Raw genomic sequence first — 141,229 nt, 5'->3', positions numbered from 1 at the left:
ATACCAATTTTCTTCTTTATTACTTTCTTTGTTGTAAACAATCAGTAAAGAATGTGATTATCAATTGAACAAATAATCAGAGAGTCTAGATTTGGGGTTATAAGACAGGCCAGGTAATAGTACCTATTTCGCGATAACCTCCTTGTGAGCTTTAAATGACAAAATCACATTCCATGCAAGGGATACAAAATTAGCAGCAAGGACCTGGAAAACAAATTGTAGTAAGTTGGCAAGGGAAACACACGCAGCATGCTAGTATAACAACTTTTGAAAATGAGCGTCTTCAAAGACCTGAAACTTCTGAGGGACGAAGTAAAAATTGAAAAACTGAAATGGTATCCATAATTGCCAATTTGCCAACACTGATGATAACCACTCCTGTAGATGTTAGAAACGAAAATTAAACGGCAAGAAAAGAGCAAATGCATGCCATAGCATGGAGCGAAAGAGTATAGAAGGGTTCATCTCACCTGCTTAAGCTTTGGCACTACAAGAGAGGGTTTTCCCTCCAAGGTGACCAGTAAGCTCATAAAAACACCGATGAAAATGGGAGCGAAAATAAACTGAGGAGAAGATAAAAAAAAATAGTCAAAAGAAAATATGACAATTGTAGACACAAAGAAATTGCAGGACATGGAAGCAAAATTCAAGACTATAAATCTGTCCTTGGGGTTGCAAGGGAGAGAAAGAAAATGCAAACCTGATCAAGTATAAGGCGAGCAATGGCACCTGATGCTCCACTGATTGTCACTAATTTACTCAAATACAAGTACCTGCACATGGACACTAATTATCAAACAAACAGCAGTGGCAGAAAAAGTTAGCTACACTACATGGTACTGATAATTACTCTTGAAGCTCAGAAGAGATTACCAGACATGTAAAGTTGGTGCCACAAGGGCAAGGCCCAAAAATGTGAATACAAATGTTCTCCTCAAATCAAGCTCTGGAACTCGATCAATAACAAGCTGGAACAGAAAGAAAATTAAAATTAGGACTACACATGCAGGTGTTTAAGTAGCAAGCAGCAGCAATAGCCATAAATATAGGACCAAAACACTTCAATGAGCCAGCAAGGCCAGTTATCAACATACGGAAAAAAATAATATTAAGCACGTTTTCAAATCACTATTGCAATCCCCTATGCAGTCAATGGATTGAACTTCTTAGGTTATTTTTCCTTTGCGTGCTTGTTTGTGTGTTTATCTTCCATTTTTGGCAGGGCAGCATACATAAAATTCACTAATTGGTAACAACATCATTGTTATTACATAGTAGATTAGAGTCTATAATACTTTGCTTGTCTGAGAATTCATCAAAGGCCAGCGACAGCGATGTAGTACTATTGTTACAGAAAATAACTTCACATACTTCAGGGCACGTCATGCTTGGGAACAAATCCAATTTCAGTGCAAACTCAGATTTATTGAGTGACACAACAGATTTGCGCTGGAAAATAAATCTAAGCTAATTAGGTTGAACAACGCGTTTGGATTCCTGTAGATATTCCAGTCCTTCAATCACTTGAACCATAAACTTTGACAATAGTTTCATGGTCTACAAAACAAACAGTAACATATAGTAGACTGCCTGAAAGTCATTACTGACTACGAAATCTTTGCTGCATTGCATAAAGACTGAAGCCAAATGCTGCAAGTATACCTGGCAGATGAGGTCCCCGGCCAGAGTTAGGACGGCAGACGTGACCGCCTTAGTGGCAATCGGGTTCTTATCCAGAGCCATCAGGTACCTGTCACAATGCATAAGCGCAATTGGAAATTTTGTACACTTGGATTCTGAATTGCGTGTGAGGGAGCAGGACCCACAGGCCACGGCAGAGCAGAAGCACCGAGCGCAGAATCGAATTACCATGCCAGGAAGACGCGCCAGTCCTTGGCGCCTCCTCCGGTGCCTCCTGCGGCCGGATCGGGACCGCTGCAGAAGGAGGCGGCGCGGAGCGGCTGGACGCGCCCAGTCTCGCGCGGCCGCACGGCGGCTGGGGCGGACAGGGCGGCGGGTCGCGGGGGAGGAGGGAGACGCAGCGCGGGGCGGCGGGAGAGGAGATGAGGCGCGGCCCGCCCAGCGGAGGCGGAGACGGCGACGGCGCGCGGCGCGAGGAGGGAGAGCCGGAGCGCGGACGCCATAGCCATGGCTGGCTGCTGCTGCTGCCTGCTGCAATGGAGGATGACGGTGGGGTTTTGCGGAGGCGTTTCCTCGCTAGGTTTAGAATACTGGTTTACGTTTCCCTTCCAGCGAAAGCGGAAATCAGGGAGACGTAATAGGAGTGATGGTAGTTCACTGGGCTCATTTGAGCACTTCTTCCTTTGCGGCCCATTTGTGTGCACTTGCGGCGGCGCGGCCTCTCCGGCGTGGAGATCCTCGGAGACTGGCTTATCAGGACTGGAAATCTTCGGGGTCCGAACCCGCCTGCCGAACGGCGCGGGAACGGAGGATCGGGCCGAAAAATGTGAAGCTTGTCTGGTTTCGCGGGCCTAAGGCTTTCTCGAGTGGGCTGAAACCTTACTAGACTGCTGAAGAGGTTAGCCCACCACAAATATAGGGTTTAAATCGCTTCGCAACTCTGATGCCTTCGCATAAATGATGGGATAGACCGGAGCACATTACGTTCGTTTCTTTTTTTTTTCTCTTTTAGTTATTCTTCTCTCATTCCTTTTCTTTTTCTTTTCATTTATTTTTTATTTCTATTTTCTTTTCGTGCTTCATTTTCTATTTTTATTTCTTATTTTTGTTTTATGTGATTTTTGTTATTCTTTTAACTTTTTTATATTTTATGTTTCTTTATTTTTTATTTTTTATTTCTTTTTTCCTTTTTTCTTTTTTATGTTCACGTGCATGTGATGTTCTATTTTTATCTTATCTTTTTTCTTTTGATTTCTTTTATTTGTTTTATTTGTTTCTTTTCTAATTATGTTTTTCTTTGATTCATATTTTTTATTTTTTAATCTTTCTTCATTTTTTTCTTTTTTCTTTCTTCTTTTCTTTTTTATTTATTATTTTTGTGCATCATTCATTTTTTTATTTTTATTTTATTTATTTATTTATTTATTTTATTTATTTATTTATTTATTATTATTATTATTATTACCTTTCTTTTATTTCTTTTTTATTTAGTTTATTTTATTTTATTTTCTTATTATTTTTTATGATGTTCTATGTTATTTTTTGTGAAGTTCATATGTATACATGTGATCTTCTATGTCTTTTTTTATGTTCAGATGTTATACATGTGATTTTCTGTGATGTTTTTTTTATGTTCACGTGGTATGCATGTAATGTTCTATGCTGTATTTTGCGATGTTCGCGTAATATACATTTGATGTTCTCCTAGTATACACGTGATGTTTTATTATGTTTTTTATGTTCACACAGTATACATGTGATGTTATATGATGTATTGAGTGATGTTCACGTAATATATGCGATGTTCTATAATGTATGTAGTGATGTTCTATAGTGTATTTAGTGATGTTCACTTGGTATACATGTGATATTCTGTAGTCTATGTTTAGGGTGTTTGAAAGTATCAATGTGATATTCGTTTTAATTTTTTCTCTATTATATTTTTTTCTTATGCTTTGCTCTAAATTTTATTATTTATTTAATTAATTTTATATCATATTATCATGAACCTAAAACTAGAATATTGTTCTTCTAAACTGAGAACATTTTTCTATTGAAAACGGAACATTGTTCTCTGAACCTAGGACATCGTCTCTGCTCAATAATGTTCTATCTTCATAAATAAATGTTCGTAAATAAAAGTGTATCTAAATATATCCATGTAGGATATTGTTTTGAAGGATTTATTGCAAGAAACGCGATGGTGCAATTGGAATTTTAATTTGAATGTTTGGTTTAACAGTTACGACTTCTTTAATTTGTGCATACGTGAAGTGGGAGGGACGCGGGTGAGGTGGACCCAGGCCCGCTGGTGGGAATCGGCGCGCTGGCGGGAACGCGGATGCTACCGGCCCGGGCGAGAAAATCCATCGGCGCTTTGTATCCGTCTGGCCGTCCGGTGCATAGCACACCCCGCCATAAAACAATGTTTTTCTCTCATAACAAATCAACTTTAGTCATCTTATCCGCCACAGGAACCATCGACCAAACACCTCGTGGGCAATCTCCAGTGCTGATTCCGATTTAGTGCGGTCCTTCCTTTTTTTTTTATCTTGTTCAGTGTCGCTACCACATGGCTCATGGACATCCTCTAGTCTGGTGAATCACTCTAGGAGCAAACCCAGCTCAAATATTGGCAAAAGAGAGTCGTCGTTGAGGTCACGTGCACAAGAATAAGCTTGTCGCAGAAGCTGGCCGTCAAGAATAGAGGCAAGATCAGTTGGAAATGCCTCATGAATCCACTGCCTAATATTAGGGAAAGATCTTTGACTCCTATGACTAGACAGATTGAGAGAAGACATTAAACTTTTCTTGCTACGCTGATTTTCAATGACAAATTCATCGTATATAGATTGAACTAAGGGATAGAATCATTCTTATTTTCTCAAACATTCGTGAAGGATGTACAAGTGGGAAAAAGTTCAAACGTCAGTTAGCTTTTTTTTAGAAAAAAGTTATTTTTTGTTTCTTTAATTATGCAGAAAACAGTATGTTAATTACTTTAATTTCACAAGGGATATTAACTGCGTTTTGCGATCGACAATGATTAACCACTTCGTAAACAATTGGAAATCAGCCTAAAAAGAAAAAAAATAAGTTTCACAAATAAGAAACAAGTCAAATACACGGTCCAACATTAAATTCTTTCGGCCCAGGATCCATAAAATGCGTTCGAATCGTCGGCAACTGTTTAGGCGCTCACTTTCCATTTTTTTTAGAAAAAAAAAAGTTATCTCATCTCGTTCTGTTTTCCTGAGCACATCTTAGGTTTTTGAGAAAAAATTAAAACCTCACAAATTCAATTTATTTATTTTTGCGATGGATGGAGTACGTCGCTACGGTCACACGTGTCAATTATTCAAATAATAATCCACGATCAGTAAAATCAATCCAATGTCAATTATTCAAATAGACATGTGCATCGGCCTTCTCTGAAATCACCACACCACACATGGCTTGTCAAATTCTATTGCATGTAGTATTTTTTATTATTATTTTTGGTATGTATTTCTTGTACTAGTTTTGTACAAAATGATCTAGGACCGTCTTTTGGCGAAAACTGAAATGGCATCAGTAACTATTACTCAATTCTTTGCTTCAGATCTTTCTTTCTTTTATTTTATCTTTTCCACTTTTTTCTTTTCCTTTTTTCTTTATATATATTGCTTTAATTGTCTGTTATTATAATAAAGCTGCTGAGCTTGCCAAGCCTCCTCTTGTGAGGCTGAGTAAACTAGCCCGTCGCAACCCATTGGCCCTTGCCTCTGCACCTGCTGTATTATTATATTGAGGAGGAAAAGAAAATTGAGTGCGTAAGGTTACTGGATCATCTCTTGCCGTTCATATACACGTACTATAGCCTATAGCGGGACATATTCTGCAGCCAGGTATCCTCTTTGATTTAGTTGTTTCTTATAAGCAATATTGATACTTCATTCATGGCTAATATAAGACTCCATCGATCATGATCGAGTATGTATATGCATCATTACGGGAATGAGGAAACATTATTCACAGTGGATATATGGAGCAACTTTTCTTTTGCCAAATTGAGTAATGGTTTTAAGCGTATTTACCGTACAAATATATATCATTAGTATATTTAATAGTGTATATGCGGCGCGCATTACTATTGTCTCGATCGTGCCAAAAATCATTGGAAGACACTGAAAAACTTGGCTTGATATTATAGTGTGCGTGCGTGGTTACATACACGGACAGTCCCAACCCTCTTGCTCCAAATAAAACCCGTTGCTTCTGCTCAGACCTGCGCCAGACGAGGCATGGCATGTGTCGCTGGGCCAACTCACATGCATGTTGCCGCCGTCGATCGCCGCATCCAACACAGCTGCTGCTGTTGTCGTCGCCCGAGTCGTGACCAGCTAGCGTCCACTGCTAGAGGCCACCGTTGCTGCTCCTGTTGGAGACGAGAACGTACGGGGGAGAGAAGATAGAGTTTGACGTTCTTGGTGGAGACGTTCTTGATATTCAACACGTTTAGAGGGGTTCAAATTTGTCCGTATCCGGGTTTGCATATTAACATAGCTGCATCTTACCACGCACGCTCTTTCAGTTACTCTTTCATTGGAGCATCAGAAGGCTGGGATGGATAGGCGGCTCCTCGAAGCGGCCGTATCTGGTGATGCCCAAGAAATCATCAAGCATCTCGCCATTGATGACCCGGGCGTCCTGCTTGGAACGACGCCACAGGGGAACACCTGCCTCCACATCGCCTCCATCCATGGCCACGAGGGATTCTGCAAGGACCTCCTAGGCCTAGCGTTGAACCAATCAGCTGTTTCTCTGCTCGCCGCCATCAACAAGGACGGGGAGACGCCGCTGCTCACCGCCGTGACGAGGGGCCGTGACACTTTAGCTTCAGTCCTCCTCAGGCACTGCCGTGATCGGCAGCTGAGCGGCGAGACGATCCTGAAGCAAGACAAGCGCGGGTGCAACGCGCTGCACCATGCCATCCGCAGAGGGTACAGGGCGCTGGCGCTCGAGCTGATTGAAGCAGAGCCTGCCCTGTCGAAAGCTGTGAACAAATGTTGTGAGTCACCCATGTACACCACGGTGATGAGAGGCTATGGTGATGTCTTGGAGAAGCTGTTGGAGATTCCTGATGCGGCTCATGGGGGAGCCCATGGGTGCAACGCTCTGCATGCTGCCGTGACAAGTGGTAATGCAGGTGAGACCCTATGCATCGCAGTCGCATACAATACAGGATGTGAAATTTATTACTTTCTTCACAGGAACTTGATATACATATATCTCTAATGCATGGACTTTGCTATGATACACACAAATAATTGTGGACCGTCTATCTGAATAGCAATTATCACATATTACCTCCTAGATAGAAGCTAATCGGATATATAAGGAAAGACAAATTTTGCCGTAGGACACTAAAGAAACATGGAATTGGCTGGTTCACACCGCAAACGGTTGAATTTGCAGGGTACCGTTACAAATTTGTGGTTCTTTATACTAAGACACGTTGCACCGATTATTTTATTCATTTCTTAAATTTTAGTTGTTTTATTTATTTTCAAAAATCAAGGGCTGTGATTTCTTTTAGGTCTTACCTCTTGCAAGGTAGCAGGGAGTACCGTAGCAAAGTCCATCTCCAACACTACCTCAGCTTGGTCACCTGTTTCTTGCCTTGATTTCTTTTTCAGCCATGGCCAAAAGGATTATGGTGGCACGTCCAGGGGTTAGTCAGACAAGAAAATGAAGATAAGCGTACACCAATGCACCTGGCCGCAATTGAGAACACGATTGACGTGCTTACAGTCCTGTTGGAACAGGATCAGTCTTTGGGTTATTTCATCTCCACAGCCACAGATGCTGCTCCTCTTCTTTGTATCGCAGCATCTCAGGGCAATGTTGGTGTTGCTCGAGAGCTTCTTAGACACTGTCCTGATCCTCCCTGCTGCGACGCAACGGGTTCGACATGTCTTCACGTAGCTGTATCATTTGGTCAGGCGGATTTTGTGAGGTTTGTAGTGAGGTCTCCCCAACTTGAACATCTTGTTAACTTGCCCGATAACAAAGGAGAAACTGCTCTGCAACTCGCAGCCAGAATCAATGACACTAACATGGTCGCTGTTTTACGGTTCCACCTTAATTCAAGTATCAACGCAGAGCCTTTCACATCGGTACGTATGGTTTATCCGTATATATCTGTCTCTGTTTGTATCATATCAGCTGATCGAGCTGTTCGTCCTCAGGTGATGCCGGACCGACTCCTGGCAGCAGCAGTATGTGGTCATGTCGCAGAAATGAGGCACCTGTATCTGAATGTTCCGGGCGTGCTCGTTGGAACCACTCCTCAGGGGAACACATGCCTCCACATCGCTGCCATCCATGGCCATGAGGTGTTCTGCAAGGAGGCCCAGGCTCTGAAGCCGTCACTCCTCGCCGCCGTCAACTCGGATGGCGAGACCCCTCTGCTCGCCGCCGTGGCCAGCGGCCGTGTCTCTGTAGCTTCTGCTTTGCTCAGGTGCTGCCGTGATCAGCAGCTGAGCGGGAGGATCCTGAAGCAAGACAAGAGTGGAAGCAACGTGCTGCACCACGCCATACGCAGCGGACACAGGGAGCTGGCGCTAGAGCTGATAGAAGCAGAGCCCGCCCTGTCGCATGCTGTGAACCAGTACGGCGAGTCACCCATGTTCATCGCAGTGATGCGAAACTGTGAGGACGTCGTCGACAAACTCTTGCAGATTCCAGATTCTGCTCATGGGGGAGCCTACGGGTGCAATGCTCTGCATGCTGCAGTGAAGAAACGGAAATTCAGGTGTGACCTGCCGATAGATCTAGTGTGTGTGTGTGTGTGTGTGTGTGTGTGTGTGTGTGTGTGTGTGTGTGTGTGTGTGTGTGTGTATATCGATCTGGCAAACTAAAAACTACACAAGAGAGCAACGTTTTCCTTTTTCCTTTTTTCTTTTTTTACCAATAAAACTCATGTTAACTAACCGTACGTCCTTACTGCCTTGATTTGCAGCCGTTGTTAAAAAGATTGTGGAGGCACGTCCTGGGTTGGCCAGAGAAGAAGACAAGAATGTTTGCACTCCAATGATGCTGGCTGTACTTTGGGGCAAGATTGACGTGGTAAGCGTATTGTTGGAACACGATCGGTCTTTAGGGTACCTCGTCTCTACAGGAGGTAACCCTCTTCTTGTTTGTGCTGCATTTCGTGGCCATGTTGGTGTTGCTCGGGAGCTTCTTAAACACTGTCCAGATGCTCCCTACTGCAAACCGAATGGCTGGACATGTCTGCACGAAGCTGTAGTTCAACAGCAGCAGGACTTCGTGAATTTTGTCCTGGACTCGCCGCAGCTTCACAAACTCATTAACATGCGCGCGCGAAATCTGGACGGGAGTACTGCTCTCCATCTCGCAGTCCAAAAGTGCAATCCCAGTATGGTCGCTGCTCTATTGCTTCATAAAGACATAGACGTCACAGTGCATAACAACAGTGCACTACTGGAAACAGCAACATTGCCGAGGGCAAAAGACTTTGCCGAGGGCCTGATTTCGGGCACTCGGCAAATCCTTTCTTTGCCGAGGGCCGCCCTCGGCGAAGCTTAGCCCTCGGCAACGGCTCGTTCGCCGAGGGCCGGACCCTCGGCAATCAACGACCCACGGCAAAGGCCCACCTTTGCCGAGGGTCGGGCCCTCGGCACAGTACCGCCTCTCGGCGACCTCGGCCGAGCGTGACGGCGGCACCGGCCGTCAGCCTTTGCCGAGGGCTCGGCGTTAGGCCCTCGGCAAAGAATTTGGAAATAAAAAAATAAAACTCTTTGCCGAGGGCCCATTGTACAGGCCCTCGGCAAATATTTTGAACGGGATGGCGCCGGCGGAAATAAAAAGAAAACATCTTTGCCGAGGGCCTTGGATGTTGGCCCTCGGCAAAGAAATTAAATAAAAAATAATAAAAAAATCTTTGCCGAGGGCTCTGGATCTAGGCCCTCGGCAAAGAGGGGACCCCATATAAAAAAGGGAACGGCCGGGCGGGCGGCCTTATCCCAAGCCGCGCCCGCCCGAGCCGCCACTCGCCTGCCGCCGCCGCCGCTGGTCAGCCGCCGCCGCCGCCGCGCACGCCACCGCGCGCTCGGCCGCCGCGAGGACGCCGCCGCCGCGCAGGCCGCCGCGCGCTCGCCCGCCGCCGCCGCGCAGGCCGCCGCCGCGCACGCCACGGCGCGCTCGGCCGCCGCGCGGACGCCGCCGCCGCGCAGGCCGCCGCCGCCGCTCCCCGTCGCCCCCCGTTTCCTCCTCTCCTGTCAGTCTTGACCTGAAGGTTCGGTGCCGTTATCATTTCATTCAGTGGTAGACCATGATGTTTACGGTTAATCCACCACAATGTCAGTCTTTCGGAAATACTTACAGGATTATAACGGTTATGCATCAGTATGTATATCTATACAAGTACGTGTCTATGTTTGTATCATGTTTTGAAATTATAAAAAAAACTGCACCTTAATTAGTTGTAACAGTACAACTCTATATATATGCATGATTAATCTAGCTAACCGTTACAAGTAGGTGTTTGATTATTGGCATGATAATTAACGAAATGAAAGTACGCTGATGAACACATTGCACATGTGGCCAGTCTTGCATGCCAGGCAGCCCCGGAACCGTGCATGTGATGTGAGCCCTCTGCTCCGAGCTAGCTAGCAGGTCGCCCCCTTGCAATGATTCCACCGTTAGGGCTACTGACAGTTAGTCGTCGTGGACCCACCACTGACTAATCAGCATACATGCACAAAGCTACCAGTTTTCCTGATCTATCTGAGCTGGTGGTTAACTAACCATAGAATCGATGCTATACGAGCGAGATCCATCCATCCCATCATCGTCAAATATATATAATGCATTTGCATGCATGCCCACGCACGCACGTACGTGGTGTATGCTTGCCTTTTAGTCGTTGCATCATCATCTCCACAGCATGGCTTTGTCGGGCACCATCATTAAGCTACTAAGTACATACTGATTATTAATCAGCATCGATCTAGTAGAGCGTGTAAATTTAGGATTTACTGGTTCAGTACTTTTCTGCAGTTGCACTTGTTTTATTCACTATCTAAGCGGGTCATGTTTTGAAGCAAATACTTGGGCATGCAATGCAGGTGGTTCTGGATAACGGCCTCGTCTGGACGACCTTGCCGTCACCTTCACTTCCTCGTCCCTCGGTCGAGTAGAAGGTAAAACCATGGGTTGTCGGCTATCGCGCCGTTTTTTGATGTGGATGGCCTTCGTGCCTCCCATTGTTGATGTGTCGGCCTTTGTGCCGTGAATGTGGGTGTTGGCCATCGAGCCGATTTTTTTTGCAGGTTTTGGAAACCTCCCCGTACAGGGGAGGTTCTGCCGAAATTTTTAACTTATACCCTTTTTTTTTTGCAGAGCAAAGGACGTCAAAGGAGCTTCAGAGTATTCGATCGTCCTCGTCGGCGCTGCGACTAAAACTGTAGTCCTAGAATAATTACTGCAATCTCACATAAGCATATAATTGTTTGTGCAGCCTCAGTCGGCGGGTTCCAATAACCCCCCTCGTGCGCCACCTGATTCTGGAGGCTTCGTTACACCACCCTCGACGCAGAGGACAGACGGTTGGGAAGGTTGGTGACGCAGAGGCCAGACGGTTGGAGAGGTTGGCCAGCCTCAGTCGGATTTGAACTTGTGGACTTGACACTTGAGTTAGATTGTGGACTTATGGAATTGTTGAATTTGGACTTGTGATGATACATGTGATGATCTATGTGATATCTGTGAGATATATGTGATATTTGTGAGATATATGTGATGATTGTGATATTTGTGGGATATTTCTGCTGTTGAATATATATATATATTTTTTGTCTGCATGGAAAGCAAGAAACAGGTGGAATGTTGAAAATTTTCACTGGTCTTTGCCGAGGGCCTTGACCATAGCCCTCGGCAAAGAAATTCCTAGGAAAAATTAAAAACAGGTCTTTGCCGAGGGCCTTAACCATAGCCCTCGGCAAAGAAATTCCCAGGAAAAATTAAAAAGTAGGTCTTTGCCGAGGGTTTTGAACACAGCCCTCGGTAAAGAAATTCCGAGACAAAAATAAAAACGTAGGTCTTTGCCGAGGGCCTTCGATATAGCTCTCGGCAAAGAAATTCCGAGAAAAAAAAAGAAAATAGGTCTTTGCCGAGGGCCCTGCGGTATAGCTCTCGACAAATAAATTCCAAAAAAAAAGCTCTTTGCCGAGGGCCTGTATGTCAGCCCTCGGCAAAGACGCCGTGGAAAATAACCGCGAACCTAACGACTACTTTACTTTGCAGAGGGCCGCCGTTAGCCCTCGGCAAATACTTTGTCGAGTGCCCGATAAAAGGCCCTCGGCAAAGACTCCTTCGCCGACGTTTTTTTTCCCGAGGGTTCTTCACCGAGGGCTGCCCTCGGCAAATCCTTCGCCGACGGCTGAAGAGCCCCTGCGTCCAGTAGTGGTGGTGACCCAGCAATATGGAAATTATCTCAAGCCACCGACCATGCCAAGACTTTAAACTGGGTGCGTATGTTTTCTCAGCAATCTGGAAATCAGTATGCATGCAATCTTCTGCGCTGCCATACTTTTCTCAGACTAGCTAGTCATTTGCATAAATTATTAGTACTCGCCAATGCGCAGTCGCATGCAGTTAACTACATCCCGCAGACAATAACTTAGATACTCCCTCCGTTCTATCTAGACGTTTTGGCATTTTTAGATACATTGCTACGTATGTAGAAATAGTGCATATATCTAAATGCATAGCAAATGTTATGTATATATATAGAAAAGCTAAAACATCCTAGGATTTTGGATGGAGGGAGTACATTCTGAATGAAGGGAAAGAGGGGTTTTAAGCTAAATGGCTATTTGGATTTCATCAACCTTGACAACAAACCGAGGAGTTGTAGGTTTTCAAATTCTTCCAATAGTTTTTATATTAGTTAATGCAAGTACCATTCCCATGTTTATTTAATCTAATGCAAAATGTTTCTTTAACCTTAAGCAGAATGAAGTGTTCATGCGTATGCTGAATGCTGATCCTCAAGATGCTCTTTCTAGTTTTAATCTCCAAAAGGAAGTCAAAGATAAAGTGACCGACTTATCAAGGAAGGATATCAAGTCACTGACTCAAACATACACAGGAAACACTTCCCTAGTGGCGATCCTCATCGCCACAATAACCTTTGCTGCTGCTTTCACATTGCCTGGAGGATATAGCACTGATTCCGGAAACGAGGGGCTTCCCATCATGTCAAGGAAGTTCGCATTTAAGGCATTCTTGATCTCAGACGCCTTGGCAATGTGCTCCTCACTTGCTGTTGCCTTCATATGTGTCATTGCAAAGTGGGAGGATCTTGAGTTCTTGCTTTACTACAGGTCTTTTACAAAGAAGCTAATGTGGTTTGCATACATTGCAACCACCACAGCCTTTGCAACCGGTTTATTCACTGTTGTAGCTCCTCGTCTCCTCTGGCTCGCTATTGTGGTCTGCGTTCTAACATCTTTATTGCCCATTCTTACTAAGCTTCTTGGTGAATGGCCCATCTTGAAATTGAGAATTCGACTGGGTCGTAGTTTCAAGTCTGAGCTACTTGATATGGTCTAGCTTCATCACCATCAATTATTGGTTTCATCTACTTTTCCTAATTTGAAAAGATGAAGAGATCACCGGGCCAAATCGATGCCCCCCTGCTTGATCATAATATGAGGGTGCCAAGACATGAACCCTCGCCGGCTCTGTAAGGATGCTCTCCACAAACTGTTAGCCCTCCGAGCAGCCTGGCGCTGCATACCTATTTTTATTTTTAGAAAATAAGGAAATTGTATATGTTCCATGATGCTAAGCTATATATAGTAGGCAATCATCAATCCTATGAAATCCTTAACTATATATACTTTGCTACTTTGAACCTGATTTTGTCAAGCTTGTAGATGTTGTTACTTGTCGTACATCTGCGCAAGTTTGCTTTGTGGATGAGGAATAATAATATAGTACGCTTGGACCTCACTATGGTTTATGAAAATTCAGGGAAAATATGATTGAGTAGTAATGGTGTCAGGACCGCCGCCCATCAATTACCTAACTAAATAGTCTTTCATTGACTACAATTAGTTAGATAATAACCAACTCAATTGGTCATCTCAGTACACTACCTATATAGTGTACTACATATCCGACCTTCACCAAGGATCATGGCACAAAGGAACATCACAACTTATGTCAAGTTCACATCATCAGTAACAGGGTAAATTAAGTTTACAATACGTTGTTCCAAACTTAGTCATTACACAACATTCAGAGTACAAGCATAAGTCTTTGAAACAAATTCAACATAAGTTTTTGGTACAAGCTCATGGTTGTGCCAATGCCATGAACTTTATTTACATCGCAAATGGATTATCTACCACTCTTGATCCTCAGATAACTCAGTGCATAGAAGAATACGCTAGGGCTGCGGTACATACCAAGCTTACACAACAATTGGGTGAGTACTCAATTGTACTCAAACAGGACATGCATATAGTAACAAGGATTATGCAATTGGCTTATAGCGAGGATTGAGGTTGGTTTTGCATAAAGGCATTTTATACGTAAGTAAAGTGATCTTATCAACTAAGGAAGCGTAGCATGGTTGATAATTGTGAAGCAATTAGAAAGGTGGAGCTCGATCTTCCACGAGTCATTTACTCATTACTAGTATGTATCTAGAAGCATAGAACTTTTAGCATAATTCAAACTCTGCATAAGGGTACACATTAACACCACCAAAGATAAGGGATACCACCCATACGACATGTCGGTTCATAAGGGGTATCTCGGTGCCTCAACCTTTCTAAAGTCCGACCAAGGAGATTCAATTTAAGCCTGACCCAACCATAATATTGACTCCTCTTAAATAGATGTCTATTGTATGTACTTGTTGTGAGTTTAAGAAGGGTAAAAGGTCACATGACTATACACGTGTCGCGACATGAACAGGCTCGGGCGGCCTAGCTATGACATGTGCAGTGTGGTGCCAATGAATTTTTTGCATCTCCAAACACAAAGTAAGAGAGATGAGAGTGAGCAATGTGCAAGGATCCCGGTCGATTAATCCACCGAACCCGAGTGTTGACCATTCAATTAACTTAGGTTAAGTTGATTAACCTCTTAAAGCCCTTGGAGACGCCCATTGCAAACTCCACCTAGCGCGAAACCATCAGGATCACTTGCCCAATATAACCCATGGTAAACACATATCGAAAGAACATCATTCCACAAGTAAACTCAAACCCACAACGGCAACTGTATATACATACTTATACATTAATATATATACTTTTGTTGAAAGAAATGTAGACTGAAAGGAGATCAAGCTAACTCAGCTCTAACTACAGTGGGATCCTGAGGTGAATATGCATTGTCGCTCTTCTATGCATATATGGAGTAAAACTTGGCGTCCGGCTCGCTCACCCTTATGCCTCCGGCCTAGTTTTAGATTGCTCAAGTGGCCACTTGACACTACAACAGAAATGATTTTTGTAGACAATAAAAAATGATCTTCAGGAGCGGTTCATAAAACCGACACTATGCCATCAATTATAAGGATATGGCCTTTGTAGTCTCAAGCATTTAATTGTTCCTAGAAAGGTATTTTTTTAGAGCGGTTTCGTTGAGAAATCCGCCGCTAAAAATACACTTTCAAGGACTGCCAGTTTAGGACAACCGTCCCTGAAAATAGATTTCAAGGGTGGTTGCTCTATGACAACCGTCCCTAAATTTGTTTCTAGATGTGGTTGCCTTAACACAACTGCCATTGGATTTTAAGCGGTGGTTGTGATAACACAATCGCATCGAAAACATAGATAGTTTTAGGGGCTGTTGACATAACGAACCACCCCTGAAAATCTATTCCCATGGATTGTTTCTTTTAAAGTAGACCGCCACTAAAAATGTGTTTAAAGTTTTTAAATTTCTGCCATATTTGAAATCTTGGTTTCCCATCAAATTTCAGACCATATTCCATTTCATTGAAAATAACTTCATATGTTGAGTACACAAATGTATGCATACATCAAAGTGCCAGTTAATACACATTTAATTTACGAGCTATTGACATTGTGCTTCATGTTAACAATGAAGAGAAAGGCCTATCGCTCAAAGCGTGAAGAGCCTCGAACTTATGTATTTTTGCATACTTTGAAGTGAAATCATAGAAATAGCCCTTCACGTAGACTACCTCACGCAATAGGAACTTGCAGAGATGATGCACGTTGAATTTCATTTCGGTCAACTAAAGCAGAGGGCACAAATATATATACGATGTTGTATGTAAAAACATGGAACAAAATAGATTAGCTCCAAATTAATGGTCATATATATGCTTGTGAAGGTGATCAATGCTTATGTTACGAATGACTTACATCTTCTGGGCTACTGTAGTAGCACCGATTGATTCTAAGCCATTGACATACATAGTGCCCACAAAGCATGCTTCCAGAAGGTTGCTTCACGCACTTCAAGTTGATGACCTACAAAAAATGATACAATCAAGTGCATTATTCTATCTAATTAGTATGCTTAAATTTGGGGTAGTAATGGTCATACTCATTGATGTAGGATGACATTCATCTTCTCTAGCCTCTCTATGTTTAATCGATGTCAGGAACGAAAGAGCCAGTCTTGCCAAAACAACAATTGGACGCAATAGCTAGTCTCACAAGTCACACACTATGATTACTTACATCTGTAAAATGGTGATGAATCCTTGGTACTCCTTTTGTGGGTTCCTTAGGGTAAAAAAACCACCATATTTCGCGTGGATGGTTATTAAGTTGAAGTGATTGATGCATTAGTATAAAAATTGATAATTGTGTCAATGGGCCAATGGAAACGAAATTGCATATAAGCAAAGAGGTAAAGCTAATGATTATACTTGAAATAGTACGGGGTGTATATATACTTGAAGTGTTGATAGGCTAGCATCACGTTACCGATGTATCATGCAACTTTTGACCTTGCTTTTTCATGCACCGCCCTCTCTCTCTCCCCCCTGCCTGAGGCACAATTGGATGCAGGATGATCATGCTTCAACAGTAGCAGGCCAGCATGTTGTGCATGGTTAATGATATATACATAGAGACACAAAAGGTATGCATTCTCCCATGCTAACTTGGTCAAATCCATCCACTCTTTCTTGCAAGAAAGTACGACACAGGTGTAGTTAAAGGTTTGCATGGGCTATGCTTTCAGTGGTAGGCGTCGACAGCGAGGCATCTATGGTGACTTCGTGAATTTCAAGATCCGCCGGTCCAGTCCTACAGGGGTGCTCATAAGGGTAGGGTTTGCGTACGGGCTGTAGTCCCGGTTCTCAACCCCCTTTAATCCCGGTTTTAGAACCGGGACTACGCAATCGGGACTAAAGGTCTTGATTTTTAGTCCCGGTTCCTCCAACCGGGAGTAGAGGTGTGGGTAAAAAAAAAGTTACAACTGTGGAGATTCGAACCTATGACCTCTCACTTCAGCTCTTGCGCGCGTTACCATCTCACCTACCACCACACATCTAGCTTAGATAAGATATACTTTCCTTTTAAATTCAGTTTGGAGACACCTTTAGTCCGGGTTTGAGACATAAACCGGGACTAAAGGTACCTTTAGTCCAGGTTCGTGTCTCAAACCGGGACTTTTAGTCCGGGTTCATGTATCAAACAGGGACTAAAGATTCTCGCACTGACGTGCCTCTGACACACCTCGGTAACCGTTGGGCAGGGACCTTTAGTCCCGGGTGGAGCTACCAACCGGGACTAAAGGTTTCTCTAGTCCCGGGCGCGAAAATATCGGGACTAAAGCCAATTTTTGAAGTGGATCAAATGTCATTTCTCTACTAGTGATAGGGGTGAGTATGCATGTCTGTTGTGGGCGTCTACGTTGTACTGTATAATTCTAAAGAAAAGGTTTGCATGGGCACATATGACCAAATGTGAGGATGACTTTAAGATGCGGCTTATTACATGCACCACAAGGAAATTTGACCCACGTTGAGTCTCTTTTGGCGAGTGAGAATTGCATGTCGTTGAAAGATACGGTGATGCTAAAAAATTCAACGCTGGTGTTATAAATGCCATTAGTTGGTTGCCACGTCGATAGTGAACCTATACCTAGTTTGGACACCAACAAGTACAACTTTTGAAAGAACCTCATGTGTGCCTATCTTTTGGATTATAGAGCAAACTCAAGTAGGAATTCCTTGCCATTTACAAATTCAATGGGGCAATCAGGCAAATCGACATTCATCAACTCTACAACGAAGGCAGTGCCCTCCATGCTTTTGCTTATACCAGAGTGGCCAAAGACAGATGTAGCGGTGGATGCTTCCTTGTTGGCCTTGGTTGCAGATGTGTATTTATTTTTTCCAAGCTCCCAAAACATGGTTAATACCTCAAGATATGGGATGGTATCCTTCACATGTCATATGTCAATAAATCTAATCCAAATCTAATACGACAACCTTGTTCATACGCCCATCGTGTCTTGTATGTGACCAAGACTCACGATCCATGTTTATAGCGGTTAGAATAACTCGCCTCCAGAAATAGTATGAAGATTTTAAGATATATTGGGTTCTGGTACAACGCATGGACATATTTACCAGTAGTAAGTCTATAAAAACCCATCCCTGGGTTTGGATAGTCACAAAACAATTCACGCCAAATACCACCGCTTAAGCACTCAAGCTTGTTGGAGTGAGAGAGGTCATGGCAGGCACCTCGGAGCCCATGACGAGCACTGTCGACGAGATCTTACAAGCCGAGGCAAAGCTTTGGTGCCAGGCCTTCAGCTACCTCAAACCCATGGCCCTACAGTCTGCTGTCAAGCTTGGGATCCCCAACGCCATTCATCGCCTCGGCGGCGTGGCCTCGCTGTCGGAGCTGCACGCCGCTGTTCCCGTTGCCACAAGCAAACAGCCATGCCTGTCTCGCCTCTTGAGGCTCTTGGCCACGTCGGGTATCCTCGTAGAGGAAACCCCCGTACTACCGCCAAACCACGGCGTCTCGCCTGCTCACTGACGACGACGATGCCGGCCGTGGCCACCGATGCCTGTCGCCCTGGTGGTCTTGGTGACCTCGCTTTTCTTTCTCACGGCGTCTCAGAGCCTGGCTGACACTAGTAGAGAACAGACCTTTGATCCTCGGTCAAAATAGGCTCTAATCCCGGCATTTTTTGTGGCCGGGACTAGAGATACCTTTAGTCCCGGTTGGTGGCTCCAACCGGGACTAAAGGTCCCTCCCAACGGCTACTGCGCCAGACAGAGGTGGTAGGGACCTTTAGTCCTGGTTGGATCCACCAACCGGGACTAAAGATAGACTTTTACTCCCGGTTGGTGGCTCCAACCGGGACTAAAGGTCTCTGCCACCACTGTCTGGCGCAGTAGCCGTTGGGAGGGAACTTTAGTCCCGGTTGGAGCCACCAACCGGGACTAAAGGTCCCCCTTTATATCTCGGCCGTCTCCTTCTTCCTCCCTGAGCCCGAGCTCAGCACATTTTGAAGCTCACTGCACTAGTGTTCTTGCTTCCTCCCTCCATTGTTCCTCCATCCATTCTTCGATTCCTCCGTCGATTTCTTCGATTCCTCCGTCGATTCTTCAGTTGTAAATGTTACCAATCTCATACTCTCATTTTTCACCATTGTCTTATCTCATTTTGTTCACTATATATATATGGTTCTTTATTGTGGTTTTTTTCATTTGTAAGCAATTTGAGCTCAAAATCACTTCAAGCTTACATATTTACATGAAGGAAGGTTAAAGTAGCTATTAAAAACTAGTATTCACCGTTCATTTGTAACATGCATAGCACACTTCATTGTTTAGAGATATAGAGAATTTTAGAGTTTTTTAATTTTATTTGTTTATAAAATGAGAAATTTATAGTGTATTAAAAAATGAGCATAGGGACTAGTGTCTCCGACTGGTATGACAGATGCAATGCAAGGCCGTGCAATAGGAAGCAAATCCGTTCTCTTTTGACGATATGCCCGAACAGCCGGGCCTGACAGATTTGGTGGTTGAACGGGTCCGTCGGTCGTCGCCGTGCGACTGTACGACAAAGAACGGCATCGATCGACCATAGTATTTTATTGTCCGGAGTCTGGTCCGGGGTGCAATGCAATGCAATGACAATTGACAATGCGTTGCTAGGTCAAAATATGGTCATTTCTATGGACTACGCCACTAAACATTTTATTTTAACTTTTTATGAAATGAAAAACTTAGAAAAATAGTTAGAAATTATAGAAAATCCGTACTAGTTGAACTTGCGGACCGTGTTCAGCTCGGCGAGCATGTTCTCTGCCGAGCGGTAACGGACATCAAGGAGGAGCTTTGATTCTACGAGGGAGAGCGACAACAGTCGTGGAAGACCGTGTTCCCTTCCTCGTAGAATTGGAGCTCTTCCTTGACCAAGTACGGCGTCGTCCGGTGGAGAAATGCTCGCCGAGATGATCACGTAAGTAAGGTCAACTAGTACGGATGGTTATTTATTAAAACATATTTTTGAGCTATAAATCCTGCTGGCCGTCTTCTTCCTCCCTCTAGCAACTATATATACACACAAACATGATGATTAACTATATCTGATGACGTGACAAATTTTTTATTGGGCAGTGTTTGGAAAACCTTTATTGAGAAGCAACACATGGGAAAATGCAAAGCGCCACTGAATGTAATCCCTTTAAAAGTAAGTCTCCTAAATCGTATCATCTTTATTAATTAAACATATAGCTTTCACCGGATCACCAGATTGGATGACAAATCTTTTTCTCGTAAAGTGGTGTCTGAGGCAGAAACAGGGGAACAACTGCTGTGATTACTATGTTTGCAAGTTTATCAAGGAGGTCTCCCAAAGAACTCCTACAGAGAGTCTCAAAGTACGTTAAAAATACACTATATATTCATTTAATTATTATTATTGATTGTGTTACTGTGTCTTTATATATATATGTATGTATGTACATATAATTTATTTTCCTTTAATTCAAACCTGTAGGCTCGATGGTTGGAGGAAAAGGTCATACGACAAGACCAGATCAAAGCAATTCAAGAGTCTATAGCCGGATTTTTTAATGACTAGGTCATTGATTCCAAGGGCGAGTTCTACTTCGACCCAACACTGCCATGGAAGCCAAGCTAGAGGATGAGAAGAAACTTGTTATATCACAACAACTGTAATGCAATCTTTTGTAATATATGCACATAAAATAATATAATGTAAAATACACATATGCATGCATGCATGTAAATATATATATGATACATGCATGCATATATATATATAGTTCTATGCTTGAATTGTGTCATTTAATACGTTCATTGTGCTTGAACCGAAACATACTATACGCGTGTATAAATGTATTATTAGCAGCGTACAATACGACTTCGAAAACCTATTTTGAAAAGAAAACAAAAAATGAAAAGAAAAGAAAAAAGAAAAAAAATAACCTTTAGTCCCGGTTGGTATTACCAACCGGGACTAAAGGGTGCCGGCCTCGTAGCATGTCAGGAGGCACCTTTAGTCCTGGTTGGTGTTACCCACCGGGACTAAAGGTCCCCCTTTAGTCCCGGTTCCTGACCCGAGACAAAAGGACCCCTTTAGTCCTGGAGCTTACTCTCGGATGGGAAACCGGGACTAGAGGGGGTTCTCCACTAAGAGTAAAACTCTGTTCTCTACCAGTGTGATTGGCTCCAGAAAGAGACGGCGCGGTGGCAGCGACCGGACACATAGAGACGCCATTCACGGTGGCGCACGGCGAGGGGCTCCATGGTTTCCTCGGCCGTGACGCGTCGTTCGGCGCGTGTTTTGAGAAGGCCATGGAGTCTGACAGCGGCTTCATGGCCGACATCATCGTCCGTGAGTGCACCAACACCCAGGTGTTGGCGTGGGTGACGTCCCTGGTGGACGTCGGAGGCGGCAACGGGACAACGGCAAAGGCCATTGCCAAGGCCTTTCCTCACGTGAGGTCAGTACCAGAAACAGTAACTTTGTCGTGTGCCACGGGCACTTGGTAAAGATCAAAAAACACTCGGTAAAGACTTTGCCGAGGATAACACTCGGCAAACAGCACACGGAATCTACAATGTCGGCAAACAGCTATTTGCTGAGTGTTTTTTATCGTGCACTCGACAAATGGTTTGCCGAGTGTCAAATTTGACACTCGGTAAAAAAAAAAGTGGTTTGCCGAGTGTTTTTCTAAAATACACTCGACAAAGGATTATTGTTTGCCGAGTGTTTTTAGAAATTACACTCGGCAAACCAATTTTCCAAACAAAAAAAATATTTTTTTTCTCAGCATACTGTTACTGTTTGTCGAGTGTTTTTAGAATTACACTCGACGAACCTATTTTCCAAAGAAAAAAATTCTCAGCATATCCAGCAGCTTTGCTTTTTCTTTGCACCATGAGAACGTGAACACTGGACAGGTTCCACGGAAGTTGCATTCTTTGTCTACCTAGCCCATTCAGGTCCACTGATCCGGACGTTGTGCTGCCTCGCTCTGGTCGACCTGCGCAGCAGTGGCCTGCACGGAAGTACGTAACGAAAGCTGTATTAGCATCGTAGTGTCGCAGGCCACCATTCCAGCAAGTTCAGTAGTCTGAAGATTGGTATGCAAATAAGCATATCGAAAAAGGGAAAGCAGAAAGGGAGAGGAGTAACTAGAAGCAGCATCAAGGTGCAGCAACATCAATACTGTACATCACTACTGGAATCTCGTATTTTTGTGTGTGCGAAAACACACAGAAATATACAAATACCGTCAGAAAAATATTTTTCTGACGGTGTACCCTCAGAAAAATACCCACAGAAATATAATGACAGAAAAATCAAATTTTTCTGTGGGTTCACCATCAGAAACAATTTTTCTGTGGGTGTTACACGCACAGAAAAATTACGTTCGTCCAGATTAAAACTAATTTTTCTGTATGTTAATCCACACAGAAAAAAGAAATAAACACACAGAAAAACACATGTTTTTTTCTGTCGGTCTAAGTGAACTCACAGAAAAATTGATTTCGCCCAGATTAAAAAATATATTTCTATATAGCCAGCCTCATAGGAAAAAGTAGTTAAACACACAAAAAAATTATTTTAAAACAGTAGCAACAGCATATTAAAATATATATTTTTCATACAGTAATTTCTGTGCATGACCAATAAGGTTTCATTTAAATAATACACAAATCAGTAGTCCTACAACAATACATGTAATGTTGTCGTTGCTCGCATGCCTGAAGGCGATCTCCGTAAGCTTCCGGGCTGCAGCCTCAGGGCTATCCTCGTCCTTCACAAATGCAACAGCATGCTGGAACAACCATATGCACCAATCAGCACAAACAAGGAAAGAAACAGTGAGTGAAGCTTCTGCTGACTCTTAGTTTTGTTATATGTGCACAAGAAAAAATTGTGTCAAGGAAAACATCAATGCATGTCTACACGACTAGAGAAAGTACTGTGATTCACACATCCATGATTTTTTCTTTTCTAAAATACAAACACATGCCAGGAGCTTATGCCAGGTATGCATGCATTTTCGTGAGCATTTAATGGTTGAATAAGCAATAACCAGTGGAGGCACTACTATCAATTTGTCCCTAGATCAGTAAATCTTTTCCACGTAAGCTTACTAATCAGTTTCAAGAAAATTTTCTAGCTAGCAAAATCCAATATGAATGTCATTGATCGCTGATAACTTCAGGCTTCATTTTTTTACAATAATTTTGCAAACGAACATACTCCCAATCCAAGCTAAAGATAAATTGGATGTGTTCAAACTAAAGCATTAATATTTATCAGCGAACATACTCCCAATGCGTACATTAGGGGAACTAAAACATGCAACCCTATCAAAGGTACCTTTATCAAATCTTCTGAAAATTTGTGGTTCTCATCAAGGCAGATGTTCAATCTATGATTAGCTTCTAGGTATTCTTTCTCCTTTGCTGTCCAAATTGATCTTTCAGATTCCATGTCCAAAAGGGCATCAGTAAGTTGCTGCATTCATTTTAGAAAATGAAATTATTTCACATAACATATAAATGGATAAAAGTATAGAGTTTTACCATTCCCAAATCGTCCTTTTTCAGCAATTGAAGTGACTAGGGCTTCTTGTAAAGAAGAAATTTCCGCATCCATATCAAAAGCATAACAGGGATATTACTCAAAAGAAATAACGCAGATACGTGTACAAAATTTGGTATATGGCATACTAACCTCATTTGGCACCACATCCCAGAGGCCATCACTAGCCAAAATAAGAAACTCCACATCACCATCTATTTCTAGATCCTGACAAGAAATTTCCAAGTAAGTACAGTGCCTTGTGATTAAGTGCATTAATGTCGTCAACCAAGTAAGATGTAATTGAATTTCAACCAAGTAGACATAAACTGTAATAACTTTGGCAGAAAGATACACCCGCATTAAACCAAGTACCCAACGAGCCCAGCAATTGTTATGATCAATTTGACTTACCAGACCATTAGAGAGCAGTATGTCAAAAGCACAAGAACTACATATATTTCACCTGGAGCAAAATAACAAGAGCAAAAGAACTCGAGAAATGGCTCAGATTTACCCATTAGAGAGCAGCATGTCAAAAGCACCTGGAACTTAATTTAATTCTCTCTCTCTAATGGGAATTGAATTGGCCACAGAACTGGTTGCTTGTACTAGTACAAGCCATCCTAGTTAAGCAGCAAACAGAACAAAATATCCCAAGTACCAGCTCATAAGGTGCTAAAGTGCAGAAGTTCTCTAATGGAAACTTGATTCATCACAGCCACTCAAGAGTAGTACAAAACAAAAAAGTCACAAGGCATAGTTAGGGAAGGGGAGAGCGGCGCGGCACGAGACTGGGGTTTCATATCATTTCAGCTCCGCAAATATCACATATCAAAATGATTGATCAGGTTGATATATACTAGTAACTTCCACGGGCGTCACCAATCTGACCATCCAAAGGTGCTAGATTTTTTATCATAAGAATAACAAGATCCTGCAGCTACATCTATAGGACAACTACTACTAACACAATGGAGCAAGGCAAGCATTACCATAGAGGCATATGCTGACATAATAGTTCTAATAGGCAAAGCAATAATTGGAAAAAGAAAGACATGCTACATATGCATCCACAAACTGTGAACCCCAACCACTACAGATGAAGTTTGATTTTGTCTATAAAAAGAGCAAAGCATATCAATCCACACAGATGATGACAGATTAACTTGTAGTGAGCAAACATTTGCAAATTTTGTTCAGTTAATTTACCATCAAGGATATGTTATACTGAAAGTCCAAGTACCGGATAACAATTTGAACATGTTTTTTTTCTCAACTTGATTGAACAAAAACAACCAGATATCATACTACTAAAACACTAGGAACAATTAGGAAATTCTCAAGTAGCACGGAAGCAAAGCAGCAAAGCACAAATTAAATTACTCGCTAATTATACAGCTAACAGAAGCTCTAATAAAAAAATAAAAAAAGGCACGCCGACACCACGACCGCACCACCAGCACCACCGCCGCTCTCGGCCAGGGGGCTACAGCTCGCCCCTAGCCCACGCAGCCGTCCCCACCGCCACCTGGGGTGCGTCGCCGCCGGGCCCCCTCCCTGGATCTCGCCGTTGGGGGAGGGAGGGAGGGAGGGGGCGGCACCGGCCGCCGGATCTGGCTGGTGGGGAGCGGGAGGGGAGGGGCCGCGCCGGGGAAGAAGGTAGGGAAGGGGGGAGAGGGAGGGGGCGGCACCGGCCACGCCGGATCTCGCCGGTGGGGAGTGGGAGGGGAGGGGCCGCGCCGGGGAAGAAGGTAGGGGAGGGGGGAGAGGGAGGGGGCGGCACCGGTGAAAGCTCTAGTTTGGTTTTGGTGAATTGATGAAACCCTAAGTGCTAACCTAGTTCATCAAGTGATCATGAGATAGGTAGCACACTTCAAGTAGAGAAGCAAATGAAGATCATAACATGACAATGGTGATAGCATGGAGATGATCAAGGGCTTAAACTTGAAGAGAAGAAAGAGAAAAACAAAAAGCTCAAGGCAAAGGTATAACTTGTAGGAGCTATTTTGTTTTGGTGATCAAGACACTTAGAGAGTGTGATCACATTTAGGTTTGATAGCCGTACTATTAAGAGGGGTGAAATTCGTATCGGAATGTGGTTATCAAAGTGCCACTCGATGCTCTAACTCATTGCATATGTATTTAAGATCTAGTGGAGTGCTAACACCTTTGATAATATTTATGAAAATATGCTAACACATGTGCACAAGATGTGTGCAGGGTTGAGATGGGTTTGGGTATGACGCTGAAATGCCTATTTTCTATTGCGCCGGATGCAAATTCTTGGTGGTTGGCACATTGGAGCAAGGGTGAAGATAGAAGTGAGAACAGAGCTGATGCTAGCGTCGGTCCAGTGACCGGACGCTGAATCCAGAAGCACCGGACGCTGACTGCCTGCGTCCGGTCGCGTTGACTGTCGGTACAGTGGCTAGGGTTTACCACCGGACGCTGGCTGTGTCCGGTCGAGGTGGACCGGACACGTCCGGTCGAGGAAAACCAGGTTTCGACCCTTACTGTACTCGACCGGACGCTGAGATTCCAGCGTCCGGTCAGTTTTAACCGGATGCATCCGGTCGTGGTCGGTACCTTACTAGAAACGACCGGACGCTAGGGGTTCAGCGTCCGATCAGTTGAAGCTGCTGCGTCCGGTCAGCGTCATAGCCGTTGGAATCTGACGAACAGCGTTTGAAGGCGATGACACGTGGTGTCCATCTGTGGACCGGACGCTGAGCCCAGGGTCCGGTCAGTATGACCGGAGCGTCCGGTCAGAGCGCGTTTTGCCCAGTGAAGGGGTATAACGGCTCTATTTGATTGGGGCTCTATTTATAGCCCCATGGCCGGCTCAAGGGACAACTCTTGCACATTTTCATTGACATAGCAACCTTGTGAGCCTAGCCAAAGGACTCCCACTCATCTACATCATTGATTCATCATCATAGTGAGATTGGGAGTGATCCAAGTGCATTGCTTAAGTGATTGCATCTAGAGGCACTTAGTGATCGTGTTTCGCTGCGGATTTCGCTTGTTACTCTTGGTGGTTGCCGCCACCTAGATGGCTTGGAGCAGCGAGGATCGTCGAGCGGAGGTGGTGATTGTCTCCGGCTCCGATCGTGGTGATTGTGAGGGGTTCTTAACCTTTCCCCGGCGGAGCGCCAAAAGGTACTCTAGTGGATTGCTCGTGGCTTGTGTGATCCTCATCTTGTGTTGGTTGTGCGGCACCCTATTGAGGGTTTGGCGTGTGAAGCCAATTAGCGCGTGAACCCCCAAGTGAGTGAATCGCCACAACGAGGACTAGCTTGCCGGCAAGCAAGTGAACCTCGGTAAAAAAATCATTGTGTTCATCATTGATTCTGAGGTGATTGGTCATCATTGTTATTCATCTTCGTGATTGATTGGTTCATTCATCTATACGGCGGTATAACCCTCTTGATCACTCTCTTTACTTTACCGCAAACTAGTTGACAAGCTCTTTAGTGTAGCTAGTTGTGAGAGCTTGCATGCTTGGTTGGTGTGGCTCTTTAGTTAGCCTTTGAGAGCACACTAACATAGGGTAGTGTCATTGCTCTTGTGTGAATTGACACTATCTAAACTAGAATTGTGGTAGGTCGCTTGCATTTTGAGTAGGCTAGCGCAACACTCGCTTCGCCTCATAATTGTCTAACCATTTGGTTAAGTGTTGTTGTAGAAATTTTTATTAGGCTATTCACCCCCCTCTAGCCATTAGGACCTTTCAACCGGCCGCGCCGGATCTCGCCGGTGGGGAGCGGGAGGGGAGGGGCCGCGCCGGGGAAGAAGGTAGGGGAGGGGGGAGAGGGAGGGGGCGGCACCGGCCGCGCCGGATCTCGCCGGTAGGGAGCGGGAGGGGAGGGGCCGCGCCGGGGAAGAAGGTAGGGGAGGGGGGAGAGGGAGGGGGCGGCACCGGCCGCACCGGATCTCGCCGGTGGGGAGCGGGAGGGGAGGGGCCGCGCCGGGGAAGAAGGTAGGGGAGGAGGGAGAGGGAGGGGGCGGCACCGGCCGCCGGATCTCGCCGGTGGGGAGCGGGAGGGGAGGGGCCGCGTCGGGGAACGCCGGCCGCGCCGGATCTCAGGAAGAAGGTAGGGAAGGGGGGAGAGGGAGGGGGCGGCACCGGCCGCACCAAGGAAGAAGGGGAGGGAGGGGAGGGGGCGGAGGGAGGGGGCGGAGGATGGGCGGGTGCGGGTTCGGGAGGAGCGGAGGGGAGTGTGGGGGCTGGGGAGGGGAGGGGAGGGTGCGGCGGGGAAGAAGAAGGGGAGGGAGGGGAGCGTGAGTGCGTGAGGAGCCGAGCGAGTCCGCGGCGGGTTAGGGTTAGGAAATCTTGGTTTTTTTTCCGTGCGTGTGTACGTTTTTTCTGTGTGTTTTAAAATACCGACAGAATAATAACATTTTTCCTGTGCGTGCATATCTTTTTTTCTGTGCGTTTTTAAAGAACCGACAGAATAAGTTTCATTTTTCTGTGAGTGCTGATTTTTTCCGTGTGTGTATTGTCACGCACAGAAAAATCATACAATTATTCTGTGGGTTTTCGTATTTTTCTGTGGGGATATTTTGAAACCCACAGAAAAATTATAATTTTTCTGTGCATACCGAAACAAACGCACAGAAAAATTTATCACCCACAGAACAATTCGAGTTTCCAGTAGTGCATGGTGCGAAATAACAACAGACATATGATGACGTACCCTACATACAAGTAATTATATCTTAAGAGTGTCGAGAAGGCATAAAACGACCAACTATGGCAAGATTTTGTGGTCTATCAAGATAACCAGCTATGAGGCATCCTAGTAGACATCTGCAATCAGTAACCGAAGAATAGACAGGAGCCTACGTACCTCCATGCTTTGTCAGACGGATCTTCAGGACCCAAGTTCAAACCGGACATGAGTGTTTCAATTCCTCCTCCGTTCTCCTGAAGATGAAAGTGTGAACACATGAGCTGGGAACTTGGCACCTCACACACACTGAAATCAAATGCTCTTGCAACACGCTAGCACAACTCACCTCCACCGTTGTCAAAGCTTTTCCTTTCTTAGAGCATAACTTTGATTGATGTGGCTGCTTATCCTTGTTGGTGTTATCATCAGAAACAACATTCTCTTTATCATCCAAATCCGAAACCTGCAGCTGTCTAGATGCAAACAATTTAGGTATGGTAGATAAGTAATTCTGGGCATCCGGGAATGCACATGTAAATGTAGTCTCTTCTACAACAAGGTTGGAATAGGAAAGTGGTAACCCAAAGTTCAACAATTAGACCACTGATATGAAAATTATCGCGTGTAACATAACCTAGCTCATCAGGAACTCAGGATGAACCAATATGCATTCCCAGTCAGAAAACACAGCATGAAGAGCTAATTGATATCACGAGATATCACGATTGAAGTATACTGAGATTATGCAAGAAGACAAGGTTTTTCCTCAATTTAGCATATATTGGGGAAAAACTATAATGCCAATTTTCATACACTTTGTGCAGGCATGCAAAAATCACAGAGTGAAAATCAAATAGAACATAAATTGCATTATCTACAATGCACGAAAATAGTAATAGGATATTTTAGCAATATGCAAAACAACTACCAACATCAATACAACTGCCATTCAGTAGAAAAAGAGAAATATTTATTCTTACTTGTGGTTCTGAACTCGTAGTTTTCTCATGCTGAATTATTCCATCAATGCTCCAGGTTGCATATTCAGCCAAAGGAGTTGTGACAGGGAAAAGAATCTCAACGCATTCCTTCCATCCTTGGCATGCAGCTATTTGAACTGGTAGTTTACCATCCTGTTAAGAAGCAATATCAAGGACAATTAAAAATTAAACAGGAGACAGCTCAAGGAATAACCAAAATTAAACATGAGAGAGCTCAAGGAATAACCAATATACAAAAGTACAAAGAGAATTTGGGAAATCATTATACAACACTGAGGTCACATATGAGAATAACAATTGTATATGCGATTGGCAGAGTCTAGACACTGCACATGTGCTCATAACTCCCATTATCCCTGGCAAGTCATGTGAAAAAAGTGAACAGGTACATGAACACTTCGGCCAGCCCATTTTCAATTCCTTCTTTTCATTATCACTGTGACAAGATAGGAATATTTTTTTATTCAAGGTAAGATGTTGGACTTCAGATTTTAAGACAAACAGTACTTTACTCAAAAATTGCTCCTAGCTATGAAATAAGTACATTAAATAAACTAGTGTCACGATACTTTCAAAGAAAACAATATTTGGTCCGTATAGCACTAAACAGGCTACCAAAAAGGACGGGTTTCAGAAAGCAATGACAATAAACACTAAATACCAACAAATTGCATCACTGAGAATACTTTGCTAATTACCCTAGATTCACTTGTGTAGTTGGGTGGTGTTCTAAACTGTACTCACTACCTTCAAAAAACCTGTACTCACAAAAATCTTGAGATCTTGGCATGCTTCAATAACATATTAACTCTAGAAAATTCCTGAAAGTAGTGCTGCACTGCTGCAAGTATAACAGACACAGGTCCCAGAAGCAATAGAACAGTTACAGCTATAACAAGCTAAAAAGAAAGATAAAACTCACTTCATCAGAAATATTTGCATCGGCACCAGCTTTCAACAAACACTTGATGCAGTCAGTTAAGCCTTTCCCAGCAGCTATGACCAACGCAGTAGCAGGATTGCCAGCGTTGTACTGGAGAAAAGCAAAATAACATGTCACGGTACTGAACAAAAAAGGATTTAAAGGTGTAATATGCCATTGGAATGAGCAGTTAAATAAGACTCCTTGAGTTGACCAGTAAAGCAAGGAAAAATAGCATTCTAGCCACCAAGGCTGGGCTAAGTATATAAAGCTTCTGATGCTGTGGGGACTGAGTGGGAAAAAACATCAAGGGAAGAATCTATCAAGACGAGCAATTTTAGCCCGAAATAAGGGTAAAATACTAAACTCCAGCCCATATAGTATCAATGAAAAGATTAAACAACAGCAGGGAAGCATGAAGTTATTACGCCTGCTTTATGCTGCAACAATAGCTTCAGCATTTTAGCATGTCCATTTTCAGCAGCAATATGTATTGGCGCCCCACCATTTTCACACATAAGGTCAACCTTAGCTTCCCTGGACAATAACAGCTCTGCTACTTCATAAAAACCTGGATGAAATTCATGGAAATTCATGGAAATGAATCAATGATTATACCACAGAAACATATAATATTAAGAAAAATAAACTTTGCAACTAAAAGGCAATCATCAACGTGAGCCATAATTTCTCTTCCTCACGCGGTCCACGGAGCTGGAGCGCGCGGCGAGCCGCACCTGGCGGCGCCTTCCCCGCCGCCGGCCGTCGCGGTGCCTCCTCTCCCCGCTGCGCCCGCCGACCCCTCTCCACTTCTCCCTCGCGTGGGATCTAGGGACGCAGCCTCCACTGCCGACGCCCCCCGCTTAGGATGCGCGCCCGCGACGGAGTCGGCAGGTTACGAGGCTGCCGGTGCCGATGATGGCGTGGCCGTGACGCCTCGATGTGCACCCGCGCCACCACCGCCCACGACGGAGCAGACCAGAGAGAGAGTGTGCGGTCCCTGTGCTGGCGGATCCATCGCCGCCGGTGTGGGGGGCGGATCTGGCCCCTCAACGACGCTGCCGGTGCCGGGAGGCGGTGCCACGGGCCCCTCCACGCCGCTGCCCGTGCTGGGAGGCGGTGCCGCGGCATCCGGGAGGGAGGGAGGCGGCGAGGAAGGAGAGGGAGGGAGGGAGAGAGGGAGGGAGGGAGGCGGCGGGGCTGGATTCGGAGGGGAGGGGCGGCGCGGCGGTCGGATCCGGGGAGAGAGAGGGGGCGGCGCGGCGGCCGGATCCGGGGAGAGAGAGGGGGTGGCGGGGAAGGAGAGGGAGGGGCCGGCCGCCGGGGATGAGAGGGAGGGGCCGGCCGCCGGGGATGAGAGGGAGGGGCCGCCGCCGGCGGGATCCAAGGAGGGAGCGAGCTGGCGCGAAGGGAGGGGAGGGAGCGAGCTGGGGCGAGAGGGAGGGGAGGGTGGGAATGGGAGGTGATTTTTTATGCGGCGTGTGTGTTTTTTTGTTTTTCATCTTTGCCGAGTGTTTCGTTTTGACACTCGGTAAACCCTCTCTTTGCCGAGTGTTTCTTTTTGACACTCCGCAAATCTCCATCTTTGCCGAGTGTTTTTTTTTACACTTTGCAAACCCCTCTTTACCGAGTGTTTTTATTTTGCCGAGTGTTTTTATCAAAGCACTCGGCAAATAATTTGTTTGTCGAGTGTCCGAGGGAATGCACTCGGTAAACATAAAAACACTCGGTAAATTTGAGGTTTCCGGTAGTGGGTGCTCGGTGCTGGAGCTGCCCTATGTGGTGGACGCCGCGCTTGCAGATAGTGGTAGCACGGTTGAGTTCGTTGTAGGAGACATGATGGAGTTCATCCCTCCTGCTGATGCTGTGTTCTTCAAGGAATGAGTAATTACAGATTTTCTAGGTAAAGTAGTTGTGATCTGCCTATGCATGGAACAAGCTCAGATTTTTTAGATTAATTATACTAGTCCATCAACTTGTGCCCTCGCACGCACTAGTTATTGTTTAATGCCTCCGACTAACAATAAATTAATATAGTACTCTAACATATATTTTTAGTCGCTATCACATTAAGATAAACTTATCAATTACTATCTATATGTTTCTGCTATCCATATCTTTTTCTTTTATATTAGTTGAAACCTTAGCCTAAACTGTGGTGGCTCCTATTGCAGTCTACATCTTATGACCTCATAAATCGTTCTGAATTTTAAATGTTAATCTTATTGATTGTTGCATACTTTCTTTATCCCCAAGTTAAGCAAAATTTCTTGTGCTTATTGTATGTTTCTCTCCATTTATACTTTTTTAAAATATAAGGATTTCAGGTCATGGACTGCACTCTTAAGACATACTATGTCACAATCAGACATTTAAAATTGCTATCTTGTTGCTTAAGATTAGTGGTAGATCGAGTGCATGTTCCTCGCTTGAATGCTCTGAAGTTCTTACAATGGGGGTGCAAGAAAGATGGAAGAGATGGAAGGACATATGCTAGGCGAAGGGCTGCCCGAAGAGAAGCTCCAGGAGCCCTACTACAATGGTGAATGAATGGAATGGTAGAGGATTTGAATCGTCTTGCCCTAATGGTCCTTATATAGAGTTCGGGGCCAAGGCTTGTACAAAGAGAGGTTCTCCCGACCGAAGGGTCGAGAGCTTGAGGGAGGTCCTAGCTAACTTGGCTTGCAAGTTACGCCATCTTCTGGTGCACGTCTGGTCGGGACTATCGTCATGGTCTTCTGGCCACGCTGTGGCAGGATGTGACGTGGCGCTACTGTGCCGACCGTGGCGGCACTATAGCCTCGATGGTGGTTCATCAACTGTCCTGTGCAACGCGGTGTCCGTCGTGGCCTTCATCATCGTCTACTGGTTCCTAGGGGCGTCGTACCCGAAATAGGTAGCTGCCCTAGGTCGTCGTTCGCTTGGTCGCTTTGAGGGGCCGAGGGCCACGACCCCAATCATCAGGATCGGGGTACTCTGCCGGTCTGGATGGCCTTTTCGTCGAGTCCCTTGTCGTGGATCCCCATCTCGTAGTAGGTGGGACCGTACAAGTCGTCTAGTCGGTTCGTATTTGGACGGTGGGTGTCGTACCCGCTGCCACCGTGGTGCGGTGTTGTCTCATCGGTGCGGTATGTTATAGGGATGGTGTCTGACCAAGCCAAGGTGACTGTTGTCCCCTCGGTCCTTGCAGGGTCAGTGCGGCATGCTTGCTCTTGTCAGAGCAGGCGCGCCTAGCTGCGCTCGACCTCCCCCATCCCTCCCAGGGGTCGTGACAGGGAGAAGTCGTGCGTCTTGCGAGCGCTGTGTGCTAAGACTGGAGGTAGAGGTTGTGGCTGATCCTGGCTTTTGCGTCCGGCCTGGTTTGGTCAGCTCAGCTGGGCCCTAGTCGTTCAGGCCTTCGCTAGTTGGTGTATTGCGGGCCGCGTGGCCCGCTAACTAATCAGTGCCCAAAGACACCCTAGGGTTATGACCCCGACAGTAGCCCCAGAGCGTTTTTGCGACCGCGAAGTGATCGTGAAAGCGCTGAGAGGCGTGCGCATTGAGTGTGGGTCCGTAGTCGTGGCTTGTCTAAGCTTCATCGCTCGACCCCTCGTGGGTTGGTGCATTTAGTGCGGCATGTGGCCACTGCGTTCTGCCTTGTCAGGTCACCTTGGTGACGCAATACGCGATTATTGAACCTTGTCACATTGCGTATCGGTGTTCAAGACCTAGGCAAGACTGAGCAGTATCGCCGATGTTGCACCGGTCCTGTCTTTATGAGAGTCTCGATTTTGCCCGTTCTCACGCGGGCATCCGACATAGGTTGTGCCCTTTCGTGTTTTGCCATGTGGCTCGGGGGTTTTTGGCCGGTCGATCCGCCTTTGGGCCTATAAATGTTGGCTTTCCTTTTGTTCGAACCACCCATGGCTATCCACAAGTCGTTCCCTTCCCTCCTATTGAGAGAGAGGAGATAGGAGAGAAGAGTTAGAGGGAAACCGCGTGGTTCCCGTCCTGTGCCCCTGCCTGCAGTGCCTGGGAGTTGGCACCGCCCCTTTGATAATTGGTGCTAGAAGGGATCTTGTGAGCGAGGGAGGATTGAGGCGGTGTTCAGGTCAACCACAAGCCTGCGTGGTTTTGGCGCTTCCCCGAACCCGTAGGTTTCAGGTTGCTGAAACACGAGCGCTAAGGGCAACAATCCACCGCTCCCTAAGCCTATGGGCTACTCTTGTGAATCGCTCGTGGTTCGGGGGAGGTGTTGCCGTTCCTTGGTGCCCCCATCATGCTTTCTGAAGCATGATGATGGTGGCCCGTGGGCTTGACCCCGCTCTCGTATTGCCCTCCCCGCGCCTTTCTGCCCTCGAGGTAGGATGCTGCGAGAAGGGGAGTGAAGCGATTTCTCGTCTTCTTCTTCCCGTACTTTGTAGCAGGCGCCTCTGGGGACCCCAATGAAGCTGCTTAGGCAGCGGAGTCATGATTAGGTACATTTCTAAGTGGCTCATCCACTATTGTACTTCTAGGGATTTAAATGAAAAGAACGCTCTTTTTGTGTACTTTGGTTTCTTTGGAGCCTATCACGAGCCCCCGGGTCACGGGGTCGGGATCGTGGCTCTCGGCTTTACGCGAAAAAACATTTTCTCGACCTCCTTTTGCGCGTTCATGAGGTTTTTTTGTGACCGCGCGTTGGCTCATAGGCTTTGGACCTTTTTGTTTTTCCTGCGTGACCGAATCGTGATCACATTCTGGGTTCCGTACCGCTTCGTATAGAAGTCACCACTACGTTGCCTGGGCCGTCTGCTTCACCGATCTTTCTTGGAGAGGTCATGGACCCCTGATGGTTTATGAGTCTTTGAGGCTAGCCTTAGGTCTGAGACCTAGGATGCAGGGAAGAGTTAGTCAGAGCTTGGCCCTAACTTCTTTCGGGGTCGTGGGAACCTGACTCCACTCATTCCCTGGTGTCTTTGGTGACCTCGAGAGGTTGTGTTGCCTTGTTAAAGGTAGGTTTTGGTTTCACCCCATGCGGGGAGAGGCATGTCCACCTTAACCACGTGGTCGGAGCGGTGCGCCTTGTTGGGGTCTCTGGGTAATTCGAGCGAGACCCGATATCCTCCCCAATTGACGTGGAGTTCAGCTGTGCCTCACATGAGATGTCCTGTGAATCATCGGCCGTCAATCCCTTTGGTCCCCAGCCGCCTCCGTAGCGGCCAGAGGTCAAGATGCCTCCCCTGGAGGGGGTCAACCCAGGAGACTTCAAAATGGATGACTCGAACATAGAGAGAGATGATCATGTGGCTCCGCACCACCGATTAGAGCAGTGGGGGCCATCTCCTCCCTACCCCTATCCCTTTTGTGGCCTCAAGCCCTTCTAAGGACTGGCCTAAGAGTGGGTTTCGTAAGCACGACGCGGGTCATGTTTGCGGCGGGTTGCTTTGTGCATGATCTCGAGAGGCGATCGGCCTCCTCGATCACATCGTGGCATGATGGCGCCCACTCGCAAGCTATCGTGTGTCGCAGAATGCAGGCATGCAAATTGAAATTATATGGAGGAGTGGGGGTGTGTGTGGCTTACTTGTCTCGCGTCACTGCATGGGCAACCGTTGTTCCACCTTTCCTCTAATCACTTCACCAGCTCTAGGAGGTTCTCCAAGCGGTAAGTAAATGTGGATGAACGCGTGTTTTCCTTGAGTGCCTTTGGTGCCTATAAATGCTCTTGGAGTGGTACGGCAGGGAGGCATTCGTTTTTGAGTTGCCTGCTCTGCTACTTCCATGTTCTCGCTTTTGCACGTCTGGAGTTCCTTTCTCGCTGTCGGGGATAAGTCACGATAAGCGATCATTGGAGGAGTCGTCGGGTACCAGCGGGGTGCCGCTACCTCTTTGTCCTTACCTACGCGATCAGAGGTAAGTGCATTTGGATGAGGTTCAAGTTCGAAGGTTCAACCTATATTGACTGTGCATGTTCATAGGGTTGCCTCCCGTGTCGCTTCCGTAGGAGCCGCTAGTGCCGCTCGTGCTATGACCCCACCCGCTGGGGGTTGAGCCCATCGTCATCATCTTCGGGTGATCAGCGCAAGCTCTGTGAGCTCGCCCACGAGGCGAATGAGGCCCACCGATGCTGTTCCAACACCACCAGCGAAGCGAGACGGTTGGAGCGCTACCTTGACACTTTCAGGGTGGCCCTCGAGGCCTCGGAGAGGGAGACCGCTGCCTCATAGGTGGCGGCCATTAATGCTCAGGATCACATCATGAGTGAGGGTGCTTCTTTGTCTTGTCATTCTATTCGTTACTTGTCGCTCTAGACCTTCCTCTAATCCCCCTGTCTTCTTGTTGTCAGCGTTGGAGGAGCAGCTGGCGGCCTCCCGTCATGAGACAGAGGAGGCTCGCCTCCGAGAGGTTATTCTGATGGAGGACCATGAACGCACGGTGGTGGCTAGAATCTAGTAGGATGCCGGCGTCTCCCTTGCTACCCTATAGCTCCGCACCGGCTAGGACTTCCATCAGGTGGCGCCTGGGTTCCCAGACCATGCCGGTAGGCAGAGCGGGTGGAGCTGGTTGGCAGCTTCGCCATCATCGCGGCCGCCATCATGTCTATCATGGACGTGGAGGACATCCTCTATGGCAGTGGCCAGGGGTCTTAGGTTGTACCTAGGGTCCTTTAATGAATAAAATTCTTCATTTTGTATCCCGCGCTTCTTTTTCTTTCGCGCGTCTGCTGTTGATTCGATCATTTGAATGCCATAGTCACAACTTTGTTTGGGGATCGACCCATGAAGCTTAGTCTAGTGTGACTCCATTTTCATGACCGAGGCGTCGTGGACCAGGTCTGGCGGCAACACGCCTTTCGTTGTCCTCCTTCAAGTCACGACGATCTTTATTCTGGTGAACATCGATGCGTGGTACGCCGCAATGTAGCCCCCAAGAGCGAGTCATGTCAACTGGCATGCGCTGATCGACACAAGTTGCTTGGGGTTACATGCGTCATTAGAGTGTCACTTTGGCATGCATCCACTGAGGCATGATGTGATCTTTGGGTGCAGGAATGTTTCATTGATCACTATGTACAAAATCTTAGCTAGCTGAGAGTAGCTTTAACGCGAACGCCAAATGTCTATGCCACTGGTCGTGGCTTTTGTTGTCCACGGTGCTTGATGCGGCGAGGCTTAGAGCACACGGCTCGTCGAATCGAGGAGTGCGCTGCATGATGAGCCCTAGCGCTCGTCGATCGCATCATCCTCATGTCGTGTCGTTGCCTGCCTCATCGCATGCCTCGGTCGAGGTCGTAGAGCGCGACCTCCACATGCTCCCCTACCATGTAGGAAGTCGTGTTCAGGTTTAGCCCTCGGGGGCTAGCACACGGCTGTCGCGATGTCATAATTCTCCCGCTCACATAGGTGGGCCTGCTAGAGGTCACCCCCTACGGTGATGATCCCGTGAGGGCCGGGCATCTTGAGCTTCAAGTAGGTGTAGTTGGAGACAGCCATGAACTTGGCGTAGCATGGTCGGCCTAGGATGGCGTGGTAGGTGCCAGGAAAATCTACTATTTTAAAGGTGAGTGTTTCCATGTGGAAGTTGGCTCAACCTCTGAATGTCATGGGTAAGTCAACCTACCCGAGGGGAATGGCCTGAAGCCCGGGTATGACTCCGTGGAACGGGGCACCGGATGGTCGTATCGTAGCCTGTGGAAGTCCCATGGCATCATAGGTCTTAGCGTAGAGAAGGTTAAGGCTGCTCCCGCCATCCATGAGGACTCAAGACAGGCGGGTCTTGCCAATGATCGAGTCGACGACAAGGGGGAAGCGTCCTAGTTGCGGAATGTGGTCGGGGTGATCCTTCTTCTCGGAAGTGATCGTGACTTCCGACCATTTCAGGAAGGCCTGGATGGTTTCACCCAGGGCCGCCACGTTGACCTCCCTAGCTATGAGCTTCTACCGACATTTAGACTCGTATGCCATCGGTCCGCCCAAGATCATAAGGCACCCTCTCCGGTCAGCTTGTAGTCACCGCTAAAGTAGCGCTTGATGAGGTTGCACTCCTTGAGGGTGTGCTTGACCGGATAGTCATGGTTGCGGCATGGCAACTTGACTATCTTGTCGAAACTAACATGGTTGAACTTGCCAGTCTTCTATTGTGGACCCTATCGACTGTTGCAACGAACTCACTATCGCAGTGCCTCCAACCATCCTTCTTGCCCTTCACTCGTTGGTTGCGGTCCTTGGCCTCGTCCATGGGTTCAGCTTGAGCCTTACCCTTGTGCTTCTAGAATATTGTGCGGATGGCCTCCTCGCCGGAGGCGTGGCTTGTTGCGAGGTCGAGCAACTCCCATGTAGTCCACAGTTTGCAACGTTCGAGCTCGTGGACGAGTGCCTCATTGGTTGTGCCAGAGTTGAACGCTCCAATCACGTCCGTGTCCACGATATCAGGGGCTCATTGCACAGTTTCGCCTACCATTTGCTTGCAGGCTTTGAGATCCCAAGAATTTTTAGGGCACACATAGGTGCCCTGAAAGTTCCCTACAAAGATGCGCTTGAGGTCTGCCCACAAGTGGATGTTATTTGTGAGGAGATGCTTGAGCCATGCTCGGGTGCTTTCTGCCAGGTAAAGCGACAAGTATTGGATGATGAAGAGATCGTCGTCTGCCCCACCTGCTCGACAGGCGAGGCAAAAGTCTTCCAACCACATGGCTGGGTTGATGTCCCCAAAGTACTTCATGATGTTCGGTGGCGTGCGGAAGCGCACCGGGAACGACGTCTGCCACATCCTTTTTGCGAACGCCTGCGGGTCACAGGCATCCAGGCTCGGGCTACGTCGTACATCCCAAACCCTAGGATGCTAGCCGTGGTTATCTGGGTCACTACCACCATAGTGTAATTGGTCTTAGCCCACCTAGTCTGGCCCCTGGCACCTGGTCGCCTCAAGCTGGACGAGCATTGTGGTTTCTGACATGGCACATACGCGTTGGGGAGGGCACCCGTCTATGTGCCGCACCACCGTCATCTGGACAGAGCATGCTTGGCGCGTGGCACCCCTTGGGGGCACCACGTACCGAGGAGATGTGTGCGAAGCTAGCTTCGGGATGTCGCCTCTCTGCGGAACTTTGAGCCTTCTACACTACCATAGTTTCTAGCAGGTCTCGCAGCTCCTGGTGGATGCGCTTTCCTTTGTCGGTCGAGGACTCAGGGGCCATTCACATTATCATGGTGGCCGCTGCAACATTTTGGTTGGCTCGAGGGAAGACAGGTGTCGCCTTCCTGCCCTCTTGGATTTGATTATACACACGGTGTGCCCGCGCCCACGCGCCCTCAGCGTCGAGGTGTTATGGGCTAGGGCATCTGTCATCGTAACGTTCGTTGTCCTAATAAGCTTCTCAGGCCCTAGCTCGTTCTAGGTGTTCCTAGTCGTACTCAGCATATTCCACGAGGTGTGCGTGGAATCGTATAGGCGTCATCTTCTGCGTCCTCCGCCGGCGCTGCACCATCCTCTGAGAGATGCAACATGTTGCACTCCCTTAGCGAATGGTAGCTCCCCTCAGAATCAGACTCAGAGTCCTTGTTCTCAGGGGTGGCCAGCAGGAGGTCATAGAGGGACTCTGGATCCCTCTCCATCATCCCCACAAACTCAGAGGATTCTGGCATCATCATACGACCAGTGTGTCTAGCGAGCTCTTGCTCAAAGAGTGCGATCATGTCCTTCATTTTGAAGGGTAGTGCGGTGCTGGGATTCCAGAATTCGGCCTCTGGCGGCAATGGCCCACTTCCTAAGAGTTGGGCGAAAGCGTTTACCAACACGTAAAACACGCGTCGGCTCAACTCTGGCTTGGGGTTTGCCCTGAGATAGGCGTCGACTCGGCATGCTAGCACATTGGAGTCGATGATCAAGGGACCAACATGGGCCGGTTCATGATCAGGCGTCGAGATGTGTTGTGGAGCCGCATTGTCTTCGCTCCGTCGCAGCTGACCTAGGTGGTCGCCCACGAAGTCTAAGTCCCTGAAGCGCAAGGCTTGGCCGAGGAGAAGACTATCTACGGGAGCTGGCCCGTTGATGTCGGCAAACTCAAGGCTTCCGAAGTAGATACGGCTGTCGAGGGCCATGCCAAGAGCAAGTCCAACGTAAGTGTAGGGAGCCATCGCTTCCTTCTCAATGATCAAGAGTGCGCGACTATCCCCTACCTAGCGCGTCAACTGTCAGTGTTTTGTAAACCAGACTAGTAAACTTATTCGATTGCTGTGCTGCTCTAGGAAGACGATGGTAGCATCCAATAGACACAAGGATTTATATTGGTTCAGGCCAGAGCCCTACGTCCAGTCTCACAGAAGATCGAGTGCGTGTTCCTCGCTTGAATGCTCTAAAGTTCTTACAATTGGGGGTGCAAGAAAGGTGGAAGAGATGGAAGTACCTATGCTAGGCGAAGGGTTGTCCCAAGAGAAGCTCCAGGAGCCCTACTACAATGGTGAATGAATGAAATGGTAGAGGATGTAAATCATCTTGCCCTGGTGGTCCTTGTATAGAGTTCGTGGCCAGGGCTTGTACAAAGAGGGGGTTCTCTAGACCAAAGGGTCGAGAGCCTGAGGGAGGTCCTAGCTAACTTGGCTTGCAAGCTACGCCATCTTCTAGTGCATGTCCGGTCGGGACTATCATCATGGTCTTCTAGCCATGCTGCGGTAGGATGTGACATGGCACAACTGTACTGGTCGTGGCGGCACTATAGCCTCGATGGTGGTTCATCAGCCGTCCTGTGTAACGCGGTGTCCGTCATGGCCTTCATCATCATCTCCTGGTTCCCAAGGGCGTCGTACCCGAAGTAGGTAGCCGCCCTAGGTCATCGTTCGCTTGGTCGCTTCGAGGGGCCGAGGACCTCGACCCCGATCATCGGGGTCAGGGCACTCTGCCGATCTGGATGGCCTTTTCGTCGAGTCCCTTGTCATGGATCCCCATCTCGTAGTGGGTGGGACCGTACAAGTCGTATAGTCGGTCCATATTTGGACGGTGGGTATCGTACTCGTTGCCACCGCGGTGCAGTGTTGTCTCATCGGTGCGGTATGTTACAGGGATGGTGTTTGACCGGGCCGAGGTGATTGTTGTCCCCTCAGTCCTTGTAGGGTCAGTGCGCATGCTTGCTCTTGTCATAGCAGGCGTGCCTAGCTGTGCTCGACCTCCCCCCGTCCCTCCCATGGGTCGTGACGGGGAGAAGTCGTGCGTCTAGCGAGCATTGTGTGTAAGGCGGGAGGTAGAGGTCGCGGTCGACCCTAGCTTTAGCGTCCAGCCTGGTTTGCTCAGCTCAGCTGGGCCCCGGTCATTCGGGCCTTCGCTAGCTGGCGTATTGCGGCCCGCGTGGCCCGCTAAATAATCGATGCCCTAAGACACCCCGAGGTTATGACCCCGACACCTCTTAAATATAAATAGTCATTTCATCTTGCACCACTCAACATGTTGATTTGTTATATCATATAATTATATATGTAGTAGTTATAAAACATAGAGTATTTAAAATTAAATTAACAATATTGATATAACACAATATTTCTGTCAAATTATAAAAACCTCTTTAAAATAACAACTTATGCAATTTATTATCATGGAGTACTAATAAAAATTTAAAGTACAATTTTTATTATCATTGCTATGTGGTTTGTTAAGGAACAATTTTTTAATGCTTGATAAGATATTAAAATAAATATTTATCCTAATGTATACAGGTTTACTTAGTCTATGAATATCGATTTTTTTCATAATAGTTTACATTAGTATTTGTAGTGAAATTTTAGCGATATTTTTTTGTTAATTTTATAGCGGCTGAGGTGGATAAATTTTGATACAAATTACAAGGTGTTACTTTATATCATCTTTCATAATGGCATATATGTGGGTAATTTGAAAGCAAACCAAGTGAATTATCTTTCATAATGACAGAAATGGATGATTCATAAAAAAATGTTATGAGATTATTTAAATTTATCTTTCATAATGGTAGAGATGTTAATTTAGATACAAAATTAGGGGGTTATTTTAAAAAATATATTTCATAACGATGTATGTGAGTAATTTAGATGCAAATTCAAGGGGTTATTTAAAATTCTTTCGTAATGACAAAGGTGGGGTAATTTATATACAAAATCCAGGAGTATTTTAAATTCTATCATAATGGTAGAGGTGGGTAGTTTAGATGCAAAATTAAAGGGTTACTTTAACTATTTTTCATAACGATTGAGTTGGATAATTGTAAAAACAGAATATATCCATTAATGACGATGATGATTAGAGTCTACCAAATTAAAGGTCATATGTTTTAGAATTTCTATGATTTATCCTTTTTTACTAGCACGGTTAGTGAGATTTAGGCCCTGTTTGGATCCCATCAGTTTTTGCCAGTTTTTAATAATCTGGCTTTTGAAAACTGGGTGGGATCCAAAAAGGCCAGTTTTTGCTAGATTTTTAAAAACCAGGAAGCTGTTGAGACCTAGCTTTTGTCAGTCTCTTGTGACTCATAGAGCAATAAATAAAATCATATTCTTAAAAACTGTGGGATCCAAACACCCCTTCAGTTTTTACTCAGAATCTAGATTTTAAAAACTAGAGGCAAAAATTGGCTTTTAAGAATCCGAAACTGATCGACTTCATTGGAGCTAACATAATAGTAAGATTTTACGCACATTTAAAGCTGTAATTAAGAGTTGTCTCATTTACCTTTAAAGTGTACTAAAGTCACTTTCTTATGTATTTGGTCAGCCTTTAATTTACTACCAAAGATACTAGTACTATGTTGTGATACAATGTTTACTTTTATGATTATGACAATTTGAGCCACAAAACCTATGTGTCGGATATCATAATATATCATAGATTTTTTTTCGGGGGGGTGTTAATATAACATAGATTATTATGTACTTAATCATTACATGATTCGTGAATACTATACCTTACCACAGCATGTGCTACATAACTGGAGTGACGAGGAATGCATCAGAATCCTGAAACGAGCAAAAGAAGCTATTTCTGCTCGAGAACCAAAGGGAAAGGTGATAATCGTGGATATCGTGATAGGGTACCCATCTAAACAGGCATCAGAAGCCCAGCTTTTGTCAGATCTGTTGATGATGATGATAACAACAGGAAAGCAGAGAGAAGAGGAGACATGGCACAGGATTTTCCTAGCTGCAGCTTTTGTCCCTGCCTTGGGATCTCGGTCACTCATTGAGGTCTATCCATAAAACCGGCATGCAGACTATGGGGATATATGCATGACTTTATCCAAGAGTGAAGGCAGCTGTGGAATCTCGATCGATCGCTCCTCAAATGTTGTTTTAAAATTATACTATGGTCAAGTGTTGTTTGCATTGCAAGAAAAAAGAATTATAGCGTGCATTGATATGTACTCCTATTATCCTATATGCTACTATATGATTTATGTGAAAGTTTTATAAAAGTTGTAATGCGCGGTAATAAGGGCGTAAGTTTTAATATGTAATTTGGAGATGTATTGTACCAAGTTTTAATACAATTCTCTCTTCCCTTCGCAAAAAACGGAGTGCAAGTTGTATCTGCAACATTGTGTTAGAGCAACTCAAGAGCATATTTGTTTTAAATCACACTATGATGTAAGTCGAGAATTCTGGACATGTGTGGACATGTTCCTCGATAAGAAACATAACCGGTTGAGTTACACACCGTTCACAACTCCAAAAGCATATGAAAAATATTAAAATATAAATGTCTAAAAGCTAGCTCTCCAAATCAATTTAGCCTCTCAAAATAGTAACTTGTTGTGTCAGGAAAAAGTCTACTTAACCCTTTCAACTATTGACCTTTGTCTACTTCTTCAGAAAACTAGGTGTTCCACCCTTTAAAGTATTGAAAATCGTCTAAACAAGGTTTAGCCTGATTATTCGTGCTTGCATGTAGGCTTATTTGTAAGTGGCCACATTCTCTTTCTTTTTTACTCTTCATCCTAACCGCTCCCGTCTTCATTTCTCTCCTCTCTTTCCACCTACGCCACCTTCCATGAGCCGTCCATAATCTCTTGTCACCTACTCTACCTCCAGATGCTCGCCGTTGCCTACTCTACCTCTAGATGCTCGTCAATGGCATCAAGTTCATGCACCATGTCTATGCCAACACCATCCCCTCCCACATTCAACCTCCCTCTAGCTTGCTTTCTCCTCCCAGGGCCACTGCACCAATGAGTTTCCTTCCCTCCTAACCTACGTCCACTTTAGGTTTTGTTTGGATGCATATGTATCCATCTCAATCCATATGTGTTGAAGTGAATTGGAGTTGAAATTAAATTAAGTTACATTCCAATCCACTCCAACACATGTGGATTGAAGTGAATACACATGCATCCGAAAAAGGCATGAGCAAGCCCATCTTATAAATGGGTTTGCGTTCCGACATGGGCAATTTGACTAGTGTGGTAGGTTATAGTGGCGAAGCAGTCATATAAAATTATCTCAAGGTCATTTGAACATTAATTAATAGATACTTTAGAACTAATACCAAGTTTGAGAGTGTTATATAGTGGACCCTTAGTAATATAGTGTTAGTGTTGGGTTATGTAGACTTTTTTATATTGTACATCTATGTCAGCATTCATGTAATATGCCGAGTTAGCAATACCACGTTCTAGGCAAGAGGGTGAAGTAGATGAACGTTAATAGTTGACGAGTCACGTAAACTTTTTCCTTATATCTAATACTAGTATTTTAGTGGCACGGAAGCCATAGTTACGCTGACACACTGAGGCAGCGCACACATAAGTCAGTTGAATTAATTAAACACCCAAAAATGCTACGCTCGCATCCTGCAAATTCCGAGGCCAGCCCATCACAACACGGATCCAGGACGATCCAAGCCCATATTGCGAGCGGCACAACCCTGACCTTTCCGTTCCCCAACACTCATTTCAGCGAATCCAGTCCTATAATTTGATTAATCTCTTACTGCAATTCAAAACTCCCCACGAAATACAGAAGAGTATGCTCCTCAAACAACTGCACTATATATTCGATAGAAACTGTCTTGAAGCCTCGTAAACCATGTTGTATTTCTACTCACTGCAAATGATTCAGAGCGCCCCAAAAAAATGAAGCTTTACACTACCTGTAACTATAACAATCCTGAGTTTCTAGATGGGACGAGTTTGTCTCCTGCGTTAAACACAAGGCAGAGTTCCCAATCTGTGATACTTGCGCCACCTCACCAGAAATTTAACCTCGGAACGAAAAATTCCCCATCTAAGTTGCAGTCAGATATAGCAAGACTATTTCTCGGTACCCGCCTTTTCTTCTGAACTTCCCTTGAGACTTGCAGACCTCACCGGCAGGATGCTGCGCCGCTCTTTGCCGCCTGGTTTAGCAGATGCGTTTCCGTACCATATCATTCCAAGAACAGCCAGAACCATCCCAAGGACTACCTGAAGATTCAGGCCCTCCTTGCCAAAGAAAAGGAACCCAAGGGACAGAACAAGTACGGTCTTCATGTGGCCTAGGACTTGGAAGGATACAGCAGAGAACCGCCCAATGCAGATGAATTGGCTCAGATTAACACCAATGGCGATGAAGCATGAGAGTGCCAGGAAAAACTGCAGAATCAGGGACGTGATATGGTAAGTAAGGAATAAGGACACTACGAGTTGCTAAGTTATAGTTGCAATAAGTAAAATGGAGGAATTTCAGCAACAAGAACAAACGAGATCATTGAAAAATTGTGGGAGTTTTTTGCATAACATTCACGAGACTGTGTGGTGATCTTATAAATCATCACAGTATTGCGAATTATCGACCAGGTAAAATGCCAGCTAATCACCATTTTATCTCTAATAAGCAAACAGATAGACAAATTATATACAGAACCAGAAGCATAAACTGTCATGGTCAGAGACAGAAACATTGTTACAGACTGTCCTTACCAGAGCAAGCGATGAGAAACTGAAGTGATCCACCCTTTTGCCTGTCAACAAGTAATCTACAAATGGTCCCACTAGCAGGAGTGATCCAGCTTGGGCTGGAGCAGTGTGGCCCAGGAGGTTGAATGAGTTCAGAGAGTACTTGCGTTGGAGAAAATGGACATACTGCAGAAGGAGCAGAAATAATAATGAGTCTAAACTGTGCCCCTTTTATTGGGTACAGGACAGGCCAAAGTCCAAATAGAACGATTTCTGAAAATGTGGGGTACCAAGAGCACTTGAATAGTAGAAAAAAAAAGGCAAAAGATATCACATATTCAACATTTGGGAAATTGAGTTATAACTTGTGTAAAGAACAATATATCAGTGGCATTATGATTCCTGAGCACATTTATCAAGTCCGACAGTCCAAATATGGAAAATACCAAGTATGGCCATGGTGAGTGGCAATTCATAATCTCTAGGAAAAAAGAGCTATATCCTAAAGCAGCAGCAACACCAATGAATAATTTGACAACTGCTAATTATCGATAACTTTGCAGAATAAACAAGTATCATTGTCACTACAGTGCCATATTGTCCTTTCAAAAGGCTCAAAGTGTGCGGCAACAAACTTGCAGCTAATTGCAAACAGAAGGGGTAGCTAGCAATCTTAGTGGTTGGGTGATGTATAAGAAATCTGCATACAAAAGTGCTAAAACTTACGTATTGTTGCAAAGCTGTGCTCCAAACAGCTATAACAGCCGCGATTAGACCTCTTGCATTCACACTGACATCAGTAACCGTGCAGACTGCAACTCCTATAAGCACGACCATTATGCTCAGCTTTGTGTCCCGGGAATAATGTACATGATCAAAGACAACCTCCAGAAGACATGATGCAGGTATCATGCACAGCTTTGCTATCTGAGCAAGGGAATATAATGAATTTAGTCGTTAACAATTTAAAGTTCCATTTGCATAGTATAGTAGCTACTAAAAATTTCACCAACCTGATAAAAGCCCACAGAGTTCCACATCAAGCTCACATTCATCCCAACAATTGACAAGTTCGAAAATATCACAAATTTAACTAGATCTGCTAGGGGTAAGTGGGATGGCTGGCTCAGGCCTAACCATCGAAATACGATAGTCATCAAGGTAGTAGTCACAAAATGAAGCCCAGTTAATGTCGTGGCTGGAAAAAAAAAGAGAGAGAAAAGGTAATTAATGACATGACAGGAGATATATCCAAGTTCACATCCATGCACACTTTGTTGAGAAAAATGTGCAGAAATATAGTAGAATCTGCGATGACCTCACATACAGTAAGAAATCACATATGCTAGCATGTTTGAATTGCTTTCATTAATGCCATGAAGGTTCAATTAGCAGAGACACTACCAATTTTGCAAGGAAATCTATAAGAGGGGAGCCAGGTAGGTTTTAGGTTCTGCAGAAACCTCAAATAGCTGGAGCACTTTATAACTTCACAATTATTCTTCAATCATTAGCAAAGAAAATCTGGTTATTACTTTGGTTTTTGCAATAAAAATTTTGTTGACAGAAGGGAAAACATAATTTCAAATTGAGGTAGGAACCCCTTTTTTGGTAGGAAATTTGCATTAGCACCATTAAAACCACTTAAAATCCATGCCAATTCTCCAAATGTGCATAAGAAAAATGCATGCGGATTCCACAATGAAATAAGACCAACCATCACTACGCTCAGCAAGAATCTACCAGGATAATACTAATGCAAATATGCCTACAGCATTGAGTCCGGAATCTAGCAAACGCATAACAACATAACACAGAATATCACTCAGTGGCCAGAAACACAAGAGCTAGAGACCGAAGGTGAAAGTCAGATGTATGATAAATAATAAATCCCCGGACGAGCGGAGCACAGGCATACCAAAACTGAACCCATAGGTGGCCATCAGCGCCTTGTTGACCATGATGATTCCAACCGATGTGGTGACATTGAAACTCCACGCTGCGAAGTCGAGGGCAGCTTTCTTGTCGGATTTCTTCAGAGTGCTCATCTCCACTTGCACGGCTTCAACTCAACGCTCGCTGGATTACACTCTCCGAGAGACCGATGGTATGGGATCCAGGGATCCAAGCTTGAACTGCAGATAGCGAGGTGATAAATCATAAGTGAAGTGAGATGTAACCAGCCAAGTCCACCCAGCAAAGCAAGCATAAACATCAGATATTAGGGAGCAGTAGTGTCATCACAGGCTTTGAGCAGTGGGTGTGAGATTTCCGGCAAAGGTCCGTCAGGTAACTACAGGGATGGATTTCCCACGCCCCCTCCATCCAAGTGCAGGATCCTGGACCAAAATCTAGGAGGGGCGGAGTAAAACGACCAATTTGGACTGCGCTGGCCGAATCCGCACTCGTCTGAGATTGAAACGGGCACTTACCTCCTACTGAGGCATCGCAGAGCAGAGGCCACGGGATCTGACTGAGACCCCCCAGAAGGAAACGACTCGCGAAAACCACGCACACACGCGCTGCGTCTGGGCGGCGAGGCGAGCAGGCAGCCGCCGGGCGCCGTACTGCCTGCCGCGCGCGGTGCGTAAGGCGAGCCCCGCGTGCGTGTCACCGCCGGCGCCGCGGAGGGGAGGAGGAGAGGGGTTGCGGTTACCTGCGCCTGCGCTTGCTGGCGGGCGGGCCTCTCCGCGCCCGCGGTTGTTGCTCCGGCGAAGCGGAACGGCGCTGCTCCTCCTCCGGCGTCCCGATCTGTGTGATTCGGGTGGGCGGGCGCCCGCTCCGAGCCGGCCGGTGGGGAGGGGTGGTGCCTGCCGTCCCGTGTCGGAGGGGAGCGCGGTGTGGTGTGGCTGTGTGAGATGTGAGGGGAGTGTTGTTTTCTCCGCTCCGCTGGCTCGTCTTCGTTTGGGTCCCCCTCCTCCCGTTGGCTCCTCTCGGTATTTATTTATTTTTGCTGCACGCAACGGGCCCACACACAGCTCCCAGATCTCTGCGGTGGGACCCTGCTTCTGTTTGGTGTACTAGTATATTGGTCTCCTGCAAATTTTTTTTATTTGAAACGAAATATTCTTCTCCTGCAATTCATTCAACTGAAACTGACCGACTTCTCGGCTGATTGAGATTCGCCATGATTTCGGCATTTCGCTCTCAGACTGTCCCAACGATGAGACCTAAATCCAATACCCATTCTCCGATCTAGGTGATATACAGTAGGAAGACTCCGGTACCTAAAATGGAGATTCTCCAACAGGCCACGCAAATTAGCCTTCTTCTTCCTCTTCCTCGGTCTGTCCGCCGCCCACCCATCTCCACACCCCCGGCGCCTGCGTGGTGGCGAAGCCCATGTCGAAGACGGAGCAGCCGGCCCTGGCGAGCCCCGCGAAGAGCGCCGCGCCGAGCCACGGGCCGACAGCCGAGGGTCGCGCCGACGGACACCCGCAGCTGCTGGGGCTCCTGCAACTCGCCCCGGAGCCGGATCTCCTCACGCAGCCACTCCCCGAAGCTCTCGGCGATGACCTCGACCGCCAGCGGCGTCAGATCCACGGCATGGCCTTTCTCGCCCTCCAGCGCCACGCATCCGGCTGCTCCTCGCCACGCCAGCGGCTCCCCGCAGCAGCCCTGCCTGGCCGCGCCGGCCGCGTCCGCCGCGGACCCGCCTGGAAGCGCCGGCGGCTCCCCGCCTCGGGCTCGCCTCGCCGAGCAGGCCGCGCCTCACCGCGGGCCCACCGCAACGGCACCGAACATTTGCGTCGTCTCCCTCGCGAGACGCTTATTTGCCTTCCGATTGGGCTGTTACGCAAAATGCGTCCTGTGTTTGCGTGTTCCATAGGAGCTCGTTTTTTGCTACCCAAACTACTGTGCAGCACCTATTTTGCATTTGGGTGGCATCGTTGGAGACAGTCTCACGTAAACGGAAGTGCCCATCACATGTACCATGCTGATCTCTCTGTCCAAAATCAAAAACGATTGCAATGCTAGATTTGAATCAGATCAGATTTTTTTCCAACTTTAAGAAATTAATACCAGCATTCTTGTGGCCTAATATGAGTCTGTTTGTTGGTTGGTTTCTGAGCTGATAAGCCCAGCTGGTGTTGGTTTGTTATGAGAGAAAAACACTGTTGACTGACTGATAAGTCCAGGCTAAAACCAACGAGCGAACAGGCTTTATATGTCTTGTTTAAGTAGAAACGGAATAGCATCTGTGACTTCAGGGTATCGTCTGTACTACACAGGACATCAGTCTAGTCTAATTTGCTGGGTCTTTGTACTTTTGTTGCGATACTTAAGCCCCTTTGACACGGCTCATCCAAAACAGCTTCACCGGTGAAGCCAAAGCCGGTGAAGCCAGAAAAACTGGCTTTTCTCGGCTTCTAGTTCATTTTAACCTCGGCTTACAAAACGGCTTTCACGCTACAGTGCCTCGATTTGCGCAAAATAGATGAAGCCGAAGCCGACATAAACCGTGCCAAAGAGACCCTTATTCCAGCCGGCCGCAAAGGCAAGTACATGGCTGACGCCAACGATTTCATACTCCGTCTTATACGATGTCATTTAGGATTTTTTTAATAATGTGAAGGAAAAAGAGAGGGAAGAAGGAAGAGAGAAGAGATCATTGTTTCATAGAACAACCATCTTATGAGCTGAAATCTACCATTCGTATAAGTTGTTGTCATGCATCTCACAACTTCACAACTTTGTTTTTATTCTATATGCTAATATACTTGTCATAAGCCTGGCTTTTAATTAATTATTAAGTCATCGTAGTAGTCAACAAAATCATTTGTAGTGTATTGCGAATATATAGGACAAAAATGACGACAATTCCAACATCGTCAATAAACAAACTGGAGTTTTGCCAGGAAAAAAATAATAATAACAAACAAACAGACTGGAAAACTGTACGTGAAAAGGATTGTGACTTTGCCCAGGAACGTCGTCAACAAACAAACAGACTTTGCCAAAAAAAAAAGAAATATATATAATTTTGCCTGTCAATTAGGACACGCAGTTTGTATATATATATATATATATATATATATATATATATATATATATATATATATATATATATATATATATATATATATATATATATATCTATCGTTGCTTACTTACAGGGTATAACGGGACGGCACATGATGAGACGATCACTAAACTAAAAGCAATGCACCTGCCGTCTCTTCACTGCAACTGCAACCGCATTTGTGTGTGTTTTAATTGAGGAAACTCCAACCGCGCTTCGGCACGGGGGCCTTGGACCCGCCCAACGAGGAAGAAGGCTGTAAATGGGCCGCTGCCTCACCCTCCATACGGGCCCAAACCCGTATCATGATAATTAAAATTTTAATAATTATTGCTATATAGAAAGAAAAAAAAACCTTAGGCGTGACATTCACTAAATTCACGAAAATGTTCTAGTTTTCTGCTGGAGCCATCGACCGCGCGGCGATGGTCACGGGAGGCGGGCCTGCTGGCAGAATTTTGGTTGAAACTGGCTGAAAAATACTGTTCTGGCTGAATTGTTGTGAGAGAAAAACACCGTTCCAGCTGAAAAAAGAAGTCGAACAAGCTGAATATGGGGTAAGCCGAATGGAGCCGATACATTTTTCACGCTTTTTAGTGTAGAGATATGGTAGAGAACATATTTAGATACAGTGGGCCAGGAAAAAATTTAGGAGGGGCTAAAACAAAAGAACAGAGATTTTTTTATCTTCTCTTAACCTTAGCCCCTCCTACCTAATACATATATACATAAAATTTTAAGAGAGGACTTAAGGGGCTCCACATGCGCAGGATGGGTAGGGGGGCTAGAGCCCCCTAGCCCCACCGCTGGCTTCGTGCCTGTTTAGATATGTAGAAGAGATAGAGATGGAGATTAGAAAAAAGATATGGTGTTGTATCTAGTGATTCAGAGATGGAGAAGCTGGTCAGATGGGACTCACCAAGTTTCATTCAGTTGATTGGATAGTCGCATGATAACACATACATATATAGAAAAGAACATAATTTTAATATTGCAACGGACCATCCACGGTGGCACAGGCCCCCGTGGTCGCCCCGCACAGGCGACCCGGGCGATGCCCGACCTAACCACCGCTGCCAGCCAACCGTAGCCTCCCCATCCCCTCGCCGCTGCCGGAGGGGACCGCCAAGAAGCCCGCGCGGCTCCCTAGGATGGCGGCGGCGAGGCCTTCTCCGAGGTGTGCTGCGAGCCCTCCGTGCGGGGACGACTATCGGTGGTCAGGGCGGCGCCGCGGCGACGGCAAGCCGGCTGGCCGGATCCAGGCCTCTTGGCCTTGGATCTACCGTCCCCGGCACCGGATCCGCCCAGTGCGGCGGCGGCCGCCCCTCCTGGTGCTGATGCACGCCTCTCGACGTTCCGATAGCACTGCTCCTTCTCCGGCCTCCCCTTCCTCTTCCACAATGTCTCGGGCACCTTGGGTTCGCCGGTGGGGCGAATCGGGGTTCTCTAGGCGCAGATCCGCCGTGGCGGCGACCGGCCCTCCTTGGTCGACGGGATCCCCAGCGCGTGCGCTGCTATGCGACGCGGCCCCATGCTGGTGTTGGCGCCCCTAGCACCGTCGTAGTGCTCCCGAGCGGAGGAGCACTAGCGTGGTGGTTCAGGGCCCCAGGGCGCTGGCGCGGTGGCGGTGGCTGCTGCACCGCCCTGGTCAGCGGAACCCACCCAGCGCGGAGCTCTGCGACCCGACGCGGTCACGTGCTGGTGCAACCTCCCCCTGCTACGACCTCAACGTTGCAGGTGCTCCCAAGCGGCGGAGCCTCTGCACGGGCATCTACTGGAGCTGCTCTATGGTATGGCGACTCTTCTACATGTGCATGCGCAAGGCGCTGGGAACGTGGTTTGGCAGCGGGCTTGCCAGCGGCAGGGCTGCGTGACCTTGGACGTTTTCTTCACGTGCATGCGCGGTGCGTGCGGTTTGGGCGCGGGTGAGCCGGTGGTGGGGCTGCATGTCTGCGGGTGCCTTCTCCTGCGCCTCTTATCGGGGAGGGCAGTGAGCCGTGTCCGCAGTGCGATGGAGAGGGTTCTGGGCGAAAGCTTAGCTCAGCTCTTGGCTGGGCCAGCGACGAGGGACGCCATCGGGCAGACCTTCCTTGTTGAAGGTGTCGCTGAAGAACCCCCCCTGATGCCTCCTCTCCTTGGTCGGCTTGGCCATTGCGATTCTCCTCGGCACAGGAATCGGGCGAAAGTCTTGCTAAGCTCCTACTTGGCCGACGATAATTACGTCTACACGTCATTCACCTCCGTGGAGGCATCGTCGAAGAGTTCATTTGCTTTGGTGTTGTTTTCTTCCTTTTTGTGTAATTGTGGTATGCCACCGATCATCCTGTGCTAGGACGTGTGTACACAAATATCTTGTTTATAATGGGCCGTTTTGGGTTAATATATAAATCAGGTGGGGAACGCCTCCCCTTTGAAATTCAAAAAAAAATATTGCAACAGCTGTGTAACCAATCCACTTGGTATACATGCCCTTCTCCTCTCTGTCACCCATGCAACCACCAAAACCCGTTCTAGCTTTTCTTTTAAAAAAGAAAGCACTTGCTAGTAGTACAGGTGATTTTAGATATCTTCTTCATGTCCCTCTGTCCAGATTCCGCTTGATGCAGAGCTTCACTATGGATCAGCTCAGCGCAAAGCTCACGCTTTTTTTTTCACGAGCGAGTTGACACCCGTTTTTCAGTAAAAAGAAAAGCAATTCGAACAAGGCGAGCGAGGAGGAGAGGCAAGAGGCCCCCAGCAACAGCTGCAAGAACACCAAACTACTAGATCTAGAGGTTTGTAAATTACATGGCTACGTTATTTTGCGACCAAATAGCATAAATCGCCGCCAAAGGTGCGAAGCCCGCCAACGCCCATTCCTCTCCTTCCGCGAATGCCGATGCTGCTACAGGAGATGCCGGGGCCGGCGCTCTCCCGAAGACCCTGTCATTCCTCTCCTTCCAAATCGACCAGGCAACCAAAAGGAGTAGGGAGTCGAACAACGGCCGTGATGCCTTGTCTACCCGCCGACGCTGAAGTAGCCACCAGTCGGCGATGTCACCACCGTCCCCTGGCACCAATGCCAAGAGCTGCAGCGGCCTGAGCATCTCGAACCAAACTTGCCTCACGAAGACGCAACCAAGGAAGAGGTGCTCGCATGTCTCCGACTCCTGGTTGCAGAGGGCGCATTTGTCGCCGTCCTGCAGTCCATGTCGCTTTCTCCTGTCCGAGGTCCATAGCCTACGGTGCAGCGCAAGCAAGAAGAACAGCTTGACCCGCGGAGGCGCCTTGACACACCATAGTTCCTTGGCACCGAGCAGGGAAGCTGATCCAGCGAAGAAAGCCCTGTATGTAGAAGACACGGAGAAATTCCCGTCAGGCGACCACTTCCAAATGAACCTGACCGGTGTCGCTGGCTGCAGCTGGACCGAGCGCATGACATCCCAAACTTTGAGGTAGTCACAGAGGACCTGTGTTATCGGCGCCCCAATGATCAGCCTGTTTGGCTGTGGCTGAAACGATCGTATGCGATCGTGGATTATTACTGCTGGCTGGTTTGGTGTGAGAGAAAAATATTGTTCTGGCTAGAAATTTACAATCGTTTATGACCAAGTGAACAGCCGGATGTCCGTCGCCCAACGGTTATCAACCAACGCATCTCGCAGTAAGCGCCTGCGGCCAGTCCTGGACACGACGGCGAACAGGGCCGGGGCGAAGCGCGACAGGGTGCCCACCGGAGCCCAGTTGTCAGTCCACATTCTAGTTGAGGCGCCATCACCCACCACGACGGACATGCTGAAAAGCCCTAACATGGCTACAAGGGTTGAATAGCCTATTTAAAAATCTGCAAACTAGCTGGAGCAATTTTATTAGTATGACAAATAACAAAAAGCAAACTTGATCTAACTCTACAAGGGTTGCAAGCCACCTATCAACAATTCTAGTTACTATGATCACTAGACACATATTTTACTAAGTTACTACTCACTAAGAGCTCTCACACTTACTACATTAAAGAGCTCCACTAGATGAACTTAAGCTATAAAGCAAGCTCTCAAATCTAGCTACACTAAAGAGCTTACTACACCTAGTTTGCGGGTATGTAAATGAGTAAGTGAAGTGATTATACCGCCGCGTAGAGGAGTGAACCAATCACAAGATGAATACTAATTCATTCACCGGGAGAATACCAAAGGGCAAGAGACAATCAATTTTCTCCGGAGGTTCACGTGCTTGCCAACACGCTACGTCCCCGTTGTGTCGACCAACACTTGGTGGTTCAGCGGCTAAAAGGTGTTGCACGAACCTCGTCCACACAACTAGACACCGCAAGAACCTACCCACAGGTGAGATAACTCAATAACACGAGCAATCCACTAAGGTTACCTTTCGACGCTCCGCCAGAAAAGGTATAAGTCCCCTCACAATCATCGGAGATGGCCACGAACAATAACCAACTCGTGTCAATCCTCCGTCGTTGCACCAAACCGTCTAGGTGGTGGCAACCACCAAGAGCAACAAGCGAATCCGACAACGAAACACGAACACCAAGTCCCTCTAGATGCAATCACTCAAACAATACACTTGGATTCTATCCCAATCTCACAAAGATGATGAATTAATGATGAAGATGAGTGGGAGAGCTTTGACTAAGCTCACAAGGTTGCTATGTCAATGCAAAATGACCAAGAGAGTGAGCTTGAGCCGGCCATGGGGCTTAAATAGAGAGCCCCCCCACAAATAGAGCCGTTGGCTCTCTGTTCACTAAAAATTCGGGGCGACCGGATGCGTCGGTCAGATCGACCGGACGCAGGACCCCAGCGTCCGGTCGCGTGATGCACGCCACGTGGCCCCTGCTTCAAACGCTGATTGTCCGATCTCAATGGTCATCGGTGCATTTAAGTAGTGACCGGACGCGCTGCTCAAAGTGACTGGACGCAGGACCCTAGCGTCCGGTCGTTTTCAGTAAGGTTCAAGTCACGACCGGACATGTCCGGTCATGCCCGACCGGACTCACCCAGCGTCCGGTCACTTGCTGTCTCCTCTATGTGACGCCACATCCAGACGCTGAACAGTGTTCAGCCAGAGTCCGATCATCTGCGTTCGGTCAAGAGACCGAGAACGACCTTCACTGCGCACCACTGATCGGACGCAGACCCAGCGTCCGGTCCAGTGTCGGGTACACTCTGTGAAACCTTGTCTTTTCTGTATAAGGCGCCGATAAAGTTTCGAATCCTTACTCCCAAGTGCTAAACACAATGTGTATCACCTTTGTGCATGTGTGTTAGCATATTTTCACAAACATTTACAGGGGTGTTAGTACTCCACTAGATCGTAAATTCATATACAATGAGTTAGAGCATCTAATGACACTTTGATAACCGTATGTCGATACGAGTTTCACCTATCTTAATAGTATGACTATCGAACCTAAATGTGATCACACTCGCTAAATGTCTTGATCACCGAAACGAAATAGCTCCTACCACTTATATCTCTGTCTTGAGCCTTTTGCTTTTTTTCTTTCTTCTTTTCAAGTCAAAGCACTTGATCATCACTATGGTATCACCATCATCATATCATGATCTTCATTTGCTTCACCACTTAGAATATGCTAACTATCTCATGATCATTTTAATAAACTAAATTAGCATCTGAGGTTTCATCAATTTATCAAAATCAAACCAGAGCTTTCGCATGCTCGCTGAAGCCAGGGTTCTCCGTCGGCAGATCGGCCCAGCAACGTGTAGGCTCCGACCTGGCGAGCCACTCCCACTCTCCCAGCGCAAGTGCAGTGCGAAGCCAAAGAACCGCAGGTCAAGGACACCGAGGCCGCCGAAGTCCGTCGGTCGGCGCACAATTGGCCAGGCTACTTTGCATTTGCCGCGTGTGCACGACTCAGTCCCGACCCACAGGAAGGCCCTGCGACGCTTGTCGATTTATTTGATTGCCCACCAGGACAGGCAGCAAGCGATACTCAGGTGAACCGGGATTGCTGACAACGTCACCTTGGTGAGAAGCACATGGCCGGCGTTCGTAAGTACTCCAAGCGGGGATCCTCGCTGCAATGGCATCGACCAGTGGCTGTTCGACTGCCCGATTCAGTCGCCGCATGGATAGCAGAATGCCTAAGTATCTGCAAGGAAAGTTGGCGACCGTGCACGGGAACGTCTGCTGGAGCTCCGCCACCGTATGCTCATCACAGCAGATCGGAGTTGCGACGCACTTGTCGAAGTTTGTGACCAAGCCAGAGGCACCAGCAAAGAGCTGTAGTATCTGGCTGAGACAGTGGAGGTCCTCGTGCCGCAGCGCCATCAGGACGACGAGGTCATCGTCGTAGAGTTAGGCGCGGTGCGCAATTCCCCCACCCGGCAGCGGTGACAGCGTGGACATGTGGTCGGCTTCTCTTATCAGTGAATTGAGCACCTCCATGACGATGACGGAGAGCATCGGGGAGATGGGGTCCCCCTGCCTAAGGCCGCGGGCGTGCGCAATACGCCGGCCCGGTCTCCCGTTGACGAGGACCTTGGTGCTCGCCGTGGAGAGCAAGATGGACACCCAATTTGTTCAGCGTCTTGAGAAGCCAATATGCTGAAGAATCTCAAGCAGGAAAGGCCATGCCACTGAGTCGAAGGTTTTGGCAATGTCGATCTTGATGAGGACCGCTGGGAATTTCCTGGAGTGGAGCCACCGGCATGCAAGCTGAACCGATCTGAAATTGTCGTGTATGGCTCTGCCCTTGATGAACGCGCTCTGGTTCATAGCGACTATGTCCTTGAGCTTGGCGAAAAGTTTGCTAAAGCTGTGCATCAGGCTGATTGTCTGGAAGTCATTGAGACGGTTGGGTGCCGGATTCTTCCGCAGCAGTATCATGAGCGCGTCATTGAGTAAGTGGAAGCTGCGTGCGTCAAGCGACCACAGTGCGTTCATCGCATTGAGGATGTCCTGCTTGATGATCAGCCAGGCGACCTTGTAGAACAGACCAATGAACCCATCAGGGCCTGGCGCGCGGTCGCACGGCAGCAGCCTGATGTTTTCCCAGACTTCTTGCTCCGTGAAGCACGCGTGGAGAGCGCTAAGCTCACGCTCACCACGCTGAACCGTGGTCGATCTGCGACCATAACCAATCTAAAGATGGCAATGGGGACCCGTGACCCGATACCCGACGGGTATTTACTCCATTAGGGTTTAAATATGGACTAAACACACTACCCACGGGTACGTAAATGGATCAAACCCTTCACCCATCGAGTACGCAGGTATGGGTATGTTCCAGCAGTCCTCGTAACCGTTTACCCATGGGTGAAAAATACCCAGCCATATGAAAGAGATCAATGCTTCGTGGTTAGACTATAGATTCTAAAAAGTAATGCAAGTAGAGAGAAACAAATATGCTTGCCAGTAATCTTGGTCATATTTGGTGCAAAAACCATAGCAATGTTGCGAGCATTCATCTTGTTGTAGCTTTTATTTTCCACCACATCTGCCATGAGATTGATGGTCCATTCAAGCAATGCTGCTTCAACAGGAGGTAGGGTACTTGCAAGATGGCTACACTCTTCTTCAGTGTTGCAGTGTATCACTTGTTCTGGAGTCAACGAGTCCAATACTCCACTTGAAAGTTTCCGAAACCATGTCTATAATCAGTAACTTCTACATTAATCATGACTAATGTAGAGGAGAAACTAAATAGAAAGGAATCTTAATTTGTAGAAGATATTATTATATGCTATTATTTGTCTAATTTTATGTGCTCTGGTTAGTGGTGGTTGCTATTGAATTGTTGATTTTCATGTGCGTGAATAAATTGTTGGCGGGTACGGGTGACCCGACGGGTATGATTTACCTGGCCGGGTATGGATCTGGGGAAAATTCCCCACCCATGATGGGTATGGGTATTCTGACGGTACCAATTTTTTATGGCGGGGATGGGTTTGGGGTGGCCATACCCAATGGGGATTTACCCATTGCCATCCTTAAACCAATCCACTCAGTCCAAGAGAGCAAATGGAGTCGCACGAGCTGACGAGGAGGGTTAAATAATGAAGATTTAGGACTAGAGCTAGAGATTAATAGTGATTTAAGGCTAAATAACCGTGGCTTAATAAAGAAATCAGGCTCATTAGAGGTTGTAGCCCGGCAGCCCTCTTTGGATCCGCCCCTGCTGGTCGATGATAAAGTACTTGCCTTGGCGATGACGATCACGATTGTCCATATATGACACGATTGTTTTCCGTAAAGGAAAGGATTGCCGATGTAAAGGAAAGGAAACGGAGCATTATTTGTTTCGGAGTACGTGGGTCGCGCGGTGAATACGTTGTTCGCGGTTCGCCTGGAGCCGGGTTGGGCGGGGTCAGCGGGGTTAGCAGACGATAGATTAGTTATTTTTTAGGTGCTAGGGAAGCTAGCTAAATCATCAAATTTAGAATATATTTTTTTGCTAATATCTTGGAGATGCTATAAGACGAGGTGGCTTGGTGGCATATATAGCACCCCAATAGGTTTTTTTTCTTCAAAAAAACGTTTTCTGTAAATCAATACTTTTTTATATAATTTTTACTAGTGAATTATTCTAAATTTAATTAAATTTATTAAAAATAGGGTTAACAATTATGATCCCAAATAAATATATTTCATGATAAAAATATATTTCATGATAAAGTTAATGGTACTTATATCATCAATATTTATTTATGTAGTATATGTAAAAGTTTTGAGCAAACTGAGTATTGCTTAATTTAGCATTGTAACTAGAAGTATACTTTTTCTTATGCCGCTCACCTTTGTGGGTACAGACTACAGAGGAATGAACGCTGCGGACATCTTTGTCCCCGTCTCCGGCGGCGTCCGTTGAGCTCGGCGGCGCGGGAGGACGTCGAGCACCTGCTCTGGGCCACCTCCTGCATGCATCCCCATCCCCATCCGAGTAAGCTAGTTTTTTTTCCCCTTCTCGTGCAAAGGCTTCGTGTGGTACTGTGGCTGGGGCCAACAAGTGAGATTGTACAGTAGGATCTTGTTTATTCATTTCTTTTTTTTTCAAGAAACAGGAGGGGTAATGGCCCCTACTTGATAACTTGTTTATTCATCTGGCTGTCCTGGTATTTTGCATCTGTACAATTCTTTTTTCTTCATGTCTCAGTGCAAGTGAGGAACTTGTACTCTGCAATCTTTTTCTTTGAGTAAGGATTAAGGAAGGAAGTACTCCTGGGATTTAGTTCTCCCAGCAATTTTGTTCCTTTAATGACCGAAAATGATGCTAGTTTTGATTAGACCAGTGTTGCTTCACTGCATTGTTCAGTAGGATTAGTTGAAGCAAGGGCTTGCCAAATTTTGTTTGATAATATAATATAACTAATGCGGCCTTCTGTGAATCAGATTGGAAGTTAGTTGCGATATTATTAAGAAACACAGGTGATTGGGATTGCGCTGAGAAACAGGGGGTGGAATCTGGATACTGGGTGCTATTTGTGACAATAGGGTGGGGGCCTGCCGGGTAAGTTGGATTATCCATCCTTTGCCGGACAGGAAAAGGTCTATCATGACGACATATTGAACCCACTAGATACCTAAGAATAAGACAAAAATGATTAGACCTGTATTTTGGCCTACCTTGTTTGAAAATTGATCTTTAGATGACCCATATGCTTCATCAGAAAGACAAAAAGGATGAGTTTCAGATTTCATCAAGGTATTGAAGCATTGTTGGGACATCAAGTCTATGTTGAGTTCTTTTAACCAAGGTGGTTATAGCATGGACCAAAATAGTAAGTAAAATGAATGGCATGGGATCTCCTTACCCAAGCCACAGCAAGTTTGTAAATAAAACACTGTGTCACTTTTCTTTCCTTTGTTCCAGTTCATGGACTCTTTTGTAAGAGTGTCAGTGTGTCACACTGTCAGTGCCTTTTATAAAAGGCAGTCTGAATGGCATCGAAGCTTTGTAAAAAGTCTCTCATTCCTAATCACAAAAAACTTTCATGTCGTTAACCTGATAGCTGCAGACTGTTGACTGTGGGGGAGATGGGGAAAGCTTACAGGGGAAGTAAATGGTAGGTAGCCTGAAAATATCAATCTGTGCATCATTCTGACCTTTAGAAAACTCCATTGCTAGCTCCTCATCCTCTTCTCGCTTCACCTGCTGCCCTCTCCTCCCTCAATTGTTGCAGCTGCAATGGGAATACCTTCTTTCTACAAGTGGGTAGTCAACAAGTACCCAAGCGTCATCTCCCCTGCGAAGGAGGAACCAGAGGAGTGCCCTGATGGCATCTACGACAACCTCTACGTCGACATGAATTGCATCATCCATTGTTGCTTCCACCCACAGGACCTGATGCATGCAGACATAGATGTATCTACACATCTCAATCCATGTGAATCTGGCCGGTATTAATGTGTGTGTTCACACACTGCTGCAGGTGTGCCCTCCGATGACGGTCAGCGAGGTGTTCGAGTCCATGTTTGAGTACATGGACCGCTTGTTCCGCATCGTCAGGCCAACAAGGCTCCTCTACTTGGCAGTAGGTTTGTGCATAGATCGTTAGATATCAAATCAAATTGAATTCTTTAGACGCCTCCTCTTACCGCAGTGTGCATTAACAACAAGCAAGAGTACTTTCAAGTGTTAAGGATGATGTCGGTTACTTCAATTATTTGAGCAATTTAGTTATACATGCACTTTCTGATTTGTTTCATGTGCAGATGGCGTTGCTCCTTGCGCCAAAATGAACCGTGTGCGAAGGGGACGTTTCCACTCTGCCAGGCTGGCAAGAAGTGAGGTCAATGCTTGCGTATAATTTTCTACATTGACAGTGTGATACATGCATGATGTCTGCTAGCTGCTGAAACAATCGAGAAATGCGTCCATGCTTCGATTTGCAGGAGATTGAAGATTATGAAATGCGGAAGGAATTAAGAGCTCAAGGGAAGGAGGAGCCACCGCGAGAGATTTCTGAGGTTTCTGACCCCAATGTCATCGCCCCAGGTACCGAGTTCATGGAGAAGCTATCACAAGCCCTTGAGTACTACATCCGTGCCAGACTTAATAGTGACCCCTGGTGGAGAGACATCATGGTTTGCTCTTGTGCTTTAGTAAATTCAATTTATGTTCTTTTTTTTCTCTTCTTGAAGGAAAGTTCATGTTCATTTCAACTTCAACCATTTGACATGCATGCTGAAAGTATTGACAAACATTTACTTGCTATTCAACTTGACCAAGTGGATGTTGCTGATAAGTTTAATACATCTGTTCTGAAGGTAATACTCTCTGATGCGAATGTTCCTGGAGAAGGAGAGCACAAGATCATGTCTTTCGTCCGTGCACAACGCAGCATGGAAGGCTATGATCCCAACACTCGACACTGCTTGTTTGGGCATGTAGGGAATATATATATATATATATATATATATATATATATATATATATATATATATATATATATATATATATATATATATATATATATATATATATATATATATATATATATATATATATCAATTGTTTTTCTTGATGATCTTATCATTTCTAATGTTGTGTATCACTGATCCAGTTTGCATCCTGTCTAGCTATTTGTACTAGGGTTAACTGTGAAGCATAATTGCAGGATGCAGATCTGATAATGCTTGCTTTGGCATCTCACGAAGTCCACTTCTCTATTTTGCGTGAGGTCTGTTAATCCCTCATCAATGCTAATTTCATGCTTAAACATATTGCGTCACATGCTTAATAAAGCACATATATGTAATATATAGAAGGCAAATTTAAGTTTTTTTTTAGCAATCGTGCCTCGCACGTATTTCATTAAGAGGAAGGAGTTTGAGTTTACAAGAGGCAAGCCACGGCTTGCCCAAACAAGTTATTATACTATTTACTAGGCTAGGATCTGTGTAAAGTTTTAACTGTCAAAGTAACTAGTCCAGCACGTTATAATGGTATGCACTACTCTTCTGTTTAACTTCAACAGGATGTGCTCCTCCCAAATCAGGCAGAAACAGAAGGGAATCCGAAGAAACCATTTCTGGTCCTCCTCACCTCCCAGCCCCAGATAATGCCACTCATTTACTCATTTTGATACACGAATAACACCGTCTTCTTTCAGTTTTTGAACATATGGGTTCTGAGAGAGTACTTGGAGATTGAATTCAAGATACTGGACCCAGTCTGCGAGCCTGATATTGAGAGGCTAATAGATGACTTCATCTTTATTTGTTTCCTGATGGGAAACGATTTCATCCCACATATTCCATCACTTGAGACGCATGAGGTATCTGTGGCATGTAACCTTTAGATTATGGTAATAGCTTAACAGAAAGTTAACTTTGTTATCACTATATATGTCCTTTCACTCTGTTCTTTACCCTGGAAAAAAATATAGATGTTTCTCTCATCTTTTCCATCTAACAGGGTGCAGTTGATCTTCTCATCGAAGTGTACAAAACAACCTTCAACAAAATGGGAGGGTATATTATCAACACAGACAAAGTACCTGAAGAATTCCAGCTCCAGCCTCTTATTTCATCAATGATTATCCATTGAATATGTGGTGACCTAGGTTCGTTGATACTGAAAACAGGTCAAAGATAAAAATGGTGCATATCTGGAAGTCTCAAGGTTGGAAATATTTTTGCATGAACTCTCCATGTATGAAGAGAAAATTTTCCTCAAAAGATATGAACTGGAACAGGTATGTTGACGCTCTAGTCAATAGTGTATTGTGGTGCAAGGTGGAGTTTATTGTCATTCTTGATATGTTCGTTTTGGCCTTTAGGATTTGTTGCTGAAGACATATCACGAAATGTTGCGTGAAGCTTCAGAAAGTGAAAGACCAGAACTGAGACAAAAATTAGATGATCTCCTTTTTAATGAAGAACGCCCGTATGACAGTGTTAGTGATGCCCTTTTGGATAAATATTTCTCCTGTGACCTGTAGTCCTGCTACAATTTTTAAATGTCTATTGCAGATAAGACTAGGATTACCAGGATGGAAGTCCCGGTTCTTCAGGGAGTATTTCGGTGCCAAAACTTCTAATGAAATTGGAAAGCTGCAGAACGACATGGTTATGTTTTTCCTTGTTTATTTATTTGTCCTAATGGAATCCCTTTTCCTAGGCAAGCTGGCATTTTATATTTGTTATAATCTGCCCTCCTTTCTTCCCCTCTCCTCCCTTTGAATTCAGGCTCAAAAGTATTTAGAAGGACTTTGTTGGGTGCTTCAATGCTATTCTGCAGACTTTCCATCATGGAGCTGGTAAAATAAAATCTTCAAATATACTGAACAATAGCTTATTAGCTTATTTCATTGTTATGGATTCTATCTACCTCATTCTCATGCACAAATGCTTCCATTTTTTGCTTTTTTAAACAAATGCTTCCATTCTACCACGTCTTATCTTACAACCTTTTGCAGGTACTACCCATTCTATGTTGCTCCTTTCGTATCTGATCTCAAAGGTCTATCTAGGGTCGAGATATCTTTCATATTGGACAAACCATTACGACCATTTGATCAGCTTATGGCCGTTTTACCAATGCGAAGGCACATTCATTGTCCTTACTGCTGCCATGCATGTTACTTATTAGGATTTTATGATGTAAGAGTTGATAATTTCAACCCTCCTCTCCCCCCCCCCCCCCCCCCCCCCCCCCCCCCCTCCCCCCCCTTCTCTTGCAGCTGGTGTGCTCTCCCAAAATGTTACAAGGAAATAATGGGCCGCAAAGAATTTGACTACCCGAGGTTGGCGCATGACACCAATGGGAAACATTTCTTGTGGAATGTGAGCTACTATTTCATATGTGCAATAATGGATCGATGAACTGAATCAACTAATTCTTTCAAGCTATAGTGATCAAGTAGCAATGCACTAGGGCATTCAGCCATGCTGATTTTCAAATTGTTTCAGGGTATCTCTGAGGAACTGCTGCCTTCGGTCACCAAAGCGGTAGATAAAGAGCTCACGGTAAAACAACCGCTTGTCATCTGTGCTCATGTTACACTAAATTTTACTGCTGTTGCATAAACCATACATAGTCATATTTAGTTTTCCCGTTGGCTTGTTACTGAATTAGACCCATGAATCGAGACGGAATACCGCTAGGCAAGAGAAGATCTTTCTGCACAGGGACTCGAGCTCTTTGCCACACAATGAAGTTACTGAACAAACATCACACTGTTCAGTGCAGAAGCTTCTGATAGATTCAGCTACGAGGTGCACAAAGTCTGAATTGAGATGATGTAAATTAGTACCAGCACATTTTTAAGTTGACATTTTGATTTTGTTCAGTTCGGTGGTCTCAATTTGTTTTAAAAAAAAATTGTACAGTGGAATTGGAGGATGGATAGTGCCTGCTGACAATGATGGCCTCAGCGACGGTTTCTTCCACTCGCCCACTACAAACCTGCAGGACATTACGAGTGATCAGACAATGTACGTTTCCTCTCTAGCCTTACTGTCTTGAGGCGACAACATGGAATATCAGTTACGTTTTGGGTGTTCATGTCTCAGATCAGGTACGTTCTTCAACCCTGAGGCAGCGAATCCAGTTCCAAGACTACTTGGCAATGTCAGAGTACCTGACAAGGTGCATTCATGAATACTATAGTACATATTAAGTTGCTTATTATCCCAATCTACATTGGAGCTGTTTTCGTTAAACGATCGATCATGGTCTTTGGAACTCACGAACTATCAATTATGCAGACTGTTACCGGAGCCGACATCTCGAAGCGGCCACTCTGGCACACGTACCAGGGCTCAAGGCCGCCGCGCATGTAAACTCAAAATCTTGTGAACTGTGATGGATCGATTCATTCATCTTCTGTATATATTGCCTGAGCCTGACCACATGTCGTTCTCGTTGCCTGTTGCCTGTTCGCTTGATCGTTTCTGTGACTTAACAGGGTGTTCTGACTGAGGGACGTATTACTTGCAGCATTCAGAGGCCGGAGACCCTCTGGAAGCCGAGCACGCCGGCGTCGCCACGGGAAGAGCACAAGAACGCCGGCACAGGGTGGATCGGGCGGGGGAGAGGGGCGAACGCCCTTGCCGCCGCCCAGACGCAGCTAACAAGGAGTAGCAGCTACAGCTACAGGAGAGGGGGTGGTTTCCATCGGGCGGGCATGGCGCAAAGCCGAGGAAGCAGTAGCAGCAGGTTCGACGACGACGACGGTGCGTACAGTTTCCGGCCGCTTGGAAGTGCGCCGTGGACCGCCACCAGAGATAGCGGCCGAAGCAGAGGCGCCGGCCATGGCGGGATTGCGCAGCCACGTGGTTGGTAGGAAACTAGCTCCAGGAATCAAAGATGCTTGGTGATCTCATCTCACCGTATACATTTTGTGCCGACTGGATATTCTTCTCTACGGATGTAGTGCTCGATATGTACGTTGATTAAGCTAGTGTTGATAGTGTCTTTAAATCTTTGGTATGGTATAGCTAAATGACTTCGGAGTTCGGACTGATCTAGATGTTAATTATCACATATTACCTCATAGGAGGTAATATAAAAATATAGAATAAATAAGGAATATCTTCCTATTAATAAATAAGGAATATGTTCCTATTAAATCTATCTAATATAAATGAATGATCTAACAGTCCTATTTGATGAAGCCTGGCGGACTCGGTGTGTGTTCTTACTATTTCACTACTGTCTAGTACTTGTCCCGTATAGGAGTAGTATTGTACTTCCCTTTCCAAGTTATAAGTCGCTGTGACCTTTTTGTTACATCGATTTTGTTATGTATCTAGATATAACGTATGTCTAAATACATAGTAAAAATAAATGTACTAAAAAGATCCAAGCGACTTATAATTCGGAACAGAGAGAGCAGTAACGATGATATGGGAATAATGAAGTGTAAGCTACAGATACGTCACGTATGAAGCCATTCAATCATGAACTAGTCAATTAATTGACCATTATCATGGCTACGGTCTTCCTAACAACTTTCCAACATGCATAAATGGCTGTTACACGTCACATTGTCACGTATGTTTTCCAACTGGTACTGGGCTTCGCTAGGCACGGCGCAGATCGGGGTCAGTCAGATACCAGGCAAATAAGACAGAGAAAAGGAGGGCAATGATCACGGGGATGCCCGAGATATCTGGATGGTATTTTGGTTACTCGATTACTTTAATCATTTAATTGGTTTGTTTATATGTTTTTTTTAGATATATCAAATATGAAACACTTTTTGAGTGTTTTATCAAAAAAAAAAAATAATCAAAGGGTTCAAGCTCTTACGTCCTTGAGAGTATTGGGTATTGGGAGCATGGTAGCAGTAGCATAGTTTTCCACCCTATCCGTGTAAATATTTGTGACAGAAACCTTTAACCAGTGACGATCCATGTTCATGACACCATAGGACGGTGATGCAAACAACCAACGACCATGGTGTATAGAATGCGACGACGTTTGCACAGACGAGGCACGACAGGGCAGGTTAGGCACGTCAGGTCACGCATGGTCGGGCGAACGGCGGTGACCACTTACGGCCCATAGCCCGAGTCTATCTAGAGTCAAGCTTAGTTAGTTGCTATTACGTGGCTTAGTTGGTTTGGTCAAGGACTCTCCCTCGTGCCTCTCTTGTCTCGTGCTCGCACCTGTCATTGACACCATGTTGGCAAGAGCTAGCAGCCTGTTCGTTTGGCTATAACTTGTCGTAAACGATCGTAAATTTTCAGCCAGAACTGTATTTTTTTCTCACACAAACCAGCCAGCAGTACTTCTTTACGAACCAGCAACGATATGAACCAGCCAACCGAACAGGCTGTAAGCTGGCGCTAGGTCAAGAGCTCAGGTCGTTGCTAGGCCATTGTCACCACCTACCATTGCTGTCACCGCTCCTAGTGCATTGCTGTTAAGGTAAAAGATATCAACCAACCAATGACCATGGTATCTAGTATTCGACGAGGCATGACAAGGTAGCGGTTTGGTGCGCCAGGTCATGCACATCGGGCGAATCGAGGTGATGACGCATGGCCCATAGCCCAAATCTATTTAGAGTCAAGCTTAATTAGTTAGGCAGTCCCAATAGAAAAAACTGATACGGTTTCTATAGCACAAGAAATCATCTATAGAAACTACCTTCCACAGTGGAGGTGTCTTTGTGTAATAATTATTTTCTCTTTCTCTCTCCCAACTCTATCTTCTTCCTCCAATGGGAGTGTGGCACGAGCCCTCTGAAAACTGGTGGTTTCTCCCCAATGGCGATTTCATGATTTTTTGGTGCATTGGGTCAAGAGAAGACCTGATTTCTTCATGAGGAAACCATTTCTAAGATTTTTGCTCTCTTTCTTCATTAATTACGTTGCCATGTCAGCATTTTGCCTACGTGACAAGTCATTTAATGAGAATAGAACCCATCATCAATACACCATTGGGACTGCCCTTAGTTGCTATTATGTGGCTTCGTTGGTTTGGTCATGGACTCTCCCTTGTGCCTCTCCTGTCTCGCGCTCGCACCTACCGTCGCTAGTGACACCGTGCGAGCAAGAGCTCATGTCGGTGCTCACAACTGCTATCAAACCTCTCCCAGTGCGCAGCGACAGAATGAAGCAATTCGTGGGGAATAACCATTAGAAACAACCAGTGCTGACCAAGATGATCTCACTTGAACCAGCTAGCCATATATAAAAGTTAGAAACCCTGAAATCATACAGTTACAGAGATGACCACGCTTATATATCGTCTGAAAAAGATACAGAAAATGCACGAAACATGAGTCATCCAACCCGAGATATGACCCTTGAATCTTGATTTGATTGATATATTTACAGAACGAGTTCTTAACCAACTAATGAATAAATCGAAGCCAAGAATTTACAAAAATCTTGCATGGCCTAGCTAGCTAACATCCATGGATATCCATGGATGAGTGATCAATACATCACTAGTTGGTACTACACTACTAGCATCATCTGTAAGTAACGATTAACGAAACCAAATAATCAAACCTAAACCTAATAGTGGCCTACTAGCTACAATTAACCTGAGCGGGGTGTCACTGTCACAAGCCTGCTGCTGATATGTACGTGCACACACCCATGAACCCATCATCTTTTTCCAGACCATCTTCCATCCGTTGTTGTTCCGACGGTTTCTCCTCCTTCGCCTTCATCATCTGCTCCCTGAGCTTCATGATCTTCCGGTGGCGGTTGGAGTGCTGCCCGCTCCGGAAGCTAGGAGCCGTCGACGGCCGGTACTCCGGGAGCAGCCTGTTCGCCGCGTAGCGTATCCCACACGCGTTGCACAGCGTGCCTGGCCCGTCCGGGCCCGCGCGCCACTGCGGCGTCTCCGGCGAGTGGCAGTGGCTGCATACCCTCTGCGCTTGCCTGTTCCTCTGGCGTGGCGCGGGGCGGCGCCGGCGGATACCGCCGCCGCCACCGGCAATGTCATCACCACCGGTGTTGCCCAGAGGAGGAGGAACGACAGGCACCAAGGCGTACCGGTTCTTGGCATCGTCGTCATCACCGCCGGCGCCGGGATTAGCCGGAGGAGGAAGAGCGACCGGCCGCAAGGCGTGGAGAGGGAAGTCGAGCAGCCAGGGCCGCTTGCGGCGGTTGACTGCTGGTGGGCTCCGCTGCTTCCTCGGCACAACCCAGGCATGATGGGGTTGCAAGAACTCGGTCTCCGAGGTTGCTGATGACGGGCAGCGGCCAGAACCTGAAGACGCACGGGACGGTGGCGACGACGATGGTGTGGCTGACGGAGGGGCAGGCGCGTGCGCCGGCGCGTTGGTGCTGGAGTAAACGCCGGCCAGCGCGGCGGCGTTCGGGTGGAGAGCGCGTGCTGGCATGAGCGCCATCAGTGGCGGCGGCGGTGCAGGCGCGCCGTTAGAGACAATGCCGGGCAACGCTCCGCACGCGTGAAGACCAGCAGCTGGCGGCATGCGCGCGGGAGCAGCTGGCATGATGAGCGCCGGCAATGGCGGCGTGCTGTTGTTGGTGACAAAGACGGGCGGCGGACCACCAGCTGGCATGGGCGCCGGCGCCGCGGACGCGTTGTTGAAAACGGCGCCATCGAACGCACGGCACGCGTCGTACGCTTGGAAGGGGAAAGCGCCAGCTGGCATTGGCGCGGGCAACGGTGACGCGTCATTGGGGACGACAGCCCCGCCCAACGAGCCGCGCGTGTGAACGGGAGCGGGACCACCAGGAGCAGCTGTCATGTGCGCCGGCGGCTTGGGCTTGGCTTCCGTCAGGTCGCAGAGCAAGCTGCCTTCGGTCTTGTCGCCGCCGCCGTCGCCGCCGTCCAGCGCGTCGTCAGCAAAGAACATGTCCACATCAATTTCCTCAAGGCCGCAGAGTCCGTCAAGAACGAAGCTGGACAAGCCCCAAGAATCCCACCCGCCACCGACGCCGACGCCGCCATACGCGCTCTCCGCCAGCGGCTTCGGCGACTCCGGCTCCTGCTTAACCCGACGGGGCGGCTCGCCGCCGGCGGTGCCTATCCCGAGCGCCGCCAGCGACGACGGCGGAGCTCGGTTCGCGGGGAAGAGCTGGAGGACGAGGTCGAGCGGGTCGTCGGGGCAGCACAGCCCACGCCCGGGGAAGCCGGCGCCGGCCGTCCCATCGCAGTCCGGGAGGTCGCCGGCGGGGACATCGCGCTGCGAGGCGTGAGGTTGTTGCGTGCGCATGCGGGGCGGCGGCGGGGCGGACCAGGCCCAGAAGCATCGGCTGTGCCTGCCTCTTGGTTCTTGATTCTTGCTCGCTTGGTTGCTGGTTGGTTGTCAAACCGAGCGGCGCATGTCTAGGGCTTGCGTCGGCGGCTGAGAGGAGATATTCGCGGGCGGGATGCGGGCTGGCGGGCGGGCGGGCGAGACGCGCGAGAGAGGAAGGAAACGAATAAACGATGTTTCGGTTGGACGGGGTAGACGAGGAATCAGGGGCCAGGCCGTGTTACGCTATCTGTTGTTACGTTGTTACAATGAAGCTGTACGTGTCCAAATTCAAAGCTAAAATTATGTTTTTTTAACGGAGTAAGCACAGTCTTTATGTGAAGGCTTTTTTAAAAAATATATATTATCTCGTTTGGGTTTTACATAGCTACCACCGGCTTCGGCGTCGTGGAGCAGGTCTTGGTCAGGTCAGCTACCTGTTCGTCAACATGTTCCAGTTACTGTGCATTATTTTGATTTTAAATTGTTATATGCTAGCAAATCTTGTAATCGAGTAGCTTATACTCTAATAAAGCAAGTCTCAGGAGATACTAGGTTGGGTGAGTGTCAGTATGCCCCTTTCCTGTGTCGATGGCCTGGTGACTGCGGATTGTAACCCTGATGCATGCATCTGAATTAGTGGAAAAAACGAGTCGAAAAAAAAGAAGAAAGAAATGATTCCGGTTGTTACGCGAGATTTGTTTAAAAGGAGGATGCCACGGTTAGGTTTTCAATTAAAGTGAGTTGCATGGTAGCACGTAGAGAAAGTGCATGTCCAAAACCTAGAACATCAATTTTTTTAGGACAATTTTTCGAAATCACACATGTATTTTAGGACTGATCGATGTAGTGCAAAAATAAATTTCTAGTTCAGAAGAATAATATTCCAGTAAGGAGGATAATATTCAATGTTGAAAAGAATAATATTCTGTCCTAAAAGAATAATGTTCGAGATTTAGGGCCCGTTTGGCACAGCTTCTGCCAGCTCCGGCTTTTCTGACGAAAACACTGTAGCAAAAGCCGGTTTTCTCTCTCATCCCCTCCCCCTCTCACTGACATCGGCACTGTTCATCAAAGCCGGAGAAGCCGTTTATTCTGGCTTTTCCCCGCTTGCTACAGTACATGTGCTACAGTGAGACAAAAGTAGGAGAGAGAAAACCGGCTTTTGCTACAGTGCATAGAGCTATTTTTTTTGTGGCCAACGAGACAACCAGCCTGTTCGTTTGTTGGTTTCAGCCAGCCCAAATCAGTCAGTCAACAGTGTTTTTCTCTCACAACAAACCAACACCAGTCAGCCCAAATCAGCTCAGAAATCAACCAACGAACATGCCGAACAACCCACCTTGCATCCCTAACGGGACAACTCACTAATGTTTGGTTCCACGCGGCAGAGGATTTTGGGCTCACTAATGTTTGGTTCCACGTGGTAGAGGATTTTGGGATTTGTAAGGAAGAAACTTCCATAGATATACATTGGTTCAAAAAAATGTTGAAAAACATGCTCTCGTCTACCCCATGTCAAAGCACAGGCCTAAGCCCAGCCCAGTCTTACGAAAGCTGCCTAGTCTCACGGAAGATGCGGTTGCGGTGCTGCTGTGTGTATGGATGTGACAGAGGTTCGGGGATTTTCTCGACCTGCGTGAGAATGTCTTTTTCTTAAACACAATGCTTGGGGCTGTCTTCCCCGCGGGTCGAGTTTTTTTTAGATACATACATAATTGGATAAGTCTCCTATATTTAGTTTTACACAGTTAAATCCTGTGTAGACGTGAGTATTGCTAAAATTTAGCTTATGCTGATGCTTATACTGATTTATTGTAAGAGAAAAACACTGTTCTTCCGCTAAAAAGTACTGGTAAAGTAATTCAAGCGAACAAGGCATGTACACAACCAGCCAGCCTATGGCATGCACCGTCGTACCGCACCTGCCTATTAGGCAGCTACAGTACCCCACTTTGTTTTTGCCCGGTGCATTGGGCGCTTTTGCGTGGAAAATTGAAATTATGGTGCACAGGTCCTATCTATCCTAAAACTCAAGATAAATTTGTTGGCGTGAACATATATGTGGATATTCGTGCAAACTCAGCTAGACGTAGATAACGCTTTGGTTCGACGGGGGGAGAGGAATTATGGATTTGTTGCGAAGAAGCTTCGACAGATACATACTCCCAAGTACTCGGACACTCCCAACCAAGTATATAATGTCACATTTTCTTTTTCACACGATGAAATCGTGTAGATGAGTAGGTGTACACGGACACTCCCAAGTTTTCTAAATCCTCTCTCCATGGACTGAATTAGCAAGGTACTTCTCCGAAGGCTTATTCAGTTAGATTTCAATCCAAGAGAGTTGGAGGAAGGGATTGGAGAGGATCGAGGGGGATTCAGAATCTCCCTTATTCCCCTCCAATTGACTTATGGAGATAACACCAAACATAGGATTCTCAACTTTAGGAATTAGGATGCAACACCACCTCGAAAGGAGGTCTCAGAGATTAAGATATTCAGAGATGATGGCCACCATGAGTGCGCCTCGAATATCTGAAATCCAGTTTATAATATACATAATGACCTCAACAATGTCCTAAAATATGGCGAATAAATGTGGGGCGGGCATAAGCTATACTATGTCCATCGCAACAGTGTAGAACAATACATTTTTCCGATTCACAACCTCACTGCCATAGAAAAGAAAGCCCCAAACAAGGACATGAATAGGAAATGCTTGCCCATAGACTCTATTATCTGCAACCAGAGCCATCACATTCTAAGGGCCAACTCAAAATTACTATACTTAAATAAGAGACCCCAACTAACAAACTTCTCTGCAATTTCGTAAAGCCATGGCAGCAATCTCTTTACCATCTATCAAAGAGCAATGTCCACTACTCACATTTTTTTTCTTCCTTTCCAAAGGAACCTCTTAGAATCTTATTAATGGCCATGAATGTCCAGGGTGGCAAGTCCAAGGCCATAACTAAGTAGAGCAATCTGAACAAGAATTCTCCTCCTAGACAAAAACACTTAACCTTATATATGCCATATGTTTTTACATTTTAGACAAGTTTAAAGTGTAATGTATGTACACATTAAGTTTTAATTTTAAAGATGTTAAGTATTATAAGTGGAACAAGTCAAACGAATGACAACTCGGTTTAGGCTAATTAATTAGACGTATCTTATTGCAGGGTCTAAGGCCTAAACATCAGGGTTGTGGCAGTTGCTACATGGGCTTCCATCATGGTGATGGGCTGGGAATGGAATTTCTAGGATGCGAGCCCAATATTTTGACCGTCAAGACAACTATGGCTTCACGTGCCACCCAATTACGCTAACAGATTGTTAGAGCAGGGCAACAGATGATAAGGTTAGGAACTTTTTAGGTGTAATAGATGTAAATAGATTTGAAGATTTCAAAATATGTTCGTCGTAATTAGATTTGAAGATATCATAATATGTTCGTCGAAACCGTAAATCATGTGCGTTGTCGTAGGTGTGGGCTGTCAAGATGAGTGGACAAGTTGCCCCTTAGGGTCTCGGCTTCATGTTAATATAGGCCAGGAATAACCCCCGGCGTGGCTTCTACACAAAGTCAGGTTTACAACAAGATAAAGATCAATGTGATCTATCTATCTACTTGAGATACAAGCAAAGAACTAACTACTCTAACCTGTACCAAATACATGAGCCGTGATGTACATATGCTAGATATATGAACCGTGACATATCTTAACACCCTCCCTCAATCTCAACATGCCACAAGATTGAGATTGCTTCTAAATTGGATCAACTTAGCTAATAGTAAAGCCTTTGTAAACCCATCAGCTAATTTATCACCCGAACTTATGTGTCTAACATCTAATAACTTTTGAGCCACCCTTTCCCTAACAAAGTGGAAATCAATTTCTATATGATTTGTCCTTGCATGAAACACAGGATTTGCTGTCAGGTGTGTGGCTCCAATGTTGTCACACCACAAACGGGCTGCAGGAGGATATTGAACCTTCAACTCTGTCAACAATTTCTGAACCCATATCATCTCAGCGGTAGCATCCGCTAATACCTTGTATTCCACCTCTGTACTTGAAAGGGAAACGGTAGCTTGCTTCCTTGCACACCACGAAATCAGCATCCGAGAAAGCACTAACCATCATAGATTTGGACATCCTGATATGAAGCCCAAGCTTGGACGTCCCATGAATATACCGAAGGATACGTTTCACAACACTCCAATGTACAGTTGTGGGGTTATGAAGAAATTGACACACCTTGTTCACCGCAAACAAAATGTCAGGCCGAGTCAATGTTGAATATTGCATAGCCCCCACAACACTTCTAAATTTTGTAGAATCTTCAGGTCCAAGTGGATCTCCCTCAGTTGCACTGAGCTTTTCAACACTAGACAATGGTGTATTGATCGGTTTGCAATTACTCATACCTATCCTTTTGATAATGTCCTCTGCATATTTCCCTTGAGATAGAAGCAGGCCTTCTGAATTTCTTTTAACTTCAATCCCAAGGAAATAATGCAAGTCACCAAGGTCCTTTAAGGCAAACTCTCTTTCCACATCCTTGAGTAAGGCATTTATGGCTTCCTGCGATGAACTTGCCACAATGATGTCATCAACATAAACCAAAACAAACATAGTGTGCTTTCCTCTATTATAATAGAAAAGAGATGTGTCTACCATGGATGACTTAAACCCCAGTGCTTCAAGTTTCCCACACAACCGAGCATACCAAGCTCGTGGTGCTTGTTTGAGACCATAGAGAGCTTTGTCTAGTTTGCAAACAAATGTTGGTCTTGACTTATCTACATATCCTGGTGGTTGCCGCATATATACTTCCTCCTCCAGTACTCCATGCAAAAAGGCATTTTGTACATCTAGCTGCCGCAACGACCCATCCTCTTGAGACTACAATAGAGAGAATTAGTCTGATTGTAACAGCTTTAGCAATAGGCTAAATGTGTCCTCATAATCAATCGCATAACATTGCTTAAATCCTTTGGCAAAAAGACGAGCTTTGTATCTATCAACCGTGCCATCTACCTTCTTCTTAATTTTATAAACCCATTTGCAATCTATTATATTCTTGCCCTTAGGAGGAGGAACAAGATGCCATGTCTTGTTTTTCAAGAGAGCTTGATGCTCACTATCCATTGCTGCAACCCATCTTCGATCATGCAAAGCTTCATCAACCGAGGTGGGTTCACCCGCAACAGATGCTACAGACATACCCCAATGCACTGTTCCATCAGTATAAATTTTTGGCTTACTAATCCCGTGTTGAAGGACGTTGAGGAGCTGCGGGCGCCATAGGAGAAGCAGCAGACGCCCCGACCTCAGAAGATCCTGACATCGGTGTTGCAGGTGATCCGGGGGCCACAAGATCATGTCCCCCATGCCCGGATCCGTCTGTGGCAAGACAAGAGGAGACGAAGTCAGCGATGCAGCGCCCGCGGCCACAGAAGATCTTGTCGGGCTGACGTGTGGGGACGAAGCGACCACCGCCGTATCCGGCTACGATCCCGAAGCAGATTCAGGAGTTGCCGCGCCACTAGAGGACGAATCAACTTTGGTTCGCATGCCCGAGCTGTCGCGAACACATGAAATCACATCCATTTGTGCTCGTTTTTGCATCAAATAAAACGCCAGAAGTTCCTATTACATCCACATAAGCACTAGAACTGGGATTTTGGTTAGTAGATGGAGAATTTGCATCACAATGGTCAAGAAAAATTGCATCCCCAAAACTAGAGTTGGAATTGAGTAAAGCATCAGGTAAAACGGAAAGCTCGGCCCGAAGCCGTGCACTAGAATTGGGGTGAAGGCGAGCAAATGGAAAAACAAGTTCATCAAAGACAACATCTCGAGAAATATAAACTCACCCTGCAGATGGATCTAGACATTTGAATCCCTTGTGCATATCACTATAACCCCAAAAGACACATTGCTTAGAGCGAAATTGAAGTTTCCTAGTGTTATACGGCCTCAAATTTGGCCAGCAGGCACAGCCGAAGGAAGGAAGGAAGGAGTAGTCAGGTTGGGTTTTGAAAATACGCTCGAAGGGTGATTCATTTTGGATGACTTTGGAAGGAAGCTGATTAATAAGAAAGACAGCGGTGGCAAAGGCTTCATCCCAAAATTTTAGAGGCATTGAGGCATGTGCAAGCAAGGAAAGCCCAACCTCGACTATATGACAGTGCTTGCGTTCCGTGGATCCATTTTGTTGATGAGCATGCGGGCATGACACATGATGAGCTATGCCTACTCGTTTAAAAAAGGAATTCAAAGATTGATATTCACCACCCCAATCGGTTTGCATGGCTAAGATATTGCAATTAAATTGCCTTTCTTCAAGATGTTGGAAATCATGGAAACACTGGAATACTTCAGATTTATGCCACAAGAAATAAATCCAAGTAAACTTGCTATAATCATCGATGAAACTCACATAAAAGGTTTTGCGACCAACAGAGGAGGGCGCAGGGGCCCATGCTTCAGAAAAATACAAGATTCAAAGGACCAGTAGAAACACTAGTCGATCTAAGGTATGGCAACTGATGACTTTTCCCTTGTTAACAAGCATCGCAAACCATTTTTTTGGACTCACTAGCAAAAGAAAGCCTATGGCGATTGAGGACCTGCTTTGACTACATTAGTGGAAGCGTGCCCTAATCTATGATACCACAGGGAGATGGATGGCTTGACAGCAGCGCCAAGGTCTTGTTTATTTGGACTCGACTTGCACGAACTCGACTTCAATGGATAAAGCCCCCCTTCACATATGCCGCCGAGGAGGGTCTTCCTCGTTCCCTATTCCTTGATAGAAAAGTAACTTGGGTGAAATTATAAAAATGCATTGTTATCACGTGCAAGATGATGAACAGATAATATTTTTTTGGTGGCCTTAGGGACATGGAGGATTTTATTAAGATGAATAACACTAGAAGGGGTATGCAAAGTGATAGATCCAATGTGATCAATCTCCATACTTGCCCCACTGGCTGAATGCACCTAGTCATGGCCTCCATACTTGTCGTGGATGGTGAGCTTCTCAAGCTCACTGGTCACATGGTCGGTGGTGCCCGAATCAACGTACCAATTGGTGTCGATGCCGTACGATGTCGTCGCGGAGGAGGCGCTCTTGTGCAGAGCACCGGTGAAAGAGGCATCAAACCTCTTGTAGCACTTGACCACCGTGTGTCCTTCCTTGCCACAGAGCTGGCAAATCACCCTAGATGTGCCTCCACGTCCTCCACCACAGCCCCCTTCTGGTAGCCACGCCCAAAGCCACCGCGGCCACCACCACCGTGGCCACGGGCGTTGTTGTTGGAGTTGTTGCCACCTCCACGACCACCCTGAGCAGCCATGTTTGCGGAGGAGTTTGAGCACCACTGCCATGCAGCTCCATGCGCTGCTCAAAGCTGATCAGCTGGGTGTAAAGTTCCCCAACTGAGATCAGCTCGACCCAAGCGGCAACAGCTGACACCACTAGGTTGTAGTCGAGGTCCAAACCGGTCAAGATGTAGGAGTCAAGCTCCTCATCCTCTAGCTTCCTCCATGCAGATGCCATCTCATCTGCAAGGGCCTTCATCTTTGAGAAGTACTCCACCACGGTAGATGGCCCCTTGGACGTTGTAGCCAGGGGCATCCGGGTGCTAATAACCCATGCCCTGGACTGGGACGCAAAGACGACTTCAATGGCGGCCCATGCAGTGGCCACGGTCTACGCTGAAGATGTGACTTGGGAAAAAATCTCTTTAGAAAGAGAGCACAACAGATAATTTAGATCCCACTGATCTTTGGTGATCCAAGTTTCGTAGTCGGGGTTGGGAACCGGTGACTCCTTGTCATCATCACCCTTTGCACCATCATCCTTCTTCATCGGAGTCAGATACATCTCTAGAGCTTGGCATGTCGGCTTGATGTACCCAGCGAGCTGGGCACCACGGAGAGCTGACATGACTTGGAGATGCCACATCGGGAAGTTATTTCTTGTCAGCTTCTCGCTCACGGGTATAAACCCTATCGATGGAAATGCAGGCGCAGCGGAAGAAGAGGAAGCGGCCATGGATCAATTTCGTAAGGAAATGGGCTCTGAATACCACGTCAAGATGAGTGAACAAGTTGCCCCTTAGGGTCTCGACTTCATGTTAATATGGGCCGGGAACAGCCCCCAGCGTGGCTTGTACACAAAGTCAGGTTTACAACAAGATAAAGATCAATGTGATTGTGGGGGGTATGATCCCGGATACCCATGACAAAGTACATGGGCCGCACCGCCAGGGGCGGTCCAGCCCATAAGACGAAGACTTATAGTGCATGGTACTACTCGGCGTGTACCGCAAGACATCAAGGGTGATATCCTAAAGATGCTATGAGATCTATTAGGATATGCTCGATCCCATGATTCCTATAATCTGTTATTACTTACCGATTATCTCCTAGATCTAACCGACTTGTAACCCTACCCTCCGGCTATATAAGGTGGGTAGGGGACCCCCTCAAAACACGCGCAATATCATACGATAGCCAATACAAACCAACAGACCATAGGAGTAGGGTATTACGTCGTGCTGATGGCCCGAACCTGTCTAACTCTTGTGTCTCTGTTGCCTTCTTATTCTTGATCTCACGCATCCCTCTGATCAATCTACCATCGTGGGGATCCCCATCGGTGGACTATCGAGCACATTTAGTCGACAGTTGGTGCGCCAGGTAGGGGTGTGCGTGCTGTTTCATGGCAAACAAGATGGTATGATTTCTGAGCTCTCTGTTCTCCCCGAATCTCGGCCAAACCTTCATGGTTGGGTCAATCTCCTGGCTCATCAACGACAACGGTGATGGGGAGATCGTCGAGCTAATGCAGAACTCTACTGTGTCGATTACGCCTGCGCCTGTGCCAGTAGATCTGATCTCAGAACCATCTCCGAGGTCATCTTCATCAGCAACTCGTCGGTCGCTCCCTCGCTACCCGAGGAAGCAAATAGACAACGATGACTTGGTTGTATCTATCAATCAGGTAAACCAGAAGCTTTCTAACTGCTTGTCCATTGCCGAATCGGCCCTTGTCCAACCTGCAGACGATGAGGAGTTTTTGCCACGTCCACATCAACGTACGACATGCTCCGACCACTCCATACACTCCCACCATCGTAGGTGGTCCGAGGAGTCCCTCGTCATCACCGTGACATAGGAAGCGCTCACGATCCATTGCTGACCAGCCGCTCTGCGTCAGCTACCTCATAGATCCAATCTGCCTGGGCCTGATCAGCATAGCCAAAGAGATGGTGCCTTAATGGCCCTAACCTTTGGGCTCACCAGCATCGCCGTCTCCTACCAAGATGTCCTCAGGGGCAAATTTGCTGACTAGATCAGTGGAATTCATCCAACCATCGATCAGCTTGGTGATGTTCATCCATTCATCGACCTCACCACCGACCAGGCCGTGCCTATGATCAACATGGTGGTAATTCGCCAGTTTGATAAGGAATCTCTCCACACCATCTTGGAAGAGACCCCGAGCCTTGAATCCCAAGGCTCCACGAAAACAATCTTCGAGACTCCCTCTGATTTTCCTCCTTTCTCGCCAGGGTTCAGGGGAAGGATTTTTCACATCAGCGCCAATGAGCCATCCCGTGACAGGGAAAACGATGAGGAGCGCCAATAGTGCCTCAACAGAAATGCCAACCATGCACAGCGTCGAGCGAATGAGGCCACCATCGTGTTAGCCGAGGCTGTTCGCAACAGAGAACAACTCGACTCACAAGGGAGGCCACGCCCACTTTGCCACAACATCGATGATGAATTTGTCCGTGTCGACAACCACGATGTCTACAAGACCCCAAGCGCCAACTTGGTCATGGCCGCTAACGAGCTCGCTCGACTTGAACAAACGCTAGAGGTCACCAAGGTCGCCGCAATGCTTAAGGCTGCGCATTGCCAGGTCAACGAGATCCGCCAGGATCAGGGACCTTCCTACTCGACAAGCTTTAATCGCCGATCTGCCGCGCAAAGATCCAATCGCCGCCCCAGTAGAAGCCGTTTCGCCAACCAACATCGTGATGATAGACAACCCCTCCAGGGGGAGCTAGGGGGAACCATATCAACAACCCTCGCCAACACGACCAAGAAGTCGATCAAGATGTCCAAGAACACATCAACAACCTCCGAGATACACGATGTCATATTGATGGGCGCCGTTCTCTCGGCATGAGGAGGAAGTACGCCAGCGTCAAGAATACGAGCAAGAATTCAGCAATCCGGATGCAGCCCTCTAGCCACTTAATGTCGACAATGCTCTCGATCCCAATGGTGACGATCCCAAACGGCCCTGAGCATTCACGAGGGCACTCCGAACACTCTAGTGGCCCCTGTGGTTTCAAAATCACCGGGGTTGAGCCCTATGAGGGGTGAATGAATCCCATACAGTGGCTACAAAGCTTATGCCACCGTTGTGCGTGTCGTCGGGGGAGACACTAGTGTCATGGCGAACTATCTTCCCATCATGCTCACGCCAACCGCAATGAACTGGCTCATGAGCCTCGCCCCAGATTCCATTGAATCTTGGGAACGGTTGAAGAAGGTCTTCACTGACAATTACATGGCTACGTGTACTCGGCCGAGCACCAAACACGATTTGAATCGTATTTATTAGAAATTGTCCGAGCTTCTCTGTAGCTACATCAGACGTTTTTTCTGAGATAAGGAATTATATTCCCAACATCATGGAAGCAGAAGTCATCACCGCCTTTGTCTGAGGACTCCATCACCACGACCTCCGCCCCAAATTCAATCGTAAGCCGCCAAGGGGGATTGGCGAGATGATCACGATAGCCGATCAATACGTCGACGCTGAAGAGGCCAAAGTTCACTTCAACGAGGATGCGGGCACTCACCGCTCAACTCGCCGCATCGACGATCACCTCGACGAACGACGCCACAGTGATCGTGGCTACGACGACCACAACCACCATCAGGATAGTAGCCGTGGTTGGCCAGAAGGGTCTAAAGCTGGTCAGTATCACCACCGCCGATAAGACAACATCGTCTCCACCGTTGATGAACCTCATGCCAAACGTTACTACGATGAGCAATATAAGAAAATCCTCGAAGGCCCGTGCCCCCTCCACAAGAACAGTAAGCACATGATGAGGGACTGCCTTGGCTTGGCTAAGGAGTTCTAGGCCAAAAAGAAGGACGACGACAACGACGATGGAGCCAGAGGTTGTCAACCACCTGGGGACAACAATAACGCCTTCCAGGATCATGACAAAGTGGTCGCCACTATCTTTGGGGGCCTCATCGCTGTCGAGAATAGAAGAGATCGAAAACTCACCGCCCGTCGGGTGCTCGCCATCAACTCAGACAACGCTATCACCAACCCTAGCTATCGCCCCTGGTCTGAGGTCCTCGTCACTTTTAGCAGGGCCAATCAGTGGGCGGACATCCCTTCCATAGGGTGCTTCCCCCTCATTCTCGATACAACCATCAAGAAAGTACTCTTTAGGAAAGTACTCATCGATGGTGAAAGCGCCCTGAACCTGCTCTTCGTCGGAGCCCTAAAGGAGCTAGGCCTTGGAGTAGAAGACCTCACTCCCTCCAACTCCTCTTTCTAGGGGGTGGTACCTGGCAGGGCATCCCAACCTCTTGGAGAGATCACCCTCCCGGTATAATTCGGCATGGCTAGCAACTTCTATGTCGAGCACATCAACTTCTATGTTGCCTACTTCAACACCGCCTACCACGCCATACTTGGTCGGCCAGTTCTGGCCAAGTTTATGGCCATACCGCACTACGCCTATCTGTTATTAAAGATGCTCACGCCTGTAGTAGTTCTGGCTCTGTGGGCCAACCTCTTCATCGCCTATGCCTATGAAATAGAGTCTTTCCCCCGTTGAAGCCACCGACCTCTCCATCTAGATGGCCAGTATGGCCACCAACGCCAAGACGGTGCCCGTTGATGACCTAGAGATCCTAGCGCTGGAGCCTCCATGTGCCTCCACCAAGTCTAAGGAAACAAAGGAGGTCGGCCTCAGCCTCAATGACCCCACCAAGATTACCAAGATTGGGGCTCATCTCGACCCCAAATAGGAAAGCGCGTTCATCTCCTTCCTACGTGCCAACGCCGACATGTTTGCTTGGAAACCTGCTAAAAAGTCCTTGTGTGGTTTTGGTAATTGAGTGACAACCTAGGTGGATTAATTGTGTTTATGTGAGATACACAGGTGATTAGTCCATAGGTACATGTGTGTGAGCAACATATGCCATGAAGGTGGAAATGGCTTGGAGATGTTGCAAAGCTCATACATGTGATGATGAAGGAGCTCATTGCACATGAGACATGGCATTGAGTCATGTGATCAAGGTGGAGAAGATCAAGACAAGACTTGGCTTGATAGATTGGTTGCAAGCGTGAAGGGCAAGTCAGAGGCTTTGGAGTGATGGACCGTATGGCAGTGAAGCTTAAAGCAAGACTTGGCGCCGATGGACGAAGGCAACAGTGAAAAGCAAGTAAAGTCAAGATCAATGAACCAATACGGTCACGTGATGATATAAAGTGGATCATATCATTTGGTGATTGGTTGGTGCATATGTTGCATCAATATTGGAGGAGAAGGAATGGAATGCACAAGGAAAAGGTATAACCTAGGACATTTTCTTTCACCAATCATAGGTGTGTAGAGAAGTTTATGACCGGGTTTAGGATAGATGGTCGTACTATCAAGAGGACCAAATATGTTTGCATATTGGTCATCTAGTGCCACTCGAGTGATCTAACTTTACATCATTGCTAGGATTGAGTGGCGTGGCAAGCTGAGTGGCTAATCCTTTAGAAAATGATTGTGAAAAGCTAACACACATACACATGGTGGTGTACACTTGGTGGTGTTGGCACATTTACAAAGGAGAAGAAGTTGGAGTTGATGTGGATCAACTCGGTAAGGAAAAAGTTTCAAAACTTCACCGGCGGAATGTCCATCCGTAGAGTGCGGATAGTCTGACGGTGCCACCGACACCCTATACAGAAAAGACAGGGTTTCATAGAGTGCACTGGACACTGGTCACGCAGTGACTGGACGCTGGGGTCCTATGTCCGGTCAGTGGCAGCAGTGAAGGCGCAGGCATCGGTCTTTGACTAGACCCTAGGACACTTTGTGACCAGACGCTGGGTAGGTGTGTCCGGTCCCGCTGATGTGGTGGCACAGAGAAAAGGAGAAAGGACCGAACGCTAATGCTGCGTCCGAACATGATCGACCGGACGCGTCCGGTCGTGGTTGAGCAGCTCTGGGAGCTTACTAGAAGTGACAGGACATTGGAGTCCTATGTTCGGTCTTGGCACTGTGCTGCGTCTGGTCATCATTTTACTATTGAGATCAAGCGACTAAGATTGAACGGAGGCAACACATGGCGAGCATCCATTGATTGGACGCTGAGGTCCTATGTCCGGTCGATCTGACCGGAGCGTCCGATCACCCCGAGCTATGCCTAGTGAAGGGGTACAACGGCTCTATTTTCATCGGGGCCATAAATAGAAGTGGTAGTCAATCTTTGGCCATCAGCTTGGTAGAGCTGAGCACCTTGGGGGACTATGTGTCTATGCTTGAGAGTGCTTGGGAGCCCTCTAAGTCACTCTAGCTTGATAGTGTTCATCTGATTGAGTGAGTGAGCGATTCTAGTGCGATTGCATCGTGAGGTTGCATCGAGTGGCACTAGGTGGTCGTCTTACAAGCCAGTGGTGCTTGTTACTCTTGGAGGTTGCCACCTCCTAGATGGCTTGGTGGTGGTCCCTATCGAAGCCCGCAAGAAGCTTGCGTGGTGCTCTGGAGAAGAGCTTTGTGAGGGGCATTGTGCTCGCCCCGCAGGAGCCACGAAGAGCAACTCTAGTTGAGCGTGTCATTGAGCTACCCTCACTTTCAGGGTAGGTTCTTGCGGTGCCCAACGTGCGGGCTTGGCGGGTGATGCCAATTAGCCATCGAACCACCAAGTGAGCGGTCGACACAACGGGGACGTAGCGTGTTGGCAAGCATGTGAACCTCAGGAGAAAATCACAGTGTCAACATTATTTTTCCCATTGGTTTGCAATCCCCTTACACAAGCTTATGGTTACTCTCATATACATTGTGCTTGTGTAGTTGCTCTTGTAATTAGTTAGCTTGTGTAGCTCACTAGTTACCTTCTTGCTTGTGTAGCATAGAAGTAGCTCCCTTGCGTGACTAATTTAGTTTATATAACCTTGTTAGTCACATTGCTTAGTTTGTGTAGCTAAGTATTTGCGCTCTCTAATTTGACATTGATTGCCTTATTATTGAGCATTGCTAGTCAACTTAGTTGGCTTTGTGCTTTTGCTTACTAGCATGTGTAGGAGCTCCCTCGTTGCTTGAAATACTAGTGGCATAGGTTTATGTGACCTTGCTCCTAGAATTGGATAGGTGAGCTCTAGCTAGCCCGGCACCTTTGTTGGCTAACTAGGATCTTTATAAGGTGCTTGTGAACTTTGATAAAGGGGTGTAGTCTTGGCTAGACCAAGTTATTTTAATTCCGCATTTATTTCGGTTAGCTGGCGCGATTAAATTTAGAAATGACTATTCACCCCCTCTAGTCGCCATCTCGACCTTACACCTGTAGACATGTCGAGGGTACCACGGGAGAAGATCGAGCACTCCTTGAATGTCTCGCCGACTACCAAGCCGATCAAGCAGAAGCTCCGTTGATTCACGTCAGACAAGAAGGAGGCTATTAGGGTAGAAATAAAACGGCTCTTGGCAGCTAGATTTATTAAAGAAGTGTATCATCCTGAGTGGCTGGCAAACCCAGTTCTTGTTTAAAAGAAGAATAAAGAATGGAGAATGTACGTTGATTACACTGATCTCAATAAATACTGCCCTAAAGACCCCTTCGGTCTGCCCCGGATAGACGAGGTTATAGACTTCACCGCCGGCTACGAACTCCTCTCCTTCCTCGACTGTTACTCCGGCTATCACCAGATATCCCTCAAAGAGGACGACTAGATCAAAACATCGTTCATCACGCCTTTCGGTGCGTATTGCTATACCACCATGTCTTTCGGACTCAAAAACACCAGGGCAACCTACCAAAGGGCCATCTAGATGTGCCTTGACCAATAGATAGGCCGCAACGTCGAAGCTTACATCAATGATGTGGTCGTCAAATCCAAAACCATCGACAATCTCATCGCTGACCTTGAAGAAATGTTCGCCAACCTAAAAAGATACCGATGGAAGTTGAACCCTTCAAAGTGCATCTTTGGAGTTCCATCCGGCATACTCCTAGGCTACATCGTCAGCGCCCGCGGCATCAAACCCAACCCCGATAAGGTCTCCACCATTACTAATGCGAAATGGTCGACCTGCGTAAATGATATACAGAAGCTCATAGGGTGCATGGCTGCTCTCAGTCGCTTTATATCATACCTCGACGAAAAGGGACTACCATTCTTCAAACTACTCAAGGCCTCCGAGTGCTTCTCCTGGTCGGAGGAGGCTGATACGGCCTTTGAGCAGCTCAAGTTGGTTTTAACGAAGCCCCCGATCATGACGGTGCCTCAACCAGACGAAACCCTATTGATCTACATCGTCGCCACTTCTCGCATCGTTAGCACAGCTATCATCGTCGAGCGCGAGGAAGTTGGACACGCCTACAAGGTACAACATCTAGTCTACTTCATTAGTGAGGTTCTTAATGAGTCCAAAACTCATTACCCTCAGGTTTATAAGTTGTTATACGCCATTCTGGTCACGTCGCGCAAGCTACGCCATTACTTCGAGTACTATAAGATCGTCGTGGTTACCAAGTTCCCTCTGGGGGACATCCTCCATAACAAAGAGGCCAATGGACGCATCATCAAGTGGGCAGTCAAGCTTGGCACTTATTCCATAGAATTCAGAAGCAGGCCTTAGGAGTAGGGTATTACGTCATGCTGACGGCCCGAACCTGTCTAACTCTTGTGTCTCTATTGCTTTCTTGTTCTTGATCTCGCGCATCCCTCCGATCAATCTACCATCGTGGAGACCCCCTCGGTGGACTACCGAGCATATTTAGTCAACAGTGATCTATCTATCTAATTGAGATACCAGCAAAGAACTAACTACTCTAACCTGTACCAAATACATGAGTCGTGATGCACCTATGCCAGATACATGAACCGTGACATATCTTAACATGGGCAAAAATTTGTGGCCCCGTTACACGCACGGGCATATATCAATAATAATCTCCTAACGGTAGGAACCCTGCCCCGAACATTGGCTGTGTTTTGTTTGATGTTTGAGTTTAGCGAGAAGCTGAAAGGAAAATGAGAAAGTTCATTTTTAAGAACTCGTGCCTCTCCGCGCCGGGATAGTTGCCGCGCCCGTGGGCCCTCCGTCAGCATGTCTCGCGGCGCGAGCGCCGTCAGCGACCGGTGCTTGGAGCTGGAGCGCATCATCGTGGGCCGAGCCAGGTCGAGGAGCCTTGGACTCGACGACGCGCTCAAGCTGTTTGATGATTTGCTGCCCCACGCTAGGCCCGCCTCGGTTCGTGCTTTCAACCACCTGCTTAATGTTGTCGCTCGGTCCCGATGCTCTTCAACCTCTGAACTCGCCGTCTCGCTCTTCAACCGGATGTCCCGTGCCTGCTCCAACAAGGTGCGTCCAGACCTATGCACATACAGCATCCTAATTGGCTGTTTCTGTCGCATGGGTCGCCTGGAGCATGGCTTCACGGCCTTTGGCCTCATCCTTAAGACAGGTTTGAGGGTGGATGACGTAGTCATCAATCAACTACTCAAGGGCCTCTGTGATGCCAAGAGGGTGGACGAGGCCATGGAGATATTGTTCGGAACAATGCCTGAGTTTGGCTGTAGGCCGGATGTAGTTTCCTACAGCACACTTCTCAAGGGTTTATGCAATGAAAAGAGAGCTGAGGAGGCACTTGAGCTTCTTCACATGATGGCTGATGATGGAGATGGAAGCTGCACACCAAATGTTGTGACATACAACACGATCATTGATGGCCTGGGCAAAGCTCAAGCAGTTGACAGGGCCGAGGGCGTCCTTCAGCAGATGATTGATAAAGGTGTTAAGCCAAATATCCAGACATATACCTGTCTGATCCATGGGTACCTATCTGCAGGACAGTGGAAAGAGGTGGTTCAAAGGCTCGAAGAAATGTACACACGTGGTCTTGACCCAAATGTTGTTACTTATGGTTTGCTGCTGGACTATCTATGTAAGAACAGAAAATGCACAGAAGCTGGGAAGATTTTTGATTCTATGATTAGGAAGGGCATAAAACCTAATGTAACTATCTACAACATTCTTCTTCACGAGTATGCTTCTAAAGGATCCCTTGCTGATTTGCTTGATCTCCTAGATTTGATGGTAGAAAATGGTATTTCACCTAATTATTACACCTTCAACACTGTGTTCTGTGCATATGCTAAAAAGGCAATGATAGATGAGGCAATGCATATTCTTAGCAAAATGAGGCCGCAAGGATTGAGTCCTGATGTAGTCACTTATGGAACATTAATAGATGCACTTTGCAAGTTGGGAAGAGTGGATGAAGCTGTGCTTAAATTCAATCAGATGATCAATGAAGGAGTGACACCTGACATTGTTGTTTTTAGCTCCCTAGTTTATGGTCTCTGCACCGTTGACAGATGGGAGAAGGCCGAGGAATTATTTTTTGAAATGTTGGATCAAGGAATCTGTCCCGACGTCGTGTTCTTCAACACAATAATGTGTAACTTATGCAAAGAAGGACGGGTAATGGAAGCCCAGAATGTCATTGACTTGATGGAACGTGTAGGCGTGAGGCCTGATGTTATCTCGTATAATACATTAATAGATGGCCACTGCTTAGCTGGTAGAATTGATGAAGCGGCAAAGTTTCTTGATGTTATGGTCTCAGTTGGCTTGAAACCTGACTTGGTCTCCTATAGTACATTGCTTCATGGCTACTGTAAAGCTGGCAGGATAGACAATGCATATTGTCTTTTCCGAGAAATGTTGAGGAAGGGAGTTACGCCTGGAGCTGTGACTTACAGTAATATACTGCAAGGTTTATTTCAGACCGGGAGATTTTCTGAAGCAAAGGAACTGTACCTCAATATGATTAAAAGTGGAAAACAGTGGGACATTTACACATATACCATAATTCTAAATGGGCTTTGCAAAAATAATTGTGTTGATGAAGCATTCAGACCCCGCACAGAGCGGGAGCTCTCTACACTGGGTACGCCCTTTAAGCATTCAAAATGTTCCAAAGTCTTTGTTCTAAGGATCTTTGACCTGACATTATTACTTTCAATACCATGATCGGTTCGTTGCTCAAAAGTGGCAGTAAGAAAGATGCCATAGATTTGTTCGCTGCTATCCCTGCCCATGGTTTAGTTCCAAATGTGTTTACCTATCACTTAATGATGGAAAATCTCATACAAGAAGGGCTGTTAGATGAGCTTGACAATCTGTTTTTAGCAGTGGAAAAGAGTGGATGCACTCCAAACTCACGCATGCTAAATGCTATAGTTAGGAGGCTGTTGGGTGGTGGTGAGATAATGAGGGCTGGGGCTTACCTCCCCAAAATTGATGAGATGAACTTCTCACTTGAGCCTTCCACTACTTCCTTGCTAATATCACTTTTCTCAAGGGAGGAATATAAGCACCATGCAAGGTCCGTACCTGAAAAGTACCATTTTCTTGAGGAGGTCAAAAAATGAGGATTATGTCAAACGAAATAAATCCTCAGGTGAGTGGTAATGTCCACATCATGCTCTAATTTGCTGGCCATGTTGTGTTGTCACATTTATTTGATGAAATTCTCTAGGGAAGTTTTGCACTGTTAGTGCGTGTCAGCATCCTGTTTATCTCCTATAAAAGTTATCTTTTCTTCAGTCCTAGTTATCTGTACAGTGGGGATCAATTTTCAAACTATTGGGAGCACATAAGTTTATTCCTTTTGTTTGCTTAGTTTGTAAGATATTCTTCATAGCCAGGAATAAAGTCAATCATCTTGACTTCTTGATGGATTTCTATACAGTAAGCTTCGTGTTTTTCCCCCACTGTTAGAAGTATCCCCCTCCCCCCTGAGTATCTATTGTTAGCAGTGCCTTTTTTCACACTAATATCTGCTGTTAGCAGTGTGTGCTGTTCCTGTTTGTAGTTCCATGGATCAGGTAAATCCAATATATACTAGTGTTTTCTGATGCTTTTGTGGTCTATTTCCCATGACTTGTTTTCTTTGTTCGCTACAATCTCCTGTTCCTATGCCTTCACTTTTTATTAGAGGGAGCCCATGCTGAACTACCTCAAATTCTGCTTAACTTTTGTGTTAGACCATCCTCCTTTGGCTTGCTCTTTTCTGACATCCATGTCGTTGATTCCTTGCAGCTCCATGTCTATAAACAGAGTCGAGCATTGGAAGTCCCATCATGACCTTCATATATGGTGCCAATACTTCTGACCATCCTGCTTATCTGAACTGGAGCAGTTTGGTTTCATGATGGCATCTGGAGGCTGGAGTAGGGGCTGTAGGCTTTTAGCAAAGACCTGAGTGTTTTGACATTACTTTTGTGCATGACCTTCAATACAAGCATACCACCAAGCCATCTTCAAACTCTCAGATCATTGCTTAATATAACTCCAGGTTCACTGCATCATATTCGAGCAGCTGCTGTTGCTATTGTAGCAGCATGAACAAGAGAATGAAATCTAGAGTCTCAGTGATATATATGTAGTACTTTGTCGAAAGTACTCTGCTTTCTCTCATAAGGCTTCCTGAAACTTAGTTGAAAGTACCCTGTATGAAGTATGAACTATGGCTCCAAGGTTGAAAATCGCAACATTGTTATTATCTAACAACAATATTCATTCAGGCAACCAGATGGTGTTTCTGCTCCTGAATCTGATAGAGGCCATCGGAATCGTACTCACCCTTCAAGCCTTTTCTTGCGGTTCCCAGCAGTACAAACAATGAAAGGATGCATAGGCTTGGGTGGATCACAGAGGGAGAGATCAACCTGCTTGGTGGATCACAGAGGAAGGCTAGGGTGAACGTTAACTGATAAGGCTTGACGTGGTGATCCTACTTGGCTTGTTCTTGCACGTTTGCAGCTAGGCTCTGATTATATCTTATATCCACTGGGCAGATATTATGTTAGTTTGTCACGTTTTCATGCATTTCCATTGCGTGACGCAAATTGATTGATTACTCCTGGCTGAACTAACGAGCGATTGTCTGGTCACTTGGTATTAGTCAATCTTCATTGTGCCTTTCAGGAAGAGTCTACCAGCACTACAAATGAGTGGATTCTGATGGTTGCTCTTGACCACGACAATGCCTCTGGTGTGATCAAGTCCCATGACTGTTTGTCGTTATTTACTAGAAAAAGTGGTAGATTCATCCGTTGTGAAGATCATTGAGCTGGATGACTAGACACTTGTCTACTATGTGCATATTTTGCCCATTTCTACTGGGCAGAAACTTGTTGGCTATGAAACCCTATAACATTGCAAACTAAGCAGTTTTTCCTATGATCGCATCATAAGATTTCTTTGCAATTTAGAACTCGTGTGTTTGTACTGATACTAAAACCAGTGCTTACAATGTGAACTGGAATTTTCCTTTCCACTAGGTTGGTGCTGAACTACGTTTTGTGTGTCCACTTGCCATGTCCAGAGTCCTGACCATCAGATGGAATGGCTTGCTTGGATAACCTTTTTTTTTAACGCAAGCTTGCTTGGATAACTCACCAAGATACATAATTTATAAGGGAAAAAATTTCTTCCTCTCTTTCATGTTGCATGAGATTCACTTTTTCATCTATTTAGACAATTATGGTTCTTAACATCTGGCTTTACTTTAGCAAATGTCTGTTTCTACATTTGTAGAGACAGGTTATTTTACATGTCAATTTAATTGGACTATTAGCTTCAATCCATATTTGCTTAGAACTGAACTTTCTGTTCTGTATGCAACTTTTCTTATTTGCTCTGGTGCCACTGTGCTCAGGGGCAGAACTCGGAATGGGACAAGGAGGGTGCTTAATAATGAAATATTATTGTCTCGCTCTCTTAATAATGAAATACTATATGTAAACCATACGTTTTGGCATGTTAATGTTGGTTATACACTTTAATCAAGGTACTGTGCATATAGGGCTAAAAAAGGGTAACATGGGCAACGCATGGGGTGGGTTGGAGGGGTGGGGGTTTTCCAGTCCTGGTAGCACCTGCCTTGTATCCTGTCCTTGGTTGTGCTGCTGACATTCTCTGTTTCGTTTGCATGCTTAATGATTTAATTTTTACCCAATTTTTTTTTGTAAAGCCTCTTATCTCTAATTAAGATGGATTCATGTTCTTTTGTTTAACTTTGTTTTTCACTTCTTTGCGAACTGTTGGAAGAAAATGCCTTATTCTTGTTTGCCTAATGCTCCATAGAAGGGACAACAAATTACTTTTTTTTCTATAGTTCTTTTTCAGTTATGTGATCACTTGAAATAATTTTGGGCTTTATATTTTTGCTTCAGGAACATTTTGGTAATTCTGCATCTTTATCTGTTGGACCACCTGGCCTGCCGTTTAATGGTAAATGAGACTTGGATGAACGACAGTTTGGACTGAGCAGAGTTCATAGTGGTGGCGCTATGGCAAACTACTCTGCATTTGACATGGGTTCTCTTTGGATAGGTATGGATTCAGACAATGCTATCACAGAAATATCCAGAATTGCTTCATGTCAAACATAGAAATGATGAATGCTTATGGCAATAGGGATCTTAATGCTTCCTAAATGTTTGATTCTGATCTTTCAGATGCTTTATCTGGGTTGAGGCTGTAATAGTCCAGTAATGGATCAAAGGAATCATGGCGAAGAGCTACCAGATGAACTACTAAAGCTCTTCTTTGTTCCATTCAGTATGTTTTGTGCTCCAGTTCCCACCTAATTCTGCTCTGTTTCCGGGCTGAAGAAAGCTGCAGCTTCCTTGTCATCGTCTAATCCTGCGACTGCCTCTGGTCCGGCTAAGGTGAGGGAGAAATCACTGACCCTATTCTTTTGTTTCTTAATTAATCCTCATGTCACGCATCCGAACTAGTTGTGCTTCCTCATAAAGTTATGCCTAGTTGAATTGCCTTTTCTGCTTAAAAAATTGTTTCTAATTTGTTCCTTTTTTCCAATTTGTTAGTTACCTCTTTAGTGCTTCGTTTCAGGTCTGGCAACCGGGTGTCTTGCTTGAGGTAAAATTTGTCTGCGCAATTCATTACCTCTGTATCCTAACTTCAGGGTTCAGGCCAATACATTGTCCATTCTCAATGAATAACCCTTCTGTCACAGTTTTGATGTTGTGCGCGATCAACTTGGAGTCGTCCGATCAGAGTTCCCCCACACATTCTATTGTGTTGCAGGAACGCAGGTTGCAATACTCTTCACACCTTCAAAAACAGGAATATTAATTTTAGTTTCTGAATTACAGGAACATTGATTTTGTACTGTTGTTCCTGTTAAGTTGTTTTCGATTGAAAACGTGTGCCTGTTGCTGATTCTATTCTCAGAAAAACCATGCCAGAAACTTATTGTGATTGATTGCTTGCACTTATATCTTGATTGTTGCTAGAAGTTGTGATGGGATTGTTAAGATAGTAAGATAATCATAAATTCAACAACTTTCTTGATTGGATTCAGCTTAAATGATGGCATAAGACTGGTGGAGTTATAAATAATCATTTCATGATAATATACTAAGTTTATCTCATATATCTCACTGAAACACGCACCAGAGGTAGAGCTAGAGCTAGAAGAAGACAGCACAGCAATGGAGGCGGGGAAGAAAATGCTGGCCACCCTGGTGGGGTGCAACTACGCCGGCACGCAGTCCGAGCTGCATCAACGACGTCCACGCCATGCGCGCCGTTGTCCTGGCATACAGGGCGTTCAGCGGGGCGCTGCAGGCCGTGCTGGCGGCGCACCCGGCGCTGCGGCACCGATGAGCAACCGGGAGGTGCTTGGCAAGCAGGGTTCCAGCAGCACCCCTGCCTCTACTGCAGCGACGCCAATGGCCAATGCCGACGCGCCGTTCCTGGAGCAGCGGGAGAGGACCAAGGCCAAGAGCAACTGAGCAAGGAGGAGGCAGCCGCCGTGCCCACGCTCTCATGATTCCTGAATCCTGATTCATCATCCCTGAGATTTGTGGGTGTGGCATGCGCATATGCCAAAATTTTAAAGGTAGTAGTATATGTATATGCATGCAACTCGATCTTCACGCTAATTGCTAAACCAAATAAATAACATTTCTTCTTATTGGCCGTGTTTGTTTGAGCTTCTGTGAGAACTGAGAAGCTGAACGAAAAAAAAAACACTGGCAAAAGCTATAAATAAGATCATTTTTCAGAAACTATTTTTTCAAAAAATGTTTGCTTTTTAAGCAACTGCCTAAAGCTTTTGAACTTGCTTCTCAGAAAAGTTATGTGCATGTCTGCCTGCATGCGTGTCCATTCACCTGTTAGGGTGTCACCGCGTCTTCCCATTCAAGTGCATGCGCTTCCTGATCAGATTATAATGCTATAAGCAGAGATGATGCAGCTAGCCGGTATGGACATGGTGATTAGCACCGAAATACCCCAATAATGTTCAGGTCTCTGATTCAGTCTTGTGGGGGTACAGGGTTTCAACCGTTGAAGCATGCAGTATTCTTTTCTTGACTTGCTAGCGCCCGGACCTCCAATCCGAACGCCAGCGTCTAGATGCTGCTCGCATCGGGAGCGAGCGAGCGCACCAGCAGTGGGCCCACGCCACCCCAGACGTCGTCTGAGCTGTTGGGCGCTTCCCACGTGCATCCCATATGCAACACCTCGGTCTACTTTTGAAACATCTAGATGCAACAGTTGCAATATACAAAAGAAGATAAATGAAATACTTGAAACAAGTGTTTCAAACACCTGTGAAAAAGCCTGAAAAACATTTGAAAACTATTGCAAACATATGCAACATCTAGATGAAAGACTTGCAAACATACGAATGAAACACCTGAAAACAATTAAAACATATGCTTGCAACATGCATTTATATGCAACATCCAGATAAAACTCTTGCAACATTCGTCTAGAACAAATAAAACATTTGGAACATACACTTGAAACATACGTGTATATCAATTACAACATATGCAACATCCCGATATACTTTTGCAACATCCATGTGAAACACTTGAAATACATCTGAAACAATAAAACACTTAAAACATAGACTTGCAATATGTTTGAAACGTCTGAAAACACTTGAAAACGCGACATTGTCGGGCGGCCACGGCCTACCTAGTGGAAAATTGCGGTGGCGCAGACCTTCCCTTCCTGCCGACGACGCGAGGTGGATGGGGACACAGGCGCAGGCGCAAGCCTCCCCTACCTCTCCTTAAGCAACGAGCGAGGTGGATGGGGGCGCGACGCTGGATGGTGGAGCAACGCGGGCACGCAGAGCAGCGAGGGAAGGGAGTGGGTGCCTCACGGGAAGGAGCAGCGCGGGAAGGGCCGGCCACGCGGGAGAGATTCTGGAGCAGTCTCTTCATGCTGGGGAGGGAGCTGGGAAGAGAGAGAGCGCTAGGGTCGGCCTAAGGTGCGGTGCGGTGAAGGGTTTGGAGTAGTTAAGGAGGACACCACAATCCAAATGCGGATTTTTTCTTTTTTTTTGAGGCTGGTCTGCTGGCAGTGCATGAGAGATGCAGGACTGGGCGGGACCGCGGGACGGACGCCCGTGGCTGAGCATTTCTGTTTCTTTTTTGCAAAACCACAACATGCACACATAATTTATTGAGGTCCATTCACATGCGTATCCATCTCCCTCTACTATATAAGAAAAAACAGCTGATCAGAACGTCTGGGTGGTGTAGTTGGTTATCACGTTAGTCTCACACACTAAAGGTCCCCAGTTCGAACCTGGGCTCAGACATTTGTTTTTGTATTTTTCGCTTGTCCCTTCCCTTCTGCTGGAAGAGCTAACTTAAGTACTTAACTAATCACAATTTGTTTTTGTATTTTTCCCTTCCCTTCTGCTGGAAGAGCTAACATAACTAACCACAATGTATTTTTTTTTTCTAGAATGTATAACTACTCTGGCATTTTTTTTGTATTTTTTTCTTCTTCAATGACTCCAAACGGGTTGGCATGAACACCCTTTGCAACGCCATAGATCACATGCATTTCAACCGATCCATCATAGTCACTGTGGATAATGGAAAAAGGTCAAATTTTGGCACCACAAGTGGCTCCAAGGAATGGCCCCAATAACTGCTCCAAATTTATACACCCTAGTTAAGCGCAAGAACAAATCTATTGCCCAAGCTACAGAACAATGCGTGTGGATCAGATCACTGCAGGATAGAATAACTGATGCTATACTTAGCTCGAGGAATTCATCTCCCTGTAGATTCGGCTCCAAGATGTGCACATACAGCCAAAAGTAGAGGAATCCATTAACTGGAAATGGACTCCGAATGAAAAATATACCACAAAGTTGGCATACCAAATCCAATTTGCGGGGTCTTTTGAACCATTCCGCAACAACTTGATTTGGAAAGCAGAGGTAGAAAACAAATGCAAGCTCTTCGCCTGACCCTATGACTGCCAACAATCTGACAAAAAGAGGATGGCCACATCAAACCTCTTTGGTGGCGTTTGGATGGAGCCTGGGTTAGGGATAGGGAAATGGGTAGGGATAGGAAGAGGTGGGTATGTGATAGGAATATAAGACTTTAAACCCATACCCTTGTTTGGCATGAGTGGGATAGGGAATGGAAATAAAATTTTTAGTGACCATAATACCCTTATTCAAGACAAAAAAAATAAACCATCACAAAGCTATAGCTCACTTCTGATCAATCGCTTGACATGTACACAAAATAAAAGCGCAAAGGCTAAAACAAGTTTTTGAAGCATCGATTCATTAAGGCATACTACATGCATACACTCCATCTGTACATATTCCAGTGCCAATAAATTTCCACCATGATGCCAAGTTTCTAGAAGTCATCTTCTGACTTTAGCAACAAAGTATACAGCTTAACAAAATATACAAACTTCCAGCAAGACTCCTAGCAATTGGAAGTCACCTTTGCTTCTAACTTCAGAGCACCAAAATATACTCCACTGGATTCCAAGTGATTGCAATTCACTTGGAATTTTTTACTACACATATCAAAATATACAGATGACCACCATCCAAAAGGAAGTTCATAGTTTTGGTCAACCATGGTTAACTACTTCCACTAACTGGGAGTTCAGCGTGCTACTTATATACTACACAAAAGAGAGCACACGATCTCCACATGCATGATTAAACTATAGTTTCTTTTTAGATTTTTTCAGGACTTGCCGAACAAACTCAGGTTTGAATTCATCTGGAGTAGTAAAGAAAAGATTCAGCCTTTCCTCATTCTGACCAATCATTAGAGCAGCCTTTACGATTTGATCCGAAGTAAACTCAGAAAACTTTGTGAGCCTCAAGTTCCTGGGTGAATGCACACTACAGTGCATTCATAGCCTCTGCATTGGCTGCTTCGACTTGCACAAGACTATTGAGTGCTTTAGAAATCTTAGAGAACTCCGATGCAACCATGCCATCATCTACAAATACCCTCTTACGGCAGGCTGCAGATTTAATTTCACTTGCTGGGATGCTATCATGGGATGATGGTTGTGAATGGGAGTCAACTGCATTTTCGAACTGGTGGGTTGCTTCAGTCACATTTCCTGAGGATAGTTCTTCATGCATTTCAAACTGATCTCTAGGGCCTTTGGCCTTCACTCCTTTTGCTAAGTCACTAGCATCAACCTCAAATAGCTTATCAAAATTCACAAAGGGCTTCCCATACAAAGCTGCTGCTCCAGGGCGACTCTGCATACATATTATGCTATTAGCAAAAAATAAATGTGATTGGAAAAAAAAGTATGGTACATGTGCATGTCCTTGTATACCTTTGCCCAACCCATGAATTGCTGTCTCCAACAACCATTTTTCTTTCATCATCCCAGCCAAAGCCACTACCAGATTGTTGAATATCCAATATATAGGACAATAGCTTCTTAAGTGTCTTCACTTTAGAAGCAACATGAGGATTAGCTTTGATATTAGCATTTGGGAGTCTTGTAGCGAGCTCTTTCTCAATAAACTGAAGGTACCCAGACTTGTGACCTGTGTCCACCTTCCAACCAGAGTCATTCATTTCATACAATACATCAATAAGTACCTTTTCCTCTTCTGCAGTCCACTGTCTCTTGTCTCTCCTCTTACTTAGCTTTATAGTTTTGCGTCCCTTGTACGTCTATTTCATACAAAAAAATCCGAAGATGTATACAAATGATTAGTGCATGAAACGAAAATTGCATTGAATACAGACACAGGGTACTAAGTAAAACATTGCCATAGTCATCAGTTCATTAACCAAGCATCAAGTTCAGTCCACACCACCATTTTTCACAATGTTCAAAATTACAGAACAATAGAGTAAGCTACAAAATCCATGTGAAGCATTACAATGCCAAGTTATCGGTGACATTTTGCTTTCCATGCATCATACTTGCTAAAACATCTCTAAATTCCGTCTCAGTTGACGATTCAGTACGGTCATTCACACCTAAGGTGTTGCCTTCATGCACTAAGAAAGCATCAACTTGTGGCTCAAATGGATCAGTGCTCATTTGTTGTCGGATGAGATTGTGTAGATAGCAACAGGCTAGGATTATACCAATTTGGGTATCTATTGGGTAATAAGAACCATTTCTAATTATACCCAAACGTAGCTTCAGTAAACCAAACATTCTATCACATTCCTTGCTGAAGAGTGCCTCATATTAAACAATTCCTCTTTTTTGTAGGTGGGTTGCTCCATTCTTTTAGGTGGTAACGCTGTCCTCTATATGGAGCGAGGAATCCATCACAATTCTTGTACCCAGCATCCACAAGATAATAGGAGCTTACGTTGCAGAAAGCACAATTTATTTTCTAAGCTTTAGTAGGTGTATATGGACAGTAGTCTGTACTTAACTAATATTGCTCACCACGAGGAACGTTGAGACCATTTGGCCTAGCCAAAGCATCTCGGAGAACCCTTGCATCGGCAGCAGACCCTTCCCAACCAGCTAATACATATGTGAATTGCATGTCAGGTGCACAAGCACCTAGAACATTTGTGTCAATTTCATTCTTTCTGGATCGATACCTTGGTTTATCAACTGCATGGACTCTAACTTTTATATATGTACCATCTAAAGCACCTAAACAATTCTATGAAAACAAAAACAAATATCTTGTTAGTCTGGAAAAAAAATATAGGACTGTTTATTATTTAATTTAGTTTTACCTTAAATCATTTCCATCTTTCGGCCTTACAGTTGTCTGTGATTGGTTGTGGGCTCTTAAGCAGCACCCTCCAAAGCTTTAGCACTGCTCCTAGCACATTATTAAAGTGTCGACTTATCGTCTATTGAGACCGTTGATAATCTGTCCTCATGGAGCGACTTTTCTCGTCGTAAGGTAGTATATGTAGAAACATTGCAACCATCTCCTCCACCTTGACATTTCTAGTATCCCTTAATCCCCCAATATCTGTGACCAAATTACACAAAGTCCAAAAACACCGCCTATCCATCTGCAGTTGCTCAACACATAGGATGTCACTTTCATAGATGATATCATTCAAATTCTTTGATCGACTTTCTGGGTCAAACCTACAAGGTTCCCTAATTAGCCTAATCTAACGCTTTCTAATCAATAGGAGGCAATGCACTACTAGCACATGTAATGCCATCAGAAGCCTTATTCTACGACGTCCCATTTGTTGGCATAAGACTAGGATGTCTCTCTTTGCTGGAGGACGGGCCATTTCTATGAAATAAAATTTGAAACTAATAATAGCTTCAAGTTTGGGTTCACTACACTTAAAACACATAGGAGTAAAACAAGGCATCCACTGGCAAAAATATACACACAATCAAATAGTGCGCAAACCACAATTAATTAAAATATGCATGACAAGATTAGGTACACTGAAGCATAAATAATACCTCATCAGTGTTGACTTGTTGGGCCGCGTCATCACAAGTTGGATAGGCGCTAACAACATTTTCATTATGCTTAATGTAAACCTCTAGAAACTTGGCCTAATTCGAATACTTCATCATGTCACAAACAGAAGCATCATCTTTGAGGTGGTCAATACCAGCGTCATCAAGGCTACGGCCAGGAATGGCATAGTAAAGAGTATCGCCTTCCTTGAAGCCTACAGTTTTAGCCAGCTGCACTAAATGGTAGTAGGACATTTTGTCCATCTCAGTTTTTGGAAAAAGTGTGATACGCCTCCATCATAAGTTAGTTCACCACGCTTTGAAAAAGCACCCCCATGATGCATCAAGATACTGATACACCCTGGAGCCATTATCTCTCTGTATTTGTGAAGTCAATGTTAGGTAAAAAAAATTAATTCATGCATAAAATGGCATATCCCTATGGATGCAGACTAATTACACATGTGAGGATACATTAGTGAAAATTACCACTAAAATAAAGTGGCGTAATGTACATACTAGTGACATTGGTAGGCAAGACCAAAAGCATGCATATATCCTATATAAGATCAACACACTAGGCTAATAAAGTAAGAGAGCACTAGTACTTATTATTAGTTAATCTAGAACGCATCTGAGAACAAACCGACCAACAGTAATTCTTTCCCACCTAATTTTTCTATACATGAAACTTCAGATTCATTGGATAGGATGCACAACCAATCATCAAGCATGGGGGAGAAAGCAGCCATCTATCAATGAAAGAAGTAAAATGGAGGGCAGGAACTGAGACGGGATGGAAGAATTAGAAAAAATCACCTGCTCAAGCTGGTCGGCGGCCGCGTTGCTGGAGCCAAGTAGGATTCAGGCGGGAGATTTAGCGAGGGCCGACCGTGCTTGCGGACACGAGGCTGAGCGGCGACGACACTGCCGTCGAGGCGACAGGCGAAGGTTCACCGAGGCACTCGGGTGCGTGGCTGCTGGGGCGCCTGGACGCGAGCGCGTGGAGGCGCGGGGGCGCCGGCGCGCGCAGTGGAGGCTGTGGACGGCGGCGGCGTCCAGGTAGGCGTGCGTGCTGGAGGCCGGGGGATCCGGGATGAGGGAGACGAACAGAGCACCGAGCTTTATGCAAAGTCACTTTTTCGATAGCAAAAAGGTAATTTCGTATGCCACTTCACCGTATCCCGCCCAAACCCACCCGCGCCGGTGGGTTTTGAACCATGAAACGTAAAACCCATACCCATACCGTGTCTCTTCCCAAACCATGTACCCAAACGTGGGTTTGAATTAGCCCTTGTTTAGTTGGACCCTAAAATTCAAAAAGTTGCTACAGTATCTGTCACATCGAATGTTTGTAGCCCGTGTATGGAGCATTAAATGTAGACGAAAAGAAAAACTAATTGCACAGTTTGGTGGGAAATTGCGAGACAAACGTTTTAAGCCTAATTAGTCAATGTTTGGACACTATTTGCCAAATAAAAACGAAGGTGCTACAGTAGTCCCAAAATCCAAATTTCACGAACTAAACAAGGGCTTAATTTCTTCTCCTACTTCCCTTTCCCACCCCCTGTTTCCATATATCCAAATGCCACCTTTGTGCACTAGAAACCATGCGCGGCAGAGAGCCGCGCTCCTGCCTGTGTTGGGCCAGTCGCCCAATCTGTGATGCGTGCGCTGAGTATGTGGAGACCATGAATCCGGGCGGCAGCTCATGCTCCTTCGCTGCTTGGATGATATGTAAGAACTAGCAGGAACCCCACGGCAAATGCGGCGGGTGCTAAGCACAAACAACTGGTCATCTTAGAAGAATAGATTCATTCATTATTATTGGCCCTGTTCGCTTGTGTTATAATCCGTACTTTTTGGTTTATCTTTTCAGCCGAAACAGTATTTTCTCTTACAACAAATCAGCCAGAACAGTGTTTCAGCGTGTAAAAGGAGCATCAGAACAACAAACACATAAATATATATTCTGTAATCGAAATACTAATTAATGTTCAAAGTATTACAAAATAGAAATCATTAAAAAGTCAAAATCGCCTATGAACACATTATCTATAGTAGCCTACTAAACAGTAAACGGTGGTAAACTGTTTTGTTTAGGGGGTAAACAAAAATTAAATGGTCAAAAAACAGAAAAAAAACAGAACGGAGATAAACTGTATTAAATGGTCTAAACAGCTATTTAAACGGTTGTTTAGGCGAACACGGGGTAAATCTAGTTCAGTTTTGTATGGATAAATTTGTATACTTAAGTTTATTATATTTATAAATGTGTACATTTGATATGTTACATGCATAAATATCTATATTTGGTTCTTTTCACATGCATAAATATATATACATATCAAAATAATTGATTTTTACTCGGATAAATATGTATAAATGCTAGAATACTTGATTTTTTACATGCACATATATAATTATATGTATTTTTTAAGTACAAAACCGTTTAGACCGTTTAACTTCGTTTAAACACCGTGTAAACAGCCTAAACGCGACGAAGGGCGACCGTGTAAAGATCGTTTATCGTTTAGGAAAACATTGATAGTAGGTACAGTCTAAGCCTTATTCTTTCTGTTTGAAGTAGGTGCTCAGAATTGACAGCACACTATGATAATATGCAACATGGGCATCACCACTCTTTGCTTGTAGGAAAAAGATCTGCATAGAGGTTTAGGAGGGTTCAGACTTCATATTGCATAGAAGCAAGAAGAACTAAACAGGAAGGTTCTGTGAACTGTAAAGCAACAATGTATCATTTATATACCTTATTAAATGGTCCCTTTCAATGAGAATGGAGATTTCATGGTCTTATGGTGCCAGCAACCGTAAAAGCTTGTGACACTATTTAGGTAGGCAAGCTGAGATGTGTTTCTTTGTTTCAATGAACAGAACTATTTAAGTATGATATGTAGAGGAGGTGGTGCATATCAGTGTTCATTGTCAGGTGCTTTGGTGCAAAGCATTATCGAAACTTCATGAGCTCCACATAGTCAAATGCAAAGTATTTATAACCAAGTAACCATGATGCATAAATAATAATTAGGTAATTTGGATGCCTCAATCTCATCAGTTAGAATGGTTGCATTAGGGAAAAATAGACAGTTTGTACCGAGGCAATGAGATGAAGAGCTTTTTTCTGTACCGAAGCATAATGAACCTGGATGATGATATGGATCTTTTCACTTGAGATGGCAATGGCTGTCATACTTGACTTGTCAACTACTCCAGTACCAATAGCCATCTAAAGAATTGCTAGCAGGTTCACCTGTTCAGTGTCAAGAGAGATCGCATGCAAAGAAACTAAAATAACTCAACTCATCATCATGCATAAATAATTAGGTACTTTGGATGCCACAATCTCGTCAGCTAGAACGGACAAAATTACATTTTGTACCAAGGCAATGAGATCAAGGGCTTTTCTGTACGAAAGCATAATGAATCTGGATGGTGATATGTATCGTTTCACTCGAGATGGAAATGGTTGTCTTAGTTGAGTTGTCAGCTACTCCAGCCGCAATAGCCATGTAAAGAATTGCTACTACTCCGAGATAAGCAGTTCCACGTGTTCAGTGTCAAGACAAATTGCAGGCAAAGAACCTAAAAGGACTTTAGCTAAAAAAAAGGAAAAGATAAGCAGCTGTTCAGTGTCGAAAGAAATTGCAAGAAAAAAAAACTCTCAACATTTATGCATAAGATATGTTGTAGGATGATGCAACTATTTGGCCGTGGCATACCTATAACCTTTTTTTAATCGAAAATGTTAACATGGACATGAGGATCTCTGCTGTGCCGCGACGGCCAGCTTCTTTGGATTCAGGCGTCCAGAGTTCGGATGCTAGTTCATACAGTGATGTCCAAACGCTAAACGCAAGATTGTTCATTACACAGCGCAATAAGTTGTGAACCAAAAAATTATTTCTGAAACCTGATACTGTTGGAAGGAGAGTGTCCTGAAAACATGCCCATAGAGAGAATGAGTGAGAGAGTAGGCTATGAAATTCAACATCGTAACTTGAACCACAATTTTTTTTGCTACATCTTATTAATAATTTCATTTACCAAAAGGTAGCATGGGTCATTAAGTTTTAGATTGATACAATTAGAAGAGATCTGATACTTTGGGTTCGACAAAACACGTTAAGCTATCAGATTAATAAGGAACGCAATGGTATTAGCCTTGACCTTTCCCTATATATCATCTAGTTGATGATATTTGGCAAGTAAGCTAAGACCATGTAGAGCTTACTTGCCAAATATCATCAACTAGATGATATATAGGGAAAGGTCAAGGCTAATACCATTGCGTTCGTTATTAATCTGATAGCTTAATGTGTTTTGTCGAACTCAAAGTATCAGATCTCTTCTAATTGTATCAATCTAAAACTTATATATATATATAATATGACTGACATGGCAAGAAGTCAAGTCTGTTTCAATGAAGCCGGAAAGCAACTAACTATGGTAGGATAGGAACATTACCTGCCTTACTAAATATTGAAGGCCAATTCGCTCTTAGGCTGACCAATGCATTGTATGTTCTGCGGAAAGCAACTAACTATCGTAGGATAGGAACATTACCTGCCTTATCAAATATTCAAGGGGAATTCGCTCTTAGGCTGACCAATGCATTCTATGTTCTGGCAGGTAAATATTGGGAAAATTACTGAAAATTTTGAAACAATATATGTTGCATATTCTATCACCAATTTTGTGAAATTACTGTGAAAATATTGTATCATCCAACTAAGGTGTGCAGACCTTTGGCATGCGCTCGCGCCGCAGCCTTCTTTTCTGCAATAAGAATGGCAATAAGCTATAAATGTTAGATATTTAGGAACAATCGTTGTGCAGATAAATGTTGTATTACAGCGAAGCAAAAAAATCCAAAGGCAGTTCCTGTTCTCTGCTTCGCAAGCATTCAGCATTGTGATTTAGCATAAGAAAATGCAAGTTCATTTCCTTGTGTTGGATCAATTAGTAAGGCCATTTCCTTTTGTATTATCCTTGAAGATTATGTGTTCACATCACTGAATCTGAATTGCCAGCAGTAAGCCTATTTTTGTGACGTAAATTATGAATTGACATTGCACTTCGGCCTCTCAGTTTGAATATACTAACAGCCCATCAGAAGAGTAAACAGGAGGCAAAAAGTTGGTACAAATTACCAGTTTTGAAGCTATTCCAGTATGTTACTTTAACCCATCCTTTTTTTGCCTCATTCCAACTGCATAAAAAATATGTTAGGTGGCTAAATGCTTAGCATATTCAAAGTACGTGAGGCATATACAGTAAACAGGGAAAACCCAGTTCATTGTTATGACATGTTTATAATGCTCGATACATACAGAAGGGATGCGGCATCAATAACATATTGTTAAGTGCAAATTCTAAAAAAAAATGAGTTCTTTATTTCCTATCTTCTTTGAGGTATAATCTTGCATATTATCACATAGGACATCCAGGAGTTGTAGAACCTGAAGCTCACTGAGCCTGCACCGCACATAGAACCAAGCATATAAATACAAAAGTAAGCAATGAAATATGTGTATACTAGAAAACAAAGCGCGGCGTTGCCGCGCCTGTGTAGAGTGTCGGCTATTGTGAAGCTGCATTTTTTGAGGTTCGAAAACGAACTAAAGGTTGATAACGACTAAATATTTAAGGAGGATGTCCTGAGCAAGAAAATGTAAACATTATGAGAATTGCATTTTGACCTTTTTTTCTTTCATTTAAATAGATACATGTCCATCTGGTGATGATAGTGATGTTAACATTAGTATTCCTTATGTCATGATGTTTCTTGATAGCAAATAGAAAACTATGTTCACAGATATCAGAATAATTGTCTTAGTTCTTGTCACAAGAGTAAAACAACATAGAAATAGATTAAAATAGAGTAGAAAAGATATTTTCCATACTTGATAGTTGATACCCAACCAAATACTAGATAGACTTAAAATTTCTGTATAAAGATCAGAGCACAGTTTTAAAAAAAATAACCATAGGAATATAGGATTATAACCTCATCTTAATTGTCCGGAGATATGAATGGATGTGTACATGGCCTGGCCAACGTCCAGAAAGGAAATGACAGCTATTATCATAGTTACACAGGGGCATTTCATCGAAGAATGGGTGATCAGGAAAGTAAAGTTACGGCAAGTTGAGTAAAACAAGAGAAGAATGGCTAAAAATGCGCCACAACTCAATCAACAATGAAAAGTCTTGTAATGTGATAAAGCAGCTTCTGGCAGTCACGTACGTCCATGTCCATTTCCCTTAGCCATAGCTCCTTCTGGGCACCTACACATGCAAAGTGCAATTATTTTTGTGATGCCCAGAATGTAAATACAGAATAGGAAGAATCAGAAGAAGGGGGGGAAAGGCGTTCCATCTCTTAGTGGTATGATAGTAAAAGAGAATCAAGGCATCGATGTCAAACAAATTATCTATCAGTTATGCCACAAACTTTGTAACTAAATACACGCTTGTCAATATTTGAGGCCAACATTGTTGACTTATTTGATTATATTCTGTCTAATATTGAAATTCTAAGATCAGAATGCAAGTGTAATAGGATGGGGACAAAGGTTTAGACTCAACTGGATCCAGACATGCCTTATACATAAGCATTCAGCTCTGAGTTTGTCAATGGATGTGTACATGGCCTGGCCAGCATCCAGAAATCTGAGAAAAGGTAATTACAGAAATCTCAAATACTAATAAATACTCTATAATTAGGGAGTAATATTTTGAAGAAGAGATCTTGTTTTGTACAGAAGAGTTTACCTTGCAGTCTTTTGTTCGTGCATCCTTGTGGCAACAGCAGTAGTAACCTGTTTCATGTAAGTTGTGGTTCGATAATATAAGATAGATGTTTTGCTTATAATGGATCTCTGCAAAAACAATTGGCCAGGCTCGAATTATTTGTACACATGGTTAGTGTTTCATATTGTTAAATGAACTCAAAGATTAAAAAGTTTCAAAGTGAAACTTATTTTAATAACATATATAGCTTAAATTACAGAAAGTATTTCTACACATAGTAAGTATATTTGTTTTCTTACTATTCCGAAGGTAGTTGACACTGTAATTACCAAATAGAAATGGACAGTGTTAGCTGGTGACTCGATGATGGCAAATTGGAAATCTAAGCAAATCGAGTAAAAAAATAAAGTTGATGCCTTTAGTTATTTCATCGAACAACTGGTATGCATGGACATTCACACATACGAGCGAGATGCTGCGTAGGAAAGTAGCACTGTAGCAGCAGAGAGGGGAGGAGCCGGGAGGAGATAAGGCGTGATCAGTGGGAAGAGTCTCTGTCACGGCTGCGGCTGCGAGGAGGGTGTTCCGGAGGTGGCAATGGCCGTGACTGCGAGGAGCCGAGGAGGGCGGCGCTGCTCACCTGCCCCGCGTGTCATGCGCGTGGAAATGAACGCACCTGAAGAAGCCACCTCCGCCTAACCCAAGGCTGGAGCAGGAGCTGTCACTGCTGTCAAGCAAATGAGGAGGAAAGGGGAAGGGGATGAGCCAATTCAAGAGGCGTAGCCGTGCAGGCCGCCTTTGCGGAGCTCGCGCGTTCCTAACACTGGACGCAAGCGTGTGGGCTATTTGGTCCGCGGTTGGAGCTGGGAGCAGAGGGGGCGGCGCTGCAAGGAGAGGAGGCGGAGCACGAGCGAGGGCAGTGGGCGGATGAGGGCGCGAGGTTGATTCGTGTCTCGGCATGCTCGTCACTCGGGGGCGTGGGGAAGCCATGGCTGGCAGTGGCGCTGCAGGTGCCGTCATGCCGGGTGGCCCAAGGTGGAGGAGATGACTCCTCGGTCGAGCGGGTTCCAGAATCCAGAAAAAGAGATATAATCAAAGTGCCCTGTATTTTGATTTGAGAAAAATCTGAGGAGATTTTCACAAAAATTGCTGAGAGGGTCTCTGGAGCGCGGGTTGATTTTCGATAAAGTGAAAGTCTTTTTTTGTAAAAAACCCAGATCTCATCCGTTCTGGACTGCGGGTTGATTTGGAAATAATCTGAGGTGTTTTTTGAAAAATATTCTGAGAGGCCCCTGGAGCGTGAGTTGATTTCCGAAAAATAGAAGGGTGTTTTCGTAAAATGACCGCAGATCGCCCGATCTGGGCCGTCCGCGCACCCGATCGAACGGCCGCGAAAAGCCCGTGACGTGGCACGTTGACTGGCCGCGGTTTGGGCGCAAGTTTCATATATAAAAGATGGTAGATAAGTATGTGAGGCCACACGATGCTTGTGAAGAACTAAAGATGGACCGGTCTCCTTGTGGAATGTTAATTAAGGGATAATTCCAATAAATATTTATCCTCTAAATATGTATGTGGCATGCTATTTTTTTTACCTGTAATCACTATCATTCGCCTCCCTCAGACCTTTACAATTTAAACGGCTATGCAAGGCCAAGTGATTTGTCGGGTCTCCTGCATTAGAGGATTCAGGAACACTCAAAAATTGATGGAATGGTGCCAACACTAAGAAACTAATATAATAATATGCTGCTAAGATTATGGAATGTTTGCTCTGTGAATTGGGAAAAGAATTCGTATCTGACAAAGATAGTAAAAGTACTATTTAATCGAAATGAAACCGTAATCAGCATTGTGAAAAATGGCCGGAAACTCGGAATCACTAAATTAAAGGCAACTGAGAGAGAAGCTAATGATTCACTTACACTCGAAATTCCAATCTCTAGGTCTGCCTGGAAAGAAGATGAAGAGACACATCAGAATGTATATGCGCATCACAAATTGCTGGAATAAAATGCATCATACGAAAGACAGATCCCATTTGCCGACAATAGATAGGCAGTAAGAGGTAGTGGCCTATGTCACTGGAACTCAAAATTGAGTCTTCTAAACAAACCGGTGTATTTCCCACTACCTGAGTCCAGCATCTCGTTAATCCATTCAGGGTGAGGACAAACCGGCCTCTAGCAGTGGCAGTGGTAGGTAGGGGAGGCAGCATACTGCGTTGAGAAAATCAGAATTTTGCCCTTATGGGGAGTGGGCTTTGTCCAAATGCCATCAATTTTGTGGGCTTCGCTGAAATGCCCTTATAAAACGAGTCCAACACGCTATAATGCCATTTTGAGTTTTAAGTCTACTTTAAAAAAAATCAGCCACAATTTTAGCATTCAGTGACCATTTTGCCCCTGAGCTCGTTGACCCCCTTGTCCTCTCATCTCTCCCCCTCTCGTTCTCTCGCTCCCGTCGCCTCCCCTTCCTCTCTCCCTCTCCCTCTCTCTCCCGAGGTGGTGCAGCGTGGGTGGCCCCCCTCCCCTCTCCCTCCGTCTCGATCTACCACCGGGCCGTGGCGTGGCCGGCGCAGGGCAGGGCAGAGGCATGGCCTTGCAGGCCAGTCGTCCTCATCTTTCCCCCTCTCCCTCTCTCCTTCTGTGGGCGCTCATGGTGCTCGTGCCCGGTGCCGGTGGGTCTCGGCGGTGCCACGGTTGGCACAGAGTAGTCTCAGGTGCTCCTATTTCCTCTTGTATTTTGGGATTTTGCTTTTGCCTCTCTGATTCGTCCCTTCGATGACTTCGATTCGTGTTCTAGGGTTTGGCCTAGAATGCCTGTTGTTCCAATGTTTGCATTCTCTGTGTTTATCTGTGAAAGGACGGCACCAATTGGCAATGACACTATCAATTCGTGTTCTAGAGATTGTGTCTGTGATTTTATTTTTGCAGCTTTTTTCTCAGTTTTTCCCTCCCCCGTTCTTGCTTCGATTCTTCATTTTGAGACCGATTTAGTTCGTTCTTTTTTGCTTAGATTCGTGCTATGACATGAGTTGATGCTACCCCTTAAGTGAATTTGATTGAATCGAGTCGAGCACGAAGAAATTGAACAAATTTTGTTTTTGGGGAGTTTTTCGTGTTCTTGGTCGTGATCTAATTTTCCTAGAGTTTGGGTTGAAATTGGGCGATGATCTCTTAGAGTATGCTCACCAACTCCCTTGTGATGGCCTGTGAAAAGTTTGGTCACGATTTGTTTTGATTTGGTCCAGTTTTTCGTCGATTTTGTGGCCGCCGGTTTCCTGTTCTAGATTTCCAGTTCTTCGTTTCTTCCTGCTTGTTCATCGTGGGAGGCCGAGCAACAGGAGCCGCGTGCTCCCAGTGCCAGAGCAGCGCTTGGTCCAGGTGGGCACTCGCCCAAGCACCCAGGTCCAGCGACCGGTCGCTCGCCTAGGTGCTCTGCTCAGCGGTGAGCAGCTCCACCGCTCAAGCCCCTCTCTGTCTCCCACCATCTCTCTCTGTGCCCGGCGGCGAGCAGCACCACCACCCGCACTTCTCTCTCTGCTCGCTTTCCCCCACCGATTCAACGAGCTCAAGGGCAAAATAGTCACTGAAGGCTAAAATTTTGGCTGAATTTTTTTTAAAGTAGACTTAAAACTCAAAATGGCATTATAGCGCGTTGGACTCGTTTCATAAGGGCATTTCAGCGAAGCCCACAAATTTAATGGCATTTGGGCGAAGCCCACTTCCCATAAGGGCAAAATTCTGATTTTCTCTATTGCGTCCCAGCAGCAGCAGGGGCACCAAGCTAGGGAGGACCACGTTGAAGGACGCGCTGGTGAGAACGGCGACGGACGGGATACGTGGCGCAGGTCGAGGTCATGGCGGCAGAAGCCTACAAACATGGGTAGGCAGTATTAGCATAGCAACCAGTATTAGCAAGCATACTCCTTTTGGACATTTCATCGAGCACTGCAATGGCATAGAACAGCAAGGGCTAAGGAGACAGCAGTTGGGGACCATGGAGTGATGGAGAGGAAGGAGAACGCAGGGAAGAGACGATGGCAGGGCAGGCACAGGCGAAGACGAAGACAAACCCACGAAATCGACGGCCACTGAAGTGGTGGTAGCGACCAACGCACAGTCCCGCCTGCACCGTTGCGCCGCCAGGTCTGTGCTCGCCCGTGGGAAGCTTCACGCACGCCGTGGAGGTCCGGCGGCGCGAGATGCCGCGCCGCGACGCGCCGGGCAGGGGGAGGAGAGGAAGGGCGAGCGTTAGCACCGTGACGCTGGCCGACCTGGAGAGGACACGCCATCGACCGGAGGCAGCGCGGGCATGCAGGAGGTGAGGGCGCAAGGGAGAAGTGGAGGGGGCGGGTGTGCGTGGCGCCGTCGCCATCGTGCAACTCGCTGGCCAGGCGGGGGGGTGCAGCGGCAGAGGCTGGATGGCCAGTGCGGGGATGGATGGGCGAGGAACCTCCTGGAAGGATCCAGGGAGGACGGGAGCAGGTGGGCGTGGATCTATTTCCGTTTAAGCATGGGCAGCGAACAGTGTGAAGGTTGAATCGGTGGACGTTGGTGCCTAATCGAACGGGCAGGAAATGGAGGAGACGTGGCCGAATGAGGGAGCTGTAAATGGTGTGGTATATAGGAATAATAAGGGTAGATGACATATGGTAGATATAGTAGATATCCATCAATATTTTTTATTTTGAATGAGAAAAATACTGTGATGTAAAATGATAATAATTGAAAATAGCAAATAATTACCTATGATATTACGATGATAAGAATATGCAATTTGCTACTTTCTAAAGGTGTAGCAAGTACAGATCTTACTTTGAGTGTGTAAACAAATAAACAATCCAACTCACAGTCCCTTATCCTTGTTAGAGCACCCAGCCAGATATACTTTGACTCTTTTGAGTCCTTTGATTTCGCTGGTGGATCAATCTGGACTTGAGGACATGAACTCTAAAGTTTGTGACATATAGTAGCAACAAGTAACTAAATGTAAAAATATGTGCAAGCTGATAATGTTGGCAGCTGAATATTCACTTATGTAGTTCCAGCTTAGCTGGCACACTTTTAGCACTTACAAGCTGATAAAAGTTATAAATGATTGAATTTGCAAGGACATTGTACTAGCATCGTTTGATCTGTTAACCATGCTTCAGAAATAATCTTGGTGAACTTTAATAGGGGTCACTCCTGATAGATCTCTTATATATAGCTAAATTTGTCTTTCTTCAACTCAATCATGCCACCTGCAAGATATTGTAAAGCAAAGGATGATAAGAAAGGATTTATGTAAGTAGACATCAAACTTGAATATGTTCTACAGCTAAATTTATAATTATAGATCAAGTTGGCTGAGTGTACGAAGATAGCCAGCCGCCATGGCACGGCACGACAATCATTGTCACAGTGTGCATATCGGCATGGTACACAGATGTGCAACCGGTAGCCACATGCATTTCCTTGTAATAGAAATGCACATAGTACTCTGTACATTTCAAAAGGGTACAATGAAATGTCTTGATGTTTAGGTCATTTAACTGATGAAATTAAGGATAATAGGAAGCATCAGTATGAAAAAAGTGAAAGTTAAACATGTTTGGGCAGGGCTGAGAGGGAAGTGGCACAGATAGAGCTCCATTTGAACCAAGATGTCGCATGTTGGTATTTATATCCAAGCTGTATGTGGAAAAAAATTAAACATCATAGGCATGGAACAAGGTACAGATATGGATGAGCTAACACTTGGTTACTCCAGTAGACTTATTAGTTAGTTGTACCTATGCTTGGATTCATTGCCCTTGATCTTGTATAAAAAGCAACACACCATACCATCGCAGACACACGCATTGACAGATAAATTTATGAATACAGTTGCCCAAATTGCAAAAAATACGATATTTGGCATTCAAGTTGTTGTATGCTTGAAATACTAAATTTGTGTATAAAAATGATAATAATCTTGAATACTGTCTTTTTCATGGCCCTATAATGAGTAATTAGTCCCGTTAGTTTTTTGCCTAAATCCTACATATGTTTAGCAGCCCTACAAAATATGAGTATACTTGTTCGTCAGTAATATATTCACGTGCCTGAACCTTGATTGCTTCTGCTGGGTTTCAACTTTAGTCTACCCCAACTTATTTGGGACATAAAGGCTTTGTTGTTGTTGTTGTTTGTCAGTAATATGACACTAAACAAATGCTCATGCACAAATGTCATTCTGTTGTTTTAATTCCTGCATATTTTATTTGACAGTTTAGCAAACATGTGAAGCTAATTAAAGCCTGAAACTAAACACATCAAAAGGAAAATTGGACCGGGAGCTGAGTAGCTGGCACGTGTGCTTGTCAAAGTAGCAAAACATATGGATATGTAAGTGTAGAGCACATATTAAAAAAGAGAGAAATCAGAATGGGAGAAATATGTGTTTGATACCTGAAGTTGCTTGGCATAGTGCAGTAGGTTCTTAGTGTTGTCAGTTGTCACCTTGTCACGCGATGCGCCCTTGCTAGCTGCACTCGGAGATGACTGGAGAGTGGCAGCCCCTCTATGTCACATTGAAAAGCTAGTTCCTGCATTAGCATGCCACCGTGCGTAGAACTGGTGAAAATAATGTTGCAAGCCAAGAATGTCTGCTGCGGCATTCAGTCAAATACCTTTTGAGCATAGGAAGGGGACTCAACAATGATCCAAAATCAACGGTAGGAGCACGGCTATTCTCGCTGCTGCAGCAGCCACGCGGGCCGCGCGAGCACGGCGCAGCAACTCTCTCTCGCTGCCCTATCCGTTTCGGTGCAGGAATCGTTTTTAGAGATTAGAGATAGATTTTGTCATGGTCAACAGGAAACGGGTCTTCATTTACTTATTAAGTTTGCCTTTCGCTGCAGACGTTTGGAGGCAGGTGCTGGTGTGGCAGGGATTCTCTCTACCTCCACAGCTCTATGTTGCTAGTCACACCTCCAATGTTAACTGGTGGGAAGTTGCTAGTCACGGCCTGTCATGTAGTGGAATTTGTGAAAAGAACAAAACCGTAGAATTTTCCAAAATGATAGCATAATAACGCCTCTAATGGTGGTGCTATGATGAACAAAAGAAGACATGGAGCAGCGGAGCAGGCCTTTCAAAACTTGGAAAGGAAGTTATTTTATTTTGTTTTGATCTTTGAGTTGTTTGTACGTTTGCCCTCTCCTCTGAGGGATGATGTGCAGCCCTATAGGACAAAACTGTGCTTTGTTTCTTCCTCTACTTTAATGCAAGACAGAGCTCTTGCCATTTTTCTTCAAAAAAAAAATAAAACATGTTAGCTCCAAACTCAGTCCCACATGTGATTCTTCCGGGTGCAAACAAAAAGGCGTTGCAGGGTTCAAATGCTCATCATCAAGTACTAAAGTTCAGTACTAAGCAGTGTAAGCACTCAAAAAATTGCCATCAAGGATAACCCGGCTTGTATCCCTAATGTTGAGAAGCAATATTATCATTGATGATTGCCACGCATTCTTAGAGAAAAACAACTTTAGGCCCTGTTTGGATACAAAGTATTTTTGGAGCTTTAGAAGAAAAAAAACATGGTTTTGTGAAATACTTTGGTTTTAGAGTGCCATGAAGTGTTTGTGTGCAACAAGCTTTATGATTTTGAATCATAGTATTGCTGAATGTAGTCTTTTTGGAGTTTTAAAAACTCCACTCTAGACCTCGTTTTTCTCAACCACAGTTTTGCACATCAATAATTCTAAACCTATAGTTTCTTAATACTATGGTTTCTTAATACCACACCATCCAAACAAAGGCCTTATACAATATAATTGAAACAAGAGGGCACAACGATGAAGAGCTTAGTATATATAACATGTTCTTTTGGTTTTGGAAAGACTCATAGATCTCTTGTACGGTGACAACATGTTGCTTGCAAATGCATACAAAGAACATCGATCTCTTTGATCATCTACTACAGCTGAGAATACACATCCTATTAAGCATATCCGCAGAAAAAGATGCGTGAGACAGAAAGTTCTCTCTGAATACGTCGGTGCACTTCTCCCTGAATCAATGGCTGCTGCTGTTAATTTGCCTTTGTTTGTTATTTTTGTCCCTACTAGTCGATACGAATGCATGAGCCAACAAGCCAATGTTTCCACCTAGCATATTGGATAGTGATTGCTTTATCATGCAAACTAATCGTAGAACGTTCGTCATAGGTAAACTTTTATCTCAGATCCGCTACTGCGTCGCATCTTCTCTTTCAGCTTCCTGAGCAGATGATGTAGCTAGCCATGCAGTGTATGGACATATAGGCGGATGTATATCCATGTACCTGGGTGCAGCGGTTGCACCCACGTAAAAATGAATAACAGAGGTTAGAGCCAAAATTTTCACTATGCATGCACCCACCATGTCAAGTCCTTACCGTAACGACAAGGCAAGCACACTCACCTTGGATTTGCTCTAACTCTACCTCAACGAATACCCCAATAATGTTCAGGTCTCTGCTTCAGTCTCAAGGGGTACAGGTGTTCAAGCATGCATGCAGTTTCTCTTTTCCTTTTGGAAAACGACGTACATATAAATTGATAGAGGTGTATCCAGTATTTGAAAGAACCTCGAAAGAGGAGACCATCAAAATGTCTGGGTGGTGTAGTTGGTTATCACGTTAGTCTCACACACTAAAGGTCCCCAGTTCGAACCCGGGCTCAGACAAGTTATAATTTTTCTTTTTGTATTTTTTCTTCTGCTGGAAGAGCTAATTTTTCTTTTTGTATTTTTTCTTCTGCTGGAAGAGCTAACTATTGCAACTTTCTTCTACAATTTATTTTTTGGAATTTTCTTTGTTCTGCTGGAAGAGCGAACCTGGGCTATATATATATATATATATATATATGTTTGTGTTTTTACTTCTGCTGAAAGAGCTAACTATTGCAACTTTCTTCTACAATTGATTTTTTTTTTTTTTTGTATTTTCTTTCTTCTGCTGGAAGAGCTAGAGATCGAACATGTAAGTGTAGCATTCTACCACCCAAAAAAAACCCTGAAAAGGCCATGCATGTGTGACAGAGAACACCCACTAGGCCACTACCACCTGTCCCCCGTTGCCACGAGCACCCAGAATGCGAAACTAATGACTCACTTCACTGCTTATTTCAAAAGCCCAAGTACAAATCTACAACCTGAAATTAGCAAATTGGGCTTTTGCAAGGACTGAATACTCTATCCGTCCCTCAAGAAATACAATTCTGGAACAGTATCATATTTTAATATATCACCTTTGACCAATTATAGATAAAAAAGTATAAATATTTATAGTATAAAATAAATAGCATTAGATTAAATACAAAATGTATTTTCGTAATAAATTAATTTGGAGTCATAAATGTGAATATTATTTACTAGAAAATTGGTCAAACGTGAAGCACTCAAAGTGGCACGCAATACATAGTTGTATTCTTTTAGGGATTGAGGTAGTACATGCTACTCATCAATTCATCGTAATCACAAATTAACATTGACAAATGCAAGAGCAGTATAACATGTTAGCTCCAAACTCAGTCCCACAGGTTATTCTTCAGCAAACAAAAGGCTTTGGGGTTCAAATGTGCATGTACTGTTCAAATGTTCACCAAGTACTAAAGTTTAGTACTAAGCAATAAGCACTCGAAAAAATGCTATCAAGGATGAATTAGCTTCTCATATATATAGGAGGTTGTAAGTAACGTGCTGAACTGCTGATAGTGCTAAACTTGATGGGGACTGTAACATGTTGAGGAGCAAGCAGATTAATTATATTTATTCAAGGTTAAAACCTGCACAATGACGATTGCCACATTCTCAGAGAAAAACAACTTATACAATTGAAACAATAATTATGTCACATTTCCATGAAATCTTGGGCTGGTTACCTCGATCATGTGCAAGTAGCAGCCACTTGTCAACAATATTTTAAGAGCAGGAATAGTATAGATCCTGCTCACTGCTTTGGTTTGTTTGATGAATCTAATCACCGATAAATGTTTCTGATCAATACCCTGTTTTGCTGAATTTATATGTTGGTTCTTCTGTTTAGTTTACTCAATGTTTGTCGTGCAAGGGTTGACCTGAGTATTTAACAGCAATGCTTCTCTGCATACGCACAGGGACATGGCTTTCGCACAGAACTTATATCCATGATTTTGGATTTAAAACCACGATTCTTGATATTTCCTGGTATGCTCTGTGTTTTCTTATTTAGATAGAATCAGGTTCTTGATGCTAAGACATATATGATATATTGCAATATCTTAATACATTTAGAGATAATGGACTAGATTGCATGATACTATTGTAGGAGGCTGCTTTGTTGAAGGTGAGTGGTTAAGAAATGCCTTTAGGTGGAGAGAATCTATTGGTCCATGGGAAGAGAGACCTGGACACTTCGGGGATGTTTGGCATTACTGGACTGATGATGGCCTTGGATACTATGAATTTCTTCAGGTGCCAGTTTAAACAGCTTCCATTCGACCTTTCCTTCCCTGTTGTTGCCCTCACTAACAACAATTAGCTTTGAAAAATACATCAAAGCTTGCGGTGGACCTGGATGCTAAGCCAATCTGGGTATTCAACAATGGTAATTGTTTTCAGGTTGTTAAATTTTTTAATCACTGTTGGCTTCTTAATTGACAGAAAGTTCCCTCTTGTAACTCAGGAGTCAGCCACAATGGTGAAGTTGATACTGTTGCTATTGCTCCTTTTGTAAAGGTATGTTTTGACTCCGTAGTTATTTCTCTAGCATACTAAACATTTCTTGATATAGAGGCAGAAGAGTCTTCACAAATTTAAAGCATCATACTTTCTCAACAATGGGTGCAAATTACCATTGTATATCAGAACATTAGATGTTATAATAACATTTCATTTTTTGTGAGTAAGTAAGCATATCTCAAGATTAAAAACTTTATTGTCCATGATGAGAACAGTTACATATTATTAGTTTTGAATAATTCTAAAGTTATTTCTTTTTCAAGAATGCTGAAAACTATATGATGGTGGACTTGATCCTTTACTTTTCAATCCAGGTAGTTCACAACTTCACATGCAGAGATGATGCTTGGCTTGAGTTTTGCATTCACTTTTACCAAGATTATCCATGAAATAACCTTTTCTGTTTATATGAATAGCACCTCCATGAACTAACCTTTTCTGTTTATATGAATAGCACCAAACTCAATAAGATACCTTATATCTTTCATAGACTTAGGTAGTTTTTTTTTGAAATTAACTTAGGTGTTTTTTTATACTCATAATTGTAGCTTCTTCTTTATGGAACTGTTTGTCTTTCTACAGGATGTATTGGACAGCATAGAATTTGCAAGGGGGGATGCAAATTCAACATGGGGCTCTGTTAGGGCTGCAATGGGGCACCCTGAACCATTCCCAGTGAAATACGTTGCGATTGGAAATGAAGATTGTGGGAAATTTTTTTACCTTGGTAAATTTACCAACTATATTTTTGTACATCCTTGGGCGGCAGTTTCTAACCAACCTCTCTTCACTAGCAAAGAAACTAATTAAATTGAACATATCTCCCAGAAGTAGTTGACATGGAAAATACTTCAGCTACAATCTGTTGTAACCTACTTTTAGTTTCATGGCGTGATATTCTCTATTTCTGTTGAATAGGTAACTACCTGAAGTTCTACAATGCTATAAGACAGGCCTACCCAGACATTCAAATGATTTCAAATTGCGATGGTTCATCTACACCACTTGATCATCCTGCTGATTTATATGACTTCCATGTAAAATTCTTGCTGCAAGTCTATTTGTCTCAGTTTTCTGTCTTCATCCTGCGGTTCTGTTTAATTATTCACTGCCAATTGCCTTTTCTTAAATTTCAGCGGTGCTTCTCTTTTCTAGGTCTATACTGATTCTAAGACTTTGTTCAACATGAAGAGCACATTGGACAGAACATCTCGTAGTGGACCCAAGGTAAGTTTTGATTCACAAGGAAGATTCTTGTGAAGGAGCTCTCTTTCATGAGTAACATTTACATTGTATTTGGGATTTCTTGACACTTCTCTTGGGATGTTCTTAGGGCAATATGAAATGAGTCCTCTGTTTCTTGTAGAATATTTGTGCATAACTCTTGAGATAGATAGAGGATACAATTCTTCTAGGTGTTGTGAGTTGTGACTCTAAATGACAATGAGGAACACATATATGTGGGGCCAATGTGATCTGTGATGTTATTTCCATGTTCTGGGGACTCTCAAGAACTTCATTGATTTTCTTGCTTAGTTACAACATCATACATGTCTATTGACGTCACCATATTCTGTTTTGACAGTAAATATCTTCTGGATATGATTCAAATGCAGCCTTTCATGAGTGAGTACGCTGTTTGGAGAGGTGATGCAGGTAGAGGAAGTCTTCTTGCTTCATTGGCAGAAGCTGCTTTCCTTACTGGACTGGAGAAGAATAGGTGATCCCTCCTTTTTAAAAAAAAATTGTTAGTTGTAGGTTACCTGATGATCAAACCCGAGTCTTCACAGATGAATTTAGATGTTACCTTTGCTCGTTGAGTCACATGACCTGACAGAATTCTGCCTGCTCTAGTCTCATTACGAAGATAACCTTTACTGTGAGTTGATGACCTTTGTTTTTTCTTCCTTGCAGTGACATTGTTTACATGGCAAGTTACGCGCCACTGTTCGTAAACAACAATGACCAAAATTTAGTACATATGGCCTTACACTTTTCCCACTGTTTCTCGTCGTGTTCTTGTCAATCCAACTTTGTGATAATTCTGTTGGGATAAATCAATCAGGTGGAACCCGGACGCTATCGTCTTCAACTCCTGGCAGCATTACGGCACTCCTAGTTACTGGATGCAGACACTCTTCCGCGAGTCTAGTGGTGCTATGTTCCATCCAACTACAATCAGCTCCAGCTACTCTGGTTCGCTCGCAGCGTCTGCGATTACTTGGCAGGACTCAGAGAACAGCTTCCTAAGAGTAAAGGCAAGAAAAAAAATTTCTTGCATCCATCATAGCCTTTACTGTATCTATTGATCTCTGGAAGCTCCTGTGCAGGTTATAAACTTCGGGTCAGATGCTGTGACCCTGACAATCTCCACGAGTGGACTCCAGGCCAGTGTCAACGCTCTGGGATCAACTGCCACTGTTCTCACATCAGCAAATGTGATGGATGAAAATTCCTTCAGTAACCCAACCAAGGTAAATTTGCCCCTTTGTCTGTGCTTATTACCTGTGTGTGCCTGAATGATCGTATGTCTCTCAACACCTGTTTGCGCTCTGTTTTCGGTCTCGTGTCCTCTGAGATCCTACCTGAATCTGAATGCTGATGGTGAACAACACCTGTTTGGGCAATGCTGCCGAGCAGATGCAGGTCACACTGGCTCCTCACTCCTTCAGCTCGTTCGATCTCGCCCTGGCTCAGTCCAAACTTGTCGCGGAGATGTGAACTGGAGGTGTGGTGTGATACGCAAATACTAGCAACACAGCCTACTTAGTTCAGGGGTGGTTGTTGGCATCTTCATAAAGCTCTGTATAATGTAACAACATTACGCCAGATACTAATAAATAAAATCACATCAGGTTGGTTTGCTTTGCATGACACAGTAAGTAATTAGATGTCACGACATTTTTAATTTGTTTTTTTACTCATTTTATTATTATGATATGATTTCCCCAAGAAAAAGGCAGTTGCAGACTACCAGTACAGCAACAGCAACATTTTCTCCCTATTATACGAAGAGAAACCCTCTTCATTTATTAGTATAGACCTCGCCGAGCAGCGCGACGGCGAGCTTGGCGAGCATGAACGCGCTCTGGTTCTCCGCCGTCACCGGCGACGCTGCCTTGCTCCTCTGGAACCCGTCCTCGCGCTCCCTGGCTGCGGCGGCGGCTTCCTCCAGGCACGTCGTGGCCTCGCCCTTCCTGACGCCCCGGACGGCGGCCGCGCATCCGGGCTGCCTCCGCACCGTGCCGTCGTACAGCGCCTGGCACGACCGGAGGCAGCGCGCCGTGGCCTCGTCGACGTCGACGCCACCACCGTCTCTGCCGCCGCTGTCCTGCAGCAGGCCGTCGATCTTGGCCGCCGTGGCGGTGACGTTGGCCGCGAGGAGGTCGGCGGCGATGAAGGAGTAGGCCTGGTAGTCCATGCAGTGGCTGACGCTCCGGCCGTCGGAGCCGAGCGCCGCCAGGCAGAACTGGACGTCGAAGAACTGGCTCCCGCCGCCCACCGTCTTGCATGCGGGGAGCGCGCATGGGAGGTCGGCCGGCTCGGCGTGAGCGCCGGCGAAGAAGAGAGCAAAGAGCAAAATGCTGGCAGTCGCGGTGGCGGCTGCCATGGCCATTTTCAAGGTGGATTCTTTTGTTCTGACTTCTGAGTTAAGTGTACTCTCGTACTCCTAGCATGTGAGCTCGGGATGGGTGGATTTTATACTGAAAGACTAGCTTCAACTTGTGCCAGCTGTCAACTAGAATTAATGATGTAATTCATTAGTTACCCATTTATGAGCACACATTTTTATAGGCATTGATATCTGAAACCAGAAATCACGATAGGTGGCAGAAGGCGTTGACCACTTCGTTAGCACGCAACGAGGGGAACGGCCACCCGTAGTACCATGTGCCTTACTAGTTTGTCACAAACACTACAAATTTATGTGCATATAAATTGGTAGTAATTAATGATGCCAGGCTCTGTACTAACTGTTTGGTAGAGCTGTTTGTAGAGCTGTTTGGTAGAGCTGTTTGGTAGAGCTTCGGCTCCGGTCAAAACAGCTTTAATTATAGCTTCATCTACAGAATAGATTCACTCGAGGAGTTGAACCAATTTTTTTTTACCATTTGGCAAAATAGCTTCGCCTGCTAATCCAAAAGGAAGAAATGTCCATAATACCTTTTTTTTTCTTTTTCTCCTTTTCTTTTCTTTTCTTTCCAACCTTACCTGCTCCGCCCTACGCCACATCTCTCCTTCACACACGCACTCCCTCCCTCCCTACCCCCCTCCCCGCATGCGCCTCCGTGCCCTGCCGTTGCGGCCGCATCCTCGCACCATCTCCGCTCGTCGCTCCGTGGCTAGCCATCCTCGCACCATCTCCGCTCGTCCTTGCGCATCTGTCTCCGCCTACGTCCGTCGTCGCGCAGCCGCATCATCATTCTTTCCCACACCGGCCGTGCTTGCCCCGACCTTGCCCGCACGCCTCCACAAAAGGCGACCATGGCTGCATGTGGGGGCCACCCGTGTGAGGCGAAGCCCACGGGAGCTAGTATTTTGAGATATTTACTTGTATAGTTTTTTTTAAAAAAACGTGTCTTCCTCTCATGGCCCTATTTTTTTTCTGAACTTACTTGTATGTCCTGAAAACGAAAATATCTTCCTTCTATGACCTTCCGTCTAATTCAGGCTATTGATGGTGTTAAGTATGGGATAAAATGACCATTTTACTCCTGATCAAAAAATAAAATTGCTGAGTTTAGTAATCTGTTTTAGATTTAGAGTAATATTACACAAATAAGGTCACACGCAACGGTACATAAATTGTAGTTTCTACGTGATTAATATGCTGTTAAAACTTTATATTATTTTTTAAGCAATCTCAAATAAAAAAAGTGAAACTATAAAGTTGTAGATCCCGTTGAGAGCTACAACTTTCATATATAAAGTATCTCCATTTGACAATATATAAGAAATATACTATTTTTTCAAGGCGACAAGCGCTCGTAGATGATTAATATACTTCTTAAACTTTGTTTATTTTTTAGCATCTTAACGACCTCAAATTAAAATACTCAAAACTATAAAGTTGTAGATCTCGTCGAGGGCTACAACTTTTATATAAAAATTATCTTCATCCGAGATCATATGAAAAAAGATACAATTTTTTCATTGAAGCTTTATTCTTTTCGCCAGGGGTAAAATGGTAATTTGACCCAACACTTAACAACGTCGGTAGCCTAAATTAGACTATTCAGAGATTTTCTCTTTGGGGCCACACACGTAAGTTTATCTCTAGTATTCTTTTTGGCTCCTTTTCTCTCTCCTTGATTTTTAGCGTCTGGCTGAGGGAGCAGTGAAAGATGTGCGCCGGTAGAGAATCCCTACCAAACAGCCTCGTAGTCTCAAGCCTTACTAGTCTACTCTGTATCACAAATTTACTTGGAGTATTTACTATGATAAGAAAATACTTATCACATTCTATTTTACACTATCCCTCTGTCTTAAATAAATAAATTCTATACTTGTCATAAGTTAAACTTTTTTCTAAGTTTGACAAATTTTATAAAAAAAAGAGCATAAATATTTATGGCATCAAATTCGTATTGTTATATACCATGAGATATATTTTCATAATGTTTATTTACTGTCATAAATATTGATGCTCTTTTCTATAAAACTAGCCAACTCTAGAAATTGATTTATTTAGGAACCGGTAGAATATCCTAGTGCAGGGATATTTTTTTACCAAAAATTTCTCTAAAAAATATGTTCTACAATAATTTGAATTATGTCTTGTGCTAGTTAAAAAAAATGGCATCATGGACATCTTACCTTTGCATTGACTTAAGCGATTACAAATAGTTAAGCCTTTAACTCGATCGGTGGAACATTTTTCCTTTAATATAAAAATAATTTTTTTTAATCACGGTGGAACATTTTTCAAGGATGTGGATAATTATTTATTCTAGTATAGAAGAAAAACTACATTTGCAAAGAGAAAGTCATTTCTAGCAAAAGAAAAATAGATTTTGAAATCAGCGGCGTGACTACTGCCAGTCGTATATACAATGTATAATATTCATTATATGTACCAATGCTAATGCTGGGTCAGGGCGTCCGTCCGTCCCGGACGCTCGCTTGCTAGGCCCACGGACCGACCTGACTTCTACGCTCTGCTGCAGCTGCTCTCCGCAACCTCCCACCTGCACATCAGTCATCCAGAACATTCCTCACTCTGCTCTGACCGTCGCGGCCACCACCGCCGCGCCATCTGCTTGTCGCGGCCACCTCCACCGCGCCATCCGCCCGCCGCGACGGCCTCCACCGCGCCATTCGCTTGCCGCCACGCCTCCACTGTGCTGCCCGATCGTCGCAGCCACCTCCACCAAGGTGGCGAGCCTCCACGGTAGATTCTCCAACGAGCGGACTAGGGGAGGAGCTTCGTGTGACGCCGCCCCGCCAGCGACTTGCATGTGCCACTGCTGCACCGGCGAGCTGTAACACCTTAGGTGTTACGAACTTAATAAAACCTTGATCATGATCATCATGCATAAGCATTGTGGCATAAATGCATGTCATGTTTCATTTATAGCATATATATGTTGCATATATGATGTTTTGTATGTTGCATGAAATGTTAACAATGTTAATGTTTAAGGTTTTTTGCGAATTTATATATGTGAAATTGCTTAAACAAATATTTTTTTGCTAAAATAAACTTTTTAGTATGAAGTGAGTGCTTTCATGTAGAATCAAAATATGATGGTGTTTCTAAGTTAAATATGTTGAAATTGGACTCCAAAGATTGAATTTAATGTTGATTTTCCCTCCCTTAGCATTTTTGGCTAAGTCATGAAAATCAGTGCTAAGTTCAAATTTGGTGAATTAATAAATGAATTTTCATAAATAAAAGTTGTCCAACTGTTGTTCCATTGTTTGGTATGATGTTTGTGCTATGATAATGAGTGATTGGTTGTGATGTTTGATCAGTAATTAGTTGTTAATTAATTGCTCAAAGGTTGCTAAGCAAAACTGTTTTTCAAACCCTAACTGAAGATCAGTAGTTCAGTTTCGAGGTACCCATGTTCTTCACCCTAGATCTCTCTAACCAGGTAGAATTAGAAGAGAATTCTTTAAGAAATGTCTGAGAGGACATCAAGATGAACAACTTTCGTTTTTAGAGCTAATCAAGTTTCTACATGAATTTGGGAGAAAATCGATAAAAGAAGATCAAGCTGCTAGCTGCTACAGTAACGCCAGTGAGCTGCCTGCTGCCGCGTCACCGCCATGCACGTTTTGGCGGCGCCTTCGTGGTGTTTCCCTTGCGGACGCCTGCGTGTCGAGCTCGTGAAGGCGTTAGTGAAGCTGGTGACGTCGTCCTCGCCTATAAAAGCCCGAGCCGACCGACGTGTTCTCCTTTTTTCTTCTTCCCGCCACCGCTGCTGAATTTGCCTCCACCGTGCGTCCATCGTCCAATTGCTCACGCCCTTGATTTCGCCTTACCCTTGCACGCTTATCGAGCATGCTTGTGCCGCCTCTCATCGCCGGAGTCGCTCGCGCCGCCGCTTTCTGTCGCAGACGCTCGTTAGCGCCGCCGCACACCCCCTCACCGTGGCCAGGCTTCTCCAGCGCACCTATCGTCCTCCCGTTTGATGCTCTAGGTTATTGATGTCTCCATGATGCTCATAGGCCTCCTTGTTTTGTCAGAATTATGTCGGAGCCAACGGAACGCCATTCCGCCGACATGTCCGTGCCGCCGCGTCCGCTCTTGACGTCGGTAGCCTTCTCCGTCGCGTCTCCGCCTCAACCGAGTGGTCGAGCATATCCGCGGTGATCTCTTGAGGCTATCAGTTACCTTTGTTTTACTTCTACTGCCTCGCCATGGCTGGTGCATCATCGCCGCTCCGCCGTGGCCGCCATGGCCGGTGTCGAGCTCGCCTCATAACCCTAGTTGTTCGTTTAGCACCGTAGATCAATGTGTGGTGTCCTCCTGAGCATGTGGGTGCTAGCCACGTCGCCGGAGGTCTCACCAGCGGCGAGAACCCGCCGATCAGCGTGGGGAGGCCGCTGGAGTTGACCGGTACCCGTTGTCAGTGACTGTGGGTATGGCGGGCTTGGGTGAAAAATGTTTTCCAGCAGTTTTTGATTTTCTAAAAATGATTAATATGCTGATTCTTGTTTATTTCATAGAAAAATATAGGAATGTGATAAAATCTTGAAACTTTTTGTGTAGCCTCTTCATGATGTTCTCTATCTAGGAAAAATATGAAATGGTGAAAATAAATAGTTTTTGAATGCTTTAAAATTACCTCTTTTAATTAATAAATGCTTAATCCATGATTTTTGCAGGCTAAAATAATTATCCAATAATCATGAATTTTTTTGTGTAAATGTCATGTGCTAATATCTACCTCCACAAAAAGTTTGGTACTGTTTTGATAATTTTTAGTTATCCACTTAATTACATGCCTTTAAAGTATTTAATTAATAAATACTAAAATGAATTAGGAAAATGGTTAAATGATCTTGGTGTGTTTTTATCATTGTTTGAGGACCTTGGACCACCCAAACCCCTTCTGTTCCTTGGCATCTTAATTATTTCCTTGATGTGCTTATAATCAACTTGTTTTTATAATAATTAAAATGGCTTAATTAAATAATTAGTTGTATGAGCTCCTTATAATGAGTGTGAGTTAGGAAAGATGTTAATCACTTACTGGTACATGTCAAGTTATTCTTTTCATGATAGACAACTAATTAACTTGTTAGTTAAATAACTGAAATGCCTTTTATAATAACAACCCTAGTTCTTTGGTGAAGAAAAGTTGTACTCAAGTTTGATAATCTTGTTTTAGTTCATCCATGCAGTTGCATACATCTTTCCTACATTATTTTTATTTGCATATCATTATGTCAAGCTTGCATCTTTTTATCACGTGTAGTGACCAAAGGCGAGGAAGTGACCGTGATCAAGTTCTAGAGGAAGAGAATCCACCTGTGGAGGTTGGTTTCGATATTTGTGGTTTGTCAGGAGAACCTAACACCTCTCCTAACCAAGGCAAGCCCAGAGCATACAACAATTTTCCTTGTTGTTTACAAATGCTATTATCAATTGAGTCCAATAAAATGTGCATTAGGTAAATAGGAGTTGGGTGTAAACCAATTGCTGCATGACTACCTTGATTTATTCAAATATCTTCCTTGTAACCCTACTAGTATGTAGGTCGATACCTCTGATGCTTAGTAATGATTAGACTTTGATAGAAGTTGAATGATGGTTTCATTGTTCACGAGAAATAGGTTTTACCTTGCTCTTTTCGGCTCTGCTGATGGATCATGAGAATACCATGATAAATGATAATATTAAATTGAGACCGGATGGGTAGCTTGCATCGTGAAATGATTCGATGTAGTGCTCCGCATGTGTCGATTAAGGACCGTCCATTGTAGACCTGTTGTGAGTCGAGACTTTGCAGTACTGGCCACATACTCCGGTAAGCCTAAGATCTCGGCTATTCCATTATATGAAAAGCTAATTGCGCACTGGGAGTGGGAGATGGCGAGAGTAGTGTGTACTCACCTTACAAAAACATCACAAATGACGTAGGACGGTGGAGTACTGTATTCTTGGGTAGCGCAGATCGATTCACGTTTTGGAGGATCCGAGTGAAGGTTGATATATGTAGGTCTAGGACGTGCATATGCCGTGTGGTAAGGAAACCCCAGCTGGGCCAAATCGATTAGAATCGTCGTGCTTCTCGGTTAAGGAGACTCGATCCCTCGATCTACATCGTAATTAATCAATAAAACATGGTTACTTATGAATATGAGATAAAGTGATTGAGCTAGATCAGATGCAAACTGAATACTACTGATAAACTTAATGCAAAGTTAAAACATTGAAAGTAAGGATCCACTTATAGTAAGCTTTTCTGCAAATGTTATTCTTACTTCTACCTTACCTTTAAGCCTGCGTATCCTTAGAGTCTTTTCTTTTAGTCGGGCAAGACTTGTTGAGTACTCTCAAGTACTTAGGGTTTGTTAATCCCTGTTGTAGGATCTGACTTGCTGTTAATTGAGGTTATGTCGGTGGGCTCGACATGTACTGCTCGTCTCTTCCACCTTAAATGCTTCATCTAAGTTGCTTCCATAGTCCTTCTCACATTTTTTTGAAACTTGAGTTAAGTTCTACTTGAACATGTTTTGTAAACTAATGTTATAAGTCTTCCGCACTCCGATGTAAATTTTTTTTGTAACAAGTGTTGTAATGTTGTGGTAACTCTATTGTTGATGCTGTATGAGTTGTAAAATGTGAATGATTCGGGGTTCCCCGAGGACACCCGACAGACTACTGGATTATCTGGCTTTCGTGTACAACAGTCAGAGGTCTTTAGGACAATGACAGGTGCACGTGGGCCAGCATAATTTGGGTGGTTTTGTCACACGAGCTCTGTGCCGTCGCGAGCTCCCCACACCGTCGCCGACCTCCACGCTGGCGTCGAGCTCAGCAGACAAGTATCCACCAGCCCAAGCAGTGACATTGTGTTACAACCGCATGTTGTCGATGCCTCTTTAACCAAACGTTATCTAAATACACCATGTGTGCTAGAATAATAAAAGAGGGAAGAACGTTCTTAACAAACAATTTGAGGTTCTGCGATGTGGGCGTGTAGCTGCCTCCAGAGGCGTATGTGATATATTTCATTTATAATAAATTTTCGTGCACGGTCGAATACACACAATACAAAAAGAAATCACGAAAAATGAAAAAAAAAGTACGACCCTGTACTACATGGGCCGGCCTGTAAGCGCTAGGTTTTTGCCTCTTCATCAGGACTTCAGGAGCCAATCGCCCATTCCCCACTCGTCCACTCACTCTGTCCACACAGCCATGGCCGACTCTCCACCGCCGCCGCTGCCGCCGCCACCAGCTCCCACCACCATAACCGCGCTCGGTGACGACATCCTCCGCGAAATCTTCCTGCGCCTCCCCGACGTCACGAGCCTCGCCCGCGCGGCTTTCGCCTGCCGCGCATTTCTCCACGCCGTCCGCTCCTCCCCCGCCTTCCGGCGCCGTTTCCGTGAACTCCGCGCACCGCTGCTCCTCGCGCTCTTCTTGCTGCCCGACATGCGCGCCATCGTCCCTGTAGGTGCAGGCAAGAGCAGCGACATCGCCGCCGCCTTCGACGGTCTACTCCAAGACTCCGACGCCTCCGAGTCCGAGTGGCGGAGCGAACCCGTGGTCCCCTACGGCATGGGGTACCGCTAGCTTCGTCAGCCGGGCCACCGACCAAGGCGCCTCCTACAGCCCGCACTCGCAGGCTCTGAACATCTACCCCAAGAACCTCCGCTACGACAACGACGCCTTCCTTGAGTTCCACACGCTCCCCCCCGACGGCGAGGAGCAGCGGCCGTCCCGCGTGGTCTGCGTCCACCGGGAGAGCTCCTGGGCGTGGGCGCGCGTGGCCGTCTTCTCGTCGCACACCATGGAGTGGCAGCTCGTCTTGCCGGAGATGGACACCGGGGGGGCGCTGGATGACACCACTGGCTCGGTTGTCAATGGCTTCGTCTGTTGGGTACACAAGGGGAAGGGATGCATCCTGGCGCTCAACACTGCAACATTTCAGTTCTCTCGGATGGAACTGCCACCGCCCTTGAAAGGGCGACTCTCAATGTTTCAGCTTGGTCACACCAAGGATGGGGAGTTGTGTGTCGTCAGTGTACTGCAATGCATGCTTTCTGTTTGGCTCTGGGCAGCCGACGGTGATGGTATCGAGAGATTCATGCTGCACAAGACGTTCTCATTGCACTCAAATGTCGGTGAGATCACCGAGTGTTCAGAAGACGCTGATGCCGCTGATGTTAGGATGCGGCCTATGGCGGTTATCAATGGCTTTGTGTACCTATGTGTTGCCTACTTCAGGGACCATGAGTCTCCTGAGTGGTTCGTGTCCTTCTGCCTAGAAACAGCCAAGGTGAATTTGTTCCATAACCATAAGCAAAACCAGCTTATATTCTCCTCAGTTGATCCCTACATAATGGTCAGCTGGCCGTCTTCTTTGATACATGGCAAGGTAAGCCTATGCCTATGTCTTCGATACATGATAAAATATGTTTCGTCCCTCAATTGTAGGCAGTTTGCATCACATGAGAGTATTGGGTTATCATATTGTTGTGGAATTCCGCCATCGGCTTTCAGGTTTAGATGAAGTAACATGAATAAACATTAACTCATAGCAGGGCAGCTCAATTACTGGCTGTAGGCTGTATACAGTAGCATGAGGGGTTGTGTACATTATATGATACCATAAGGATTTGAAATGCTGTTTTGACTATATTTAATGCTGGAATTCTTTGTCCACTTACTCTATAATGCTAACCAATATGAGATGGCAGTGCTGTAATCAAGGGTATCATATTTCAGTTTCATTGCTTCTGTAGTAAAAGCTAAGTAATTTGATCTGTATCATTATAATCTATTGCCCTGGCCCTGCTGGCTGCCACAATTTTTTTTCTATGCAAAATCTTATAGTACTTATATGAGTTATCTTTATGTCACAGGAGGATTCAGAGACCGGAGTTACAGGAAACATTTCTGAAGATGATGGTCCTATGGGCACGGAAGAAACTTCCCCTGTCCTCTTCACCGCGTTGCAATCATTCAAAGAAAAAATAATTGATGATGGCAACTCGAATTTCGTAGAGATAGAGTCATTCTTACTTGATGACGAGAGGACCTCTCTTCTGAACAGAATTGCTACTTTAGAGTTACGATTAGCAGCTGGAAGAGACCGTGTCTTGAGAATAGGTACTGAATCTGATAGCATGAATGGGATGGAAAGAGTGAGCTGCTGGCAAATTTGCAAGGGAATGTTGGGTAGAGCCTGTTCCCGATTCTTTACTGGGTAGCCCTGCTCCTGGTGTCTTGTCATAATTTGAGCTTTTGTTGAGACGTGTTGTGAGTGAAGGATGGAGACATTATGTGCTAGCAGTTTGGTTTCATGTTCCAGTTCTGTGTAATGTACTATCAGTACCTATGTCTAGTTGGCAAGAGACTTATCTACTTTATATGTAGTAATATTAAGTGTCATCGTCAGTATGTCTGTTGAGTGTAACTACCTGTACCTATGTCTAGTTGGCAAGAAACTTATCTGCTTTATATGTAGTAATATCCAGTTTCATCGTTAGCATATGTTTGATGTCTTTGCTTTGCATTGTTGAATTTGCTTGAGTGTTCGTTCATTTTGGATCTGTTATGTTTATCTCCAGATGGAATTCCTTGCTGCTTGGTTTTACTTCTATATTGTCAGACTGGTGTTTTTAGTGCTCACTGTTCAGCCCCTCAGCACACAAGAGAGCAGAGCATTTCATGAGAACAGAAACAGAGCAAGGTCGCTAAACGCTGCAGAAAACAGAGCACAAATATTTATGACACCCAATTAATGGCCCCGTTCGGCTAACAGAATTTTGGTTGAAATTGGCTGAAAAACACTGTTCTGGCGCTGAATATGGGGTAAGCTAAACGGGGCCGATATCATTAGATGTACCATGAAATACATTTTCATAATGTGTTTATTTGGTTTGTAAATATAAATGCTTTTGACTCGAGAAGACAACTCAATTTATTTGGAAACGGATAGAGTATATAGCAAAAAGAATTATATAAAAAATAGAAAAAAAGAAAAGATGTACGATTCTACAGTACATGGGCCATAAGCCCATCTTACATGGCCCGGCTGTGGTGTTTTTTTTTGGCCTTTTCAGGAGCCACTGCTCCGTTCCATTCCCCACTTCTCACAGCCGCACAGGGCACAGGCTCACAGCCATGGCCGACTCCCCGCCGCCGCCGCACCAGCTCCAGCTCCCACCACCATAACCACGCTCAGTGATGACATCCTCCGCGAAATCTTCCTGCGCCTCCCCGACATCACGGGCCTCGCCCGCGCGGCTTTCGCTTGCCGCGTATTTCTCCGCGCCGTCCGCTCCTCCCCCGCCTTCCGGCGCCGCTTCCGTGAACTCCGCGCACCGCCGCTCCTCGCCCTCTTCCTGCCGCCATACATGCGCGCCATCGTCCCTGCGGATGCAAGAAAGGGCAGCGGCGTCGCCGCCGACCTCAACCGTCTACTCCAAGACTCCGACTCCTCCGAGTCCGAGTGGCAGAGCGATCCCGAGATCTCCTACTACAACGGGTACGCCGAATTCTTCAACCGGGCCACCGACCAATGCGCCTCGTACAGCCTGCACTCGCAAGCTCTGGACATCTACCCCAAGAACCTCCGCGACGGCAACGGCGCATTTCTTGAGTTCCACATGCTCTCCCCAGACGGCGAAGAGCAGCAGCCGTCTCGTGTGGTCTGCGTCCACCACGACCGCACGTGGGCGCGGGCGCGCGTGGCCGTCTTCTCGCCGCACACCATGGAGTGGCAGGTCGTCTTGCCGGAGATGGACACTGGGGGCTGCTGGTTGAGAATGACAGATGCACTGGCACGGTTGTCAATGGCTTCGTCTGTTGGGTACACAAGCGGGAGGGATTCATCCTCGCGCTCAACACTTCGAAATTTCAGTTCTCTCGGATGGAACTGCTGCCACCCTTGAAAGTGCCATTCTCAATGTTTCAGCTTGGTCACACCAAGGATGGGAAGTTCTGTGTCGTCAGTGTACAGCAATGCAGGCTTTCTGTTTGGCTCTGGGCAGCCGACGACGATGGTGTCGAGAGATTCATGCTGCACAAGACATTCTCATTGCGCTCAAATGTCAGTGAGATCACCGAGTGTTCAGAAGACGCTGATGTTCGGATGCGGCCTATGGCGGTTATCAATGGCTTTGTATACCTATCTCTAATTATTGACTACTATGGGGACCCTCGCTCTCCTGAGTGGTTCCTGTCCTTCTGCCTAAAAACAGATGAGGTGAATTTGCTCCATAAGGAAAGCCACCGTATTTAGTGCTCAGTTGATCCCTACATCATGGTTAGCTGGCCGTCTTCTTTGATACATGGCAAGGTGAGCCTATGCCTATGTCTTTGATACACGATAAGATATGTTTCTTCCCTCAATTGTAGGCAGTTTGTATCACATGAGAGTATTGGGTTAATATATTGTTGTGGAGTTCTGGAGTTCTGCCATCGGCTTTCAGGTTTAGATGAAGAGTAACATGAATAAACTTTAACTTGTAGCAGGGGAGCTCAATTGCTGGCTGTAAGCAATAGCATGAGGGTTTGTGTACGTTCTACGGTACCGAAAGGATTTGAAATGCTGTATTGACGATATTTGAGGCTGAAATTCTTTGTCCACTTACTCTATAATGCTAACCAATATGAGATGGCAGAGCTGTATTCAAGGGTATTTTATCTTATTTCAGTTTCATTTCTTATGTAAAAGCTAAATAAATTGATCTGTATCATTAGAATCTATTGCTGTGCCAGCTGCCACAATTTTCTTTTCTATGCAAAATCTTACAATACTTATATGACTATATGAGTTCTCTTTATGTCACAGGAGGATTCGGAAGCCGGAGTTACAGGACACATTTCTGAAGATGATGGTCCCATTGGCACAGAAGAAGCTTCCCCAGTCCTTTTCACCGCGTTGCAATCATTCAAAGAAAAATTGATTGATGATGGCAACTCGAATTTCGCAGAGATAGATTCCTTCTTACTTGATGATGAAAGGAACTCTCTTCTAAACAGAATCGCTACTCTAGAGTCAGGATTAGCGGCTGCAACAGACTGTGTCATGAGAATACGTACTGAACCGAATAGCATGAATGGGATGGAACTCGCTACTTCAGTGTCAGAATTAGCAGCTGCAAGAGACCACGTCTTGAGAATAGGTACTGAATCTGATAGCATGGAAGGGATGGAAAGAGTGAGCTGCTGGCAAATGTGCAAGGTAATGTTGGGTAGAGCCTGTTCCCGATTCTTTACTAGGTGACCACGGTTCTGGTGTCTCCCTTGTCATAAGATGGGTTTTTGTTGAGACGTGTTGTGAGGGAAGGATGAAGAGATTATGTGCTAGTAGTTTGGTTTCATGTTCCAGGTCTGTTAACTGTTGCTATCTTTACCTATGTCTAGTTGGCAAGACTTATCTGCTTTATATGCAGTAGTATTAAGTGTCATCGTCAGTAGTCTATTGAGTGTAACTACGGTGATTATCAGTACCTATGTGACTGTCTAGTTACCAAGAAACTTGTCTTCTTTAATGCAGTAATATTATGTGTCATCGTCACTATATGTTGGGTGTCTTTGAACTGCATTGTTGAATTTGCTTGAGTGGCCCTTCACTTTGGAGTATGGATCCATTGTGTGAATCTCCAGATTGGCATTAACATTATTAATTCCTTGTTGCTTGGTTTTACTCCTACATTGCCACACTGGTACTTTTTTAGTGTTCAGCCATCTGTGCGCGCAAGAAAGCAGGGCATTTCTTGAGAACAGAAACAGGGCAAGGTCACTAGACGCTGCAGAAAGCAGAGCACTTCGTGGCTCGACTTGCACCAGGGGAATGGGCCCATGTAGTTGAACTGGTTTTCTTCTGTGGAATGGGCCCATGTAGTTGAACTGGTTTCCTTCTGTTACCTAGCCCAATGTGCAACTGCTTGCTTCTATTTTCAGAATTTTTTTTCGAAGAGTTTTATCATGCAATGAACAAAATCAATCTTGTTTTAAAAAAACTCTCTTGCTTCGTAGATCTGAGAGAACATATAGGGAAATAGTAGCCTCTCAAATGCTCCCTCCGTTTGTAAATATACGACGTTTAGAACAAACCAATTAATTCGAAAGTATTTGAAACCGGATGGAGCAGTTCGTTTTGAGTTTGATTCACATGCCTAATCAACTAGAACGCTTATTGATTTCCGAATATCTTATATACCTAATGATAAAGGGGCAAAATTTCAGATATTTTTTTGTCCGTCTATTTTTTTTTGTTCGTCTCCATTTAACTTCTGGATAATGGAGAGTTTCTTCCATGGTCTGTCTAATTTTTTTTATCCGTCTCTCTCTAACTAACAGACAATGGAGAGTTTCTTCCGTTCGGACTTATATATAACCCATGCTCAGTTCGAATAGCTCTTGTCTAGAGCGAGCGATACGGAGTCTGATTCCAAAATATATTAGGTCGTGTATGTGACCCGAACTCATAAGCCGTGCTCATATGTGTTATAGAACAACTCGCGTCTAGCGATGATACGAAGTCTCATTCTAATATATATTGGGTTTTATTGGAACGTACGGGCATGTTTTTTTTATAAGGAACGTACGGGCACGTGGCGTGCTCTTCCGTGGCAAGAACCTCCGGGAACAGCGTCTCCCCCCACAGGCACGACGTGATCTGTTGGAGGATGTCCGGCGACTGCTGCGTCCAGGGATCGAATTTGCGCACCTGGAAGCCGAGCCGGAGCTCCGTCCGCGCGTGATTGGTTGGATGGAACAGGTACCTGGTTTTATCACGTGTGGTGTGTGCGGTTTCCTTTGAACCAACGACGGGATGAGATGGAGTTCTGCTTCGATGCGTGCACACCTCACGCTCATAGACTAAATAGATATGCAAGAAGACCAAGTGGAGACCACCACGGACTTCGTCGAGAGCAAGTTGAGGACACAGATTGAATCGCGTCTTCCATGCAGAAACCGCCTCGAACTGCCATGTGGGGTCAACTTCTAAGCAAAGGCAGAAGCATATCACACCCACTATTAGATCAATCTTGCCAGTCCATAATACCCCCGAGAAGAAGCACCGACCTTTTTTTTGGGTGTGTGTGTGTGTGGGTGTGGGGGGGGGGGGGCATCCGGACGCTGAGCTCCGTGTGCTGCTGCCGAGCTCACCACCGACGTAGAACACGGGCCTCCAAGGCCGGCGAACCTGCCGGTCCCAGACACTCCATACAGTGGCCACTGCGACAGAGGGGACCCTCCTGGGCCGGCCTCGCTTCCCTCCGCGAAAGGCGAAGAGATGGCAGGCGGCAAACGACTAGAAGGCTCCACACACAAGCAAATAAAAACTGATATTTTTGTCCGGCCGCTGGGGTAAGGTTCATGGCACTTTTACACAAAGGCTCTCGAACTTTCTATAAATTAGAGTATATATTCCTCAATGATTAATTGTGTGCCATTGGCTTCGCTTTAACAAAAACTGTTGTCATAGTTACTTTGAAGAGAGAATTAAATAAGCCTTTGGCTGACGCCACAGTCAAAATTATATAGGTTCGTAGCAGATGTGTAGTGTTGAGTGCAATAGAAAAATAATGATGTAAATATAAAACTCCAAGACTTTGCAGAGAAAATAATGCATGCGTGTTGTCTTTGATCTTTTCTCCCATTGCAACGCACGGGCACTTTTGCTAGTTGATATATAAAAGTGAAACAAATCGCTATAGTTCTAAGTGCATGTTGTTATTTGCTTTTCGTCACTTGTAACAATATGGGTATATATCTGGTTAAAATCTTGCAACTCGAGTGCTCAAAATACGTTCTAAAAAAGTTTTCAACACATGAAATAACAGAGAAAGATTAAACCCAGCCTATATTATTTTCATGTCAGCCCAGCCCAAGCATGGTTGTCAGGATCGGGATCCTTAGTAGTATCGTTTTTTAGACTGTCTCCAATAGGAACGCATACACGAGACCTATTCGACGATTTAAGTCCCGTACAAGCGAAGGATCACTGACCCAAAAACTTCCTTCTCCAACGACAGCGAACCCAAAATCCTCCGTCCGGTGCCCATCTTCGTCTTCCCGAGCTCCGGCTCTGAAAATATCTTTGCCCCCTCCCACACCTCTCTCTCTCTCTCTCTTCTCCCGACGTTGCTCACGCTCCGCTCCACGCTTGCGGGCCACCCGCAACCCGCCGCGCCCGCCGGCTGCACCCCGACCGCCGCCGCGAGCTCCTCGATCCTCTTCATGAACTCCGCGTCCCCGCCACCCATCCCATCCAAACTCGCGCTCAGCGCGCACCTCGCTGGCATCCGAGCCAGGCGCGGCCGATGCACCATCACACCAGTTCCCCAGGTTAGGGGTGACCGGGATCTAGCGAGCCCGGCGCATCCGCTGCCGCCGCCTCCGAGGAAGGCGGGCAATGGCCGCGAGGAGGTCGAGGGCGACGGCGAGGCGGAGGAGGAGCGCGCGCACGGCGACGGTGCCACGGCGGCCACCTGGAAGCCCATGACCTTGTTCCGCTGCGGTGTCGGACGAGGCCCTCGAGCGCCCCCGGCTGGCCTGGCCTTTGGTTGGGCCACCACCGCACGGGGGAGGTGTGGAAATAGCAGCGCGCAGGAGGAGGCCAGCACCTTCGACATCGATGGATGCGAGCGCGGACGCCGGTATGGTGCCCGTGCCGGTGGCGGCAACGATGGCCGCCTCTGTCCCCACCGCGAGCGGCACCTTCGACATCCGGCTCCAGAGATTTGCGTCGTCTCGAGACAGAGACGCTTATTTGCGTTTCGGATCGGCGTGAACGCAAATTGCGTCCTCGGTTTGGGTCACCTGTTGGAGCATGTTTTTGCTACCTAGAACACTGTTTACGACCTATTTTTGCGTTTGGGTCTGGTCGTTGGAGTCAGTCTTACCTGATAGTATTGGATCGTAGAATAGTACTGTAACATGGGGATACTGTCCCTGTTCGTTTCACATTTCGGCTGAAATGATCGTAGATTATTACTGTTGGCTAATTTGGTGTGAGAGAAAAATACTGTTCTGACTTATAATCCACGATCGTTTACGACCAAGCGAACAGGCTGACTATCGGGTTTTACAAATTATATATTCACTACGGGAAACAGGGTCTTCGCCGAGTGCAACTTTCTTTGCCGAGGGCTAAAAATCGGGCACTCGGCAAAGAGCTATTTTGCCAAGTGCCGCACTCGGCAAATATATACACTCGGTAAAGAAGGCTTTACCGAGTGTCAGGCACTCGGCAAAGCCAGACACTCGGCAAAGGCCCTTTTTGCCGAGTGTCAGGCACTCGGCAAACTTTGGCGCTCGGCAAAAAATGCGTCAGGTAACGGCCACTGCCTGCCGTCCAGGTTTGCCGAGTGCCAGCGGGTAGGCACTCGGCAAACCACTTCTTTGCCGAGTGCCAGACCCTGACACTCGGCAAAGGACTAGGGCTGCCGGTTTGCCGAGTGCCAGATCGGGGCACTCGGCAAAGATTTTTTCCTTTTTTTAAATCTAAACCCTAAACCGCACTCCATCGTATTAAAAAAAAACAAAATTACCACTTTGCCGAGTGCCGGGCGGAGAGGCACTCGGCAAACATTTTTTTAAAAAAATTGGCACGCTCTTTGCCGAGTGTCCCCACGAACACTCGGCAAAGCGAACACTTTGCCGAGTGCCTACCATCTGGCACTCGGCAAAGAGCATATTTGCCGAGTGTCAAAAGATGACACTTGGCAAACCAATTTTTTTTTGTATTTTGACCTCTAAACTTTTTATGTAGTCCTCTTACAGTACTTGGTACTCCATGTCGAAATTTAGTACATTTCCCGAACTGTTTACTATATTTATTTAATTTATTTTATTTAATTGAATTTTTTCGAAAAATGCAAATTTGAACTGCACGCGCATCGAATAATGGAATTTAATGATTCAAAAAATGATATTCATGGTATTGAGTGTAGTGTGAGGCCGTATCCAGGAACGGACCCGAAATTTCGAACATCTTGTTCATGAAACATGACCACGAACTTGCGGACGAATTGTTTTTAAATTCTATAAAATGCAAACGAAATCCGGAAATCATGAAACTTATCGAGATGTCATGATATCGTATGTGGAGGATGTGATAAAAATTTGAGAAGGTTTGGTGCAAGTTATCACGTACGATGCTTACAAACCAGGACATCTCCACATTCCGGACTTCGTTTGCATTTTATAGAATTTAAAAACAATTCATCCGCAAGTTCGTGGTCATGTTTCGTGAACAAGATGTTTGAAATTTTGGGTCCGTTCCTGGATACGGCCTCACACTACACTCAATACCATGAATATCATTTTTTGAATCATTAAATTCCATTATTCGATGCACGTGCAGTTCAAATTTGCATTTTTCGAAAAAAATTCAATTAAATGAAATAAATTAAATAAATATAGTAAACAGTTCAGGAAATCTACCAAATTTCGACATAGAGTACCAAGTACTGTAAGAGGACTAGAGAAAAAGTTTGGAGGTCAAAATACAAAAAAAAATTGGTTTACTTAGTGTCATCTTTTGACACTCGACAAATATGCTCTTTGCCGAGTGCCAGATCGTAGGCACTCGGCAAAGTGTTTCCTTTGCCGAGTGTTCGTGGGGACACTCGGCAAAGAGCGTGCCAATTTTTTTTAAAAAAATATTTGCCGAGTGCCTCTCCGCCCGACACTCGGCAAAGTGGTAATTTTATTTTTTTTAAATACAATGGAGTACGGTTTAGGGTTTAGATTTAAAAAAAGGAAAAAATCTTTGCCGAGTGCCCTGATCTGGCACTCGGCAAACCGGCCTCCTTTGCCGAGTGCGAGATTGGGGCACTCGGCAAACCGGCCTCCTTTGCCGAGTGCGAGTCCATTAAACAAAACCGGCAGCCAGCCACTTAGAAAAAAAAGGCCCCGCCCCCGCGCCCGCCAGCGACTGCACTGCCACCGTAGCCCCTCCCCGTGCCGCCCCCGCCCCCGGCCGCCCCTCCCCTCACCGGCCCCACCCCTGGCCGCCCCTCCCCGCGCCTGCCCCCGCCCCCGACAGCCCCTCCCTGCGCCGCCCCCGCCCCCGGCCACCCCTCCCCACGCCGCCCCCGCCCCGGCAGCCCCCGACCGCGCCCTGCCCGTGGCTACGCCAACGCCGGCCCTGCGGTCGGCCGCGCCCTGCCCCTGGCCGCGCCTCATGGACCGCGCGCCCCGACGTCGCCCGTGCCCAACCACGTTCCCGACTCCGGCGACCCCGACCGCGACCCCGACGCCGCCCGCCCCTACCCCCGGCGCCCGTCAGGTATGCCTTCTCTCTTGTTGTTGTCGTGGTAGTGATAGTTGTAGTAGTATTAGTTGTAGTAGTAGTGCTAGTGGTAGTAGTAGTATTAGAAGTAGTGGTAGTAGTAGTAGAACTAGTGGTAGTAGTAGTAGAAGTAGTGGTAGTAATAGTAGTAGAACTAGTGGTAGTAGTAGTAGCAATAGTTGTAGTAGTAGTAGTAGAACTAGTGGTAGTAGTAGTAGCAATAGTGGAAGTAGTAGTAGAAGTAGTGGTACTACTTGGATATATTCTTCTGCATGGATTGATATCCAAACTACATGTCTTCTCTTGAGACATATGTGCTTGTCGGCCATCGTGCCGTTCTTTTTTGTAGGTTTTGCCGATTTTTTTTAAATGATAGTATTTTGTTCCATTTTTGTAGAGAAGAGCCCGTCGGAGCCGAGTCGGAGTTCTCGTCGCCGTGCCAGTCTGCCTGCACCGCGTCGCCTCGCCACTGCACCGACCCACCACGGCCCCGCTAGCTTGACTCCGCTGCCACCCTAGGTAATGGAACTAGACAATGAAAGGGTTGATGACGAGGACGTTGGAGATGAGGTGCAAAATGTGAAGGACCTCGAAATGCTTGAGCGATTACGTTTAGGCAATGACAATGAAGACAACATTCCTCCTTCGGATAGTGTTGATTATTTGGGCAATGACAATGTTGATAGTGATGACGAGACCTATGATCCAGCTAATCCCAATCATGAAGATTATTTCTAATACATGTAATACTATGTTTTTATAATTATGTTTTGTTTATTTTGCATCTATTTCTATTTCTAATTACGTCTTGTTTATTCTTTTTAATTACAGGTGATTGAACAAAGATGGCGGGCCGAAGCGACCGTCATAGGGACGTGTCCTCGCTTTACCAAACACAACGCACTGCAGATGCCGCTCCAGGTGAGAGGCTGTCGAACAGGAGGAGGAGGAGGAGCAGCGGCCGCAGGAGGCAGCCGCCTCCGCCTCCTACCACACAGCGTGAGGAGGACGAGGAGGAGGCGAGGCCTGGGGATGATGACGAGCTGGTTCGGCAGACGGACGAGGAGGAGGGGGCGCACGAGGGGGAGGGGACGCACGAGGAGGATGGTACGGGTTCCGCTTCCTCTGGTTCGTCCAACATCTACTTGCGAGGTCCGGCGAGCCTCCCTCCGGTTCCGCTTCCTCACCAACGCTCAATGATTCGCCCCGAAGGGCAAAAGTAAGTAACTTTAGATTTAATCACCAACACTTCATATGATATGTTGAAAATCGATAGAGAAACTAATAATTTTTCTTAATTACTTGTGCAGGAACTGGACGATTGTGTCGGGTGGTGGTCACGGACGCCTGGTCAATGGCGTCCTGGGTCTTCTGTGCAGGCAACACTATCCTGGCCTGGTTGACTATGCCAGCAGGAGGGAGCCGGCCTGGACGTTTGACCACTACGCCACCGCCCCCGATGTGGGTTACCCCAACAAGGCGGAGCGGGTGAAGGCAGAGTTTTGGGTAAGTCTCCCTCATACTACACTGCTTAATACATCGCATTCATTGGACTTTTCTTGAAATAATGAATGGATACATCATGTCTGTATGCAGACTTATTTCAGATGCGAGGAGGGATCTGAGGCCAGGGCAGATTTGGTGGCTACCAAAGCCTGTAAAAAACTCGTCACCGACATGCATCACGAGACACGCATCCAGACCATCATAACCTACTACGGGTCAAAACTTGGAGAGAAGGTCAGCAAAGAAGAAGCAAGAAAGATGACGTTGACCCGGGACCAGTACCTTGAGGTAGATAAAGAACATTAATATTGATTCGTTTTGAGATTAAGTTGGTTTAATTTGATCTTTTTATATGTCAAATAC

General features: G+C 45.4%; 8 protein-coding genes, 2 long non-coding RNA genes, 3 other non-coding genes and 5 pseudogenes across 27 annotated transcripts in view; 10 read left to right on the top strand and 8 right to left on the bottom strand.

Moving 5' to 3' along the window:
- LOC136481224 (protein sym-1-like) overlaps nt 1-2,177 on the bottom strand; it is a 4,689-nt gene extending 2,512 nt beyond the window's left edge. For both annotated transcript variants that reach the window (XR_010764650.1, XM_066478578.1), the window contains exons 1-7: nt 1,870-2,177; nt 1,663-1,750; nt 874-968; nt 701-773; nt 471-563; nt 292-378; nt 124-204 (exon numbers count right to left, since the gene is read on the bottom strand). Coding sequence is in view for 1 of the 2 variants with exons in the window: in XM_066478578.1 (XP_066334675.1) it covers nt 124-204; nt 292-378; nt 471-563; nt 701-773; nt 874-968; nt 1,663-1,750; nt 1,870-2,150 (798 nt within the window). In the remaining variant the exon portion in view is untranslated. The remainder of the gene's footprint in view (nt 1-123; nt 205-291; nt 379-470; nt 564-700; nt 774-873; nt 969-1,662; nt 1,751-1,869) is intronic.
- A 4,069-nt stretch (nt 2,178-6,246) lies between these two features.
- LOC136481223 (protein ACCELERATED CELL DEATH 6-like) lies at nt 6,247-13,320 on the top strand (annotated as a pseudogene).
- Nucleotides 13,321-18,413: 5,093 nt separating this feature from the next.
- Nucleotides 18,414-43,524, top strand: LOC136479122 (acetylserotonin O-methyltransferase 3-like; annotated as a pseudogene).
- On the bottom strand, nt 22,075-31,679 carry LOC136483323 (uncharacterized). Of its 8 annotated transcripts, none has more exons than XR_010765409.1 (9): nt 30,775-31,679; nt 30,347-30,457; nt 29,404-29,556; nt 28,770-28,892; nt 28,601-28,677; nt 23,901-23,975; nt 23,750-23,794; nt 23,544-23,681; nt 22,799-22,992 (listed from the first exon to the last, which is right to left on the bottom strand). XR_010765409.1 is itself a non-coding variant. In XM_066480342.1 (7 exons), exons 1-7 carry the CDS (start codon nt 31,029-31,031, stop codon nt 22,137-22,139), a joined length of 690 nt encoding a protein of 229 aa, XP_066336439.1. In that variant the 5' UTR covers nt 31,032-31,676; the 3' UTR covers nt 22,075-22,136. The 8 variants fall into 8 exon arrangements, 5 of the variants coding, with proteins under 5 accessions (XP_066336439.1, XP_066336442.1, XP_066336440.1 ...); XR_010765411.1 differs by having other exon boundaries at nt 23,750-23,791; XR_010765410.1 differs by lacking the exon at nt 23,750-23,794.
- A 1,709-nt stretch (nt 43,525-45,233) lies between the features above and the next one.
- Nucleotides 45,234-49,099, bottom strand: LOC136483321 (UDP-rhamnose/UDP-galactose transporter 4-like). Its single transcript, XM_066480340.1, has 6 exons — nt 48,853-49,099; nt 48,115-48,331; nt 47,210-47,394; nt 46,923-47,123; nt 46,221-46,382; nt 45,234-45,893 (listed from the first exon to the last, which is right to left on the bottom strand). The coding sequence occupies exons 2-6, from the start codon at nt 48,242-48,244 to the stop codon at nt 45,573-45,575; spliced, it is 999 nt and encodes a 332-aa protein (XP_066336437.1). The 5' UTR covers nt 48,245-48,331; nt 48,853-49,099; the 3' UTR covers nt 45,234-45,572.
- Nucleotides 49,100-61,205: 12,106 nt separating this feature from the next.
- Nucleotides 61,206-66,610, top strand: LOC136483319 (5'-3' exoribonuclease 4-like). Of its 3 annotated transcripts, none has more exons than XM_066480338.1 (21): nt 61,206-61,247; nt 61,365-61,719; nt 61,897-61,968; nt 62,077-62,268; nt 62,452-62,571; nt 62,802-62,864; nt 63,162-63,218; nt 63,297-63,461; nt 63,602-63,679; nt 63,771-63,881; nt 63,966-64,082; nt 64,159-64,254; nt 64,375-64,445; nt 64,605-64,733; nt 64,869-64,971; nt 65,098-65,154; nt 65,264-65,403; nt 65,518-65,622; nt 65,701-65,776; nt 65,896-65,966; nt 66,128-66,610. In XM_066480338.1, the coding sequence occupies exons 4-21, from the start codon at nt 62,095-62,097 to the stop codon at nt 66,471-66,473; spliced, it is 2,079 nt and encodes a 692-aa protein (XP_066336435.1). In that variant the 5' UTR covers nt 61,206-61,247; nt 61,365-61,719; nt 61,897-61,968; nt 62,077-62,094; the 3' UTR covers nt 66,474-66,610. The 3 variants fall into 3 exon arrangements, with proteins under 3 accessions (XP_066336435.1, XP_066336434.1, XP_066336433.1); XM_066480337.1 differs by having other exon boundaries at nt 61,897-61,973; XM_066480336.1 differs by lacking the exon at nt 61,206-61,247 and having other exon boundaries at nt 61,289-61,546; nt 61,614-61,719; nt 61,897-61,973.
- An 8,286-nt stretch (nt 66,611-74,896) lies between these two features.
- Nucleotides 74,897-78,932, bottom strand: LOC136479121 (uncharacterized; annotated as a pseudogene).
- LOC136484584 (small nucleolar RNA Z247) lies at nt 78,278-78,416 on the bottom strand. Its single transcript, XR_010766093.1, has one exon. It is a non-coding gene; the product is annotated as a small nucleolar RNA Z247 (small nucleolar RNA).
- An 8,320-nt stretch (nt 78,933-87,252) lies between the features above and the next one.
- Nucleotides 87,253-89,582, top strand: LOC136479119 (protein Rf1, mitochondrial-like; annotated as a pseudogene).
- A 1,114-nt stretch (nt 89,583-90,696) lies between these two features.
- LOC136483328 (uncharacterized) lies at nt 90,697-92,859 on the top strand. Its single transcript, XR_010765416.1, has 3 exons — nt 90,697-90,940; nt 92,391-92,550; nt 92,676-92,859. It is a non-coding gene; the product is annotated as an uncharacterized lncRNA (long non-coding RNA).
- Nucleotides 92,860-95,729: 2,870 nt separating this feature from the next.
- Nucleotides 95,730-95,803, top strand: TRNAV-CAC (transfer RNA valine (anticodon CAC)). Its single transcript has one exon. It is a non-coding gene; the product is annotated as a tRNA-Val (tRNA).
- A 1,006-nt stretch (nt 95,804-96,809) lies between these two features.
- LOC136483325 (uncharacterized) lies at nt 96,810-101,186 on the bottom strand. 5 transcript variants are annotated; one of them, XM_066480349.1, is made up of 6 exons: nt 100,735-101,186; nt 99,916-100,293; nt 99,213-99,500; nt 98,911-99,136; nt 97,828-98,174; nt 96,810-97,747 (listed from the first exon to the last, which is right to left on the bottom strand). In XM_066480349.1, exons 4-6 carry the CDS (start codon nt 98,965-98,967, stop codon nt 97,705-97,707), a joined length of 447 nt encoding a protein of 148 aa, XP_066336446.1. In that variant the 5' UTR covers nt 98,968-99,136; nt 99,213-99,500; nt 99,916-100,293; nt 100,735-101,186; the 3' UTR covers nt 96,810-97,704. The 5 variants fall into 5 exon arrangements, 2 of the variants coding, with proteins under 2 accessions (XP_066336446.1, XP_066336445.1); XM_066480348.1 differs by having other exon boundaries at nt 98,100-98,174; XR_010765413.1 differs by lacking the exons at nt 98,911-99,136; nt 99,213-99,500.
- Nucleotides 101,187-104,331: 3,145 nt separating this feature from the next.
- LOC136483327 (uncharacterized) lies at nt 104,332-107,727 on the bottom strand. Its single transcript, XR_010765415.1, has 4 exons — nt 106,711-107,727; nt 106,525-106,608; nt 105,087-106,224; nt 104,332-104,712 (listed from the first exon to the last, which is right to left on the bottom strand). It is a non-coding gene; the product is annotated as an uncharacterized lncRNA (long non-coding RNA).
- Nucleotides 107,728-115,080: 7,353 nt separating this feature from the next.
- LOC136479118 (alpha-L-arabinofuranosidase 1-like) lies at nt 115,081-120,140 on the top strand. Its single transcript, XM_066477087.1, has 13 exons — nt 115,081-115,107; nt 116,816-116,885; nt 117,007-117,152; nt 117,240-117,285; nt 117,364-117,416; nt 118,002-118,146; nt 118,338-118,456; nt 118,575-118,646; nt 119,036-119,139; nt 119,334-119,390; nt 119,485-119,677; nt 119,750-119,907; nt 120,029-120,140. Exons 1-13 carry the CDS (start codon nt 115,081-115,083, stop codon nt 120,138-120,140), a joined length of 1,302 nt encoding a protein of 433 aa, XP_066333184.1.
- On the top strand, nt 115,312-115,385 carry TRNAV-CAC (transfer RNA valine (anticodon CAC)). The gene has a single exon. It is a non-coding gene; the product is annotated as a tRNA-Val (tRNA).
- A 186-nt stretch (nt 120,141-120,326) lies between the features above and the next one.
- On the bottom strand, nt 120,327-121,061 carry LOC136483324 (uncharacterized). The gene has a single exon (XM_066480347.1). The coding sequence runs from the start codon at nt 121,033-121,035 to the stop codon at nt 120,445-120,447; it is 591 nt and encodes a 196-aa protein (XP_066336444.1). The 5' UTR covers nt 121,036-121,061; the 3' UTR covers nt 120,327-120,444.
- Nucleotides 121,062-128,260: 7,199 nt separating this feature from the next.
- LOC136483326 (uncharacterized) lies at nt 128,261-130,591 on the top strand (annotated as a pseudogene).
- A 499-nt stretch (nt 130,592-131,090) lies between these two features.
- On the top strand, nt 131,091-133,601 carry LOC136479117 (uncharacterized). The gene is made up of 3 exons (XM_066477086.1): nt 131,091-131,105; nt 131,169-132,406; nt 132,902-133,601. Exons 1-2 carry the CDS (start codon nt 131,091-131,093, stop codon nt 131,997-131,999), a joined length of 846 nt encoding a protein of 281 aa, XP_066333183.1. The 3' UTR covers nt 132,000-132,406; nt 132,902-133,601.
- Nucleotides 133,602-141,229: the final 7,628 nt, after the last annotated feature.

The sequence above is a fragment of the Miscanthus floridulus genome, chromosome 9, assembly GCF_019320115.1.
Source record: "Miscanthus floridulus cultivar M001 chromosome 9, ASM1932011v1, whole genome shotgun sequence".
Lineage (NCBI taxonomy): Eukaryota > Viridiplantae > Streptophyta > Magnoliopsida > Poales > Poaceae > Miscanthus > Miscanthus floridulus.
The sequence above is the reverse complement of the archived record's forward strand: the minus strand, read 5'-3'. Positions and strand labels throughout refer to the sequence as shown.

Excerpts from the sequence above, each read along its gene's own strand:
- LOC136483324 (XM_066480347.1), bottom strand. The coding sequence starts at position 121,035 with ATGGCCATGGCAGCCGCCACCGCGACTGCCAGCATTTTGCTCTTTGCT.
- LOC136483325 (XM_066480348.1), bottom strand. The coding sequence starts at position 98,967 with ATGCAAGGGTTCTCCGAGATGCTTTGGCTAGGCCAAATGGTCTCAACG. Across the intron at positions 98,175-98,910 it reads TGGTCTCAACGTTCCTCGTG|ACGTACAAGGGACGCAAAAC; the intron begins GTGAGCAATATT and ends TGTATGAAATAG. Across the intron at positions 97,748-98,099 it reads GGACTGCAGAAGAGGAAAAG|AGTCGCCCTGGAGCAGCAGC; the intron begins GTACTTATTGAT and ends ATATGTATGCAG.
- LOC136479118 (XM_066477087.1), top strand. The coding sequence starts at position 115,081 with ATGTCAAGTCCTTACCGTAACGACAAG. Across the intron at positions 118,457-118,574 it reads CTGATTTATATGACTTCCAT|GTCTATACTGATTCTAAGAC; the intron begins GTAAAATTCTTG and ends TCTCTTTTCTAG. Across the intron at positions 118,647-119,035 it reads CATCTCGTAGTGGACCCAAG|CCTTTCATGAGTGAGTACGC; the intron begins GTAAGTTTTGAT and ends ATTCAAATGCAG.
- LOC136483319 (XM_066480336.1), top strand. The coding sequence starts at position 61,370 with ATGGGAATACCTTCTTTCTACAAGTGGGTAGTCAACAAGTACCCAAGC. Across the intron at positions 65,155-65,263 it reads CGGTAGATAAAGAGCTCACG|ACCCATGAATCGAGACGGAA; the intron begins GTAAAACAACCG and ends TTACTGAATTAG. Across the intron at positions 65,404-65,517 it reads CTGATAGATTCAGCTACGAG|TGGAATTGGAGGATGGATAG; the intron begins GTGCACAAAGTC and ends AAAATTGTACAG.
- LOC136483321 (XM_066480340.1), bottom strand. The coding sequence starts at position 48,244 with ATGAGCACTCTGAAGAAATCCGACAAGAAAGCTGCCCTCGACTTCGCA. Across the intron at positions 46,383-46,922 it reads GCACAGCTTTGCAACAATAC|TATGTCCATTTTCTCCAACG; the intron begins GTAAGTTTTAGC and ends CTCCTTCTGCAG. Across the intron at positions 45,894-46,220 it reads GTTTCTCATCGCTTGCTCTG|TTTTTCCTGGCACTCTCATG; the intron begins GTAAGGACAGTC and ends CTGATTCTGCAG.
- LOC136483323 (XM_066480341.1), bottom strand. The coding sequence starts at position 30,942 with ATGAATTTCCATGAATTTCATCCAGGTTTTTATGAAGTAGCAGAGCTG. Across the intron at positions 30,458-30,774 it reads TGTTGCAGCATAAAGCAGGC|TACAACGCTGGCAATCCTGC; the intron begins GTAATAACTTCA and ends GCTTTTCTCCAG. Across the intron at positions 29,557-30,346 it reads ATGCAAATATTTCTGATGAA|GATGGTAAACTACCAGTTCA; the intron begins GTGAGTTTTATC and ends GCTTCTTAACAG.